Here is a 106,211-nt window from a genome sequence, read left to right as displayed (position 1 = left end):
GCTTGCTTTCTGATAATCTGAGTGATAGTAGTTGTCAGTGGCATCGCAAGGGGGGCAGGAAGTGCGCCCTGGGTGTCGTGTCTGGAGGGGTGACAAAAAGGCACCCCACTGGGTGCTTGCCCCACCACCCCTGGGCGCGGCGGCGGGAGCAGCCATCATGCCCCTGCAGCCACATGTGGAAGATCCTCCGTTCGTGGCTGCAGTCACGAGAAGAGGATCCGCCCCCATCCATACAGCATTTGTACAACGCTATGTACAACGCATGCACGGTGCTGCACACATGTGCTGTATGTAGCGCTGCAGCACATGTGCTGTACATAGCAGTTTGCCCCCAGAGCCGCCCGAGTGCTGTGCAGACGGCGGCAGGATCCCTCGGTTGCCGCTGCAGCCGCAAGCCACTACATACAGTGCATGCGTGCGACAGCAAAGAGAAGAACAAAGGACAATAGTCCCACTTCACGGAACACAGTAACACAAAACATTCTGTTTCTGTCACTTCCCACTCTGTGGAGTCAAAACATATACCGTCATGTGAAAGACAACAATCCCATGACTGCAATCATGGAGCAGGAATTCTAACAGGCGCAAAGTGTGCGCAGCCAGCGGTTTGCCCCGCCCTGGGTGTCAGTTAGCCTTCGTTTGCCCCTGGTTGTTGTTGTTGGAGGCATGCAGGGGAGGTGACGATAAAGATAACAACATGTCATTATTTTGCAGCTGGAGGACACAACCCTGTTGACAATTTTATAGCCTCCCTTTTGCAAACAAACCACTTACAACAGGCCTAGGCCAAACTCGGCCCTGCAGATGTTTTGGGACTACAACTCCCATCATCCCTAGCTAACAGGATAATAGGAGTTGTAGTCCCCAAACATCTGGAGGGCTGAGTTTGCCTATGCCTGACTTACAATATGAAACCACACTGAAATGCAGACAGAAAAGAAATGATAAGATGATATCCTGGATAGCTCAGTTGGCGAGAGTGCAGAGCTGATAATGTCAAGGTTGCAGGTTCAATCCCCATATGGGACAGCTACATTGCAGGGGGCTGGGCTAGATGACCCTGAGGGTCCCTTCCAACTCTACAATTCTATGATATGGGGCAAATCACACTTTTACAAGATTGTTGTAAGGGCCAGTGGGCTAACTCAGTCCAGTATACCTGAAAGAGTGTCTCCACCCCCATCGTTCAGCCCGGACACTGAGGTCCAGCACCGAGGGCCTTCTGGAGTTTTCTTCACTGTGAGAAGCGAAGTTACAGGGAACCAGGCAGAGGGCCTTCTCAATAGTGGCGCCCGCCCTGTGGAACACCCACCCATCAGATGTCAAGGAAATAAACTACTATCTGACTTTTAGAAGACATCTGAAAGCAGCCCTTTTTAGGGAAGTTTTTAATGTTTGATCTTTCGTTGTGTTTTTAGTATTCTGTTGGGAGCCGCCCAGAGTGGTTGGGGAAACCCAGCCAGATGGGTAGGCTATAAAGAAATTAATTATTATTATTAATTATTATTATTATTACAAATTGCATGAAGAAATTGAAAAAATGCATTATCGTGGTACTAAAATACTTTTTCTTGGCTACAGTAGACTAACACAGCTTCCCCTTTGAGCTGCACTGACTTCAGAGTAATCAAAAGTTGCCTGGAGGGTTCTATGTAAAACTTACCTTTTGCCATAAGAGGAGTCCTGGGCCTTTAACAATCACTCAGCATGCAGAAGTTCAACAGGTACAGCTTTTCCTGCTGTGGATGGAATTTTAGTGCTGGAGAAAGTTTCGGTTCTTGAAATTCCGGCTGCTTTTGAATGCTCAAGAGTTTACATGGGGGGGGGATGGTAACACCCACTTCCCACATAAACATTTTGCACAAACCACTTCCTGGCATTTCTTCCTTGCTCCTCTATTACCATGCTTGGGGTGTTAATAGTTTTCTCCTGACAGATCATGGTCTACAACAGGAAACAGAGGCAACCCTCTTTGAGAAAAGGGATGGCCTGTAAGAAAGGAGGACTGTTGTCTTTTCCCCTTACAAAAGCAACTTGCTCTTTTAACGGATGCCTGGACAGGAATGATCTAACAGGGCAGCAGCTTTCTCCATCTCTGCCTCTCCTTCAGGGGAAAAGCAGCACCTGTAAATTTTCTGCCTGAAATATAGCTGGTAAAAGGTTGAATCTTTCTTTGGGGAGGGGGCCAGGAGATCCTACATGGAGAGGGAAGGAAAAGAGCAAAGAAGCGTCAGATCAGCTGAGGAGGAGGTCTAAAATACTCGGGTGGTTGTTGCCAACAGATCAACAATAAAAGATACAACTAGTCTGCTCCATTCTTGTGCTTTAACAGCAGCTTGATCTGCAGAAACCAGCAAGTCGAGCTTTTCATATGACAGAGAGAAACACGATAACCTGATAATGCTTTTGGAATAAGCTGCTGTCCTTAAAGGCGCAGTAGCGACAATTGGCAAACCAAAGGTGGCAGCCCTGAAAATACATTTGGATTTCCTTTGTTTTTGAGCCTTGGCGTTCCCTTGTTGGTTTCTGCTGGTGCTGCTCAGTACATAATAGCAGTTTTACGGCTGCCTAAACACCAAGAATAATGGGAACTGTAGTTTACCCTTCACAGAACCACAATTCCCAGCATCCTTAACAAACTACAGTCTCTAGGGTTCTCAGGACAGGGTCCTTTGTCAGCATTCGTCTGTCTCAAGAGACAATGGAGTGCGCCTCCTGGGTGGGGGGTCAAACCGCTGGAGAATAACAGCGCCTGTTGTGGCTGCAGAGACCGGTAACTTGAAACTGTTGCCTCCCACGTTATTTTTGCCCTGTTTGCCTGAATCGCTGTGGTGCTTAAGCACCTGCTTTTGTTTATGCCTTTCCCCCAGTACCAATTCCTGCTTTTCAGCCAACCAAACCCTAGCAAGAGCTAAGCTTGGAGGTTCAATGACTTTTCCTGTTCCTCTGAACAACTCTCTCATATTTTCAACAGCAGCCAGGGGATAGAATCTGAAGCAAAAACCCTTGCCTGGTTCCAAATCGCCCAATTCTTCATGTTTAGTGTGACTCACTGAATTAGTTCCTTGAATCATTCTGAAATAAAAATAAAACATATATATTCTTCTTCCTCTGGACAGTTCTTTAAGGTTTTCAATGGGAGCCAAGGGGGATAGCATCTGAGGCAACATACCGGCCTTTTTCCAAATCGCCCAATTCCTCATAGTTAGCGCTACTTACTCTGAATCACTTCCCCAGATAATTTTTTTAAAGATGTATTCTCTCTGGAGTTTGTATTTTTATATTTTATATTTATTTATATTTATGAAACCCTTAGGACTTCTCTCCAAGGTACAAAACCAGGCCTCTTTTGTGAGGTAAAGTAACGCAGTTGCCTCAGGCAGTGATGCTGGGGGGAATGTTATTTATTTAGCTTTTTATTTTATTTTATTTGAAAGGGAAGGGGGGGAGCTGTTTGAATTTAGCACAACTTGAAGCCAGTTAGATCTGACCAAAGGCTTATCTGGTCCAGCTTCCTGTTTTCTCACAGTAATTGAATAGATGCATCTGGGAAGCCCGCAAACAGGACATCAGTTCAATAGCTAGAGACAAACCCTATTTTCCTGGGACAGTCCTGGATTTACAGAAGCTGTCCTGGTTTCTGATTTGATCCCAGAATGTCCCTCTTTTTCTTAGAATGTCCTTATTTTTATTGGAGAAATATTGGAGGGTATGGTAGCAGGGGCATAGGAAGGGGTGTGTGGGGCTGCTGTTTGCCCCGGGTGTCATCCTTGAGGGGGGTGAAAAAATGGCACACCGTGGGGGGAGGCACTTACCATGGGGCCTGGCCTGCAGCATGCCCGAGTCACGCATCTCTCCTGGGAGTGACGCGGTGTGTCACAGTCTGGTTCATGGGAGATCAAAGTCCCAGCTGGGTACATCGGGACCGGGGGCAAGATGGCGGGGAGGGAGCAGGAACGGGAGTCCAGAAGCCAGGAATCAGAAAGCCAAGAGTCCGAGGGTCAGAGAGCCAGGAGTCAACAAGCCAAGGGTCTAAGGATCAAGAAGCAAGGAGTCACAAAGTCAAGGGTCCAAGGATCAAGGAGTAAAACACAGCAAGGCAGGAAACATGTTGCTGTGGCAAAGAGCCGAAGGGAAATGCTGACCTTATATCCCTTCCTGGCTCTTGCCACCAGGTGCTGTGAGTTACCAATTGGCCTCACCTGTGCGGCCATGCCTTGCCTCTTCAGAACAAACTTAGGAAGGCCCCAGTCCTGCAAAGTCCTACTGGTCACAGGGCCTGGCTCCTGCATGCACTCCTGACACAGTGGCTGGGGACCCCGCACTGTCCGAAACGGCAGCGTGGGGCGTGCATCTGCCAGGCAGACTCTGTGGGCAGCTTGCCACACAGCCCCCCTGGGTGGATCGCCACAGTACCCTGTGGGTGGCACACCCCGCCCACGCTGCTCCGGGTGCCAGAGCAGCTAGCTATGCCCCTGTATGTCCATATTTTCACTGGAGAAATTTTGGAGGATATGGAGTTATCTGTCTCCCGAGCCATCGAAAGGCAACCCTATATGGATAAGTTTAATGTTTTATTATGTTTTTATATATGTTGGATGTTGCCCAGAGTGGCTGGGACAACCAGTATGTTGTGTGGGGTATGAATAGTAAAATTATCATTATGGAAGAGGAAGAACAAGCAAGTAGTAGCTCCTTGGTGTGGAGAAGACAGATAAATATTCCTGGGCGACAGAGGAAACTGCTCAACACCTACTTTGCCTCTGTCTTCCAGATCCTCCAAGTGTCCGTATTTTCCAGGGACGTCCCCGATTTAGAGAAGCCATCCTGGTTTCTGATTTGATCCTGGAATGTCCCACTTTTCCTTAGGACGTCCCTATTTTCACTGGAGAAATGTTGGAGGGGATGTAGTTATCTGACCCCCGAGCTGTTTGAAGGCAATCCTGTACAGGGAGGTTTTCCCAAAAAAAATGTTTAATGTTTTATTATGGGATGTCCCTATTCTCATTGGAGAAATGATGGAGGGTATGCACACTGCAACTCATGACATTGCAGCATGGTGCATGCGTGCTGGGCACCCACAGTGGGGGTCCTAATGTATCTACAGTGGTACCTCAGGTTACATACGCTTCAGGTTACAGACTCCGCTAACCCAGAAATAGTGCTTCAGGTTAAGAACTTTGCTTCAGGATGAGAACAGAAATCGGGCTCAGGCAGCGCAGCCGCAGGAGGAGGCCCCATTAGCTAAAGTGGTGCTTCAGGTTAAGAACAGTTTCAGGTTAAGTACGGACCTTCGGAACGAATTAAGTACTTAACCTGAAGTACCACTGTATTCCTCTTTTAAACCTCTCGGTGCTAGTAGCCTGCTTATGTCAGGAATTGTGCTTGCAGATTAAAGACCTTTCTGTGAAGTTCATTAAGAATTGCTTAAGATGCATTCACAGGTGGTGAAATTTGGTGGACGCCTCCTCATTCAGAAAAAGAAAACTTTGAGACAGTTCCTCAAAAATATCTGAGAAATTAGAGTTCACCTCGAGGTGGAACCACAAATTACAGTCATTGAATGTATTTGGTGTCTGAAATCTGCGGACGCACCTCTCTTTTGCCACGAGAGGGCAGCATGCTTATGTTCCATTTCATCTGTAAAGAGTGGCAGAGCTTTAATGTTACATCTAAACTTCAAAACTAAACATCAACAGGGTGGCATGTTTGCTGTTCATAGATCTGCCTTGCTCATTCATATATAAAACGGGTGTGTGTGTGTGCATGGTGCTCTAATTTTAAAAAATAAAGGCAGATCTTTAGGGATAAAAAAATGGATGTACTGTGCTATATTAGAAGCAAAAAAACTTGTTTTGATGAATTGGAAGAGCCGCAAAAAGATTTCATTGAGCACATGGGTTGATAATATGGACAGATTAGCTACATACGAACGAATTGCATGTTGACGCAAAATAAGAATGGATAAATATGCAGAAATCTGGAACGAACATTTAAGCGATAAGGCGGATAGTGGTGGGAAGTAGGGGGAGGAGAGAGAGGTGGGAAAATATTGTTTAAAAAGGTGTAGTCATAGGTATATCAGTGTATTCAAATCTGAATTGTCAAATTGTGTTATTATTGTTACTATGTTTTTTGTTGTATGTGTTTTGCGGTTGATGTTTGTATCGAATAAACGATTAAGCAATTTTTTAAAAAAAAGGTAGATCTGTTTGTGGGGAGCTTAATGTTCCCATGTGACTCTTCAAGCATTTTCGCTCTCTCCAAATATCATCCCCTGAAGGAATTGCTGCTCTGGTGTTTCTAAAGGCCAGGGAAATGAACTTGATTTCCAGGAGCAGGAGAGAGGAATTTCTTCTTGAATACACATTGTGTGTGTGTGTGTGTGTGTGTGTGTGTGTGTGAGAGAGAGAGAGAGAGAGAGAGAGAGAGAGAGAGAGAGAGGGTCATCAAAGCCAGAGTAAAGGCTGGAATTTGAGGTATCCTTTGTGTACATTACGACAGAGGACAAGATGGTTGGACAGTGCTCTCATAGCTACCAACATGAGTTTGACCAAACTGCAGGAGGCGGTGGAAGACAGGAGTGCCTGGCGTGCTCTGGTCCATGGGGTCACGAAGAGTCGGACACGACTAAACGACTAAACAACAAAGTCGGTGCCTAGAACTTGTAGATAAATCTAGCCATTAGAGGGCATGGTCATGTAGTTTTTAATAGCAATGGGCAAGCTTCACATACAGAACAAGAGATTCTATATAGGGAAAGTGTCTAATTCTTACCATCGTTTTGGGTAAAGGGAGACAAATCCTATCCCACCTCATCTCCCTGTGCTGCACTGCCTCAAGTGCTTTTATCCCAACTTCCGGTTACCATCCCTGCAAATACCCTTTTGAATTATATACCCAGCACATGGAACCTTACAAAAGGACAATATGAATGGACTCTGTGCCCTTACCACAGAAAAAAGACTGATACCCATGTGACGCACGATGGCCCCCTTCAGTGTTGGGCACAACTTGGAGCCTCTGCTTCTGGTGGCTGTGGAGCCTTCCTTCAGCTCCAGCTCCTGCCCCTCTTCCTGCCCCTCTTCCCTGTATTGCAACCACAGTCATTTTTGCAGAGTCTTTATCCTTAGTTATTACACCATGCATAGAACTAGGGTTGCCATATGTCCGAAATTTCCCAGACATATCCAGAACACCACAGTTGGAAACAGTGTCCAGGCGGAAATCGCTTAAAATGTCTGAGGGAATCTGAAGGCATGGCAACTAATGTTGAAAGTGTCGATTTAGGCAATCTTCTTTTAAAATAGCTGCCGCTTCTTTTTTTGAAAAAAATGCCCAAAAAGCTCAACACCCTTTTTTGTCTGGATTTTCACTGTTTGAAACATAGCAACCCTAACAGAACCTTAGTGCTGCATGCCTTCCATGTCAGCAGCTGTCCTGGGTTTCAGATGGGAGACATTCCCTGTCCTACCTGGGAGCTTCTACATTGAGCTGCAGCCTTCCTTGTGGATAGTCAAATGCTGTGGGCTCCCATTCATTTCTATATTTTCATTGCCCAACTTCAGAATGAGGAATATGAGTTGGGTTTGTGCAAAGGAGTCCACATAAAAGTCCTTGCTTCTGTATTCTGTGGACCTTTGACTACAGGCAGACTGTTTTTACTAGGTTGGTGTTTGTTAGGGCTGCAATTATTATTATTATTATTATTATTATTATTATTATTATTATTATTATTTTTTATACCTCGCCCATCTGGCTGAGTTTCCCCAGCCACTCTGGGCGGCTCCCAGTCAAGTGTTAGAAACAATACAGCATTAAATATTAAAAACTTCCCTAAACAGGGCTGCCTTCAGATGTCTTTTTAAAACAGGATAGCTGCTTATTTCCTTCACATCTGAAGGGAGAACGTTCCACAGGGCGGGCGCAACTACCGAGAAGGCCCTCTGTCTGCTTCCCTGTAACCTCACTTCTCACAATGAGGGAACCGTCAGAAGGACCTTGGTGCTGGACCTCGGTGTCCGGGCTGAACGATGGGGGTGGAGACGCTCCTTCAGGTATACTGTACAGGACCGAGTCCAAACATTGCTGGGATTGATTTTCTGAAAGGTGTTGCTTTGCCCTGGATCTTAGGCAAGTCAATCAAAAGCTCAACAACTTTCGGAGCATCCTGGTTTTTACTTTTTGAAATATGGCAACCCTAGTGTTTTAGTGTTTGTTTTGGTGAGTTTTCCTTCCTCTATTTCTCTACACCTGTGCCTTAAGCAGCAACCCTCTGCCCTGGCTTCTGTAGCCACTTGCTTCTGTCTCTTCTGCCTCTTTCCTCTTCGCCTTTCTTTTTTCTCCTTCTGCAACTCTTGCCCACTCTCTCTGACCTTCCTCAAGATTCCTCCACTGAGGTGCCCAGAGGAGGCTACAAGCAGACAGCTGGGTGGATTCCTAATCCCTTTGAGCCAGAGTGGAGAGACACAATTTTTGCACCCCCCAGGGGCCAACCCCTAGATACACCCTGCTCTTGATTCACAGGTGTCAGGCAGCCCATTCTCAGATCCCTTCTTCTGCAGCCATTTCTTGCTTTTGGAACCCAATAAGAGGAACCGAACTGTGACAGCTCAGCTGGTCTCTTCCCTTCTTTGCACCTGACCCTAACGGGAGACGCAACAGAGTGAGGTTTCCAGGGGTTGCTATTTAAGCTGCAATAAAGAACCACTGAGCACAGTAGGCTTTCTGACCTCCCCTTCATAAAAGAAAACGCTCAAGGTGGGTCTCCTTGGCAGGTCACCTGTCCAAGGGCATCACAGCTGGAAAGGGATGCAAGGGGAAAAGAGCTTGAAGCTTCCAAACATTTCCAGGAAGACTGGAAGTTTGGTCTCCTCTATAATGACAGCGACAATCCTGATCCTCTCCCTGCTCTGCAAAGGTAAGCATGACAAGATGGATGTGTTCTTGGTCAGAAGGGAGATGGCCTCTGGAACAGGGGTAGGATGGTACTCTGACTGAAGAACCGGGTTTGCTGGCATTTGAGGGATGGGTGCTCCTTGATTCAGCCTTGCATCTAGATTGCCAGGAGGTGATGGTGGTCAGGAATGCCTTTGCCCAGCTTAGTAGAGATGCTTTGTAGGGACGCAGGAGAGGGCCTTCTTGGTGGCTGCCCCCAGACTTTGGAACTCCCTCCCTAGAGAAGTTAGACTGGCTCCCTCCTCGTTGCCCTTCCACTAGCCGGTGAGGAACTTTGGGAAATGACTGTTTTAAATGAAAGGACTGGTGCTGTGCTATTTTTATTTTGTTTGTATATATATATATATATATATAGAGAGAGAGAGAGAGAGAGAGAGAGAGAGAGTTGTTGTTGTTGTTTTAAAAAATATTAATGTTTAATTGTTGTTTAATTATTGGGATTTTCCCCCTGTACTTTCAACTGTTCATATTTTATCTGTAAGCCACCTTGAGTCCCTGTCAGGGGAAAAAGTGGGGTATCAATAAATATATAATAATAATAACAAGCTGGTGTATCAGCTGTGCCCATTCCTGTGTAGACTAGGCTACAGCAGTAATTCTAAACATCAGATAGTTGTTTATTTCCTTGACATCTGATGGGAGGGCATTCCACAAGGCAGGCACCACTACCGAGAAGGCTCTCTGCCTGGTTCCCTGTAACCTCACTTCTCACAGTGAGGGAACCGCCAGAAGGCCCTCAGAGCTGGACCTCAGTGTCTGGGCTGAATGATAGGGGTGGAAATGTTCCTTCAGGTATACGGGTCCGAGGCTGTTTAGGGCTTCAAAGGTCAGCACCAACACTTTGAATTGTGCTTGGAAACGTACTGGGAGCCAATGTAGGTCTTTCAAGACAGTAAGTCTTCCCCTCAGTTCATCCTTGTCATGCTCCAAAACTGCTGCCCCTACATTCCCTGTCCCTTTATTGGCTCTACTGATGTTCATTGGGCCAATAAGGAGCTATGGAGATTACTAGGACAACCGAGAAAGGGTGTGTGTGTCTGACATCAGGTTCCCCTCCCCGATATTGGTGCTGTCTCTGACCTGGCAGATGGAGCTCTGATGCATCCCATGACCCCCTCAGATGCCTCCCCAAGGACCATAGGACTGTAGCCTCATGTACAGAATGGGGGTGGATGGCAAACTCGAAATATCAGATAATTTTAACTCATTAATTTCTCCCCCTTTTACTTCCTCCGGCAGGTATGGTGAGTCAGCTAAGCCCTAGCTTTACATTGGCAATGCCTGCCTCTGTCTATGTGCAGAGAGGCCTCTATGTTCACCCTCCCTGCCAGTTCACCTACAACAATCAGCACCAGAACAGTTCGGAGAAGCTATTTGGTTACTGGTTTAAGAATGCGGAGACAAGACACTATCTTCCCTCTTCCAAACGCTATGTCAAAGGTGATCTTGTGGCCACCAACGATGAGAGCCAGAGAATCGACCCCACCATCAAGAACCGTTTCCAGTTAGAAGGGAACCCAGAGCAAGGCGACTGCTCCTTCAGCATCAATGATGTCCAGTTAGAAGATGAGGGGCAATACTTCTTTAGAATTGAGAAAGGACAGGAAGTTCTCTATAGCTATGTGGATGCTTCATTTCAGCTTCTTGTGACAGGTAGGTGGGTTTTCCATTCCTCCTCTGCTTACTGCTCCTTGTTGTTCAGGGGATGGTGCAGGGCACTCAAGCCCTAAGCCTTTTGCAGTGGACCTGGTACCTCTTGCTCCCTTAATAATTCAAATTATTTTGCTTATTGGTTGGTTAGATGCAGTGTAAAACATGATGCTGATGTAAGTCCAGCCAGGCACCATCTTGATTTCCCAGAGCCAGCTGGGAATTTGCACATGCAGTTTTTATTCAACTTTGTGTCATGTACCTGTGCCTTGCATCCCATAAGTTTCTCACAATGCCCCTGGAACCTTGACTAGTTTGTTTGTATTTGATGCTTCGTGGTTAGAGAAAAGTCTTGTATATAACTATGTCAGGTACAGCCTCGCCTCTCCCTGGAACCAGAAAGGAGAGAGAAAAATGCAAATTGGTTTGTTTGCATAAGATCCTTACTTGATTTACAGTGGTACCTCGGGTTCAGAACTTAATTCGTTCTGGAGGTCTGTTCTTAACCTGAAACTGTTCTTAACCTGTAGCACCACTTTAGCTACTGGGGCCTCCTGCTGCCACTGCTCTGCCGCTGTGCGATTTCTGTTCTCATCCTGAAGCAAAGTTCTTAACCCGAGATAATATTTCTGGGTTAGCGGAGTCTGTAACCTGAAGCATATGTAACCTGAAGCATATGTAACCCAAGGTACCACTGTATTTTGGTTCATAGAATTGTAGGGCTGGAATTATCATGATTATGTCATGATTATGCAGAGCTTTCCACAGAGTAGAAGGGGACAGGTCTCTGCCCCTAAGTGCTTGCAATCTGTAATTCCCTGGAAGAAGGAGGACAGCATAATGGAGTCCAGGTATCAACAGGGGAAGAAAGAATATGCATTATTTCAGTTACAGGAAGAGTAAGATGTGAGGACTAGGGGTTGGGCCAAGGACTTCAGAGAAAAGGTGGGTCTGGGGGAAGCTTCCAGAGTAAGTCAAGAGAAAGAGGAACCTGGAATCGCTGGAAAGAGGAGGGAGTGCTTGGAGACCCCATCCAAAACTTCCTGGTCAACTGAGCCCAAAACATAGAACAGCTCTCCATGGAGTCATCAGAGCAGCGTGGAAGCTGGGCTTGCAAATTGCCATAACACTCTGCTTAGCTGACATGGGCAAAGCTTTCACCTGCAAAATCAGGCATCCTGCATTGCAGGCAAAAACACTTGCTATTTGCAAGTGGACTAAACAGGACAAAAGGGTCTCACAACCTATATTCCTAACACTATACCGCTGCTTGAATTTTGTGTGTTTAAACTCCGCTCTCGGGGGGCTCTCTCCCGCTGGAGTGTGCAGAGCCCCATGTTTCGAATCAAGGTGACCAGCCAATTCTTTCATTATTTGCCCCACACACGTCAGTCACAGGGATTCATATCTTTCTTCCCACATAAGAACACTATTTCACATCCTATTCAAACACTATGAAGTTGGGGGTGGGGGTGGAGGGAGGAAGGGAATTTGGTGATTCTACAGAGGTCCCTGAGAAGTTCACCACAGTAAACCCTCTGTAACAAAACAAAACAAAAATCCTCATAAAAATTAATCAGCACCCTAGTGTGAATTTCTCCTGATAAACATATTTTTGTGTGTAATATTGAGTAGTATAGTGGAGGTTTTTTTTTTAAAAAAAAAAATCATTACTTTTCTGTAATATCCATTTTTCTAGACATAGGTTGGGTTGGAAAACTTCATCTCGAGGATTGGAGAAGAGTGAATTTTGAAGGGCAGCTCAGTTTCAGCTTGTGGGTTGGTTCAGAAAGTGTGAATTAGGTAGCTTCTTGTTAAAATACCAACAAAACCAATCCCCTCCCCAGCCCTAGTTTCAACAGACTCTCAAGGCATCATCTCCTTAAAATAATCCCAGCAGCATTTTATTTACGGGACTGCCTCTCCTGGTCTGCCCCACAGAGGACCTTAAGGTCCATGAATAACCATAGTTTAGAGGTCCCGGGCCCTAAGGAAGTCAGACTATCCTCCACCAGGGCCAGGGCCTTCTCAGTGATGGCTCCAACCTGGTGGAAAGCTCTGTCCCACGAGACTAGGGCCCTTCGGGATTAAACCTCCTTCCGTCGGGCCTGTAAGACAGAGCTATTCCGCCTGGCCTTTAATTTGAATTCAGCCTGATGTTTTATTTCCCTTCTCTTCCCTAACCCTCCCCTTTTATGAAGATTATCCGCTCTGAGACCCCACAACTAATTCTCCCCTGGCCTCCTCACTGGCCCAAGTAGGACTGATTCAGCCGGCTAGCCCTGGTGATTATCTAATGCTTATTAGATGGATTTCCCCTAAATTGATTTCTAAACTTTTAATTTTATTGTTATTCATGTTTTTATACTGTATTTTATGCTGCTTTTACAATTAAGTGTTTTAAATTTGTTGTTAGCCATCCTGAGCCTGTTTTTTGAACCAGGAAGGGCGGGGTATAAATACAAAATTATTATTATTTTATTATATATTATAATCTCTGTGTTAGATAACATTTTCAGCATTGCTTGTTGTCATCTGCAGTGTGCCCTCTACTGCTCTCTTGCGCCATCACAGACAGAGATTCCGTCAGTGTATATAATTAATTCTCCCTTACTCCGCCCCCTCCTTTCCAGATGTCCTTGGGCTCAGCAGCACCCGGACAAATGCCACATGCTGGCACGAACACAATGGCTTCCTCTGTACCTGCTCCCTGCACCCCAGCCCTCCAGGCCAGCTCCAGTGGCATTTGGGTGGGGAGGTCCTCAGTGGGAATGATACTAATGGGAACCTGCAGGTCTCTTCCTGGGTCCGAGGAAAGGAGGCCACCAGCTTCTTAAACTGGACAGGAACCCTAGATGGAGACCTTACCATCATCTGTCTTGGGATAAGCCCTTTTGGAAACCACACTCTGCAGTTTCTGCTAAACTCCACTACAACAGGTAATGAAGTGGACGCCAGACTTTAGAGGTTGCATCCAACTAAGTTCTACTCAGAGAAGTCCCATTGGATAGACCTAAGTGGCTCAGGTCCATTAATTTTAATGGCTCCACTCTAGGTAGGACTGGTCTTGGATACAACCCTAGGAATTTTAAGGACTGCTTAAGCACAGTGGGGGTACAAATGACTATTTGTGGGTACAGCTTGTCTAACTGATGCAAGAACCTTTTAATGAACACATACAGGCCACATTTGATCATCTGATCGTTGTTCATTCCTTCCTTCATTATTTTATTTGTTTCCCTCTTTTCCACAAAAGAAATCATGCTCAAAGCAGCTTGTAACAACGGTAACAGGAATATAGTGGTATCTTGGTTCCTGAACACAATCCGTTTTGGAAGTCCATTTGACTTCCAAAACGTTAGCAAACCAAGGCACGGCTTCTGATTGGCCCCAGAAACAATGCCGACAGACGAAAAGGACATTTGGCTTCCAAAAAAAAATCCGCAAACCGGAACACTTATTTCCAGATTTGCAGCGTTCGGGGGCCGATTTGTTTGGGAGCCAAGCCGTTCAGGAGCCAAGGTACCACTGTGCATCTCAAAATCAAGCATTACAAGAGCAATTTCATAATAAAACTGCAACATAATAGCAAATATAACAGCATATTTTAAAACCACAAAATTCCAATACTATAAATATAGCAAGATTGCATTAGCAACATTACATCTCCTGGCAATAGGAAAAGTAACAAGAGAACACGACAGTTTCACCAGTTTCACTTGCAACTGTACCTTCAGCAAAAGCACAATTTCAAAGAGTCTATTTACTCAGGCTACTAAAGGCAACCCAGTTTACCTCGGGATCAAGGCATTTTTCTAGGACCCACATTAGCTTCTGCATTTGCATTGCAAATTACATGGCTAGTTTAAGCCAGTTGGAATATTGCTTTTTAAAAAGAAGTTAAACCAGGAAAGTGAATTGGAGATAAAACGAAGGATACTGCTTCTCTGCAGGGATTCATTTGTTTATTTTGTTTATGTGTTTATTCTGTTTTAACCAGTCTTCATAAAAATAAAAATAAAAATCCCAAGGACAGTTTCTACCTCCCTCCTGTTAAATTAACAAAATACACAATAAAGCAGTAAAACGTATACTGACAATCAAGTAAATAGTCCTGCCATTACAGTATCCAAACCATTAAAGAAAACTAGGGCAGGAATCCTAATAGAAAACCAAACAGCACCACTCTGGCTTAAAGAGTTGTGTTTTCATGGTATGCTGTGCCTGAAACTCAACAAGGAGGGAGCCAACTGTACCCTTAGGGGGAGACAGTTCCATGGATGGAGTAACACAACTGAAAAGGTCCTCTACACATTACAGCTCCATGAGCTATACCCATCAGTGGGATTGGAGAGTCTCCTCTGTAGATCTTAAAGCGCAGGCTAGCGGGCAGTGAGAGAAGAGTTCCTGCAAGTATACGATACTTGTTAGAGTGCTTCTCTGGCTCTTTGGAACCAGAGCACAACACTTGGCTTTTCTGTTTGTTGTGATAAGAATGAGAGTCTGAGTGTTGGGCTTCTGCGCTGCCCAGGCATCTTTGTATGGGAGAGAAGGAAGCTCAAACCTTTTGTTTGGGGCTTAGAACAAAACCACAGTTTCCTGTTCAGAGTATGAGGTTTGTAGTTTGTACAAACCACAGTACCAAGATCCAGATTCCCAGATGTTCTCATGGTGGTGATGGTCCATACTGGAGTCCAGGGGTTCTCTAAACACTATTGTGGTTCTCTGATCTTCTTTTCAATCTTTCTTTATCCTCACAGGAGCCCATAATGAGGTCCTGACTGTAGAGTCTGGACAACTGAACGATACTCTTCTCTTCCTGTTAGCCCTTTTCCTGATGAAGTAAGTGGTTCTTCTTCTGGCTTTGATACTTGCCTTGGCAGTCAGTTTGACTGAAAAACCAGACAGATATTAAGGAAATGACAGCAACAATCAATCAACTGATTCATTACAATCAATAGGTCAGAAATAAAAAAGTGTACTGTACCCAGGAATCTCAAAGCAAAACAGAATTCCATATGCAACATAAGAGCCATCACATAAAACTACAGTAATTTCGAATTAGTCCCTGAACATGGTCCTTCACTGCTACTAGTAGAAATTTAGCTACTGCCAGTGACTTCTCTGGTTCTTAATCTACCATTAGGTATTTAACATAAAATGGAACTGAACTGACATCCCCACGAGTTTGGTCAGCAAAGGGACAATGGTATGCTGTTCATCTCTGGCATAGAAATTACAGAACAGGAAGACATGTTTTATAGAGTCTGCTTCCCGAGTGGGTGATGCAAGTGGTGTTATGGTCTAAACCACTGAGCCTCTTGGGCTTGCAGATCGAAGGTCAGCGGTTCGAATCCCCACAATGAGGTGAGCTCCCATTGCTCTGTCCCAGCTCCTGCCAACCTAGCAGTTCGAAAGCATGCCAGTGCGAGTAGATAAATAGGTACCTCTGTGGTGGGAAGCTAAACAGCGTTTCCGTGCACTCTGGTTTCCATCACGGTGTTCCGTTGCACTAGAAGCAGTTTAGTCATGTTGGTAACATGACCCAGAAAGCTGTCTGGACAAATGCCAGCTTCCTCGGCCTGAAAGCGAGATGAGCGCCGCAATCCCATAGTTGCCTTTGACTGGATTTAACCGTCCAGGGGTCCTTCCCCTTCCCCTTTTACCTTACTTCCCGAGTACTAAAAGGGAAAGAAGGGTGCCACCATCCGTACCTGTCCTGTAGCACAATAGCAGTAAGAATTTACCCACCCTCCTCCTCAGTCCTCAAAGCATTGTTTTCCAAGCTGGAAAAACAGTATAAATCATTAGCATATTAGCGAAATATTGGCGCACGTCACCTATTGAGCTAAAATGACAAAGGCTGCAATTGTATGTTCAGTTAACTAGAGACTTGCCAATCAGAAGGTCAGCAGTTCGTATCCCCACCACGGGCTGAGCTCCCGTTGCTCTGTCCCAGCTCCTGCCCACCTAGCAGTTCGAAAGCACATCAAGTGGAAGTAGATAAATAAGTACCGCTCCGGTGGGAAGGTAAACGGTGTTTCCGTGCACTGCTCTGGTTTCGCCAGAAGCGGTTTAGTCATGCTAGCCACATGACTCATAAGTTGTCTGTGGACAATCCCGGCTCCCTCGGCCTATAGAGCGAGATGAGCGCTGCAACCCCAGAGTTGTCTGTGACTGAACCTAATGGTCAGGGGTACCTTTACCTATGTTCTTAATTTGAGCTTGGATTGTTGTCACTGTTCATTGAATATGTTGTGAGCCACTTTGAATGCAAGTGTGAGGGAATGGGGCGTACAAATACAAACTGATGATCCACACCCGGCTCTTCTTATATTCTTAATCTCTCCGTTGTATTGTTCTGTAGGGTGTTGATATGCTGTTTCTTCTTTTTGACACTTTTTGGGATCCAAACAAGAGGAAAGCTCCACTGATGCAAGAGGTTCCAACGAAGTGCTAAGGAGGATGCATGTTTTTCCTCCGTGGGAAAGGCAATGCGATCACATGCATATGTGGCCCTTCTTGAATTCTGCTGCCTCAAGGAATGACATCATGCCAATGCAGAGAGAAGCTCCAAGGCACACGTACAAGGTCACATGCACCCAAAATTAAACCGAATGAGCGGCAGCTTTGGGGGCTCATGCCTCTTAATTACAAATGTAGATTAGCTTTGCAGTTCCATACGCAGCCACGTACTGGAATAGTTTTTACCAGACTTCATGCACTCAGCTTGTAAATATAGCATTGGACTATTATGTGACCAGCCCACATGAGGTCATTCCAGTGCCAGATTTACGTATAACCTAAACAAGCTATAGCTTAGGGCCCCACTATCTTGGGGGCCTCCCAAAAAATTTAAAGGAGAAACAACAACTGGATGCACGTTTCCAAAATATAAGATAAAAAACCCAAATAAAATAAAACCTACATAGAGCAACAGTGTTTTGTGTTGTGTAGGCTCCTATGAGACTCTAAGTTATTGAAGGTAATGGGGGCCCTTATATGTCCAGCTGTCCTTTGTCAACAACAAATTGTCTCTGTTTTTTGTGTTGAATATATGCTATATTTATAGACCTAATAGGTATCTAAAGCTATTTGCACATGCAGAATGTAGGCACCCTATATATAGAAATGAGCAAACCAGTGATATCAGGGAGCAGGCTAGCAGGCGGGGCCCATTACTTACATCATAGGAGCCTACACAACACAAAACACTGTTGCTCTATGTAGGTTTTATTTTATTTGGGTTTTTTATCTTATATTTTGGAAACGTGCATCCAGTTGTTGTTTCTCCTTTAAATTTTTTGGGAGGCCCCCAAGAGAGTGGGGCCCTAAGCTATAGCTTGTTTAGCTTACATGTAAATCCGGCACGGACTGTGGTACACTTCTGGTCATGTCACCTCAGGAAAGATCATGCAAAGTTGAAAAGAGGAAACAGAATGATGAAGCGGTTTTGAGAAAAGATGTGTAAGACGGGATCTGATGTAAGTTTACAAAATTGCACGTGACATGGAGAAAAGTGGGAAAGGAAAAGCTTTTCTCCCACTCACATAACACTTGAACTTGTGCACATGCCTGGATAGCTCAGTTGGTTAGAGCGTGATGCTGATAATGCCAAGGCTGCAGGTTCGATCCCCATATGGGATGGCTACCTATTCCTGAACTGCAAGAGAGTGGACTAGGTCATCCTCAGTGTTATGTATTGAAGTTCTCACCCTGGCTACCAGGAGTATCGTGTTTGTAGTTTTCACTCAGGTCCATGTCAGTTACTTTAGGCAGGAAACCCTGGGTTGTTGTTGCTACAATGTTGACAGCCAGCTGCCTATAAAAGCAAGCCGGCTGAGCTGTCTGCTGTTCAGTTCTGTTCCAGCTTACAAATAAAGAGCTGCTTTGAAGAAATTGCTGCGTCGTCTGATATGTTCACCCACAACTTAACACTCAGGGTCCCTTCCAACTCTGAAATTCTATGGTTGTGTATGCAATGAAGTTGAATGTTGAAAGATTCAGGAAAGATAGAAGAAATTATTTTCTGCTGTTAAAGTTGCAAAACATCGAAGCATGGGATGGAGCAATGGAGAAATTTCTGAAACAACAATGGGATACCAGCTCCACCCAAGGCATGATGGAGAACAGCAACAACTGGGAAAAGATAGACATAACATTTTACAAAAACCCTTGACAGTAAAGATGCATTTTAAATAAAAGGACACATTCTATTCATATAAAAACATGCTGATTCGCGTTATTCCGCTTTAAGACTGTTTCACTGCTTTTCATTCTGTATTACACCCGCTACTTAATAAAAGCACTGAACTTCTTTCCACTGGTGTCGTTATTGCTGCTGAATCAAAAAGAACTCTTTGTCATAACATCTATATTCTTTTGTTTCCTTTTTATTATTTCCTGTTAAGATCCTGCCTTGTGCTTATTTTGTTTACTTTGCTTGAAAGGACAGGTCCTAGTGAGAAATGACCCCAAAAAATGATCTTGCTTGTTTCCCAAATTCTAAGTTTCTCTTTCTAGCATTTATGCAGAACCCATCCTTCTTATAGGAGAAGTTTATTAAATTTTGCTCACAACACCAGATTGCTGTCCTAATCTTTACATAAAGTATTAAGGAAGTTTTAGCTGTGATTTCCAGGACACGTCTGAGATAAGAACTAGCACCAGGGTCAAGAAAATTAATGGAGGGGTATATTTTATACTAGCTCTTCTGGTGCCATGATCTACAGAAATGAACCACACCAAAAAATCAGATTGACACACGCTATTACACAGGGACCAGCCCTATTTTAAAATTAGGGAGTCCCTCCCCAATCACCGAAAAAATGTTGTTTTCATGGCTGCATGGATTTCACTGGCCCAGAGATGGAAATAAGATAGAGTTCCTACCAGAGAAGAATGGCAGATGAAGCTAATGGATTATGCTGAAATGGCTAAAATGACCAGAAGAATCAGAAATCAGGAAGACCAAGTTTAAAAAGGAACGGGGAAAATTGATAACATATCTTAAAGACCATTGCAATTAGTTAAAATCGTTAGTAGGGTTGGAATATCACTTGTAGTCTAAGGCTGAATTCTGGACATAATGGAAGAGGTAAAGGTTTGGATTATCATAAAAGATGCAGGCCAAGGAGGTAAAGAAACTTAATATGAGAACTAATTGGCCGAAATATTCTGAAATTTTAGAACAAGAAGGTGGTGAATTTAAATTACAAAGTTATGAGAAAATAAAGTCCAAGGTGCGAGATTGGCTCCATTATTTCCAAATAATGGAGGCCTACAAACAAGACAGGAAAATTGGTTTCCAGGTGGAGAAATCGAAATTAGAAACAGATCTGTTAGAACCCAATACTAAGAATTTATCAAGAATGTATAACTTGCTGTTGAAGTGGAATACATTAGATGAGACAGTGAAGTCTGCTATGGTTAAATGGGCATAGGACATAGGTCATGACATTATGTTTGCTGACTGGGAGCAGTTATGGACCACAGGTATTAAATTTACGGCATGTAATGCCTTACGAGAAAACATTATGAAAATGATTTACAGGTGGTACATGACCCCAGTCAAGCTTGCGAAGATTTATCATTTGCCCAATAACAAATGTTGGAAATGTAAAGAGACTGAAGGTACCTTTTTCCACCTTTGGTGGACCTGCCCAAAGATTAAGGCCTTCTGGGAAATGATTTATAATGAAATTAAGAAAGTGCTTAAGTGCACCTTTAACAAAAAACCAGAGGCATTTCTCTTGGGTATGGTTGGCCAGCTGGTGTCGAAGAAGGATAAGAATTTCTTTTTGTATGCTACTACGGCAGCAAGGATTCTTCTAGCAAAGTATTGGAAGACACAAGAGCTACCCACGCTGGAGGAATGGCAGGCGAAAGTGATTGACTTTATGGGATTGGCAGAAATGACCGGCAGAATCCACGACCAAGAGAAAGAGACTGTGGAAGAAGATTGGAAGAAATATAAGATGTATCTTAAGAACTATTATAAAATTGAGGAGTGCTAAAATGCTGAGGGAAAAGAAGACGTAGAATTGCAGCGGAAAATTGTGTTTAATTTTAGGGTGGAATTGAAAAAGAGAATCAATTTTCATTTAAATTGGTTAAGAAGGGTTGCTGAATAATGGTTCAAAATCAAGGATGCAAAAAGGGAAAGGTATGGGGAAGTCCGGGAAAAGAGGGTTATGGAAACAAGGTTAAGAAAAAATGATTTTTTTTTGTATTTGTTTTTATGTTGCTTTTGTTTATGTTAAAAATTTGGAAATTAATAAAAATTTTATTTTTTAAAAAAATATATCATAAAAGATGCAGGAGAAATTGATTAATAATAGGACCCACAAAGGGGAGGATGGAAGTCCAGGAGATTCCTTAGAATCTTGTTTTTATGATTTATGCTTGATATATCTCTGTAAAATTTTAAGTTGAAAAACCAAATAAATATTTTGTTAAACAAAAAATAAAAAAATATTGTTTTCATTTATTTATACAAGAATAAACAATCAACCCTATTAAACATGTGGTTGCAGACGTAGATTTAGGGGAGCACAAGCGGAGTAGCCACATTGGGTGCACAGACAATGAGGGTTTATTCTCAAAGCCCAGTAAGCAAGTATCTACTTGCTTAGAGAATAACTTGCACCTAAATATTAGTAAGACAAAGGAGATGGTGTTGGACTTCTGGAGGAAGAGAGGGTAACCTGCCCCATTGTATATTGGGGGGGGGGCTGTGTGGAGAGAGTCTCCTCCTTTAAATTCCTGGGAGTTTACCTTAGTAAGGACTGCACTTGGAAAATCAACATAACTCAGGTGGTCAGAAAGGCCCAGCAGAGACTCCATTTCCTCAGGGTCTTGCAAAAGAATAATGTTAAACAACAACTGATGAACTCCTTTTACTGGTCCACAACAGAAAGTGTCCTTTCTTATTGTATCACAGTGTGGTATGTTGATTTGACAGCCATGGACAGAAAGTCTCTACAGAGGGTGGTGAATACAGCACATGATATCATGGGCTGTCCCTTGAGTCTGCTAGATGATATCGCAAGGGATCGTTGCCTTAGGAGAGCGAGAAAAATTCTCAGGGATGACTCACACCCCAGCCATCACCTCTTTAATCTTCTACCATTGGGCAGGACATATAGAAGTATAATCAGCCATACCAACAGGCTAAAAAATAGCTTCTATCTGTGGGCTGTTAGGCTGTTGAACGGAAAATAACATAGCGAAATTGACTTGCGAGGTGGTGTGTTGCTCAATAAGAGATTGAGTGTTTGTGGGGGGAGGCTTGTACAATGGTTGTACAATGAGAATAAAGGTATAATTATTATTAAGTGCTCGCTTTGCGAAGGAGGTAGGAGGGTTCTGGGACCCTGCCAGAGGCTCGTGCCTCCTTCCCAAAGCTCATCTTAAGCCACCGCCACGAGGGCTGGCGGGAGGGCATCAAATGTTGGCCTCGCAACAGGGTGACATATCACCAAGGTGGTTGATTGGGTGGGGGGAGAAAGAAATGCTGTATCTCCTCCCACCCTTCTCCTGATTATACCACAGAGAGCAGAATTGAACCTTGGTGAGAGGAGAGTTCAGTCCTACAGGTAACACACCAGCAAAGTAGATCCTTTAGAAGTGGCCACCTTCTCCTCCTTCCTCCACCATGGCTCATTTGCCCTGCCTTTTGACAGTGCTGGATCACTCTGGGTGGGACAGCTTGTGATCTGGGGCTAAGCTTTCTCCAGATCCAGTGTATCATCCTAATTAAAAAAGGTAAAGACCCCTGACAGTTAAGTCCAGTCACAGACAACTCTGGGGTTGTGGCACTCATCTCGCTTTACAGGCTGAGGGAGCCGGTGTTTGTCCCCAGACAGTTTTTCCGGGTCATGTGTCCAGCATGACTAAGCCACTTCTGCCGCAACGAACACTGTGACAGAAGCCAGAGCACACGGAAATGCCGTTTATCTTCCCACCTTAGCGGTACCTATTTATCTTCTTGCACTGATGTGCTTTTGAACTGCTAGGCTGGCAGGAGCTGGGACCGAGCAACGGGAGCTCACCCCGTCGTGGGGATTCAAAGCCTTCTGATTGGCAAGCCCAAGAGGCTCAGTGGTTTTTAGACCACAGCGCCACCCGCGTCCCTATCGTCCTAATTATTAATGAACTAATGCCAAGATTTCCCTGGATAATATGATAATTGCTTTTCCTGTCCTTCCCTCCGTCTTGAAAAAAGGTATTGTTCTATATTACAGCATTTCTATATATTTTATATTCAGACTTTTGCTGAAAAGGTTTGCTCATAGCAAAACAGCTTGTACATTTTATCTTTTTATAGCTTTGTGTGGCCTATCATTCCGTAGTTCTGTTATAAATGTATTTAAAAATATGGAATAACCTCACTTGACTTCCTTATGTATATATTTTGCAAACACAGCAGTCCTATGTGACATAATATGATTCCCTTCATTATGCAATATTAAGAGTTCCAACAAGATGCTTACAGTGCAGTTGACTGCAGTATTTGGAGATCTAACAACTAGCTTATGTATGAAATTGCACATGAATCAGAGCACTGGTGGCTAAGCAACCTGTAGAAAACCCAAAAATTACCTAATTGAGCCCTTTTCTCCACTTCCCACTGCAGCTTTCTGGGACAAAAACTGAACAGTGTGTCCTGTACTTAGTTTTAACATTCGATTTTTACTGAATTACACAACAATGTAAATCATCTTCCTCTTTCCTCTTTCTGCTTCTTCCTCCTGTTGCCCGCAATATTAAAGCGTGCTGTTTTAGCAGAATCCGGCCACATTTCCAGAGTACAGATAGAAGTCAGAGACACGCCAGAACTCATCATCCTCGCGTGTAACGTAAGTACAACAAGGTGGGGCAGGAGGGTTGCCATCTCCCGTTTTCCTGATGGGGAAACAGTCTTAGAATAGATGCACAACAGGAGAAATTTAGTAAGTGCAACTTCACTCATCACTGTATCCCCTTCAGGGGGAAAACTGCCTCTGTCCCAAATGCAGCTGTTAAAAAAAAGCATAGGTTGGGGAAAGAGAGAAAGAAAGGGAGCAGTAACAGTTCTACACAGAGAGGAGAGTAAAGGCTGGAGGACCCGAGGTAGGTAGTTCAACTTTGGAGAAGAACAGCTTTGTTTGTTCCTGACTCTGGTAGATTCCACTAGTTAAGCCCATTCTCTTCGCTTTCCACATTGATCTGCAATTTTCTAAAGGTCCTCAGAGAAAACACATGTACGTACATATTTTTGAAAGCATTTCCCCACAGAATAAGGCATGGGCAGAATTATTTTCTCTTAAAATGATTACTTTTAATTTTTTTATGCGTTTTGGTGGGATTTGATATTTTCTTGAGGTGGCAGCTGGATTGCAAAAATCAGAAGTAATGATGCCCTTTTCCAAAGCATCAATTCAGGAGGTGCAGAGCTGGCCAGTTGCCATTGGAACTGACAAATAGCAAACGACTCTAGCGTCTGAGGCCTAAATCACATCCATTTCTGCTTCTAGTCTCTCTTGAGTTAGACCCTTAGCACCAAGGCTATCCTAATGTGTGAGGGAATAGGACTCTGAATACCAGTTTCTGAGAATCACAAGAGTGCAGTTGTGATCAGGTCCTGTTCTGGTTATCTCCCGCTTGGACTACTGCAATGCGCTCTGTGCGGGGCTACCTTTGAAGATGACTCAGAAACTACAACTAATCCAGAATGTGGCAGCTAGACTAGTGACTAGGAGTGGCTGCCCAAACCTACATTGGCTCCCACAATTCAAAGTGTTGGTGCTGACCTTTAAAGCCCTAAATGGCCTCAGAGCATTTAAGAGCATCTCCATGCCCATCGTTCAGCCCAAACACTGAGCAGGGCCATCTTACCCATAGGTGCTAGGGGTGCAGGGCATCTGGGCTCTGGGCTCTGAGGGGCGCCAGGCCGAGAGCATGGGGCCCGAGAGTTGTCTGGTCTTTATTACACATTTGTTCTGAATGTTCATGGAACTGTTATATGACAATGAACATTCACCCTGGGTTGCTTGTGCAGTAGTTATACACCCTCCTGGGGGGGGGGGGATCATTTGTTCATCCCATATTTTTCTGTGTATTTTCCTAACCATGAAGAGTCTATTGCTTTTAATTCAAAAAATAGATTCATTGCCCTTAATGCTTTAATTCACTTTAACTGTGCAAATCTAAGTTTCATGTGTTAGAATTCCTCCTGTGAAAGTACTGAGAGGACCATAGATTCCAAACCCATATGAATGAATGATAAGGGAATGATCTTTTGGATCCTTAATATCTCTACAAAATAGCTTAGAGCTAGAATTTGTGACATCTTCGGGCTGGGAGAGATTTTCAGCAGGGAGAAAGAAGCTGCGTTTTATAAAATGGCCCCCTTTATACCACTGTTAAGCTAGAGGAGAAGCCCGTCCTGCGCTATGTACTTTGAAGGAAACTCTACTCTCCCCGGAAGGATCTACCTCACCCTTCCAGCTTCACGTTTTTCCACTGTGTAATCTAAACTCAGTTTGTGAAACAGCATTTCGTCATCCTTGGTTATGTTTCCACCTCACACCAAGAAAGAGCTTAAGCTAACCTTCTTGAGGCTTGTGGACATCTTCGGCTTTCACAAGGCAGAAAAAGGACCTGCCTTTACCAAAACAGCTTAGCTGGGGGGTTAATTTGATGGGTAAAAAGAAAAAAAACCAAACCACAGGAAAATGTGGAAATGTGGAGCAATTCACTTGAAAGAAGGAAAAATGGAATAAAACTGAAATCGACCGATTCACTTGTCTCTAATGCAGAGCCACATACTCCCCCTCCCCTTCCACTCTCCTCCCAATAAAAAAATATATACATTCTTTTATCAGATGTTAGGAATTGTTTCCCCCCCTTTTTCTTTTCATTGCCATTTTTTACAGGGGACCTGGGCATGGTGTCAAGTTAAGTGTGACATCGTTTGGGTGGCTGGAATCTCAGTTGGCATTATGTTTTGCAACACCCCCAGTGGCTCTGCTGGAAAAGAAAGTTAAGAAACAGTTCAAAACCAGGCAGAGAGCCTCATGGGCATGGCAGCAAGTCTTCTGACATGCCATCATGCCCATGGGTGTCACATTAGAGACCGTTGCCCTAGATCACGGATGTCCAACCAGTCAACTACGATCGACAGGCCAATCCCCGGGTGATAGCGGGGTAGAAAGAGCATCTGGCCCTGCCCCCTCACTCTGTCCTTCAATCGTGCACGATTGCAAAAATGGAAGATGGAGACATCACTGCCGGGTTTAGTACCTGGGGAGCATTTTATGGCACATCCCCCCCTAAAAATAGCTCAACAACTTTGGGTCCCCTCCAATGGGTAGATCACTGCTATTTTTTCCCCGGGGAGTAGATTGCAGTCTCTTGGGAGTTGGACGTCCCTGCCCTAGATCATCAACTTGAAGAAGGCAGCATCTCTTGAAGCAAAGTGTAGAACCAACCTTTTTAAAAACGAATTCTGGAGAATGGATCATAGGTACACAGGAAGTGGTCTTGTACAGAGTCAGACCATATCTAGCTCAGTATTGGCAATGGCTCTCTAGGGTTTTGTGTAGCATTCGCTACCAACCCAGATGGCTGTATAATCCTATGCCCTTCTAAAATGTGTGGTTTTGGGCGGGGCTGGGGCTATTGGGTTGTTACTTTTGTTATGTATTTTGTGGTTTTATATCTTGATTTTATTCTGTGAATAAATTTATAAATTCAATAAATAAACATAACAATAAAAACCATCCTAGAAGGGCTGTGACTATAAGGAGGATGACTGAGGGGGCATGGCTGTGAGGTGACATGGCTGCAAGTATCATAAAGGGACCCTATACTTTATTAATTTAGCACTACACTCCTGTGCAAACACCCTTTTGACTGAGCCAGGTTTCCACCAGCCACATAGTTGGTGTCTTATGGGGCACGTGGATGTATCTTGGATAAAATGGCCTGATAGGTGAAATTGGGAGGCGTGGTGAGTCTAATTAGTGCTAGGGACTAGAGGCTGCCCACCCCTTCTCTAGAGACATTTGATTGTCTTCTGTGGGAAATGGATGGATATTAATCTGATCCAGCCAAGGAATAGGGACCTTGGAGCTCCTCTGGTCCAACCCCTTGCTCAGCTCCTTATGCTCTTCTCAGTCTCTCTCTCTCTTTTTCCACGTAGGAAAAGAAAGAAAACACGACTGCCGAGTCTCCGTTGGAGGGAATGGAGTACACAACTCTATCGCCAGTTTTCACTGTTCCCGACAATGCTTCTAATGCCTCAATTGTCCCCTCTCTGGGGAAGAAGGCCAATGGAGGGACCTATGACTTGTACAAGTGGATCAATATTATCACTATGATCATCTACAGCCTCGCCTTCTTGCTGGGAGTCATTGGTAATGGGCTGGTCATTTTCATCACCGGCTTCCGTATGAAGAAGACGGTCAACACAATTTGGTTCCTCAACTTGGCCATTACTGACTTCACCTTCACCTTCCCTCAGCCCTTGACTGTTGTCTATATTGCCCTGGATGCTCATTGGCCATTTGGCCTGGTGATGTGCAAGCTGATCAGCACGCTTGCTTTCTTCAACCTCTTTGCCAGTGTTTACCTCCTCATGGTCATCAGTATCGACCGATGCATTTCTGTGTGGTGCCCTGTATGGTCTCGGAACCACCGGACCCCCCGGATGGCTTCCTTTGTGTCACTGGGTGTTTGGATCCTGGCTCTGGTGCTGTGTTCACCTTACTTACATTTCAGGGACACCGCCCCATCCCCCAACGATCAGAATGTGATCAACTGCTTTAACAACTATGGCAAGACCAGGGAGGAAGTGAATCTCAACCGACAAGCTCTCATCATCAGCCGGTTCATCTTTGCCTTCGCCATTCCCTTCAGCGCCATCCTCGTTTGCTACGGGGCCATTGTCCTGAAGCTGAGGAGGGACAGTTTGGCTCAATCGAGCAAGCCCTTCAAAGTCATCACAGCTGTGATTGTGGCCTTTTTCATCTGTTGGTTCCCTTATCACGTCTTCTCTTTCCTCGAGACAAAACTTCTCATGCAGCCTGAGCTGTTGGGGGTTTTGCGTATTGGCTACCCCTTTGCCTCCAGCTTGACGTTCATCAACAGCTGCCTCAACCCAATCCTGTATGTCTTCATGGGACACGATTTCAAGGAGAAGCTGAAACACTCCCTCTTCTCTGCCTTTGAGAATGCCTTTTCTGAGGACAGCAGCCAGAGCACTTCCAGAACCAAGGACAAGTCCTCGATTGAGTTCGATGCCCAGCCATGAATACTGTTTTTTTCAATTGTTTTTATTAAAGATTTTCTTGAATTAAAAAAATACATACAGTGTCTCTGTTTTTCCAACTAAAGCATCCATGACAGATGGCTACCCAACCACTGCTTAAAAACCTCCAATGGAGGAGAGACCTTTCCGCTGTTGAACAGCTCTTACTGTCAGAAAGTTCTGGTGTTTAGTCAGACTCTCCTTTCTAGTTACTTGAAGCCATTGGTAACTGTGCTGTGCTAAAGGTGCTGAGATGTGTAAGGAGACCCCTATCTTCCTGCCAGAGCTCCTTGTGAAGAGGAATTGATTGTTAAATCAATCTGGCAACTGTAGCTTTGTGAAGGGAAGAGGTGTCTCCTATGAACTCTTAGCACCCTTAAGAAACTACCACCCCCAGGATTTGTGTAAAAGATATACCTGCTGCGTATCTCTCTGTCATTCTTCTGTTAAAGAAATGTTAGGTGTCAATGTAGCCTCCCCTTCCAAGCTAGGTGTGCTTACCTTATAACCAAAATAAGGAATCCTTCTGCCTCTGTTTCCCTCCTGTAGGGTGGCATCTTGCAGGATTTTGCTAGAATATGTCTCGTCAGAGTGGTGCATGCTCCAGTTATCTCCCACTTGGACTATTGCAATGCGCTCTACATGGGGCTACCTTTGAAGGTGACCCGGAAACTGCAACTAATCCAGAATGTGGCAGCTAGACTGGTGACTGGGAGTGGTCACCGAGACCATATAACACTGGTCTTGAAAGACCTACATTGGCTCCCAGTACGTTTCCGAGCACAATTCACAGTGTTGGTGCTGATCTTTAAAGCCCTAAATGGTCTGAGGACTTCCGGGTCGGCGCCATCGCCAAATGGCGGACTCCCTCCGAGCTCCGGAGGGAGTCAGCTGGGTAGGGGTCGGGTCCTGCCGTGCCGGCGACGCGGGGACCCTCAAAAACCATGGGCGGAGATGCCCATGGACTTGGTGACTCGGCGGGCACCGTTTGCGCCCCCCCCGACCCGCGAAGGAGCCTTTTTAAAGGCTGCAGAGCGGGTGATGGGGGGGTGTGGTGCTGTGAGTCCAATGCTTCCCCTGCCCAGCGAAGCCGCATGCCATTCGGCGGAGAGCAACGACTTCTTTGAAAATTTCGGATTTGGACTAAAAGGAACAACCCGTGAGTAAATTGATTGGACTTAAAAGGGAAATTTGATCTTTGAATTTGGAGCGAGCGGGGGGAGTGCAAAAAGGAAGTCCGCCCCCCCCCCTGTTGTAGATGGCTCAACGCAAGGATTTGACAACTAAGATCGAGAGATGAACTTGTTTACCTGAAAAAAAGGGAAGGGAAATTACAATAATTGTGCTGGAGGAGAAGACTGATTTGTGGGAACTAAAATGCAACCCCCCCGGGAACCGGGAACGATCCGCTATGAGAGACTGGTGAAGAGACACAGAAACTTTGACAGCTGTCAAAGTAGCTGTCAAAGCAGGAAAATAAAAGAGAACTTTGTTACGATGGCTTTGCTGGTTAGATTTGTTACAATTTGGACATAAATTATTGGAAATAAAGGCAACAAGTTATTTGACTTTTGGGTCTGATTTTGAAAGAAATTAAGTTACCATATTCCCTCTAGAGGGAGGCTGGGACATTGCAACAGTAGCAGCAAGTGGAAAAATACTATGAATTTGAGCAGGATCTGTTATCTCTTGGGAAAGCTGCAAAAACGAAGCATTATTTTGTCTACAGAGGTTTCTATACTAAAGGAGACAATGGATTTATCTATTGAAGAAAGGAAGGGACTTGACGCAAGTTATGTTCCTGAATAACAAAAGCCTCTGTGGAAAACAAGAAGTTTCTGAATTAGAAGGTTTCTGCAGCAGAACAGGAAAAAGCAACCTGAGGAATAAGAGCTGGACCAAATTTGAAGCCGGAGTATTTGGAACATCCAGACTTTAAAAGGACCAAGAAATAGAATTTAAGTTAGACTCTTAAACATAGAGGTCTGGATGGAAGAACAATGACTTTTTCTGAGAGTTTTTTCGAGATTGGACTTTCTGAAATTAAAAGCTATCAAAAGACGGCAAAGTGGAGTTGAGATATAGACGTGGATACACCAGGCTGGCAGTAGACAATGGATGAACTTTGGGGATTGGAACCGGGGAATGGGGGGGGGGAGAGATTTGGAATCCAAAGGCTGTAAAATTATATATTATTTCTTTCTTTTCTTTTTTCATGTTTGTTGTTTGAAAATAGGGGAATTCGTGGAAGGGAAATGGGGTCGATCTTAGGGAATTATATAAAATATAAGGAGAAATGGTTCATTAAGATAAATAAGATAAATTAATTTGGAATAAATGGGTTATTTAAAATTACAAATAAGGTTTTAAAATTTGGGGTAAGAATCTGTGGAATCAATTTAAGGGAAATGGAATACAAGAGGGGGAGGGGGGGGAGTCCGGGAAAGATGCCACTGAAACCAAGTGTAAATCATATTTGTTTTTTCTTTCTTTCTTGCTATCTTTCCTTTTTATTCTGGAAAATTTTTAATAAATATTATTAAAAAAATAAATAAATAAATAAAGCCCTAAATGGTCACAGCCCAGTATACCTGAAGGAATGTCTCCACCCCCATCATTCAGCCCAGACACTGAGGTCCAGCTCTGAGGGCCTTCTGGTGGTTCTCTCACTGCAAGAAGTGAGGTTACAGGGAATCAGGCAGAGGGCCTTCTCAGGTAGTGGCACCCACCCTGTGGAACGCCCTCCCAGCAGATGTCAAGGAAATGAACACTATCTGACTTTTAGAAGACATCTGAAGGCAACCCTATTTAGTAAAGGTAAATGTACCCCTGCCCGTACGGGCCAGTCGTGTCCGACTCTAGGGTTGTGCGCCCATCTCACTTAAGAGGCCGGGGGCCAGCGCTGTCCGGAGACACTTCCGGGTCACGTGGCCAGTGTGACGAAGCTGCTCTGGTGATCCAGCACCAGCGCAGCACACGGAAACGCCGTTTACCTTCCCGCTATAAAGCGGTACCTATTTATCTACTTGCACTTAGGGGTGCTTTCGAACTGCTAGGTGGCCAGGAGCTGGGACCGAAAGACGGGAGCTCACCCCGCCGTGGGGATTTGAACCGCCGACCATGCGATCCGCAAGTCCTAGGCACTGTGGTTTTACCCACAGCGCCACCCGCGTCCACCCTCCCATCAGATGTCAAGGAAATGAACAACTATCTGACTTTTAGAAGACATCTGAAGGCAACCCTATTTAGGGAAGTTTTTAATGTTTTATCATGTTTTTAATATTGTGTTGTGAGCCGCCCAGAGTGGCTGGGGAAACCCAGGCAGATGGGCAGGGTATAAATAATAAATTATTTTTATTTTTATATAATCTGAAAGGCATTTATATAAGCATAACTTTACAGGAAACAATGTGTGTAAGCTCATAAGAATTCTTAGAGGTATCAGTAAATACACTAAGGATTCTTAGAGCAAAAATAGATAAGTGGGATTGATGGAGAATCAGTTATCAAGAAGAATGACTGCAACATACTAAAAAAATTCCTTCCAGTAGCACCTTAAAGACCAACTAAGTTAGTTCTTGGTATGAGCTTTCGTGTGCATGCACACTTCTTCAGATACACTGAAACAGAAGTCACCAGACCCTTCTATATAGTGAGAAGGTGGGGAGGGGTATTACTCAGAAGGGTGGTGGGATTGGTTGATTGGCAGATAGCTGTGATGAGCCAGGCTCACCTTCTCACTATATAGAAGGGTCTGGTGACTTCTGTTTCAGTGTATCTGAAGAAGTGTGCATGCACACGAAAGCTCATACCAAGAACTAACTTAGTTGGTCTTTAAGGTGCTACTGGAAGGAATTTTTTTAATTTTGTTTTGACTATGGCAGACCAACACGGCTACCTATCTGTAACTGCAACATACTAGTCATTCAGTTTCAGCTAAAGTTTTTGGTGCCTTTGCAATCTTTGAATGTGTCAGAGAGTTTGAAAAGCCCCAACAATTTTGAGATGAGTGAGGTTGCTAGTGAGTAAGGGTGGACCACACAGATTGGGCACCAGAGGCAGCTAAGGTGTGCTTGGACACCTGGTCTCCTAGATCAGCGTTCTTCAACTTTGGGTCCCCATATATTGTTGATGTCTATCCAGGCATCCCTGGCCAGCCTAGGTCAAGGATGGTGGGAGTTCTAGTCCAACAACATATGGGGACCTGCTTGAAGTGATTCTCTTCTCAACTATGGAAGATGTGGTCTTCAGATGGGTAATGGTGGAAGTTGAAGCATCGCTGATCTAGGTCAGGGTGGGAACCTGCGTCCCTTCACGTGCTGCTCAACTACAATGGCCCTCTTCCCTGACAGGTGGCTAGGCTGACTTGTGTCAATGGGAGTTGGTGACTTTGGTAATCTTTGCACAGCTGCAGGCGCTCCACCTCTGATCTATCGGGACTACTTGATAGAATGCTGGATAGGCAGAAGAAAGACCAAAGCCTGGTGATAGAGCATCTGCATTGCAGGTGAGTAGTCCCATTCTGTGCCCCTGATTATCGCCTGGTGATAGAAAGTGGAAAGCAAGGGAGATGAGTGCATCTACAACAAGAGGGAATTCCACAATTGGGGGTGGGGAATGACCAAGAAGACCCTGCTACAGCTGTTACGGGGCTCTATCATCTATCTATCATCTATCTATCATCTATCTATCATCTATCTATCATCTATCTATCTATATCTATCTATCTATCTATCATCTATCTATCTATCATCTATCTATCTATCTATCATCATCATCATCTATCTATATCTATCTATCTATCTATCTATCTATCTATCTATCTATATCTATCTATCTATCTGTATCTATCTATCTATCATCATCATCTATCATCTATCTATCTATCTATCTATCTATCATCTATCTATCAATCATCTATATCATCTATCTATCTATATCATCTATCTATCTCTATCTATCTATCTATCATCTATCTATCTATCATCTCTATCATCTATCTATATCTATCTATCTATCTATCTATCTATCTATCATCATCTATCTATCTATCATCTATCTATCTATCTATCTATCTATCTATCTATCATCTATCTATCTATCTATCTATCATCTATCTATCATTTATGTATCAATCATCTATCTATATCATCTATATCTATCTATCTATCTATCTATCTATCTATCTATCTATCTATCTATCATCTATCTATCTATTTATCATCTATCTATCTATATCTATCTATCTATCTATCTATCTATCTATCTATCTATCTACTATCTATCATCATCTATCATCTATATATATATCTATCATCTAGCTATCTAGCTATCCTCCCAAGAAAATTTTGAGATATGGGCTAGCAATACTGGAAGAGGCATTTCTGCATGAGCCATTGTGAACCAGGGTTGCCAGCGTTTCCTCCCAGGGTGGTGAAGTTTCAGCATGCTGGCCACAGATGCATACTCTCTAACATTTCTCCAATGAAAATAGGAATTGCTATTTAACAGCAGCAGCAGCAATAATAATAATAATAATAATAATAATAATAGTAGTATTTATACTACACCCATCTGACTGGGTTGCCCCAGGCACTCAAGTAGAAGAAGAAGAAGTGTTTGGATTTGATATCCTGCTTTATCACTACCCGAAGGAGTCTCAAAGCGGCTAACATTCTCCTTTCCCTTCCTCCCCCACAACAAACACTCCGTGAGGTGAGTGGGGCTGAGAGACTTCAAAGAAGTGTGACAGGCCCAAGGTCACCCAGCAGCTGCATGTGGAGGAGCAGAGACGCGAACCCGGTTCACCAGATTACGAGTCTATTGCTCTTAACTACTACACCACACTGGCTCACATTGGAAGTCTGCTTCCAATGCATATAAAATCATAATAAAACATCAAACATTCCCTATACATGGAATGTATAATTACTTATTTCCTTGGTTTGGGTGGTTGTATAATTCCATACCAACTGATGAAAATAGGGACTGGACTTAACAGTCGGGGGTTCCTTTACCTTTACGTTTTTAAGGGAAAGCGGGACATTCTGGGATCAAATCAGAAACCTGAACGGCTTCTGTAAATCCGGGTTTGTCCCTGGAAAATAGGGACAGGGTCTGCAGATGCCAAACCCTAACATTGGCCCTACTTCAATATCCTTAGATTAAATATGCTTCTGTCTCCTTCTCCTCCTTTTCTTGTGCTTTTCGTAGTTGCACGTACAGCCAGAAATTCAGCAGGTGAGGCTTTTACCTATTACTGTCCACCACCTCTGTCCGAATGTCAAAGTCAGGATTCCATTGACCAAGAGACAGCATTAATCCATTTACTGTCACAAATATACAGCTCATCTGTAAGAGGGAGCTGGTGTCACGTTGGCATTGCTGCATAGGACCATCTTGTCACTGATTAACACTTTGCACTGCCCTCTAGTGAGTCGTAGTGGCACTGTGGGCCTATATTTATATCCCAGAGATGGTGCCATCATTCACCCTGGCTTTTTGTTCCATTCCAGATGGCCCTGGGCTCAGTAGCAGTCAAAGAAATGCACTGCACTGGCTTCCACTGCATCTGCCCCCCACGTTCCAGTCCTCCGCCTCAGCTTCAGTGGCAAGTGGATGGAGAGACCTGCGATGGGAATAGCCCAAGAGGGACCCTGAAGGTGGCTTGTTGAGTCCAGGCAAATGATGGCATCAGTTTCCTATGCCAGAAACAGAGCTTGGATGGGGATCACAATATCACCTGCCTTGGGGCAGATCCTCTTGGGGCCTACAGAGTAAAAGTTCTTGCACAGCAAACCTACTTTTCCAAAAGATTGGGCTTCTAACATTAAGGCAGGCATGGCCAAACTTGGCCCTTCAGCTGTTTTGGGACTACAATCCCCATCATCCCTAGCTAACAGGACCAGTGGTCAGGGATGATGGGTATTGTATTCCCAAAACAGCTGGAGGGCCAAGTTTGGCCATGCCTGCATTAAGGAAAAGGCAATGTTATCTATGCTTTCAGGATAGCTATAGAGTCACTCACAGGCGAGCACAGAGATGATGGCACTACAGTGTAAAGTTCCTACTCAACAAAATTGCAATAGGTAAGCCCCCCAGGGCTGAACCTGAATCATTGCCTGCAGCATTTGGAAACCTCAAAGAGGCAAATATAGGGTGCTGCTCCAGACTGAAGGGAACCCAGAAATCATTGCATAATTAACAATAAAAACAACAACAAAAACCATTTTATTATTTATTCCCTGCCCATCTAGCTGGGTTGCCCCAGCCACCCTGAGTGGCTTCCAGCACATATAAAAACATAAAAAAGCATCAAACATTATTTATTTATTTATTTATTTATTTATTAGATTTATATACTGCCCTTCATCATAAGATGTCAGGGTGGTTCACAGAATAAAATACAGGATAAAAACAAATAAATAAGTAAGACAATACCAGAAAAAACAATAACAATAGCATCAAAAGCTTCAGTATACAGGGCTGCCTACAGATGTCTTCTAAAAGTTGTATAGTTATTTATCTCCTAGCTTTGGGGGTCAGTTCATTTACTATTTTGCCTGATGAAGAGTTCTGAAGAATTCTAAACCTTGCACAGTATTTCATTTATTTTTTATTTTTTACATTTCAGTGGGCCTAATAAAGGTCCCACAATCCCTATTGTGGGATTGGGGATTTTGTTAATGGGCCAACATGGCTAACTTTGTTTTTCCCGTATACATAGCTATCTCTTCCTGGATCAATAACTAGGGCTAATATCAAGGTAGAAGCAATTGATTTAATGGGGGAAATGCAGAAGAGCAGATTTGGAGTGAATGTGCTGAACACAACAATACAGTGGTACCTTGGGTTAAGAACTTAATTCGTTCTGGAGGTCTGTTCTTAACCTGAAACTGTTCTTAATCTGAGGTACCACCTCAGGCGCCTCCCGCTGCTGCTGCGCCATCGTTGTGCAATTTCTGTTCTCATCCTGAAGCAAATTTCTTAACTCGAGGTACTATTTCTGGGATGGCAGAGTCTGTAACCTGAAGCGTCTGTAACCTGAGGTACCACTGTATTTATTTACTGGAGCTCCAGTGAAGCTGATGATTTGATATTGGAGCTTCCTGTGTTCTGGGCACTGTCCTCAGCAAAGGCATTTTCAAATGCAGAGAGGAGTGAGTGCCTCAGCTTCTGCCTGAAATCATAACCCATGAAGGCAAACAAGATGGGGTTGAGGCAGCTGTTGATGAAAGCCAAGCAGTATGCCAAACGTTCACCAATAATAAAAAGCTTTGACTGCGATTCCAGGCTTCCTGGTTCTTTCTTGTAGAAAGAGAGGATATGAGAGGGTAGCCAGCAGACAAAAAAGGCCGCAGTCACTGCTGTGATGACCTTGATGGGCTTGTTTGATTGGCTCAACTGGTTCCTCCTCAGTTTCAGAACAACTGCCCCATAGCAAACGACAATGACACTGAAGGGGATGATGAAGGCAAAGATGAATTGACTGATGGTCATTGCTTTGTGGGTGAACTTATTTTGTTCCTGAGTGTTGCCATAATCAGACTCACACCCCTTCTTGCCATTTGGATATGGAACCTCTTTGCTGAAATAGAAGCGTGTTGAACATAGCACCAAAGCCAAGATCCAAACTCCGAAGGCTACAATGGAAGCTCGCTGAGGGGTGCGGTGATTATGAGCCCACACCGGCCACCTTGTAGAAATGCATCGATCAAGGCTGATGACCATGAGGAGGTAAATGCTGGCATAAAGGTTGAGGTAGCTAAGGGTGCTTCCGATCTTGCACATCACTTCGCCAAATGGCCACTCTTCCAGGACTAAACTGGTAATTATCAGGGGCAGGGAGAAGGTGAATGTGAAATCAGCAATGGCCAAGTTGAGGAACCAGACAGTGTTGACTGTCCTCTTCATACGGAAGCTGGTGATAAAAATGACCAGCCCATTCCCAGTGACCCCCAACAGGAAGATAAGGCTGTAGGCTACTATAGTGAAAATATCCATCCTCCTCTCAAGGTCATCATTTGAATTGCTATGAGCTGTTGGTTCAGTTACACTCATCATTCTGTTCTGTGTGAGAGTCTACTCTTCTCCTTCTTTTCCTTGCTGAAACAAAATAATAAGAAAATAAGAACTAATGTGCTGGTTCATCTTTCTCATCCTTCTGTTTATCTCAGTAGCCCAGCCAGATGCATGTGGCAGCTCACAAGCAGATAAGGAACTCGCCACGTTACTTGTCCCCAAGAATATGGGATGGAGAAATATCCTGCCTCTAAATATGAGGTCCCCGTTTAGCTATTGCTAAATATGAGCAAATCTCTCCATTTGGAGTTTTTCAGTTTCTCATTTTTTCCCTAATCTTAAATGCAGTTCCTCACATTTCCAGATCAATTTGCAATTAAAAAAAAAAAAACCTCATGAAAATTCATCAATATTTCTGTACAAATGTATCATAATATACACCTTTTTGCAAAGCCCTTTCTTTTTGTATGCTTCTCCCTACATGTTTTAATGTATACTTTATCTCAGCATATGCATTTTTCAAAAGTATTTGGCTGAAGGAAATGGCGAAGGATAGCTGTGTTTCAGTTCTCTTGTTTCAGAATATTCAAATTATGTAGGCTCACCTTTAAATGAGAAATTATGGTAATACAATTTCTCCCCATTCTTAGCTGTTGTGCTTAATAACAACTCTCACCCCCCTTAGCAAAGCTAATTCCCAGGACTCCTTGGGGAAAGCAGATTCAGCCACAAAGTCCTGTGCCTTTGACACATGCATTCCAGAGAGAAATCTAGCCCATGTAGCTTTCCCAATTTAGTGATGCAATGTTTGTGAAGGATACACCTGATAGATATATCCTGTTCATTTTCATGCTAAAGAACTGAATCCAGTGTTAGGGAAACCTGGACTCCCTCCTCTCAAGCTATGTGTGCTTACCTTCTAAGCCAGACGAGTTGTCCTTCAGTCTCTTTGATTTCTTCCTGCAGACTGCTGGAGGAGTTTTCTGGAAGATATTTATATAGGCAGAAAAGGGTTTACTTTCAGAGAGTAATGCCTGCAAGATGTTTCAACATGTCTGCAAGAAGGAAATTGGATTGGCAGAGAATCCGTTATCAGGGAAAAAAGAGTATTGCGTAAGAGTCATTTAGTTCCAACTAAAGTACTTTGTGCCCTTCTGGTCTTTCTCCACATCAGTTCGGTATGTTGAAGTTCAAATCAGAATGTTAAAAAATGAAACCTCTCCTCAACTGAACAATTTTTGAAACAAAAGAAGTCACCTAGTGACTAGGGGTGGGCTACTCAGGCTGGGCAGCAGGGATGGCTAGGGTGTGAAATCAATCTTTGAACGAGTCAGACTGTTCACAAAAAACCCAACATTTTTTAGACAAGTGGATTGAAGTTGCCTTGTGATTAGGGGTGGATCACACAAGTTGGGCACCAGAGGCAGCTAAGATGTGTCAGGTCTCCTAGATCAGCGTTCTTCAACTTTGGGTCCCCAGACACTGAACTGTCTTTCCCAGGGTCCCACACACATAGCCAATGATCACGGATGGTGGGAGTTGTAGACTAACAATACCAGGGGACCCAAGATTGAAGCTACTCCCTTCACAACTATGGAAAGTGCAGCCTTGAGATGGACAATGGTGGGAGGTGAAACAGCACTGACCTCAACCAGGGCAGGGGTTTGCCGGACTACAGCTTCCATCATCTGGTACAGCTGGCTATGCTGGCTGAGGCTGATGGGAGTCGATTATTCCACAGGAATAAAGCATAGAAAAGGTTCAAATGGCCACCCATCTCTGCACATGTGTGGTGGATGGAATGAAAATGTTTTCAGCAGGTGCCAAAGATATGTCAGTAAGGGGGATGAGTGCATACTCTCCAACGTTTCTCTGATGAAAATAAGGATGTCCTGTTCCATAACAATATAAATAATAATAATTTTAATATTTATACTCCCGCCCATCTGACTGGGTTGCCCTAGCCACTCCGAGCAGATTCCAACATATATGAAAAATCATAAAACATTAAACCTTAAAAAACTTCCCATACATGGCTGCTTTCAGATGGTTTGGGTGTCGGATAACTCCATACCCTCCATCATTTCTCTGATGGAAATAGGAACATCCTATGGAAAGGCGGGACATTCCAGGATCAAATCAGAAACCAGGATGGCTTCTGTAAATCTGGGAGTGTTCCTGGAAAATAGGGACACTTGGAGGGTCTGTGAGTGTATCTCCCATGGGAGGGAATTCCACAACCAGAGAAATATGATGGTGGGCAGGACTATCAATAGGGCATCCTGAGGCATGGGCTGGAAATAAGAGGAGAGGCACTTCTCCCTGGTGAGCCAAGATTGCCAGAGTTCCCTCCAAGAATGCTGAGTTTTCAGCATGCTGGCTACAGATGTTAAGCCCTGACATTGGCCCTGCCTGAGGAAACTTAGAACAGATTTGCTGACTTCTTCTTCTTTAATTGTAGGACTGTTGTGCCTTTTACAGTTACATGCACAGGCAGGAATTCAGCAAGTGCGGCTCTTACTGATCCCTGCCCAGAACCTTCATCAGTTTGAGAGAGTCCACCATCCTGTTCTCTCAGTGCCCAGACAGATGTTTTGGGGAATCCCACAACCAGGACCTGAGCACAGTAGCAGTGATCCCCACTTGTGATCCCTAACAACTGGTACTCAGAGGCATACTGCCTTCAACAGCGGAGTTAGAAAAGAGCCATCATGGCTAGCTAGCCACAGATTTCAAAATGATTTCACTTGCATAATTGTGCAAGTCATATTGAGTTAAACAGAACATGCACAGGCAGATTATTCAGTGAAATAAGTCAGTGGGGAAAAAATATGATATGGATTTCATAAACCCATTTCATTTCTAATTAATTCAGTAGCATTCTCTCTTCCCAAAGGAAGAGAACACAATTGTTCAGTGTGTTCAAATTTGCCTCTTCTACATTTTTATCATATTCTGAATGAATTTCCTCTACTTTGATTTCAAGTCTGGTTCTTGGTCCGGGAAGAGGGAGGTGTGTACATGAAAATCAAAGTTAGCCACGTTGGCCCATTCTGAACCCGCCCCCCTCAAATTCACATTAGAGTAAGACTTTTTTCAGGCCAACCAAAATGTCAGAAAATGATGTGCAAGATTTCTCCACAACTCTTCCTCAGGCTACACAGAGGTGGCGAGAGCAGGAGAAGATGACCGATGTTGAAGCCATAGAAGTGGAATCATTGGGTCTTCAGATGCCATTCAAACCTACCTAACCTTAGCTCCTGCCATCTTGGAAAATGGCAAGGGGGGATGAAGAGCGCTGAAGTCCAGCAGCTTTTGGAGGTTCAGAAACTCACCAACCCTGCCACAGTCTCAATTTAATTGTGATCAAATTAAGTTCTCCTAGGCACAGTGCATATTTCAGTTTGCTCCCAGTGTTGGTTGTAGGGCTGTTGGGATAAAGAAGCTTACAATAGTTGATCCTCCTAAATGGGCCTTTACTCTGGTACAGTACAAAGTAGTATTCTCCACTAGCTTATGCTAGCCATCAATCAATGTTGTTGTGTAATCCCAAATCACAGCATCACCACAGGAAGGAAAAATATTCCTATGTTTCTGTTCTCTCCACAGCATCCAGCATGTTCCCCAACCCATCAAGTCATCATTCCAGAATGTAGGTTTGGTTTGGTTTGGTTCTACTTTGATTACAGTGAAACAACTGATGTTCCCACACTAGGGCAGAACTACCTGTGGCTCTGGCAGACCCGTTTCTCCCCAATATAGGTGCTTGTTGGCAAATCTTAAAAGGAGCTGGGAGGGACCTTTCTAGCAGAAAACTGATGGGAGAGCAATCCTGAACCTTTCTTCCTTTTCCCACCACCATTTCACCTTCAATCCATAATAACTTCCTTAAACATTAGGAAGAACTTTCTCTTGGTAAGAGCTGTTTGACAGTGGAATGGTCTCCCTCAGGTTGTGGACTTTCCTCCCTTGGAGGTTTTCAAGCAGAGGTTGGGTGGGCATCTGCTTTGTATGATTTTGTTGAGATTCCTGCTTTGCAGGGTGTTGGACTAGATGCCCCTCAGGGTCACTTTCAACACTATAGCTCTGTGATTCTGTGATACTAGGTTTCACTGTCAAAGAGGCCATGGAAGAATCCAGTGCCCCCTCCTCACTGCTTCTTTTCTGATGGAACTCATTCACTGAACCCACTTTCTAAGCATTTGGTTTACTTTTGTAGACTGGTATCTTAGAGGATTTCCTAGACGATATGTTGACAAGATCAGCCTAACACACAGGAAGTGAGACTGCAAAACACTTGGCAATCAAGACAAGAGCTCAGATGGCCTCAGTGGGTTTTAGAGAGATGCAATCAGGGTTGGGGAGCCTTTAGCCCTTCAGCTGTTGCTGAACTACAACTCCCATCAGCCCCATCAAGCGTAGGCAATGGCCAGAGATTATAGAGTTGTAGTTCAGCAACATCTGCAGGGCCAAAGGTTCCCCACATGTAATGGAATCAAAGTCTTGCTCGTATCATGTTTCATGTTATATGTAACATTCTGCAGAGTTTGCTACTCCAGCTGCATTTCAGACCCTCCAAGTGCCCCTATTGAAGTTGCTTAGCGATTAGGGGTGGATCAAACAGGTTGGGCACCAGAGGCAGCTAAGGTGTGTTCGGAGACCAGGTCTCCTAGATCAGTGTTCTTCAACTTTGGGTCCCCAGACACTGAACTGTCACTCCCAGGGTCCCCACCCAGCCAATGATCAGGGATGATTGGATTGCTTTTAGCATTAAGGAAAGGGACAGGGATATGCACTGGAAAGGTTGGATGACAATGGTTTTGATGCAATGTCATCTATGCTTTCAGGATAGCTATAGAGTCAATCACAAAGCGAGCATAGAGATATTGGCACTTCTGCGGCAATCAGCATCTCCTAGTCAGAGATGCACTGCCTCTGATCATTTAACTATAATGGCTAGGAACAATGGATAGATTTGCCCTCTAATTTGTCTTGACAGTTCTGAAGGCATCCCCCAGTTCTCCTTCATATTCTCCTACATCTACCATCATTCTTTCTTGCCACCAAGAAAGCAGTGCAAATGTGCACAATTAATCTGCCACACCAGATCTGGAGTTTAGAAACTTATCTTCTGATTCATGGCTTCCTTGATGTATTATCTCATTTCCTCTAGAGAGAGGGAAATGGCAATGCAAAAATGGAACTTTCAAAGCTGCCTTATAAAAGTCAATACTGAGACTAAGGAGGAGGAAGGTCAGAGCCACCCTCTGGACTTAGTTGTAGGGCAGAATGCAGGTAGGTGGGAAATGGATGAGGATGGGGTAGAAGCACATCAAACCCCCTAATACTTTGGTTCTCAAACTTTTTCCTCTGGGCTACACTTCCAGAATAAAAACCTGTTCACGCCACACTGAAATTTTTATTGATAAGAAATACATTGGAAAGCAAAAGGGAACAACTCCTCGCAGTGCTTAATTTGTAACACAAATTTGTTGTTGTTGTTTAGTCGTTTAGTCGTGTCCAACTCTTTGTGACCCCATGGACCAGAGCACACCAGGCACTCCTGTCTCCCACTGCCTCCCACAGTTTGGTCAAACTCATGCTGGTAGCTTCGAGAACACTGTCCAACCATCCCATCCTCTGTTGTCCCCTTCTCCTTGTGCCCTCAATCTTTCCCAACATCTTTTCCAGGGAGTCTTCTCTTCTCAAAAGGTGCCCAAAGTATTGGAGCCTCAGATACACTTATTAGGCAGAGATAATGGGAGTTAAAGTCCAACAACGTATGAAGGTTCATCAGTTTGGGCTAAAACACAGGATGGGCTTGGACGAAAAAAACAAACATATTTTTCCCAGATCCCCTTGAGCTGGTGAGAAGGAATATCACTTATTTATTTCTTAGTGTTTTTAAACTGCTTAATATTTAAGAACCTCTAAGAGGTATACAAAGATAGGACACCAGCATGATAAATTACCACCATTAAAACAGAGATCCCCAATAACGGACAAAAGTCAGAATTCAGGAATAACAATAATAGCAAAGAACAACAGTAGTAACAATCTGTTATTATTGTTGTTATTGTTATTGTTATTATTTATGCATTTTCACAGACTTAATATACTCACCTTACAATTTCTTACAGCTTCTTACAGAGCCTGGCGTGCTCTGGTCCATGGGGTCACAAAGAGTTGGACACGACTAAACGACTAAACAACAACAACAAATTTGTCTCGTATCAAAAGACTTCCGCCTCCACTTCTCCATGGTTCCTTATATATTTTGTTTTTTGCTTCGTATCCTTTTCATACCACCCAAATCATTCTGTACATTTACCATACTTCTGATATTTCTAACCTTACTTGGAAATTTATTTATTTGCACCTCTGGACAAATTATTTCTGTTTGGCATCACAGCAAATGGGGCTGCTCTTGGTCCCACCATGAATGCAAACTCTTCCATATACAACCAATATATTGAAAAGTGTTTACCACTCTTTAAACACTGTGTGTGTGATTGTGCATGTGTAGCGTTTTTGACATGGACTTCTAAGCTCTATTGCAAAGAGATGCCTTGGTTTTACTTTATGAAACCCTCTTCCTTTCAGTGTCCACGTCTTCGTAAGTGGATGTCCTCATTCCAAAATGCCTGTTTGACAACATAAGATGCTTGGCCTTTTGCTGTTCAAACCAGAACGCGGCTCAATTAACAGAAGAGGGTGGAAGCAAGCAGTGAGGATGATGTTGCCTGGATCTTCTGTAGTTCTTTTGCTCAGTGGAGGCTGCAGCATCACACACATGGCTGTGCACTCCTGGATGTCTTTGGCCCATGCAAGGAAAAAACAACAATATGTTTATTTCAAATGAAACAGGAAGAACATGGATTATTAGCACTGCTATTCCATAAACAGACATCAGCTGGATTTATTTATTTTAATACAAAAAAAGTTTGAAGTACTCTGGATGCGAGTTTGTGGTGTAGTGGATGTAATGGACAACATACAGTGAAGAAGAAAGATGCTATTAATTTCTGAATCCTTCCTCAAGTTGACAAAGAATGCAGTACTCAATTACCTTGTTTTGAAGTATTTCCTTGACATTATAACAAACCAGGCTGATTGTTCCTTGGACAGCTTTTAGGATTATAACTGGGATGAAAAACATTTGACCCTCTAAATCAGAGTTTCCCAAACAGGGGTCTCCAGCTGTTTTTGGACTACAGTTCCCATTATCCCTGACCACTGGTCCTGCTAGCTAGGGATGATGGGACCTGTAGTCCAAAAACAGTGGGAGACCCAAGTTTGGGAAACCCTGCACTAGATGTTCTTCGACTGCAACCCCTATTGTCCTTGATCATTCACTATGCTGGTTTGGAGCTAGGAATGGAATAATTTGTCCAGTTCCATGTCTCACTTTGCCAGTCTTATGTTGAGTTGTCCAGTTCTTTTGGCACCAATTGGCTTCTTCTTCTTCTTTTTTAAGTCCTCGTGAAAATGTGTCAGTAATTTAGAGTGCATTCCTCCTTTTTGTGCCATGTGGCCTAATGCACATTTTTGCAAGGGGTCTCCTTTAATGCTTTCACTTCCACATTCACCTGGAGAACTGCATTGCAACATTTGGGGAAATAAGAATTTGAAGGACAGTTGCATTTCGATTTGCATATTGTTTAGGAAAGTGCAAAATTGGCAGTACTCAGTTTCTCTCCCATCCTTGCCTGGGGATCCTCCAGTGCTTGTTTCTTGCTGGCTTAGGCCAGCAGCTGTCACACTTGGCCATCTTCTCTCAATTCCTCCCAGGAGGCATGACTGTGATGTGCAGAGAGGCAGCCAGCCCAGGCCATGCAAACCCACCACCTTTCTACATGCCAGATCTACTCAATTGATACATGCTGGTGGAATTCTTTTGAGTATGTAGCCAATAGATGGCAGGCAGAGCAGCAAGTGATGCTGGAGGAAAAGCTTCCATGCAGAGGAATATAGGAAGCTGCATTATATTATTCTTCCAGCAAGCCCAATATTGTCTACACAGACTGGCAACTGCTCTGCAGTGAACCAGACAGGGAGCATTCCCAGCCCTATGGTGAAATGCTGGGGACTGAACCTAGGACCTTCTCTATGCCAAGCAGATGTTCTGCCATTCATCTAGGATTCTTCTCCGAAGTGTGTCCTATGCTCCTTAAGTTAACCTGCTGCCTTCAAGTACAGTCATACCTTGGGTTACAGTCACTTCATGTTGCGTTTTTCTGAGCTGCGGACCACCGAAACCCAGAAGTACTGGAATGGGTTACTTCCGGGTTTTGGCAGTCACTCATGTGCAGAAGCGCCAAATCACAACCCACGCATGCGCAGACGTGGGTTGCGAACATGCATCCCGCACGGATCACGTTCGCAACCTGAGCATCCACTGCACTGGGGTAGTTGCTGTCCCATCCCCAGTGCTGAAGCAAGACCTGACTGCCAGTCAGGTCAGCTTCTGTATGTGGAACAAGAGCATGGGGTATGGGTGGGGAAGAAATCTTGCTCTTTGCTTCATGCAGACAAATGTCTTGGGGCAGCCATGGATGGAAAGGTTAGAGGTTGTTTTGTTTTACTTGACCCTGTCTGTCTTGAAGCCCATTTCCCTTTTTATGTTGTGTGCAGAAGCCCAATAAACAGCTTAATGTTGACAGGTGGTTGTTGTTGTTGCCTCAAAACTGTTACCATTTTCTCCTGTGTGAAAAGAATCAAAGAGGCAGAAGACAGGGAGAAGTCAGAAGTCAGAACTAGAGCTTTTATCCAGTTGAAGCCCAAAACACTGACCACATTTCCCCACTGTTACCTTCTGCCAAAATGGCTAAGTCCAAATGAATTGAACAATAATTCCAATTAACAGAAGAAGATCAAAACAATCATTTTTAAAAAGCTGAGAGCCAAGCTTTGTTTAAAAATCTAAAGAACATTCCAAAATAAATTTAAGTAGCAGAAAAACCAGTGTGTGGGGCACCATTGCTAGTGAAATACCACCTCCATGGAAGAAAATAATTTGCTACATCCCAGGTGCTAGGACAGAAAAGACCCTGTGGGACATTGCCCCCAAGTCACAGAATCATTCCATGCAGATTTTTGTAAATGATTTCCCATAAAAATAGAAGGGGAAGATGCCCGAGAATCTAACCCTGCTTACATCCTGTTTGACTAAGCCATCTTCTGAGACTTCTGCTTTTCTGGTTCCTATTACCTAATTCCCTGTGAGGGGTAAGCTATCATTCTGAGGATTCACAGTTCACAAGAAGAGGTTTAGTAAGTAGATGCTTGGGAGGTTCTTTTGAGGGCTGGTGAGCAGAGCCAACCCTACTATTGGACAGGGTGAGGGAGCTGCTTCAGGCAGAAAGCTGATTTAAGGTGTTGTGTCAAAATAATTTGACTGGCCTTTAATACTATGCACCTTGTTTTTTTGTTTTGTTTTTTGGTGTGTGTGTGTGTGTGTGTGTGTGTGTGTGTGTGAGTTCCTGCTCCACCTCAAATATCAAAATGTCTTGGGCTTGCCCTGGTGTTAAAGGCAGCTTTCTTTCTGTTTCTCTTTTTCTCTCTCTCCCACTCTCAGAGAAAGGAGCAAAAGAGGCTGTTTTTCCCAAGGGCGACTATTGCAGAACAAAACTCAGGCAAGAATCGGAAGGTTCTGGAGGGGGGTAGTTCTCCTGTTTCTTGCATTTATTCTGCAGGTGCAGCTATATACAGTAAGGGGAAGTGGCGTAGCGTGGGTTGTCAGCACCCGGGGCAAGGCAAGTAATTTGCACCCCCTAACCCGTGGATTTGCGCACCCTAACCCTAACCCCCAGATGTTGTGCCCGGTGCGGCCGGGCCCCCCTGCACCCCCCACGCTACGCCACTGGCAAGGGGTTCATCCATGGTTTTTGTGCTGTGCTTCAAGGCTCAGGTCTTTGCTTTCAAGCTCCCTGCCGGAGCACTCCCCCTGGTTTCTCTCAGTGTCTCATTTCCCCAGTCTTTAGTTCTCCACATTTCCACATCATTGAGGGCTTATCCTCCCCTTCAAGCTGCTATTTGCCTCACAAGGGTGACAAATAGCAACCAGAGATGAGGAATTTCATCTGCGGAAACAACATGGAGGGAGACAGAGGGAAGCAACATGGAGGGGAACAGCTGCCTTTCCTTGATGATGCTGGGGTCCCCATCTTTTTCAGGGGACCCTACTGTCTGTTTTGAAACAGAGATCTCCTAGATCGCATGTCATTTGGCCGTTGGATGAAGCGATTAGTTAAATATGAGCTCTTTGAGTATGTCTAGAGATGTGGTTTAAAATGTTCGTTGGCATTGAAACGGTGCATCCTGACTGAATAGCTCCTGGATCCTGAACGGAATCAAGCTTTTCTGGGTCAATCTGGAATTGGTCCAGAGCTGGTCAGGGTAACCCTGGATCACCCGGGAGGGGGGCAATTGTGTCCTTCTTCATCTTCAGTCTTCTCCTTCTTCCTCACTCATCGCTGTCCAAAAAAACACAAACAAGCAGATGCACTTGGCTCTTCAGCTTGGATTCCACAGCGGCCTTGTCATCAGGGTGTGAGCTACCTCATGTGTTTGACTCCACTGGTGCCTGTGCAAAGCGACTGGCTCCACTCAGTGTGTGTGTGTGTGTGCGTACCAGTATGGAGACTCCCTTAGCTCTCCCACACCCTCTCATGAAAATGCTTCCTGAGCTCATATGCTAGTAGAGGGCAGGATCAGAGAATCAGCTGGTCCGCCATTGGGCCTGGTGCCTGATACCAGCTCCCCACAGAGCACGACCTTGGGGAATCCTGCCATTTTCCATTCTGTGGACATGACCAGTGTAGATGTCACTGAGACAGGAGCGCAAGCTTGCTGGGAATGTTAGAAATGGGGAAACTGAGGCTGGGGCTGGTGGCCCTTGCGAGCCTGGCGTCTGAGCTCATGCTAGACTGTGGCATTGGAATGAGAGACTTTGTGGCTAATGCTGCTTCCACATTTTGATTCTTTCTGAAACTATGGGTTCTGAGTATCTTCCCTGCTTCAGCCAGCGCTGCTCACTTAGTGCCTCATGCTCCTCTTCTCTTCTTTCTTTGCCCCAGAGCTCCAGCCTCAGAAAGAAGCCTCCAGTTCAAAAAAGATGCCAAGAGGCAGAAGGACAATACAACTCATGAACCTTCCCTGGGGGATGAAGAACCCAGCCTCATCGATGGCGACGCTGACACTGTTGATCCTTGCCTTTCTCTGCAAAGGTAGATCTGGTTCACAACAACACTGGGGAACCTTCAGCCTTTCCAGATATTGTTAGACTCTAGATGTTATCGACCCCAGCCAGCAAAGCCCACCCTCAAAGAAGGTCCCTCAACTTTTGAAGGCTCACATTTTCTTCTGAGTGTTGCTTCCTAAGAGGGAAGGACCAAGGCTGAGTTTGGAAACTGACTGTGATGAAAGGGCTGGTGCCGTGCCGTTTTTATTGTAATTTTCTGTATATTTTAAAGTGTGTGATTGTGTGTATATAGCTTTCATGTTTTATTTATTTTAATTACAGTGGTACCTCGGGTTATGCTTCAGGTTACATACGCTTCAGGTTACAGACTCTGCTAACCCAAAAATAGTGCTTCAGGTTAAGAACTTTGCTTCAGGATGAGAACAGAAATAGTGCTCTGGCGGCACAGCGGCAGTGGGAGGCCTCCTTAGCTAAAGTGGTACTTCAGGTTAAGAACAGTTTCAGGTTAAGAATGGACCTCCAGAACGAATTACGGTAAGTACTTAACCTGAGGTACCACTGTATTGGTTTTTTAAAAAACGTTTTTAGCTGTTCTTATTTTTATCTCTATGCCACCATGAGTCCCTGTCAGGAAAAAGTTGGGGAATGAATGAATGAAGAATTGCAAAAAAAAAAAAAAAACCACCCCAAGTTAAACCCGAGCATCTCCACAAACTGGCAGAGGTTCCTGTCTGGGACACTGGAAAGGCACCACCCATCAGAGTAAATCTAGATGGACCAGTGGATGGACTCAGCATAAGGCAGCTTCTGATCAGGTCCAGGTTTTGGGTGGTCCTTGAACAAGACACCCTCCACACATGCCCCTTCCTCACTGCAGGAGCTCCAGAGGGTTCTTATCCTTGAGTCCCCACTGGGATAAGGGCTCTTGACAGACACCCTACCATGCCACCTCTTGAGGCCAGCCCTGCTTCCTATGTTCCTCCTAGGTTTTGCTCACTTCATGGTTTAATTTAAGAGTGAAGAATTTGAAAACTTGGAAATGATGAGTCCTTAGTACAAATAGCAGGAAGAGCTCCAATGTGAGGCCTAAGGAGCACCGGAATATCCCTGGGTTCAGGGTCCTTGGTCAGGGGGCTTGAGAGCACCTTCCTCCTTCTGACTGAGAGTGTGTGTGGCACCTGCTAGACACTCACACCTGAATGTCCTCCTCCTTCTTGCCCAGGGAAATGCTTCCCCCTGAGGTCCTGCTACTGTGGTGGGTGGTTGGGAGGTCCTGGGACTGGAGACCCACCACAATCCCCAGGCACTGCTGCTCCAGACAACCCTTGATGTTTTGGTGCTGTTGACTGTGCAGAATGTTCTTCTCGAGGTGTACAGTATGCTGGCAAGAGGGTCAGCTGCAAAACTGGTCTTTGCTAAGCCCACAAACCAGTGAACTCCTTCCTTCTTTCCTTTGGCAGGTCTGCGGAGTCAGCTCCTGGGATATGATCTTAAAGCGCTAGAGGCTGTCACTGTGCAGAGAGGTCTCTGCGTTCACATTCCCTGCAACTTCACTTATCCCACTTCTCAGTATTCTGGGGAATTATACGTCTACTGGATTAAGAACGATCATGCTAGTTCCTATATTCGCAACAAGTGGCACTCAAATGCTGGTAGTGTTGTTGCCAGTAGTGACAAGGATCAAAGCATTGCCTCACTTGCTGGGAATCGTTTCCAGTTGACTGGAAATCCATCAGAAGGTGACTGTTCCTTTAGCATCAATGATGTTCAGAATCAGGATGAAGGGCAGTACTATTTTCGAATTGAGAAAGGACTGAACTTAAAATTCAGCTATTCTCATTATATTTTACCTCGTGTTTCTGTGACAGGTAAGAGGTTTCCTACTTCTTTATTTGCTCCCTCATTCCCTGTTTTGTGCTCTTTCGTGCTGTAAAGGGGGGAAAGGCTCTGCCTACAAATATGCCTTGACCTCTGGACATTATGCTGATTCCAAAGGGACAGGAGGTACAAGTGCTCCATGCTTCCTGTTCCTCTCCATTGTTGTAACACCAAAATTAGATCATTTGCATCTCCAAATGTCTGAGTACTTTACACAGCTCACCAGAGGGAAGAACTCTCTTGTGGATTCTGTGCTGACAGTCTGGAGAAACAGGAAACTGGAGGCATTTTCTCCTTCACTTCCAGCTGCATCCCATCACCTGCTTCTTCTCCTTCCCCCAGCATCTCTCCACAGCTTCCTCAATGCAGGAGAAGCAGAGAGGTATTCTCTTGCCACCTTTGAAATCAGCCTCAGTGAAAATCTGGAACATTGTCCTAACCCACTGCATCCTGAATTCTGGGACCAGAGGGTGCTTTGGGTGGGGGACATTTATTTTGTTCATGGGCCTCATTCCAGGGGCCACATGCAAGTGGTGGGCAGGGCCAGAAGCACACATGGATGGAGCCTCAAGCAAATGTGGGCAGAGCAACAGGTGTGCCTCTTATCTTGTTCAGGCCTCAAACTCAGGTCACTTTCCCATAGCTGACTGGTTTTAAGGTGAGTGCACAGTGGATTGAGGGGCAGGGCTAAAATTAGGGGCACTTTGCTCCTCCCCTGTTTCTCCTGCTGCTGTTCTGCACAGAGCTATGCCTTGATTTGGCTAAGCATGGAGGTGGAGAACCTTCCCCTTGCTGGTGTGGGGCAGGTGGTTTTACAGGAGATTAAGCCTCAGCTTAATATCTGAGCCCCAAACAAACCATGAGCAGTTAGCTAAAAAGCAAGCCTATGCTACAGCTCATGGTTTCTTTTAGAGAGAAACAAATCTTGAACCTGAGTTTAGATCAGTAGTTCCCAGTTAGGAGTTCATCAACCCCTGGGGATTTGCAGAATATACATAGGGCCTCCGTGGCCCCATCCCTTGCCCCCCCCCAACTCATTTTTTGTCATTTTTGCATAGTATTTCACAAATTTTATGGTCTGTTTTAGTACTCCGCAATTTTTCAATATATTGCTTAAAATTGGTTTTGAAATCACACCACGATAACGATTTCGACCCAGCAATACGTAGCAGTATATCACTCCTCACACAAGGAAGACAGGGCAGCTGATTTCAAGGCACCACCCAAATCGCAGGATGATTTCAGCCGATCACTCTGCTGATCTGAGCTGCCTTCCCTCACACCGAGAGAGACCAGGGCAGCCAATTGCGAGGTGCTGACTTCTCCTCTCTCTGATGGAGAACAGGGCAGCTGACTGCTCTCACTTCAAGGAATTGTGGCACTACCGTCCCCTGGCACTGACTCGGAGCAGCTTTTCTTAGTCAGCAGGAAAGCAGCAGCAGCCACAGTGGATGTGCATCTTCACTGGCTGCCCCCCTGATTGTGGCTTGATGCACCCCCTCCCCCTCCCACTAAAACCATGCAGTGGGGGTGACTTCACTTCCTCTCCTCCCCCTAGCCATCCAGGCTCTGCGGCTGCTTCTTCCCTCATCCCCATGCTCAGTCTCCAATTTCAGACATCGTGATATATCAGAACATTGTTGATGTTTAGCTGCTGGTATATCAAGATGTTAAAAAACCAGATATCTCTCAGCCCTAGTCTGTTTTTTTAGTATACCTAAAATCCTTTGCTTATTAGAGGCTACACCACATTTTGTTCAAAAAATTGCTTTGCAGAGGTTAACTACCACAGAGCTATCAAAATGTTCAAAAGTAGGGGGACTGTGGCTTGGCTTTTGAAAAATAGGGGGTCCTTAGTAATTAGCTAACTGGGAACCACTGGTTTAGATTAACATTCTGTCAAACCATGGCTTAGCTCTTGGCAACATGGCAGGAGCAAAACACCTTTGATTTGGGTCCCCTGCACCGACACAGTGTGCATTCACCTTCAAACAATAGTTCATCTAGGTTTAAGGAGATATGAAAGCCAGGCTAGTGTCGGCTACATGGCATTCAGGTAAATTTCAGCTGTTTCTACATCGTCATCCACCTCTTTCCATCCAGGCAATCTAGACGCATTACCACAGTTCAACAACCCATTCCTGGAAGAAGGTGTGCGCATGGAGGGGGTGGGGAGTGTGGCCAGGGGAGTTCTGGATTTGTTCCATGTCTCCTAGGTGGAATCTACACACATATAAAAGAAAAAAAATCCACTGAATTTGCCATGGCTCACCATCACCATCTAGTGTCACATTTCTATATATCACTTTGCAACACACTTGAAAGGTTTTATTTGCAACAGCATAGCTGAGTCCCTAGAAATTGCCCTCTCCAAGCTCCTCACCCCACAGCAAAAGATATGCAGGCCTGCTTCCTATTCCCCTGTATGCAAGTGAGCAGTTTGGGTGGGTGGCCATTTGCTTCAGAAAAAATAGTTTAAGGGTTAAGTGACCCCTCCTCAGCCTGTGCTCTTCTTTTGATGAAAGACAGATCCCTCCTGTGGCTGCTGCATTAAAGGTGTCATTTCCCCCCTCTTCCTGTGTCTCCCAAATCACATCTGGCTTCATCCTCCAATTTCAGGATCCTGAGTATCAAACATCATGTTCAGCAGCATAGTGGCAGCCGTCAAGATTTCTCCCTCTCCAGGCTGAGTCCACAATGGGCAGAAACATTGACCAACATTGGTAGAGAAAGCAGACCATTGCATGGGGAATCAGTCTACTAAGGGAGAGACACAAAGTTATTGTTAAAGGACAAATGAAAGAATGGCGGGATTTGCCACAAAGTGGGGGGTAAAGTAGTGCTGGTGACCATCCATAATTCAGGACTCCTGTGTCCTGTTCCCTAGTTACTTTAGTCTGTGAATTTTCTTCTGATCCCATCCTGGGGACTTTTGTTTTCTCAGAGCTGACAGAGAAGCCAAAGATCCTGAACTTATCAGAGGTGGTTTTGGGAAAGAGCATCACCCTCATCTGCCAGGCGCCAGGGACCTGCCCATGGAAAGAATCATGGAACCAGCCTCAGATCTCATGGAGTAATTTGCCAGGAACACCAACTACACAGAACCATCAGCACAGCAATGGGAGCTGGACCTTTGCTTCTGGCTTCACCTTCACACCTACTTTGCAGGATCAAGGCAGAGCCCTCACTTGCCGTGTCAGATACCCTGCAGTTGGGAGAACAGTTGAGAATACACTCTCTCTTGAAGTGGTCTGTGAGTAGCTCCCATAGCTCAGTACTGCTTCCCTCTCCCATGAACAGCCAACAGTTCTTTCTAGCCCATGCCAGCTAATTTACTCCTTTCATGTTCCCCTCACTGTTTTCTTATGTTTCAGACCCACCTCAGGACATCGGAATCACAAGGCCTGGACACCCTGGTGAGATACAAAACTCTTAAGTGTTTTTGCACACCCCCATCCTCTTTTTTTTTTATAATAATTTTTATTGTTATACATTTTATAAATTTCCATCCAATTCTTCGTTCAATCCCGCATACAACAAATCATAGTTATTTTTTGACTTCCTTCAACGTCTCTGACAGTTATCCATAGTTATACCTTTAATACACATTCCCTTCTTTCGTATTGCCATTTTTCCTCCTTACTCCTATTATTTCTCATAAACAATACTTATTTTCTTTTTTTACAGTGCCTCTTTAAATCCCACTAGCGTTGTATTCACACCACATATATTTTTCAGATAATCCACAAATTTCCCCCAGTCTTCGATGAACTTTTGATCTTTAGTATATCTGATTTTCCCAGTTAATTTATCCAGTTCTGCATAGTCTGTCATTTTTAGTCTCCATTCTTCTATCATCGGTATTTCCTCTTGTTTCCACTTCTGGGCCAACAGGATTCTGGCTGCCGTTACCGCATACTGGAAAAGCTTACAGTCCTTTCTTCTGATGTCCTTTCCTACCATACCTAAAAGAAAAGCTTCGGGTTTTTTCACAAAAGTATATCTTAACATTTTTTTCAACTCATTATATATCATTTCCCAAAAACTTTTCACTTTCTTACATTCCCACCACTGATGAAAGAATGTCCCTTCCTTGTCTTTACACTTCCAACATTTGTTATCAACCTTATACATCTTTGCTAACTTTACAGGTGTCATATACCATCTATAAAACATTTTCATCACATTCTCCTTCAGTGTAATACATGCTGTAAATTTTAAATGCTCTTTCCACAGTTTTTCCCACCCAATCTTCAAATTGAATATTGTACCCAAAATCCTTTGCCCACTGTATCATTACCGATTTAACCTCTTCATCTTTCGTATTCCATTCCAGCAATATCTTATACATTTTTGACAGAATTTTATACTCATTATTTATAATGTCCTTTTGGAAATTTGATTCTTTTTCCACATAACCCTTTTCCTTCAGATCTTTTTTAAATATTTCATTTACTTGGTAGTGGTGCAACCAATCATAAACTAAATCTTTAACTTGTTCATATGGCTTCAATTTCCATTTTCCTCCCTCATTAGCTATCAGTTCCCCATAGGTGGCCCATTTGTTTCTCATGTTAGTCTTCTTCACACTTATTACCTCTAACGGGGACAGCCAGTGTGGAACTTTTGGTTCCAGTATATTTTTGTATCTCTCCCAAACCTCTATTAATGGACCCCTGAAGATGTGGTTTCCAAATCCTTTATGAACCCTCTTTTTGTCACACCAAAGGTACGCGTGCCACCCAAATCTGTTATCAAATCCTTCAAGATCTAATAATTCATTATTTTCTAACTTTATCCATTCTTTTAACCAACATAGACAGGCTGCTTCATAATACAGTCTCATATCTGGCAGGGCGAAGCCTCCTCTTTCTTTTACATCCGTCAGTAATTTAAATTTTATTCTAGGTTTCTTCCCCTGCCAGATATACCTTGAAATCACTTTTTGCCATTCTTTGAAAATTCCTATACCCTTTAGTATGGGTATGGTCTGAAATAAGAATAACATCTTTGGTAGCACCGTCATTTTTATCGTAGAAATTCTTCCCCAAAATGATAATTTCATTCTGGCCCACACCTCCAGATCCTTCTTTATTCCCTTCCAAACCGGGATATAATTATTTTGGTATAAATCAATATTCTTGGCTGTTACCCAAATTCCCAAATATTTAACCTTTTTCACCACCTCTATCTCTGTTCGTTGTTGCATTAATTCGATCATATTTTGATCCATATTTTTTACAATCATTTTTGTCTTTCTTTTGTTCAATCTGAATCCTGCCACCGTACCAAATTTGTCCATCTCATCCAATACCTCCTCTATACTTTCTGTTGGTTCTTCCATAGTCAGTACCAAATCGTCGGCAAAGGCTTTAACTTTATACTCATTTTGACCTACTGTTACCCCCTTTATTTGCTTGTTTTGTCTAATTGCATTTAAAAAGACTTCCAGAACCGTTATAAATAACAATGGCGATAGTGGACAACCTTGTCTTGTTCCTTTAGATATTTTTATGTCTTCAGTGATAACATTGTTCACTATTAATTTTGCTCTCTGTTCTGTATAGATTGCCTTTATGCCATTGAAAAACTCTTGACCAACCTCCATATGTTCTAAATTCTTCAACATAAATTCCCAAATTATGTTGTCAAAGGCCTTTTCTGCATCCACAAACATTAGAGTCACTGGTTTATCACACCTATCAGACAGATATTCTATGACATTAATTATAATTCTTATGTTATCTCTCAGTTGTCTGCCTGGTAGGAAACCTGCTTGGTCTTTGTGAATAATCTTTATTAATATCTTTTTCAATCTCTTCGCTAGGATTCCTGCAAAGATCTTATAATCTATATTCAGAAGTGAGATAGGCCTATAATTTTTGACTTGTGTTAAATCAGAGTCTTGTTTTGGGATTAATGTTATATATGCTTCTTTCCACGTTTCTGGAATGTCTCTTTCTTTTAAGATATTGTTCATAACGACGGTCAATGGGGTCGTCAGCACCTCTTTCATTTCTTTATAATAACTAGATGTGAACCCGTCCGGTCCTGGGGCTTTCCCTCTTTTCAATTCCTTTATCGCTTCTTTTACTTCTTCTTTTTCTATTGGGGCATTCAGCTGGTCTTTTTGGTCTGTCGGGATCTTTTGCACCATTTTCTCTCTTAGATATCTTTCTATTTTCTTCTTATTGTTCCTTTCTTTATTTTTATATAATTGCTTGTAAAAGTCCAAGAATCCTTTTCTTATCTCTTTCGGGTCGGTTATCTCTTCTCCCTTTATCTTGATTTTGTTGATTGTATTCTGCTCCTTTCTTTTTTTCAGTTGCCACGCAAGCCATTTTCCTGATTTATTTGCTGATTCAAAGCTTTTCTGTCTTAACCTTTTAATGTTCCACTCAACTTCTTTATTTATTATCATCGCAAATTGTGTTTGTAAAATCTTTATTTCCTGCTTTATTTTCAAATTGTTAGGTTTTTTGATCAGTTTTTGCTCATAGTCCATGATCTGTCTTGAAATTTCTTTTATCCTTTTTTCCTTATTGTTTTTCTTCAATGCATTTTGTTGAATCAATAAACCTCTCATTACTGCTTTGCTTGCGTCCCAAACAATACTCATTTTGGTACCTTTGTCCACATTATCCATAAAGTATTCAGATAGTTTCTTTTGTGCTTTTTCAACCATCTTCTGATCGTCCCACAGATTATCATTCAGTCGCCACCTAAATGATCTCTCTTCAAAGCCTTTTAACTCCAATTCTATGGGATTGTGATCTGAGATCACTCTGGCTTGTATTTCAATTTGATGGATTCTTGGTGTCAGTTCGTTTGAAACCCAAATTTGATCTATTCTTGACATTGACTGATTCGGTTCTGAATAATGAGTAAATTGCTTCTCCAAGGGGTGCCTAAGTCTCCAGATATCAATCAAGTTACAGTTCTTCATCATCGTAAAAAAAGTCTTAGGCAGTTTCCCTTCTTTATTCTTTGCCTCTCTTAATCTATCCATTTCCAATGATACCACACCATTCATATCTCCCATTATTATGATTTTTTGGTCCATGTACTCAAATAGTTTTTCCTCCAATGATCTGTAGAAATCAGTCTTATTTCCATTTGGTGCGTAGATCCCGACAATTATTAATTTCTCGCCTTGCCATTTGATTTGGACAGCTATGATTCTCCCTTCTTCATCTTTGAATAGTTGGTGAGATTCAATTTTATTTTTGATGTATAGAACAACACCTCTTTTTTTCTCTTTATCCAAGGATATAAATTCATTCCCTAATCTTTTGTTAATCAAAATTTTTCTATGTCTTTTTGCCACATGGGTTTCTTGTAAACAAATGACATCTAAATTTTTCTTTTTTAGAAATTGTTCAATTCTGTTTCGTTTCTTCTTGTCATTCATCCCATTAATGTTCCAGTTCCAAAATTTCAACGCCATTCTTCTTCCAATTAAATAAATTTAATTTTTTATTTTACAATCTATCTACCTCTTCTTATGGGACGCAGGTGGTGCTGTGGGTTAAAGCCTCAGCGCCTAGGGCTTGCCGATCGAAAGGTCGGCGGTTCGAATCCCTGCGGCGGGGTGCGCTCCCACTGCTCGGTCCCAGTGCCTGCCAACCTAGCAGTTCGAAAGCACCTCCGGGTGCAAGTAGATAAATAGGGACCGCTTACCAGCGGGAAGGTAAACGGCGTTTCCGTGTGCGGCTCTGGCTCTGGCCAGAGCAGCGATGTCACGCTGGCCACGTGACCCGGAAGTGTCTCCGGACAGCGCTGGCCCCTGGCCTCTTAAGTGAGATGGGCGCACAACCCCAGAGTCTGTCAAGACTGGCCCGTACGGGTAGGGGTACCTTTACCTTTACCTTTACCTCTTCTTCTTCCTCTTCCTCTTCTTGCGAGCTTTCCCCGTTTTGGTCCACTTCTCCTAATTCAGACTCCCCCTTCAGTCCTGATCCTCCCTCTGCTCCCTTGGTCTCTTCCTCTCCCGTCTGTAGTTCTTTGTATCTCCTCAGAAATTTTCCTATTTCCTCAGAACTGGTCAGTCTTCTTTTCACACCTTTGTAAAAGAACGAGACTCCTTCGGGGAATTCCCATCTGAAGTCTATCTTGTTTTTCTTAAGAATTTGCACCAGTGGTTTGTAAGCTTCTCTTCGTTTCAACAGCCTTATCGGTATATCTTTAAAGATGATTATGTAATTCCCATCTATGTAGAGTCTCTTCTCTCTATTTCTTTGTAAAATCAAATTTCTCATTTCTCTATCCTTAAATGTAACCAAACAATCGCCTGGAAATTTCTTTGTTTTACTTGTTCTTATTTTCATTCTAAATGCATTTTGTATTGTTTTTGCAACATCTTCCTCTGGCAGCTCCAGCCACTGCGCAATTTCTTTTGTTAGTTTCTCTTTTATGTTTTCATTCTGTACCTCCGGAACTTGTCTCAGCCTTAGGTTTACTTCCCTCTGTCTCAATTCATTCATAGCAATAGAATCTTTTATATCTTCTTGTGCTTTATTTAACTCCACCATCTCACTCTTTATCTTCTCCTCTTCCCGCTTCATCTCCTTCATCTCCTGTTTTGTCCTCTTTAATCCCTCATCCACTTTTTTTGATACCTCTTTGATCTGTCCTTTCAATTCATTAACTGTCTCGTCAATTTTCCTATCCATTTTTCCAATTTTATTGTCTACCTGTTCTAATTTTGTCTCCAAATTTTTCTCACTTTGTTTTATTTCTGCGAACATTTTCAATATTTCTGTTCTAAACTCTGTTTCCTGTTTTGAAGCTCTCCTGTCCGTAGGAGTCCCCCCCTCTGCCCCCTTTTTCGGCAAATGAGACATCTTCTTAAATTCCACCTAACCCAATAATATACGTTATCTCAATAAATCAAATAGCAAATATAATCAAAATACAAACGTACAATTTCCAAATAGTCGAAATAATAATCCAAATAATAGTCCAAATATAAGTCCAAGGTTTTTATAACAATATGATAAATTTGGTATAGAAACCCACTTTGTGACCAGAGTCACTTCCACTGCCGAAAAACAAACAAACAAACAAACAAAAACGAAATCCAATTATCTATAAATGGAGGAGATCCAATTGTTGGTAAATTTATTTATCTTCTTGCCCCCACTCGGGCTAATCCGCAGGTTGTCAAAGAGGTAAATATATTATAATCCAATTAGGGATCACGATTGTAATCCAAAGAAAATGCAGTCTCCAAATAAAGTTCCAATTGTAATCCCAATTTTTTAGTCCAGCCTCACTATAAATATTTATTAGACCTATGAGGAGATTTTTATAAGTTTTGCTGATTTTTATAAACTCAAAAAAAAAAAAAGGGATAAATATCCACAAAGAGGAGATCCCGTGGGAAGCAGTTCTTTCTCAAGTCCTAATATATACAATCAACAGCAAAAAATTCCAGAAAAACAACTTGTAATATTACATTCCATCCATTAGGGGGATCAAAGTTTGGTCCTCGCTTCAACTTTCTGCAGTTTACAGTCCGAAACAAAATCGAAAAATTTCTACAGTTTGCATTCCAAATCAAAAAGAGGAGAAAAGAAGAGGAAATAGTACAAAAAATTCCAAAATCCACCAAAAAGACACTGAAGTCGAATCCAAACTTTGCTTTCTCTTGCCCAAATACCCTGGAAAGTCAATTAAAATGGTGCCACTGGTTCTTCTTTAACGTGCAAAACTAATTCTTCAATTTATTAACATGAAAGTTATTCCTCAGTTACATCTAGGACCTTCGCTTTAACTCACAGCTCACCTCTGTTCCCCCTTAATGTTCTCCTTTCCTTTCCTTCTTATAATAAAGTTACTTTTATCCTTTAACTTATTTGAAACAGCTTCTAAAAGTTAGGGGAAAACAGAAACAATAGCCGCTAGCGGCAACTCACTTTCGTTTCTGGCTCTGCATACCGTTCTGCGTCTTTATAGATCCCAAACGAACGCTGAACTCGGAGTCTTCTCTTTAATAATTCGAGACTTCTCTTAGATTTGTACTCAGATTCTTCCGGATTATAGATTTGAGTCCGAATTTCTTAGTATTGAGAGCGGAGCGCTGTCTCCCGCAAGCTCGAGGCTTCGCTATTCAGCCGCAGCAATGGCTTCCCGATAGCCAGCTGTCCGTTCCGCCGTACTCTTCACCTCCTTTTCGGGGGCTACCTGACGGCCGGACGGGCAGCTAATCGGCACTGCCGGGAACCTGGGCCTCTGGACACCCACCAGAGGATTATCGGGGGGGGGGTTAGCCCAAAAAACCTCCCTTTTCGGCCAAAATAGCTAGGGTTTCCCTCCCGGGAAAAATCCCTCGCTTGCGTCTGGTTCGCGCTCCACCGGAAGTGCACACCCCCATCCTCACTGAGCTCCGCTGGACAACCAATAGCTGCTTCGGGATCTCAGAGTGGGGATTGTGCAGGAGGAAGGGTTTTAGAGATGGCTGGGAGTTGGGGCAGAGCCCAGAATGGTGGTTTTGGGGGAAGCTGAAGACAAACTGGATGGTAACAGGGAGGAGCTGGGCTCAGTGGGTCTTTCCAGCAGCCATGCCATGCCATGCCATGCACACATCCTTGCACCTGAACCAAAATTCACTCCCCACCGTAGCACCCTTCAGGCTCTTGACCTGAGTCTCCTCTTTTAATTACCATGGGGTTTCTATTTAATGGGACTGTTCTAATGCATATTTCAATTGCGGGTGTTTATATTTTAGAATCAAATGTTGGCATTAAGTGGTGTATTAAAGTGGAATGAGAAGGAAAAGAAATGGGCCCAAGTTTTCCCAGTGGAAGGCAAAACTGGGGATATTATTATTATTATTATTATTATTATTATTCTCTTGCCAGTTGAACTTGCAGAGAAATGAGGGAATCATCTCTCTTTTTGCAAAACTATGACCCAAAGCTGTCTTGAACCAATTATAATTAATAATCATTGTGTCAACCATCCTTCTTCAAAATACACAAGTACATCTCAGCACTGAATGAGGATTCCTTAGCATCAGGCATCCCAGGACCAATTGTGATCTAACTGCATTTCTCTTACAGATTTCTCCACGCAGAAAGAAAAGCTGGTGGTCCGAGAAGGTGACATCGTCAGCCTGCTTTGTGAAGCTCAGGGCAAACCTATTCCCTCCGTGACATGGATGAAGAAGAACGAGACCCTAAACAACCATATGCAGGGCAGTAAAGATACTCTTCAACTGTCCAACATTAAATCAGAGGATGCTGGGATTTATCAGTGTCAGGCAGAGAATCCACATGGCTCAATCAGGAAGAATCTCTCAGTGATTGTGCAATGTAAGAGATGGGGAGCGGGAAGTTCCTTGGGGGCATTAACCTGGGAAACTCCATTGTATGCTAAGTGGCTTGACCTGCAACTAATACCAGCATGCTTCCACTAAGGCAGGGGTCTGCAACCTGCGGCTCCAGAGCCACATGTGGCTCTTTTACACCTTTGCTGCGGCTCTGGGGCGGATACTAGCGAGGGGAGGAGGCGCATTGTGCGCCCCGACACTCCCCACTGTGGCGGGCGCTGTACTGGCTGTGACGTCGCATGGGGGCGGTGCGTGCGTTTGTCACGCACCGTCCCGACGTCACCTTCCCACCCGCCTGCCCGCTACATTGAAAGGGGGCATGTACGCTGGTCACTGTTTTGAAGGGGAGTGAAGAACACACACACAAAAAAGGTAACTTGTTAATTTAACGTTTATTTCTATGAGGAGGAGTAATTCTGAGGGGTCAAACAAAGAAATAATAAAAAAGTGACAAAAAAGTTATTTTTATAATGACGAGTTTTGCGGATCCCAGTTTTTTTTTCTTCGGAAACGGGTCCAAGTGGCTCTTTTTGTCTTAAAGGTTGCAGACCCCTGCACTAAGGGGACCTCTGCAAATGTACACGGCTGTGGCTGCATTGCACAGTGTGTCAGCCAAGTAGTGTGAGATGCAGCTTTTGACAGCTTCATCACAAGTTCAGGAGCCCCATGATGAGCTTACATATTTGCAGAAGCTTTCTAAGAAGTTAGTTTCAGGATGTATAAGTGCAGCCCCAGGGGCAAAACCACAAATTCAAGTCACTGAACATAACCCTTTTCTGAAATCTGTGAGAGTATCCTCATTCACCAGGAGAGGGCATATTTATGCAATCTCTCATCAGAATGACAGCTCTCTAATATTAAATGCAAAGGCCAAACTTAGAAGTTTTTTGTTCACATATCTGTCCTGCCCATAAAGCAGGATGTGTAGGATGTGGCTCTGATGCTTTGTAAGAAAAGGTCTGTGTGGACAATGGAGGAGAATGGCTGGATGTCCCTCTCCCACCTCCCCATCTTTTGTGGCTTCAAGATCTTTTCGTCTAATCAGCATCTCATGAAGGAATATCCCCCGGTGGCAACGGTCTCACTGTTTGCTACCTGGAGATGCAGAACATAGTTCCGTTGCTTATCCAATAAAAAGGATGCCATAAGGACCTAAGTCATTTTGCAAAGTAATTTCTCTTCCCCCTCTCAGGTACTATGTGATAGCCTCATAGGTGGGCCTTGTGTTTAGCTGTTGGGGTGTTGCACAACCCAATACTCTGATATTCATTTGGCATACCGAGAATCTGCATTGTCTTTTTCTTTTTAGAAAGTAGCTGCATAGAGTACAGTGGTACCTCAGGTTACATACGCTTCAGGTTACATACGCTTCAGGTTACAGACTCCGCTAACCCAGAAATAGTACCTCGGGTTAAGAACATTGCTTCAGGATGAGAACAGAAATCGTAAAGCGGCAGCAGGAGGCCCCATTAGCTAAAGTGGTGCTTCAGGTTAAGAACAGTTTCAGGTTAAGAACGGACCTCCAGAATGAATTAAGTTCTTAACACAAGGTACCACTGTACTGTGACTATTTAGGGAGGCCAACTCCCTTTTTCATTAAGGGGTTCCTGAGCCTCTAATAGCAGCATGGGCAGAAGAAACCCATTCAGGGACTCTTTTGCTATTGTTGCTGCCCCGTGACTGGAAAAGCCCAGGCCGCATTGTTTGTGATGGACTCTCCTTCCTTGGAGGCTGGATGGCCATCTGTCATGGATGCTTTAGTTGAGATTCCTGCATTACAGGGGGTTGGACTAGATGACCCTTTCTCTCCCTGCCAACTCTAAGATTCTATGAGACACAGCTCTTAAGTTCTTGTAAACCATTCCTGTAAATTCTGTTTTTATTTTCAAACGGGACACAAGAGGGAAAGAAACTCCTTGCCTTCTGAATCCAAGCCGAAGCAGGATTTTACCTTATTCAACAGAGTAGGGAACTAGGGTGGCAGCAGTGTCTGCTCCCGGGTGCCTCTAGTGGATGAATTGTGGTATTGCAGCTGTTGCAGTCATTAGCTAGATCGGAATGTGTTCTTCACCTTGGCTACTTGGTTCTCTGCAGATGCCCCCAAGCTCAGCAAAAAACCCGAGAAAAACACTGCCTGTTGGCGTAAGGACAATGACATCCTCTGCAACTGCTCCCTGCACTCCAAGCCTCCACCTCAGATCCATTGGCAACTGGACGGGAAGACTGTAACTGAGAACACCAGCACGGCAGACCTGAAAGTCTCTTCCTCATTCCAGAAGAATGAGGTCACCAGCTCCCTAATTTGGACAGGTAGCCCGGATGGCGACCTCAGCATCATCTGTCTTGGGAACAATTATCTGGGAGTCTACACCATGCAATTCCACCTTAGTTCCTTGAAAACAGGTAAGAGTCCACCAGACAGAGAAATCCTGACTTTTGCAGCCCTGCCTATTATAGAAAATCCCCTCTGTTGCCTCTTTCAAAAAATGCAGCAATCTGATTAGCAATGACAACAATAGTGATAGGAACAGAATGGTGATGTAGGGTTGGGGGAAATCTGGATCCAAGCAGGGGTAGAAGACACACAGCCTGGATTTCAATCACAGCCTTGCAATGTTTTGTTGTAAAATGCTTTTAAATCTTGCTCTGTCTGCTCTGTCTGTCTGTACAATGGGGACTCGGCTACATTACTCAAAAAACAGAATTTTAAATGTGCTCTAAACATGCAACACCAGATGGTGCTGGAGAGCACAAAACTCTAGGGCGATTTTACATAGAGATTTTTTCTTTTGTTATAATGATTTAATTTATGACTTACTTATAGCATCTCCCCCCCCCCCCCCCCGTGTGTAGATCCACCCTGGGATAAGGGAGAGCCACCCCCTCTGGGACAGTCATTGCTGACCCTACATTCCCAGCAGATGGTGCAGGCTGGTCCATTGGGGCAAATGGGGCATTGCCCCACCTACCGCAATCTTTCCTCAGACAGTCCCAATTGGCAGCCTTCTTACTTACATGGCAGTGGCCCAGACTGCCAGCTTTCTCCTCCTTAGTCTCCATTTTACCCTTACAGAACTCAGCAGGGAGGAAGATAGGACTATAACTGGATTTAGTTGGCTCTACCAGTCTCTGGCTCCAGCTGTCATTGGTGGTCTCCCTCCCTCCCTCCCTGTCCCGATAGGCACCACTACCAGTAGAGCACCAGGAGCTCTAAAGCCTTACTTCTACTTGGAAAAAAGAAGGTCGCCACTGATAACTGGCATTGCTCCTCAGCAGCATTCAGTTGGGGTGGTGGAGGAAGGCTCCATGGCCTTGGCAGCTGTCAAGTTTCTGATTTCTCATGGAAAATATCACCATGCAACACAGGAGAGTCTCATCTGTCACTCTCCCAATTTTCCAGTTACAGGTAGTTAGCTGTGTTAGTCTGCCATAGTCAAGACAAAATAAAAAAAAATTACTTCCAGTAGCACCTTAGAGACCAACCAAGTTTGCTGCTGGTATGAGCTTTCGTGTGTATGCACACTTCTTCAGATACACTGAAACAGAAGTCACCAGACCCTTATATATAGTGAGAGGGTGGGGAGGGGTATTATTCAGAAGGGTGGTGGGAATGGGTGATTGGCTGATAGGTATGGTAAACCTATCCACCAATTGTCACGGCTAAAAATTGGCCACTGTTTCTTTAATGCTCAAACAACTAAGTCAGCATGAGTCAGCAGCCTACAATGACTCATACAATCTTTCACCTAATTGTACCTGTATATATGGAGTGGTCAATGTTAGTGTTGGCTGTGGTTTGTTTGTTTGGTTGGTTGGTAGCTGGTTGTGTTTGGTTTGTGTTAAGGCTGTTGGTCGTGGTTGGAAAAGAAGACTTTTTAAGAATAAAAGCAGCAATACTCTGCAAGAATACTCTTTCTCAAAGACTCATTTGTTGCCAACTAAGGTCTGAGAACTAGGCAAAGGAGTAAAAAGGAGGTCAGAACCTTTTATTTTTCAAACACTGACACCAATCAGCCAATAGGTGTGGTAAACCTATCAGCCAATCACCCATTCCCACCACTCTTCTGAGTAATACCCTTCCCCACCCTCTCACTATATACAGTGGTACCTTGGGTTACAGATGCTTCAGGTTACAGAGAACAGGATGAGAACAGAAATTGTGTGGCGGTGGCGGCGGGGCAGTGACAGGCTCCATTAGTTAAAGTGTTACCTCAGGTTAAGAGCAGTTTCAGGTTAAGAACGGACCTCCAGAACGAATTAAGTTCTTAACCCAAGGTGCCACTGTATAAGGATCTGGTGACTTCTGTTTCAGTGTATCTGAAGAAGTGTGCATGCACACGAAAGCTCATACCAATAACAAACTTAGTTGGTCTCTAAGGTGCTACTGGAAGGGATTTTTTATTTCTCCCAATATTGTTGGACTCCAACTCTCAACAGTCCCTGCCAGTATGGCTCAATGGTCAGGAAAGATGGGAGACGGAGTCCAGCAGCATCTGTAGGGAAACAGATCAGTCATCCCTGTGTGAAATAATCTTGTCTCCTGTTTTCTGTCTCTTGCTTTATTGTGAGCTAGTTCTGCTTTGTTCACATTGACTTTTATTTTTGCTTCTTTTCAGCTTCTTTTGAGTTGATTGTTCCCTTGGTGGTAGGCCTCATCCTGATGAAGTAAGTAATCTTCCTTCTTCTGGTTTTTGTATCTGCCCTGGGAGCCAGATTTGTCTGAAATGTGGGGGTCACCTGTGTGAAGTGACGATAGCAAGAAGCCCACCCAAATCCCCTTTAGCCCCTTTAGATCTTGGTCCTACGGTGTTCCCTCCTCCTCTCTTTTGGCTAATGGCTCTCTTATGTCACCATCTGCTTCTAGGGTCTTGTTTTGTTTCGTGTTCTTTTTCTTGGCCTTTTGGTATTCGAACTGGAAGAAGGCTGCATTGACTCATGAGGGCAGAAGGAAGCAAAAAGAATGATGGTGACTGGATCGCCTGTCGTTCCTTTGCTCAGTGGAGGGACGGTATCACACACATCGCTGTGCACTCCCAGGTGTCATTGGTCCAGGCAGTGAAAGAGCATAAATGAATGTTTATTTCAAATGAAAGAGGAAGAACATGGATTATTAGCACTGCTATTTCATACACAGACATAAGATGGATGATTTCTTGTTCTGAGAAAAGTGTTTACAGTATTCTGGTTGTGCATTTGTGGTGCAATGAATGTAGTGGGCACCATATTGTTTTTTATCTTTATTTTGATAGATTTCATTAATTTATTGCAACATATTACCAGCATCATTCATACATAAAATAAAATATCCCACCCTAGCCTGGGTAATGGAGTTCAGGCAATACATCAAAAATAACAACCAAATAACATAGTATCTTCCGGTCGCAGACAAGCATATGTAAGGAAGGCGGTGTACAGTTAATGCTAACCAAAAAGTTTTATTATGTGACGGCAATCCTGTTTTCATTTTTAGACATGTAGACAATAAAGCTGTACCAATCTTGCAAAAGAGTATTTACGCTTCAAACCTCTTGCCAATTTTATTTGTCCGTTTTTCCATAATTGCTATTTGCCACACTTTATTGTACAGCTGTTGGTCTAAGGCAGATATAGGATTACATGTTAACTGAGACTGAAGACCCCCCCCCCCAATTCTTTTTTTTGGGGGGGGGGCAGAGTCCAAGAATAATTAAAATGGGATAAGGTCCCTTAATGCCTACATGTCAGCTTCCTATGTTACTAATTCTTTTTTCTTTTTTAAATTTTTATTGGAATTTTATTTACGACATAACATAAACCCCCACCCCCACAATACACAAATCTACCCTCATTAAACGTGAACATAACATACAGTGAGCATAACATACAACAATACAAACATACAAACATACAAACAACCAAATAAAAGTTCTTCCTAATCTTTAGTCCGAATCTCCTTTCTTGTAACTTGAAGCCATTGGTTTGAGTATTGTTTTGTTTGTTGCTGTTAGGCATCTTTGTGTTTTTATACTGTAAGCCGCCCTGTGATCCTTGGATGAAGGGCATTATAGAAATTTAATAAATAAAATAAAATGATTGGCAGGTGGGTTGCCTCTCCCACCTATCAAAGTTAGCTTGCAGGTATGGGGCCAGATAAGGAGCTGGCCCCAAAGAGGCCAGAAAGTTTCTCCACCCCTGTTTGAAAAAGAAGTTATCCCTTTCACCTGGAAAAAAAAAACTTACTGGACTGTTATCTTTAAAAGATAAAAGACCTCTGCAATAAATCAAGATGCAAAGATTTGGTCATCCGTAAAAGCCACCTGGTGAAGTGGGGAGCACGGTCTCTGCCTCATGAGCCCACTAGGGGAGGGGACCCACCAAAGGTCATTTGACACAACCCCCCACCCCATTCTGAAGAAACCACCTTCCTCTCTACATGTGGTCCAAAGTAGATGCTTCAGGGATATGTTAGATTGTTCCCCTAAATCACTTTCAAGTTTTGGGTACTTTCCCCATATATAAGAAGCTGCCTTAGTCCTGGACCATTAGAGTCTACATTGCTGGGCAATGGCTCTTTAAGGATCCAGACAGAAGTATCTCACAGTGCAAGCTGGAGATGCTAGGGACTGAAGCTTTGGAACTTTTGCATGCAACATTTGTGATATACAATCAAGCTACAGTCTTTCTCTATAGGAAGCTGTGCTATGGCAAGTTGGTCCATGAGGTCTAGTGCATGGACTGGCAGTGGACCACCAAGATTTCTAACACCAGTCTCTCACAGATTTACCTGGTGATGCTGGGGTTTGAACGTGGGACTCTCTGCCTGCAAAACAGATGTTTTTCCCATTGAGCTCTCTGAATGGTTCTGGTCAACCCTCTTGCCAGTGTGGATATTGTCCTCTAGACTGGTGGGATCGTCCACAAAAGCTTTACTAAACGCTGCAAAAATGGATGTCTTGAAGACTTCCTGGAATTTCTCCCCAACAAACAGGTACAGAATCGGGGTGAAACAGATATTGAAACAAACTCCGGTGGCTGTAGTATCCCATAGAACCTGTGTTGTTGCTTTGGATACTTCCTTAAACAGCTGTGAGGCGTGGTAGAGATGGTAGGGGAACCAGCCAATGAAGAATGATGCTATGGCAGCCACCAGGACTTTGGAAATCTTCCCCGTCCTCAGTAAACTTTTTTTCTTCATTTCAAAACCAATCCGACAGTAGCATGTCATGATGATGATGAATGGAAGCAGGAAGGCCAGCAGAAAACGAACCAAGAAGAAAGCCAGATGAACGTGGAAATCATCTTGATTTGGGGAGAAAATAAAATAATAGCTGCACTTCATCTTCCCCTCCTCTTCTTGAGTCTCCAGAAAAGCCAGGTTTGGGGTGCTCAGAGCTAGGGAAGCAAGCCAGACTCCTGCAATTACCTTCCGTGCCAAAGGTATTCTGCGGTTACGCTGGGACCAGACAGGATAGCAGGTGAAGAGGTAGCGGTCCAGGCTGATGGTGGTGAGTAGAAAGACCGTAGTGAACATCCCCAGAGAGAAGAAGAAGAGTAAGATCTTGCACATGATTGGGCCAAAGATCCAGTCAAAATTGAGGAGGACAAAGACAGCAAAGAAAGGCATGAGTGAGCTGGAGACTAAGTAGGTGAGGATCAGGTGGAGGAACCACATAGTATTCACAGTTCTCTTCATCTTCATCCCCAGCACCCAGAGGAAGAGCCCATTCATAGTTATCCCCACCAAGAAGCATGTGAAGATAAGGATGGCAACAACCAGATTTGTGTCTGCTGGAAGGTGGCTTACTTCCATCTCCGTGTTGCTGGAATTCTGCAAGCTGATAGTTGTGTTATTTTTCTCCATGGTGCCCTGGAAGAAGAAGGAAGAGATTTGAGGTGGAGGCAGGTGAAAGTTAGAGGGAACATGGGGAGCTTGGGGGAGAGATCAGAACACTGGAAATGGGAAAATGTGTCTATCCAGTCAGGCTTATGCACTCTGAGTAAGCAAATTTCAAAACTAAGCAACTTAGCACTCTAAGCTTCAAAGAAGCAACATCAGCAACCATGTACATTCATATGGTTTCACTAGGACAGATATCAGGTTTGGAGTTCAGACCTCATTCATAGCTTCCCTGCTCAAACCCATTTCCCATTAACAGCTGGAAACTAAGATTGCTGAATCTCATTCAAGTCCTCATGAAGGTCCTGTGGACTTCCAGATGTTGCTCAACTCTAGCTTCCATCCATCAGTCTCAGCCAGCAAAACTAACGAACAGAGATGATGGGAACTATAGGTCACCAACATCTGGCGAGCCTTGTGTTGCCAATCACTTGTGTTCCAACACCCACCCTTTTCCAACTGAAGACTTCATTTTCCATAACTACAAAGACAATCAATTTTAAAGATTTTAAACTTTCCTTCTCTTCCCCACCCACCCTGCCACCCAGTCTTCATAACACGTCCACTCACTTGATCTGCTCGTCTAGAATAGCTGTCCTCAACGCATTCCACTGTGCATTTCAGCATTCAGAACGGAAGAAGTACTCCGAGGGCACAGCATATTTATGAGAACTGAAAGACTGGTGAGTCACACAAATTATTTCTGCAAGCGTGTTCACTGTATAACCCATTTCCTTCTTCTCAGTTTTTGGGAACAGAGTGCCCATGAATTAGATATTGTTAGCGAGTTCCATTGGCAACGCTGCCTGTTTTAGAGTAACACCCTCAGCATGTTTACTCAGAAGTAAAATTCACTGTCTGCAACAAGGTTTACTACCATATTTTGCTTCGTTGTTGCTTTAGTTTTTGGCTTTGTTTGCTTGCTTTCGGCTTTCTGAAGAATTGCAGCCTCAAGTCCCTGTAGCTGAAATATCATTTGCATTCACTGCTCCAGTGGGAAATGAAGTGGGTGGTTTCACTTCAATTTTAAAAAAAGGATGTGGGGTGGTTTCTATTTCAATTTTTTTGGGGGGAAAATGGGATGGTTTTAGGTCCAGATAATATCTCACCCCACGTTGAACTCTCATTATCATGCCTTTGTGACATTGACTATATTTGGAAATATACAAGCAGAGGATAATGAAGGAAAGCAAAGAGTGAAGTATCAGGCAGCAAATGCACTGCATCACTTCTCTTGCATCAGAGTCCCATGAAGCAGCTTTTCCAACACCTTCCTAGCTTCTCTGTCAATTTCTGGCTATAAAGAGGAGGTACGGAAGCCAGGGGATCAAGAATGATGCCACAGAAGTGACAAGGAATCTGATAGGTTTTCCAGCCCTCACCAACTTTTCCTCTTCCTTTTCTGACCTACCTGATAAGAGCAGCCCATGATTATTATAAAAGGAACCAGGAAAGCCAGGGGAAACCAAATGAGAGCCAAATGAACATGATAACTTAGGCCTTTGTCTATATATCATCCTAGTCTCAAAGAAAGCATAATTCTTTTGTTTTAATACTTCTTTTTTAAAATACTTTTATTTTGCTTTAAACAAATACAGATAAATATAGACGACCAAAATTACAAAAGAAAATTCCTTAATAATAATGAAAAAGCTAAAAAAAACTACAAAAAATATCAAAGTACATGGCATAGAACATAAGCCATTATGGGAAAGAAAAAAGAAAAAGGAAAGAAGGAGGAGGAAGGGGGGAGGAAAGAAATGGGGGGAGGGAAAAAAGAAAAAAAAAGAGGAAGATGAGCCAAAACACAAGAAGGCTCATCTATTGTACACTTCCTTCAAGGTCACAACAGATCATAATTCTTATCAATTCTCTCTATCTGCATTCCATAGAATCCCTCATCTTGGTATCAGGGAACATTTCCCTATATGCGGTATCATTCTAAACATAACCAGGTCTTTCTTGATCAGCTCTTATCCCCTAGATAATTATTTAAACATTCCCATTCTTCTTTCACCATCTTTTTACGTTTATCTTTTATTGCATCTGTCAGCTTCGCGAGCTCCAAGTACTCACACAATTTGACTACCCATTCATCTTTAGTGGGTGTATTTTTATCTTTCCAGTGTTTTGCCACTATAACCCTTGCTGCTGATGTCGCATACATAAATAACCTGGTTTTATTTTTGGTAATGTTATCTGAAACCATTCCTAGTAAAAATTCTTCCAGTTTCTTGCTAAATGTAGTTTTTATCAATCTCTTTATCTCGTCATAAATCATATTCCAAAATCTTTGTATCTCTAGACAGGACCACCGCATATGGTAGTATGTTCCTATCTGTTCCTTACATCTCCAGCACTTGTTATTATATGATTTATTTATTTTTGCTAGTTTTACAGGGGTCAAGTACCATCTATAGTACATTTTCATAAGATTTTCCCTTATAAGGAAGCAAGCCATGAATTTTATATTTTTAGTCCATAATTCATTCCAAATATTGGGTTTGATTGTATGTCCCAGGTCCCTCTCCCATTTTACTGTAGTTTATTTTATATCCTCCTCCTTTCTTTGCCAATTCAAAAATAGTTTGTACATTTCTGAAAGTGTATTTTGATTATCATATAATATATATCCTTCTCCAGATAGGATTGTTTTTGTCAAATCCTTTGGTTCTTTTATCCTTTTCAATGGTGACTTTTAGTTGATAATACTCCTACCAGGTTATTCCCTTCTGTTTCAGTTCTCTTAGGTCCTTTATTTTCAGATCACTACTTATTTCCTCTACTAAATCCTTGTATGTTAACCAATCACTGTTCATATTTTTCCTATGAACCATCATAGATTCCATTGGTGACAGCCACCATGGTGTTTTGGTCACTACTGATTTTTTACTCCTCTCCCATCCTTCATATGATGCCCTTTGACTCAAGAAAACCACCATTTTATATTTCAAATTGGGGGAAATAAATACAGTAAATGGACAAAAGTACAAAGATTCACAAAATGTTTAGGGGTATGCGTAACCCTGCGTACCCCCAGAAAAAAAGCACTGGATATACCAAAGGCAGCTGCACTTCCTTCAATCTTCCAGTGGCCAATAACAATGTTGAAGGAAGGGTTAAAATATAGTTACCCAACAGAACCACTTCTGAGAGTGTGTCAGGTGAGTACCTGCAAAGATGCCTGGCTCTCTGCTGAAGCCTCTGTGTGCCTCTGAGCCTTTGGGATAGGGTGGTCGTATCAACCTCCTTCCTCCTCACTTCTCTTTCCCCTAAGTTTAAGTTCTAGCCTTTTTCTGTCACTTTCACTTTCACTATTCTCTTCTCATAGCGAAACCCTGGAATGCCCATCTCATCAGTTGTAGGTCTCACTGAGCACAATAGTGTTTTCTCCAAAGTACAGCTGGGAGGGGCAGCCCCCTCAAATATTTTATTGGGGGACTGAAGTCCCCACAGCCCCTAGGAGTTGGCTCCTATGCTTGGAAGTACTACTGAATTCAACAGTTCTTGCTCTCAGGTAAGTGCTTATGAGTCCTGTTCATAAGCCCCTGGTGACAAGTTTCCAGAAGCTGCAGTCAGCTAAGTAGAACTGGTTGTATAATACTTTATCATTCCCTGTTCTATACCTCTCTAAGTTTCTGAACTTCTACCTTACCTAAATCCATTAAGCATTTATCAGCAACAGTTAAGATAATAATTCAATCCAATAATTCCTTCCATAACTTAGGAGCCATCAAATGTTACACACAAACAAACACATACCATTCAGAACTTAAAATATTGAATTCTTTAGTTTCGAATGATATGAATGCAGGAAGAGAGTGGAGTGGGGATGGGAGAGAAAAACAATCCAGTCTGCATTTAAAGGCAAACTTACCTAACTCTCACTTTCTGAAATAATATGTGAACTGAAGCACAGCTATCCTGCAAAATTCACACGTCTCACCATTTTACAATGCATTCCTCTGACCAAGCTATGTGTCCAAAAACTACATATAACAGGGTAGAATGTGCATAAGATTTAATATATTAGTGAAAATAACATACAAAATGTATTATATTAGGGAGCATCGCTTGGCAAAAATGTGAATTGCACACAAATGTGCGCCTTAGGAGGCATTCAGAGTAAAGTGCATTCAGAGTAACAACAACAACTCACAATCTGATGTTGAAAAGTGGGTAACTAATTGTAAGATTGGGAAAGTGGGAACCTGAAATTTTCCCATCATTACACTGTCATCACCAAAGGTTGGCAGCAGCAGGATCACATCAGATATATTTATATGATCATATACGACCAGTGTAAAAAAACAGCTGGGGTAATAGACTCCATAGAACACAGAATGTTGCATGCAATATATAGACAGGCAAGTCCTGTAATATTTTCCATCCGTGCAACTGTCACTGAAGCCACATGAGCTGTTGTCTTGATTGTGGCATGTTTTACAGATGTCATTTCCTGTAAGTTATGCTTATATCTTTCCTACTTATATTAATATATTCTAGCGATGTCCTGTGAAATACCAATCTATGAGAAGAAGCCAAAAAGGTAGAGGGACTCGTTTTCCTGTTTATATGGTAAGTACACCTAGATTTAACAACAACAACAACAACAACAACAACAACAAATTTATTATTCACATGCTGCCCAGCTGACTGTGTTGCCGCAGCCGCTCTGGGTGGCTTCCAACAAATTAAAACACAGTAAGACATCAAACATTAAAAACTTCCCTAAACAGGGCTGCCCTCAGATGTCTTCTAAAAGTCAGAAAGGTGTTTATTTTCCTTGACATTTAATGGAAGGGCGTTCAACAGGGCAGACACAACTACTGAGCTTTAGGGTGAAGGCCACCTTTCCTCCTAATAGTGGATCTATTCCTTTAGTATATGAATGACAGAGAGATGTTGATCAAGTGCATTTTTCACAAATAATGCGTCTCCAAGCTGGAAAAGATGCATCTGTTAGATTCCTGGCTGACATGCATGTTGTCAGAGCTGCCTCCAGGTCCCAGCTCACAGAGGACCAACGCTAGGCTGTAGTTATGTACAAAAGTCTTTATTGAGATTCAGTTTCCACTTTAAAGCCGCAGCGTGCAGCTCTACGTCTCGACCTTAGACCGGCGAAGTCCCGTCTGAGTCTCCTCCCCTTCCACACCAGTTTAAGACCCTCGCCTTGCTCCACCTCTTCCTAAGTTCCTTTCTCCTCTGGGCCCTCCTGCCCGCTAGGGTCTCATCCTTCCTGGACTCCTCTGACGCTGACCCTGACGATTCTTGCCCCTCCTTCCGGCGGGCTTTAGGACCTGGTTCCCTATCCGGGCTACCTTCTGTGCCGCTCGCCTGTACCTTTGAACTTGGCGCGCGTGCCCAGCCTGCAACTTTCCTCTTGACCGTTAACTCGCTCTCCGATGGAGGCGTGGTCAACCCTGACTCATCTTCTCTCGCTGGTGGTGCATATGTGGGCTCTGACACCTGGGACTCCTCCCCCCCACTACGCTCTGGTGGGGAAGCTGGTCCTGATTTCCAACTGCTGCTCTGGGAGTCCCCGCTGGCCCCTTGCTTCTGGGGTGTCCCCCTTGGGTCGCCCCTTGCCCTGCCCATCGGCGCCCCCTTCTGTGAATCTTCCGATTCGCTGGAGAGGCTCATGGAATCTATCGGGCTGCTGTCATATTCTCCTACGCTGCCCTCGGATTGCTCCCCCTCGCTCTCCATCTCCTCTCCTCCCTGCGCTCCCACTGAGTCCCTGACACATGTGTTAAAGGAACCTTGTTCAGGGACAATGGGAAGTTAGTTGGTAGTATTTATTATTATTAATATTATTATTATTATTATTTAAAATTGTATCTCGCCCTTCATCTGAAGATCAGAGAGCGGTAATGCTACATGAAGAGAGAAGGCAAGGACTGGGAATGCAATGGCACTGGTAACAAGAAGCATAGGTGCCAACTCCCTGGGGCCCTGTGTGCCCCAGCACCCACAACACTCCCCATGAAGGGGATGGGCACCCACAAATTTCATTTTTGAATTTTAACTTTTATTGGAATTTTATTTACAACATAACACAAACCCCCACCCCCACCCAATACACAAATCCACCCTCATTAAACACGAACATAACATACAGTGAGCATAACATGCAACAATACAAATAACCAGATAAAAGACTTCCTTTATCCTATATCTGGCCTCCTTATTTGCTTCTTAAAAACTGGTTACAGATAGGTAGCCGTGTTGGTCTGCCATAGTCAAAACAAAATAATTTTTTTTTTCCTTCCAGTAGCACCTTAAAGACCAACTAAGTTAGTTCTTGGTATGAGCTTTCGTGTGCATGCACACGAAAGCTCATATCAAGAACAAACTTAGTTGGTCTTTAAGGTGCTACTGGAAGGAAAAATTTTCTTATAAACTGTTTCCTTTATGAATAATTATTAAGATTTTTCTAATTATAACTTAAATATCCACAAAGTCTCCTACAGACATTCATCGAAACAAGTCCAGGTATGTATTTTAGGGCACCGTTTTGTGAAGTATGCTCTGCATTTCCCCCATGCTTTTTGAAACTCTTGTCTAGTGTGATCTCTAATTGCCTCTGTTAATCTAGCCGGTTCAATATACTCTAACAGTTTATCTTGCCATTCCTTTTTTGTTGGCACAGTTTCTTTTTTCCAGTTTTTAGCAATTGGGATCCTTGCCACTCCTGTGGCATAGAGGAATATTTTCTGATCTTCTCTTGCTATACCTGTGTCTGTTATCCCTAGTAGAAAAGCTTCTGTATTTTTCATAAAGTTAAACATTTTTTTAAGCTTGTCATACACTGTGTTCCAGAAGCTTTTGATTTTTTCACAGGTCCACAGGCACCCACAAATTTCAGTGCCTGCTCAGGCAAGGAATCCTTGGTGCAGCGGGGAGGTCGGTACACCAGAAGGAATCCTGTACTGCCCCTATTGCCCAGCTTCCAGAACATGCACTCAGAGAACTGGGTCTTCCCAATAGGACGCCCAGTGTAAACTAGTGACTTCCTAAAAATCACTGCAACACCACCACCACCCCCGGCCACCCATATGACCTGGGTTGCTGTGCGTACAAGAAACCTGGTGGACAAGCAGGCACATTAACAGTATCCAGCCTGTTTAACAAATCTCAGGAGCATAAAAACAACACTTAAGTTCACTATCATGTATGTGTTTATTTCTGCATGTAATTTCTATCCTGCTCTTCCTTCAAAAGAGCCCAGGGTGGCAAACACCAAAGTAATAAAATAATACGATTTTAAAAATGCTTAAAAAATATTTAAAGCAATGAAAACATTAACAGCCCTTTAATCTAACAGTTTATAATTTCAAAGATGGCAGGAAAGCACAGTATGTTTCAGACATCAAATGCATGGCTGAACAGGAACGTTTTAAAATTCCTCCTGAAAATTAATAATGAGAGAGACAGATGTGTTTTACTGCGGGGACAGCATCCCACAATTTTTAACTTGCTTTTTTTTTTTTTTTTTTTTTTGAAAATTTAACAAAAAGAAGGAACGGGGGGTGGGGAGAGAAAGGGGAAGAATAAAATTAAATGAAAACTAGAAAGAAAAATAGTACACAAATAATGCTAATAATGATAGTAATCCACAATCAGCGCATGGATCCTAAATTAAAGGAAAAACTTAATATAAGTCATCCAAATATTCAAACAGGGGTCCAGATGAAACTGATGCTGATATGAAATACATTTGAGTATAGCCAAATGTCATGGACTGGTTGGCCGCAAAGGAATGGTAGAAGGAATCAGCTGGGGAACCCCCAAGGGAAGAAGGCTCAGAGTCCAGGGATTGGTGGTGGGACAACGATGAGCGGTCACAGGGAGAAGAGAAGAGGGAAAAGACTGGGAAGAGTCTGTACAGCCCCAAGGTTACTTCCTCAGGAATCTGGGCAGATTACTGTCTTGAGTCACTGTCAGCACCAAGCTGTCCCTGTCAATGGTTTCCCTCCCCACCCCTTCTGTCAAATTTATATTGTAGGCAGATGTGATGGGTTCATCTACAAAAGCTTTCTGAGCTAGAGCAAGAATCGATGTCTTAAAGACCTGCTGGAATTTCTCCCCAACGAAGATGTAGAGGATGGGTGTGAAACAAAAATTGAAACAGACTCCAGTGATGAAGATTGGCTTCAGTACATTTCCCACCATTCCAGATCCCTCAAGGAGCACTGAAGCCTGGTAGAGGTGATAAGGAAGCCAGGAGATGAAGAATGATGCCACAGAAGCTACAAGGATTTTGAAAGGTTTCTTAGTTCTCCTCACCAAACTTTTCTTCTTGATTTCCTGGCCTATACAATAAGAGCAGCCCATGATGATCATGAAGGGAACCAGGAAGGCTAGGAGAAACCGAGTCACAAAGAAAGCAAAATGAACACGATACCTTAGGGCTTTCGTCTTCTCATCATCCCAGTCATTTGAAAAAGCATAGTTATTGTCACACACAAGCCTGCCATTCTCTACCTCTCGTGTTTCCCGAAAAGCTAAGTAAGGGGCACTCAGGGCTAAGGACACAAGCCAAACTCCTATGACCAGTCTCTGTGCTCGAGAGATTGTGCGGTTATGCTGGGACCAGATGGGGTGGCAGGTGAGGAGGTAGCGGTCCAGATTGACAATGGTGAGAAGAAAGACAGTGTTGAACATCCCCAGAGAACCCAACGAGTTAATGACCTTGCAGATAACTGTGCCAAAGGCCCAGTGGAAACCAAGAAGAATGTAGGCAACATAGAATGGCATGTTCCAAGAGGAGATTAAGTGGGTGAGAATCAGGTGGAGGAACCAGAGGGTGTTCACTGATCTCTTCATCTTCACACCCAGCACCCAGAGAAAGAGCCCATTCACAGCTGTCCCCACCAGGAAAGACAATGAGATAAAGCAGGCAATGGTTAAGTTCATGGGCCTTATGGATACCAAGGAATGGTTGGCATTTGTTCGTACTGTTGATGCATTCTCCAAGATGAAGGCCACTGTGGTTGTTTCCATGAAGCCCTGGAGGACGATAGAAAGCAGTAGACTGAGTTAATAGCAGAGGAGGGGAACAAGGCAACAAGAAGAAACATCCTTAATAGTTTTTTGTTGATATGGAAATTGAAAACATTATGCCCTAGGATTACAATGTTGTACATAACATGTGGACAGCTGGAAATTAAATTAACTAGTCAGGTGGGTATTTTTTTGGGGTGGAAACAGGCAGCCCACAAAAAGAGAAATATAAAGACATTAGTCCTCTTGTGTTCCAACTCATTTTCTCCAACTGTTGCATAGCTTTTAAAAATTGAATCGAGAACCACAAGGTCTCCCAGGAGGAGCTAAAAACAGAAATGTTCATGATGACAAGCAATGTTACATTTGGAGGAATAGGGAGAGGAGAAAAATTTGATCGAGACCATCTTGGCTATGAGTTCTAGAAGACCTGCTGCCTGCTTTATCATAGAATCATATAGTTTTAAAGTTGGAATGGACTCCAAGGGTCATGTAGTCCAACCCTCTGAAATGGAAGGATATCAACTAAAGCACCCAAGACAAATGACCATCCAACCTCTGCTTAAAAGCCTCCAGTGAAGAAGAGTTCACAACCTCCCAAGGGAGACCGATCCACAATCAAGCAGCACTTGCTGTCGTAAAGTTCTCCTGATGTTTAGTCGGAATCTCCTTTCTTTTAACTTGAAGCCACTGGTTTGGTTCCAACCTCCAGAACAGGAGAAAACAAGCTTGCTCCAGCTTCCATATGACGGCCCTTTAGATACCTGAAGATGGCTATCATCTTTTCTTTCTGTCTCCTCTTTTCCAAGCTAAACATACCCAGCTCTCTAAGTCATTCTCCGTAAGCCTTGGTTTCTAGACCCTTGATCATCTTGGTCACCCTCCTTTGTACACGTTCCAGCTTTTCAATTTCCTTCTTAAATTGTGATGCACAGAGCTGGACACAATACTCCAGATATGGTATGATACTATTACTTCCCTTTATCTGGACATTATAGTTCTGATCAAGGGGGGGAAATGTTTAAAAGGTACATTAGGCAAAACTGTATACAGAGATGAATTTATCAGGAGAAATTCACACTAAAATAATGAACAATTTTCATGAAGAATGTTTTTAAAAGTATTTGCAATAACAATTGCAAACTGATGCAGAAATGTAAAGCATTAAGACTGGAAAAATAAGAAAATGAGATAAACAGAAACTGAAAGATTCACCCGCCTTGGTTATTGCATGCCTTAAGTTTAAGAATGCGTGTTGTTACCCACAAGTGAGGGTGTTAGTATGTCAGTTTCATTTTTTCTCATTTTTGCAATCCTAAATTCAGTTCCCCACATTACCATATTAGTCTGCAAGTCAAAAAAAGAAAGAAAGCCTTTATGAAAAATCATCTTCATTTTATACAAATTTCACCTAACATACCAATTTTTGCATGCAGTTTCCCCTAATATACGAATTGTTGCAAACCATTGTTCCCTGTTATAATGTTTGTTATTTCCCCGATTCAGGCATTTGCATGCACATTTCACACTGGTCTGTGGATTTTTATTCACATTTCTTGGCTCCAGAACGGCATCACAAAATTCAGAGCAGTGGAAATTTCAAAGGATGGCTGAATTTCAGTTCACGTATCTTTTTGGAAAGTGCAAATTACTTTTGTTTGTTTTTTCTTTAAATGGGAAATGAATAAAATTTCTTCTCAATAATCTTTATTGGTTTAGATTAAAAGCATAAATACATAACAACGTTTAGTACAGAAACAGAAAAAAGAAAGAGAAGAAAGAAAAGGGACAAAGAGATATAAGACATTATATATTTCTTCTGCATAAATACAGTAACATATTAACACTTAAATTCATATAAATACAAACTCACAAAAAGAACAGAAAAGGTTTCTAGAAATGAACTAAAAAAGACTTCCAAATATTCTCATTTACTATATCTATTCTTTCCTTTGTACCGCACAGTCTCGAATTACGCTAGTTTATCTTCATATGTCCACACAGAATGTCATTTACAATTTTTATTTTACAAGAATCACTCTAATTCTGCCAAGAGATTCTTGTTCATACAATAGTTTTTAAAATATTCTTTAAATATTCTCCATTCCTTATAGACTCTCTGTTTCGGATGACTTCTTACTTTTCCTGTCATCTTTGCCAGCTGGAGGTATTCAGTCATTAGGGCTTGCCACTCTGCTATTGTAGGGATTGTTTTGTTCTTCCAGTTTCTTGCCACTAATATTCTGGCTGCTGTTGTGGCATCCATGAACAATGGTCTCATGTTTTTTTTCTTATTTCTATTGCCAATATGCCTAGAAGGAAGGCTTCTGGTCTCTTTTTGAAATTGAATTGAATTTTTTTTTTTAAGTTCATCATAGATGTTATTCCAGAATTCTCCGATGACTACACAATTCCACCACATGCGCAAGGAAGGCCCCATTTCTTTTTTACATCTCCAGCAAATAGGTGATCTATTTTTATACATTTTTGCTGGAGAATAAAATTTCTTCTCAATCTGTACCCATAAGGAAGACACAAAGGCTTCAATCCTTCCCTGTGTTTGCCTCCAGCACATGGTAGCCTATTCAAAGATACATTGGATCCCTGAATGTGAACAGGTGTAGATAGAACAGTGGTAGATGAATTTCCAATTCTCTCCTCTCTATTTTTTCCCATGTGATTTCTCCAATTTTATCTCCAAAGACCTCACTCGATTTTAGCTGGATCTCAACTTTCCATGCTTCCTCCCCCACCCCACATAATATCCTTGCTCAACAACAAATTACAGCAATGCAGTCTTATGTCCACCACAACAGAGCTGTTGTGGAACTCCAACTCCCATCAGCCCCAGCCACCATGGTCCATGATCAGGGGTGATGGGAATTGTGATTCAGCCATACCTGGTGCTTGCATCACCTGATGTAGCCTCTAAAACCCCAGACTACTGAATCTCCAATCATCCAGAGCTCACCCAAGCAGTAGAACTTCCATGGCCCAGAATTTTGGCATTCTGATTCCCATCTTCCCCCACCTCAGGCTGAACTGGGGGCTATTGCTATCCAACTATCCCTTCCCCATTGCACCTAGCCTGAGAGCTCCACTCACTTGATACCTTTGATCTTCTTTTCTAGAAGTGGTTATCATCCGAACTGTCAGGACAAATCGGGGGGGGGGGATGCTTAGAGAGTACGTGGTATTTCAGTGTGGGTGCAAATTAAACCACTTCACGAAATAGATTTTCTGTAAAACCCACTTCCTGATTCTCATTTCCTTTTAGCAAATTATCCAGAATCTGTCATGCCTGCTCCACTTCCCTGAGTGATAGGTAAAGGTAAAGGTAAAGGGACCCCTGACTATTAGGTCCAGTTGTGGCCGACTCTGGGGTTGAGGCACTCATTTCGCTTTACTGGCCGAGGGAGCCGGCATACAGCTTCCGGGTCATGTGGCCAGCATGACTAAGCCACTTCTGGCGAACCAGAGCAGTGCACAGAAACGCCTTTTACCTTCCTGCCGGAGTGGTACCTATTTATCTACTTGCACTTTGACGTGCTTTCGAACTGCTAGGTGGGCAGGAGCAGGGACCGAGCAATGAAAGCTCACCCCATCAAGGGGATTTGAACCACCGACCTTCTGATCAGCAAGTCCCAGGCTCTGTGGTTTAACCCACAGTGCCACCCGCGTCCCTGAGTGATAAGAGATTGCATAAAAACACAACAATTCTTGTGAGGACAGGGAGGGGGGTGATGCTGGAAAAACTCTCTTCTGAGAGGTTCAATCACTTTGTCACCCCTGTCATGGATCCTTGCCATCCCCTCTTTTCTCCAGCATGAGACCTTACCTGTCTACAGTGACGAATAGAGCCATAGCCAGTTGGCTTCTGACCAGCTCTTCTCTTCCTCCCACCTCCCCACAGCAAGTCCTTGAGAAACATCCCACTCACTTAGTGCCTTTGATCCTCTTGTCCAGAAAAAACTGTCCTCCAAGCGTTCTATGATTTGCTTCTGTTTTCCAGGCTCATGTGGATAACTATAAACAAATGCGAAGAAATAGAGTGTGATGTATTTTTAGTATAGGTTGAGGGTTGGGTGGTGGGAACGCAAGGCCTGAACTTCCCATGAATTCTCTGTTCGAATAGACTCTTTGCAAACTGCACTTCCTTGTTTTCAGTTCCTTATAGCAGACTTCTAAAGATTTGCTACACATGCTTGAGGGCACCAGTCCCAAAATAGCTGCTATGGGGCGTAGGCACAAGCACACATAAATATACTGATGCTGTTGCTGTCTAATAACAACAGGGAGCATTCCTCAGTACCAGGGAAAATATACAAGGTGGTCAAACTGTGTGGTGGTGTAGTGGTTAGGAGCGGTGGACTCATAATCTGGTGAACCGGGTTCGATTCCCTCCTCCTCCTTGGGCCAGTCACACTTCTTTGAAGTCTCTCAGCCTCACTCACCTCACAGTTTGTTGTGGGGGAGGGAGGGAAAGGAGATTGTTAGCCACTTTGAGACTCCTTCGGGTACATAGCTGTCAAGCGTCCCTTATTTGGAGGGACAGTCCCTTATCCCAGTGCCATGTCCTGCTGCTGTCGCTTATTGATGGATGTCCCTTAAATTTCCCGGGTTTCAAAGGAAGCAGCTCCTCTCCCTCCCTCCCTGCCAGCCAGGGAGGAGGGAGGCTCCAACTGTATTGCTTGGCTGCCCGGCCCGCCCCCCTCCAGCCTCCTCTCACCAGCCTCAGCTCCTGGGAGCCCCTACCCGCCAGGACCTGTTCCAAGGGCTAACCATAGAGGGGGAAAGCGGAGGAAGGACCACAAGCACTTCTCCCATAGATTTGTAGTGGTAGACTAGCACAGATGGTCTGATCTGCGGGTTTACTTCGGGTGCTATTCCCCCCCCCCCGCCTCCCGCCCCACCTGATGGAACTGAGAGCTGCAGATGGAGCACGAGAGAAAAATACAGAACTGTAGCAGCATCTTCGTAGCTTGGACTTCGTTTTACGCGAAATGTGGTTGCTGCTTGTAGTTATTTAATTGCAGTGTTTCATCGGCTGGTGTCTTGAGCAGCAACCTCTGGAAACGAAGGGGTAAAAACTGGCACCGCTCTCCAAAATTATCTGGTCACTTTTAACTTTGTATTTCAGCTGGTTGACTAAAATCCCTTATTTTGGCTGCTGGTCCCTTATTTTCAAATCTGTAAGTTGACAGCTATGTTCGGGTAGTGATAAAGCAGGATATCAAATCTGAACTACTCCTCCTCCTCCTCTTCTTCTTCTTCTTCCTCTGAACTCACAGAGGTAGCTTAGAAGTTAGCTGCACATTTTGTCTCATAACTTCCCTTCTAGGAAAGCTAAATACTTACATTACAAAAAAGAAAGAAAATGAATGCTCAGAGTGTGGAGCACCAGTGGTCTACACTGACTGCCAGTGTCTTAGACAAGGAGACAGTCCCAATCCTACTAGGAGGTGCTGAGGATAGAACCTTCTGCCTGCAAAGCAGATGCTTGAACACTGAGCAACAATCCTTCAATTTAGTCATGTACCCACAATCATGTCTCCTTCCCCAGAGTTTCCAAATTGTAAAAAAAACCCAGGAAATGGATAAGCACTGCCTTCACTTCTTTCTTCTTCTTTTTTGTATAAAATAATATTTTATTTAGAGTTCAACAATAACAAGGGGGGGGGGCGCAATAACTATTACATCAGTTCATTACAGTTGACCAGCTTTAACAATAAATAAACAATAGTTGAAGAATTACAAAACATCACTTTTAACTTACTCGAGTTTTCATATTTAAGTTTTATCTCTTTATTTCTTTTTAGCAGGTCGAAGAAGAAAAGAGCAAAGAAAGAGGTACAAAAAAGAGGAGAGAGAGAGGGGGGGGGAGAGAGAGAAGAAAACAAAATATAATAAACACACCTGACTTCCAATTAGACTCATTGTGTTATTATTTCTACTAATTTTTCACACACAGTTCCAAATTATTGTATTGCATTCTTTGTTTTCCTCAGATACCAAAAAACATTATATTTGTTGTTTTACAAGGATCATTCTATTTCTGCCAGGAGATATTTATTATTATAATACTTTTCCAGATACTCTTTAACATTTTCCCATTCTTTCTATACTGCCTTCACTTCTACCATGCTGCCTTGAGCCCAGAAGGGCGCAGAATATGATACATGAACTCCTTTGGGACCTTTCCCCCTTTGCAATCTTACAATTACAGTTCAAAAATAGACATACTCAGAATAGACTCATTTAAATTAATGGACATGATCAGAATAGACCTACTGAAGTTAATGGGCATGATTAAGTTCAATGAGTCTACTCTGAGTAAAACTTAGTTGGATGCCACGCAATGGATTTATTTTAAAATACGAAACAAACAAAAAATAGTTTTCTTAGCCAAGACAGGTTATAGTCACCAGATGTGATACTTACTCTCCCAGGGAGGTACTGAGTCCCTTCTTTCAGGCTGATTCAGAGAAGATGAGCCAGAGGAGCAATTCTCTAAGCCTTTTTTATGATCTCAGACCACAATAACTAATTTCACACCTTTGGACATAAACACATTTTGTACTAAACTAAACCTTGTGTTTCACACCTGACTTTACCAATCTCTATAAATATCAACATGTCTTGAGCAGGGCATTCAATGTTCCCTGGTGATGGGTTCAAATTCTTCATTCTTCATATTAATGGGGGTTTTAATTGTATTTTGCTTATTTCCTTCCTTTTTTCAGATTTTGAGATCAGTAAATTAAATGTACTGAAGGCTGCGGCTTGCTATGTTGGTTCTGCATTTCCTCCCTCAGCAGCATTACCTGCGTAAGAAATACCCGTTCATGTCTGTGGTGTGAAAACCACTTGTGATCTCTGCAGAAAAAAATCGTGCAAATTGCTATTCTAACTCCATGAAAACAGCTGCTCCTCTCTACTTGGACTACCTCCTAAATTCCCTTAAAGAATGGTCAGGGTGACTAACTTGTTTTGTGTCCCCACAGCAAAAACGGGGGAAAAACAAGGCCTTCCTCCCTGCTCTCAGGGCCTTGGGTCTGTGAACGAGACATGTCTGTTGTCACCTCACCTGTTCAGCATTTAGCATGACATGCACATTCCACTATAGGGCACCCCAAGCAATACACAAAGCAAATGCAGTATAGGGTGGCAAACAGTGTTGTTACCCTGTAAAGCCACAAGAATCTCCCCCACAAGATCTAGCTCAGACTAGAAGACAGATTAAACCAAATGAAAATGCCACTCCGAACATAATAATCCCTACAACATGAGGGAGGCCGTCTGTCATGGATGCTTTCGCTGAGATTCCTGCATTGCAGGGGTTGGACTAGATGACCCTTGGGGTCCCTTCCAGCTCTACAATTCTGTGGTTCCATGAGGAAGGCAAAAATGAAGAGTCCCAAGCCAATCGGGGGCTATCCAAAATATTCCTACACAACCCCTTTAAAAGGTAAAGGTAAGGTTAAGGACCCCTGAGTTGAGTCCATTCGCAAATGACTCTGGGGTTGCGGCGCTCATCTCGCTCTATAGGCTGAGGGAGCCAGCGTTTGTCCACAGACAGCTTCCAGGTCATGTGGCCAGCATGACTAAGCCGCTTCTGGCAAACCAGAGCAGCGCACGGAAACACCATTTACCTTCCCGCTGGAGCTGTACCTATTTATCTACTTGCACTTTGACATGCTTTCGAACTGCTAGGTTGGCAGGAGCAGGGACCGAACAACAGGAGCTCACCCCGTCATGGGGATTCAAACCGCCAACCTTCCAATCGGCAAACCCAAGGCTCAGTGGTTTACACCACAGCACCACCGCATCCTAATAGAGCCCATACTGTTGAAGGATGGAGGGAGGGCACCAAAGGAAAAAGGGGGGAAAGGTTGGGGAGGAGCAGGCTTATAAACCAAGCCATCCCCATTGACAATTGGCCAAGGCTTTACCCATGCCACCCCTAGGTCTTCCCCAAGACTTAAGTCATCTTTTGGGGGGATTCCGGATATGGCTAACTCATCCCTACCATAGAGTGGAAGTAGAATTTCCTCCTCATCCCCTCTTGTGTTGTGATTGTTAAGCCTGTCGATTAGGACCGCCTTAAAAAATAATAATTGTATAGCACTGAAAAACTATACCTGCTTTATAAACTCTTGTTCTTAGCAATAATGAATGCAGGTGCTACAAAGTTTAACAATGAATGAATGTGCAGAGGAATGCAAAACTCTTTAAGTACAGAGATTTGATTTACTGAAATTGGGATTGCTGTGCATTTAATTCTGAAATGTTCCCAGGTAACTCTTGTGTTTGGTTAACTTTAGTCACATGGGAGGTACCTTATTACATTCTCCGTTTTGTTTTGTGTGTAAGTGACTTGTAATGGTTGCATCTCCAGGAACACCAAAGAAGAGACAGTGTTAGATAACTCTCTTTCTAAATGCAATATAAAGGTAAAGGTAAAGGTACCCCTGCCCGTACGGGCCAGTCTTGACAGACTCTGGGGTTGTGCGCCCATCTCACTTAAGAGGCCAGGGGCCAGCGCTGTCCGGAGACACTTCTGGGTCACGTGGCCAGCGTGACATCACTGCTCTGGCCAGAGCCAGAGCCAGAGCCAGAGCCGCACACGGAAACGCCGTTTACCTTCCCGCTGGTAAGCGGTCCCTATTTATCTACTTGCACCCGGAGGTGCTTTCGAACTGCTAGGTTGGCAGGCGCTGGGACCGAGCAGCGGGAGCGCACCCCGCCGCAGGGATTCGAACCGCCGACCTTTCGATCGGCAAGCCCTAGGCGCTGAGGCTTTAACCCACAGCGCCACCTGCGTCCCGTAAATGCAATATAGCAGAGTGCTAATTTTTCCCTGTGAAGTCTAGGTCAGGAGAAGCCTGCTGGGAGAAAAAAGCGGAAACCTCTCATAAGGAACTACATCGGCTGTGGTGAGGACTGCAGGGCCTGCTCCCTTACAAGGTCTGTCTTGCCAGAGTGGTGCATGCTCTAGTTATCTCCCGCTTGGACTACTGCAATGTGCTCTACGTGGGGCTACCTTTGAAGGTGAACCGGAAACTACAACTAATCCAGAATGCGGCAGCTAGACTGGTGACTGGGGGGGGGGGGGGGCGCCGAGACCGCATAACGCCGTTCTTGAAAGACCTACATTGGCTCCCAGTACGTTTCGGAGCACAATTCAAAGTGTTGGCACTGACCTTTAAAGCCCTAAACAGCCTTGGCCCAGTATACCTGAAGAAGCATCTCCACCCCCATCATTCTGCCCGGATGCTGAGGGCCTTCTGGCGGTTCCATCACTGCAAGAAGCAAAGCTACAGGGAACTAGGAAGAGGGCCTTCTCAGTAGTGGTGCCCGCCCTGTGGAACACCCTCCCATCAGATGTCAAAGAGATAAACAGCTACCTGACATTTAGAAGACATCTGAAGGCAGCCCTGTTCTGGGAAGTTTTTAATGTGTGGCATTTTAATGTATTTTTAATCTTTGTTGGAAGCTGCCCAGAGTGGCTGGAGAAACAAATAATAAGTTGTCGCTGTTGTTGTTGTTGTTGTTGTTGTTGTTGTTGTTACATGGCCGAGCTGGGTAACATATCCAGAAGACTGAGTGCAAGTACAATTGTACCTTTGGTTAAGAACCTAATTCTGGAGGTCTGTTCTTAACCTGAAACTGTTCTTAACCTGAAGCACCACTTTAGCTAGTGGGGCCTCCCACTGCTGCCAAGCCACCACTGCACGATTTCTGTTCTCATCCTGAAGTAAAGTTCTTAACCCAAGGTACTATTTATAGGTTAGCGGAGCCTGTAACCTGAAGTGCCTGTAACCCTAAGCACCTGTAAACCGAGATACCACTGTACTGGAAAGGGGGGCGGGGGCGCTCAGCACCCTGCTCCCCAAGCCTGTGCCGGCACTCTGCTCCAAATATAAGTCACACTTTAACTTTTCACAGTCAGAATTGGGGGGGGGGAGTGTGGCTTATATTCGGGCCAATACAATAAATGTAAATACTTTGCAGATATTCTTATTTAGCTATATGTTCTTTTGAATATCTTGATGAGTGTTTGGACGTTGCTTTAATTTCAAGAAAAGAGTCAGTCCTGCACAGGATTGGGCTTCCTAGCTGCAAATTAGCTACTCTGCCAACAAAAACTACATATGTGTAAAGCAGGAATACCTCAGTGTAACAACTAGAGCTTGTTTACCTTTATTGAATAAATGGGAAAGCAAAGCACAGGCGTTTTCTGAGTTGACACCCACATCTTTAATCTACAGTCAACGTCTGTAACCTCAAGATGTCGCTGCTCTGCAGTGCCCTTCAGCCTTAGCCTGTATGGGCAATAGTGTGTATTGACAACCACATCTTTTATTGGCAGCCAACATGGTGCATCCAAGTTGTTATTGCTGAGTTCCAGCTCCTTTCAGTCCTTGAGCCCAACAATATCTAGAGGGAGGGCACCTCACTGGTACTCATAATCTATTTTAATTATTGAGGCGGGGGTATAACTGTTCATAGAAACTGTAGCCTTATTACACTCTACCGGCTGGTGGGGTCTGCGTTGCTTCCGGGAGGGAGAAAGGAAGTCAAATGACACCGAGGTTGATTCAGAGAAAGAGTTTATTCTGCTCTCTGGATAGCAGAAGGCACTTGCGTGGTCAGTCCACAGCAAGTCCAAAGAAATGAGAAATTTCATGCAGTATATATATCCTCCAGGCACCCTCTCCCCCCTTTCCCAGGAATCCAACCACGTCAGCTTATACACGTAAGTTGACATCCATGCCCATAAACAGATATTCCTGTTCCGGTACTCTTGACCATAAAAGGTTGTTCCTGTTCCTATACTCTTATCTTGGGGCAGGAGGTCACCAACTTTAAGAGCGCTCCTGGTGCCGTTCCCGGGTCTCTTGTCAGACCTGACAAGGTCTGTGCTTCTTTGTGGTCAGGATGTTAGATAAGACCCAGACGTGCCATCCCTACTCCACTGGAACTGGCAAGGTCATCCATTGCCGTCATGGACTGATAAAGGAGAGGGCTTTGAGCACTTGTTTATACAGCTGGCTTTCTGTTTATACATTGACTCAAGAGCTCAAGTTAATGCATTTTAGAAATGCTCCTTTGGAGGAGGAAAAATGAGGATTTTGGGTCCCATTTCAGACTGACTGCACAGAAAATCCATTCCTTCCCCCTTCAAAATGGCTGCTTTTCTCTCTATGGCAGCTTCTTCAAGGAGAACTGGCATCATCTGCATGCTGCTGCTATCATTCATGTGGACGGACTCTTCGCCAGCATTTGTATCCTCTATCGGCATGATGAAACCTTTCTTTAGCAAAACAACAGTGGATGTCCTGAAAACTTGCTTGAATTTCTCCCCAACGAAGAGATAGAGAATTGGGGTGAGGCAGATATTCAAACAGAGGCTAATGCTGAAAATGATCCGCAGGACTTCTACTGTTGTTCTCTGGTCTTTATGAAACAACGAGAGAGCATAATAGAGGTAGAAGGGAAGCCTGAAGATGAAGAAGCATGCCACAGAAACCACAAGGACTTGGAAAGGCTTCCCAGCCTTCCTCGCCAGTTTTTTCTTCTTTATTTCCTGACACATCCAATGATAGCAGCCCACAATAATGAAGAAGGGGAACAAGAAGGTGAGCAGAAGCCGAACCACAAAGACTGCCAAATCAATCTTGTAGTGCAGAGCCTCTGCTTTGTCCTTATCCTCAGTGATAAAGAAAGCAAAATTTTTCACACAAACCTCTTTTTTGTCACCTTGAATCACATAGGAAACCAGATAGGGAATGGACATGACCACGGAAAGGGTCCATACTCCTGCAAGCACTCTCCTTACTCGGGGTTTTGTGCGGTTCTGTCGGGACCAGACCGGATGGCAGGTTATCAAGTAGCGGTCCAGGCTGATGATGGTGAGCAAAAAGACTGGGGTGAGCATACCTACAGCGATGCAGAAGTTGACCGCCCTGCACAAGAATGGACCAAAGACCCAGCGGAAATTGAGGATATCCTGGACAACAAAAAAAGGCAGACAGGAACAAGAAACCAAGTAGGACAGAGTGAGGTGGAGGAACCAGATGGTATTCACTGTCCTCTTCATCTTCACACAAAGTAACCAGAAGATGTGCCCATTCATGGCTGCGCCCACCAGGAAGGATACCAAGATGATGCTAGCAAGGCCCCAACGCAGGGGAGGTTCATCTGTTGGGTCAACTTGGCTGAGGTTCATTTCTGTTGGTCTGGCCATGTTGCCTTTTTCCATGAGATCCTGGAAGAAGATGGGAAAGAGAGGCAGATGAAGGGAAGAAGAATTGCAAGAAAGGAAAGAATATAAGATGCAAAGAGGCTGAGAACTTCTGGAGTGTCAGCGAAGCTCAGATGCGAAGCTCAGAAGCTCAGGAGAGAACAGTTAGCAGTGGAAAGAGAGGAGGGGGAGAGCAGCTGTAATCTGAGCTCTGAACAAAGGGGAGGGGGAAAATGGACAGACAGCTGTGTGAGAGCTCTGATAGTGAGCCAGATGTTGGAATGCAGAAAACATTCTCTCCCAAATCTAGTAGGATCTCAAAAGTGGCTGAGACGCGTGAAAGATACTGGAAGAGAAGGTAGGGGTTTCCATGCTGGGGAAGGGGAAGGAGCTCAGTCTAGGTTCTGTCCTAGTTTGTTGTTTTAGCAATAAATCTGAAATAATTAACAGCCAGAGTCGTCTCACATTTGTGGGAGAGACCAAGCCAAAACATGGAGATATCTGGAGAAACAATTGGTTCCACTGCACTTCTAAGCTAATGGACTTCACATTCTAAGCTCAAAATAAGATAGTAATTTTGACGTTCTTTAGAACCAACCAATAGTCTCAAGACACCTTAAACCAGAGGTGTGGGAATCTTTTCAGCCTCAGGACTGCATTCCCTTCTGGGCAACTTTCCAAGACCCATGGTGGCCTGGGCCAAAGGCACAAGTGCATGGAAAGACAGGTGCTAATTATACTTTTGTGCAGTAAGCACACACACTCACACACCTTTCACTATGCTCCTTACAGGCAGGCAAGAGGTCTTATATCCTGCCCTTCCATCCAAAGAAGACCAAAGGGTGGCAAAGTTCAAGGACACATTCCAGCCAGGCAAAAATACCTGAGGTGTGAAGTAGGATCAGTGAGGGGTGGCCTGGGGAGAGTTCCAAGGGCCTGATAGAGATGCCTGGAGGTCCACAAGGGGCCTGAAGAGCCCTGCTCCTACATATATAGGGGAGCTTTCCTAACAACTCTCAGCAACCTTAAGCAAACATTTCTCAGGATGCTTTGAGGGGAGCCATGGCTATTTAAAGCAGTATGATATTGCACTGGTCATGCTGGTTGGGCCTGATGGGGGGAGCCAGGATCTCACAACATCCCACAACATCTGGAGGGCCATGGGTTTCCCATCCCTGTAGCAAAGTTTCTCCCCCCCCCCCCGGAGGGATGAAATCCTAGAATGCTAAATCACCTGCAATTCAGATCTCTAGCCAACAGACCCTCATATTACATGCAACACTGATGTCCTCTCTTCCACTTTTCTGCATCTCAAGTTGGGAACAGAGTCTAGGAGAGCTGCCTGGAAGCAGATTTATTGCACTGCGGAAGCGTGCTGGACAGGCAGAAAAGTTCACACAAACACTCCACAAACTGTCCTATCTGCTGAATATGCCTCACTCACCTGACAGCATCAATCCGCTGTTCTAGAAAGGCTGGTCCTCCAAGCTTTCTGCTGTCCTGTTCTGCTTTCAAAGATGAAATGATAAAGGCATTGTAGGGTGCAATGTCTTTAAGTTGTGAAATATGCAGCGCCGATTTATCTTAAAAATGAATTCTCTGTAACTACTAGCATTGCATCATGCTTAGTTTCCTGAATGAACTCCTTCACTCCTCTGACTTCAAGGAACAGCCATGTGCTTTCTTCTGATAATATTCTTCGAAAACAGGGACTTCCGGAGGCGGCGCGAACGGCAATGGCTGCCCTTTCCTAGTCGGGAAGGGAAGCTCCGCCGAAAAAGGGTCTCCCGCTGCGGCGAAGCGGGGACCCATTCTGGAAAACCACAGGCAGCAGAAGCCTGTGGTCTTGGGGTCCGGCGGGCGCCAGGAGCAGCCCCCAAAACGTTGAAGGAACCCCGTAAGGGGCTCCGGATCGCGGAGGGGGTTGCGGCGCTGTGGATCGTTCCGCAATCGGCGGAGTGAAGCCGCGTTGCTGCTGCCGGTGAGCGCTGTCCTTTCTTCCTAAACTACAGATTCGGAAAACAACAACCCGTGAGTAAACGGACTTTAAAAGTTTCGGGACTTTAAGTACTTAATTTGGCTGAAAGCGGAGTGACGAAAAATAGGAAGTCCGTCTTCCGCTGTCATTGAAACATCAAGCAAAGAGCCGGAGGAGTGGAGGCAAAGAGTGAACTTTTAATCTAACTGATCTGGACATCCGTGGAAATTATTTTTAAGCAGAATAAGGACTTTAAGTAATTGATTATATGACTTTTATGTGGACTTTGATACCTTTCTTCTATTTGGATTATAATTAAAGCAAGAATCCCAGGTGCTGGAACTGCCTGAGTAATTGAGTAGCCAGCTTGCAGGGCTGGATACTTTTGAACTTAAACTTTGAAACAATCTGAGGGAGTTTGAACTGGTTACTTTGAAGCATCTTTTGGAATACCAGCAAGCACTGTTTGAAATATTGTGACTTTTTAAACACTAACTCTGCTAAAAATTACCTTATTGAAGGCTCTCGGACATTAAATGGGATTATAATATTTTTATTGAAATTGTCTTCTTTCCTAAAGACATTTCAAGTTCCCCCTAGGGGATTTGGGATTAATAGCAGTGACATTGTTTTACTTTCTTTTTCCCGGCCTCCTGTTTGACTATTACCATCTGGGCCGCTGCTTTCTCATGGGAACAACTCAGCTTGACCTTGAATTTTAGATAACTCTGGAATGAGTGGCGCAAGAAAAAAGGGACCGAGAACCAGACAAACAACTCTAACCGCAGTCTCCCAGGCACGCAGATCATCTGTGCCTACTGTGCTTACTTTGCCTACTCTGACTTCTGAGAAAGAAGCTGCTTCTCTGCCACGGGCAGAAACTGAGGAATTACAATTGGAAGAGATGGCCTCAGGAGAAATCAGTTCTACTTTAGAGAAAATTCTTGAAAAACTAGAATCTTTGGATAAAAAAGTGGAATCTTTGTTTTTTTTTTTTTTATAATAATTTTTATTAATTTTCCACACAGATAATAAACAGCAATATAACACAATATAACTTCATACTCATCGGTTCATAACCTTTTTTCTTTGACTTCCCCATACCTCCCCATCCCTGCATCCTTGTTTAATAATTCTTTAGCAACCCTTAAGTCCATTGTCTTAATTCCTTTTCGTAAATATTTCTTAAGTTTTTTTTTTTTTTTGTTTACTGCTGCAATTCTTTACTTCTTACCCCCTGACATCTTAACATTCCTCAATTTTACAATTATTTTTGAGATATATTTTGAAATTCTTCCAGTCCTCTTCCACTGTCTCTTTCCCCTGGTCCCGGATTCTGCCCGTCATCTCGGCCAGTCCCATAAAATCAATCACCTTTGTTTGCCATTCTTCCAGAGTAGGTAATTCTTGCGTCTTCCAATACTTTGCCAGTAGAATTCTTGCTGCTGTAGTGGCATACATAAAGAAAGTCCTATCCTTTCTTAACACCACTTGGCCCACCATACCCAAAAGGAAAGCCTCTGGTTTCTTAGGAAAAGTCCACTTAAGGACCTTCTTAATTTCATTATAGATCATTTCCCAGAAAGCTTTAACCTTTGGGCAGGTCCACCAAAGGTGGTAGAAAGTGCCTTCAGTCTCATTACATTTCCAACACTTATTATTAGGCAAATGATAAATCTTTGCTAGCTTGACTGGGGTCATGTACCACCGGTAGATCATTTTCATAATATTTTCTTTTAAAGCATTACATGCAGTAAATTTAATACCGGTGGTCCATAATTGTTCCCAGTCAGCAAACATGGTATCATGACCTATATCTTGTGCCCATTTGATCATAGCTGATTTCACCGTTTCATCCTGTGTATTCCATTTTAACAGCAAGTTATACATTCTTGATAAATTCTTAGTATTGGGTTCCAACAATTCTGTTTCTAATTTTGACTTCTCTTTCTGAAATCCTATTTTCCTGTCCTGTTTAAACGTCTCATTTATCTGATAGTAATGCAACCAATCTCGAACCTTAGGTTTTAGTTTCTCATAACTCTGAAGTTTCACCCTTTCACCATCGTATTCTATGATCTCATGATATTTTGGCCATTTAGAATCCATATTAAGCTTTTTTACTTCCCTAGCTTCCATTGGTGACACCCACCTAGGGGTTTTACTTTCCAACAAATCTTTGTATCTAATCCAAACGTTGTACAATGCTTTCCTTACAATATGGTTTTTAAAACTTTTATACACCTTTACCTTGTCATACCATAAATATGCATGCCAACCAAAACTGTTGTCATACCCTTCCAGATCCAAAATGTCAGTATTCTCAAGAAGTAGCCAGTGTTTCAACCAGCAGAAAGCTGCTGATTCATAATAAAGTCTTAAGTCCGGCAGGGCAAACCCCCCTCTATCCTTTGCATCAGTTAAAATCTTAAATTTAATTCTGGGCTTTTTGCCCTGCCAGACAAATTTTGATATGTCTTTCTGCCACTTCTTGAAACAGTCCATCTTGTCCACAATCTGCAACGTCTGGAATAAAAACAGCATTCTAGGCAATACATTCATCTTAATAGTAGCGATTCGGCCTAACAAGGAAAGTTTCAGCCTTGACCATATTTCCAGATCCTTTTTAACTTCTGACCAACATTTTTCATAATTATCCTTAAATAAGTTCACATTCTTGGATGTTAAGTTTACCCCCAGGTATTTTACCCTTTTTGTAATTTCCAAACCTGTTTCATTCTGAAAACTCTCTCTTTCTTCCATTGTTAAATTTTTTTCCAACACTTTCGTTTTTTGTCTATTCAATTTAAAACCTGCTACTCGACCAAATGTTTCAATTAGTTCTAATACTCTTTTAGTACTAGTGTCTGGCTGTTGCAAAGTCAATACTAGGTCATCTGCAAATGCTCTTAATTTATAATGTCTAACTCCGACCTGAACTCCTTTAACCAACTGGTCCTTTCTAATCATGTTTAACAAAACCTCCAGGACCGATATAAAAAGCAAAGGGGATATTGGGCAACCCTGTCGTGTACCTTTTTCTATAGGTATTTCTTCTGTTACCACATTATTTACAATTAATTTGGCCTTTTGTTGAGAGTATATTGCACCTATACCGTTTTCAAAACCTTGTCCTACCCCCATCCCTTGGAGATTCTTTTTCATAAAAGTCCAACAAATGTTGTCAAAGGCTTTCTCCGCGTCCACAAAAATCAAAACTGCTTTCCTATTAATGTCAACGTCCAGCAGCTCCAAAATGTCTATAATGTTCCTCACATTGTCTGACATATGTCTACCTGGGAGAAAGCCTGTTTGGTCCTTATGAATCTCTTCTGCCAACACTCTTTTCAATCTTTTTGCCAAAATGTCTGCAAAAATTTTGTAATCCACATTGAGTAAAGATATAGGGCGGTAGTTTTTAACTTGGTTCTTCTCAGTCTCTGTTTTCGGTATAAGTGAGATGAAAGCCTCTTTCCACGATTCAGGTGCCTTTTTCCCCTTCAAAATTTCATTGCAAACTTCCTTCAATGGTTGTATCAGCCATTCTTTCAGCATTTTGTAGTATTTGGCCGTCAGGCCATCTGGTCCTGGTGATTTTCCCAATTTCATATTTTGAATGGCACCCTCTATTTCTTGTTCTGTTATTTCCTCGTTTAAGATCCTTTTACTTTGTTCTGAGATTTTTGGTAAACCGTATTTTCTGATGAATTCTTCTATTTCTTGCTCGTTGGTTGGCCCTTGTGCATACAATTTCTTAAAAAAGCTTTGAAAACAATTGTTGATCTCGTTAGGTTTGTGGATAATCTTTCCATCCATTTCTAAACTTGTTACCGTATTCATTTTCTGCCTTTTTTTCAATTGCCATGACAGAAGTTTCCCACATTTATCCGCTGATTCAAAAGTTTTTTGTCTCATTTGCTTTATCTTCCATTCTATTTGTTGGTTCATGAGTTCCATGTATTGCATCTGATGAAACTTTATTTCTCTCAAAATCTCATGAGACTTTGGTTTGGACCTCAACTTCTTCTCTCCTTCTTTTATTTTTTCTAAAAATTTTTCCTTCTTTTCATTTTGTTGCTTCCTCTTAATAGAATTTTGTTGAATTAGGAAACCTCGCATCACGGCTTTGCTTGCGTCCCAAATTATTCTTTTTTCCACATCTGTTTTCCTGTTGATCTCAAAGTAATCTTTTAATGTTTTAAGGGCCTTCTTATGGATCTCTTCGTCCTTGAATAGGGTGTCATTCATTCTCCATCTAAAGGAACCAGTTGTTGTTAGTTTCATCTCCATCTTGACCGCATTATGGTCGGAGCACGTTTTTGGGCAGATTTCTACTTTTTTTGTTCTTGACGCCAGACTGCTAGAAATCCAAATTTGGTCTATTCTTGTCCATGTCATTTTTGCTTCTGAGAAGAAAGTTCCCTCTCTCTCTAAAGGATTCTTTGTTCTCCAAATGTCAATCAAGTCCATTGTTTCAGTCATTTCAAAAAAGATCCTTGGTAGTCTCCCTTCTTTCGAGATCACTTGTCTCTGTGCTTTGTCCATGTTTGTTGAGACAACTCCATTCATATCTCCCATCATTAGGATTTTATAATCTAAAAAGTCAACTAATGTCTCATGCAACTTCCTAAAAAATTCAGCCTTCCCTTCATTTGGGGCATAAACTCCCACAATTAATATCTTTTCTCCTTGAATTTGTATTTCAATTGCCAGGTATCTTCCTTGTTCATCTTTAAATATTAATTTTGGAGCCAACTTTTCCTTTGCATAGATCACCACACCTCTTTTCTTTACTTTGTCTGATGAGATGAATTCTTGACCGAGTCTCTTATTTATTAATAATTTCCTGTGTATCCTGGCAATATGGGTTTCTTGCAAACATATTATGTCTAATTGTTCTTTCTTCAAAATGTGAAAAACCTGTCTTCTTTTCCGAGGAAGGTTCAAACCATTACAGTTCCAACTAAGGAGTTGCAGAGACATTTTGTATTTAGGTAGCTGTTCCTCCAACTGCTCCAAGCTTCTGCTCTTCCTCCGATGGTGGTAGTGAAAGTCCAAATGACAAATTTGCTATATCGGGTGGTTCCCTCTCCTCCACGGTTCCTTTCTGCAGATCCTCCAGATACTTCTCTAGAAATAGTTCTTTGTCCTGAATTGTTTTTATTTTAATCTTCCTTCCATTGAAGTTAAAGGACAATCCTTGTGGAAATTCCCATCTGAATGGTATAGTGTTTTTCTTCAGCAGGTCTACTAAACTCTTGTAATATGTTCTCACCTCTAAAATGTATTTAGGAATGTCCTTAAAAATCTGTATCTGAGAATTTTGAATCACCAATGCCTTTTGATAATGCAAATTCAATATTCTATCTCTTTCTTCTTTTGATCTCAATGTAATTAGGCAGTCCCTTGGTTTTTTGTCCTGCCTTCTACCCAGTCGAAAGGCTGATATTATCTCAAGTTCCTCATCTTCCTCCCATTCCTCCTGCCAAAAAGTTATGATGTTCTCTGTGAGAAATTTCACAAGGTTGTCCCCTTCCCCTTCAGGCACCAATCTAAATTTTAAATTCTTCTCTTTACGTTGAAGTTCCAGTAAGGAGAGGGCTGCATCATGCTCATTCACTTTTTTAATAATAGGCCCAAATTTTTCCCTTGTCTCTTCAGCCGTTATTTTTGCACTTTCTGCAATCTTTCGTGTTTCTGAACTTTCCTGAATTAATCTATTTATAGAATCTGTGTTCGATGCAACACTAGCCGTATTCACATCCAACCTTGTTGTCAACTCTGTTAATTTTTTAGAATTCTCTGTCGAAAGTTTTGTCAATGCTTCCAGGGATTGATTTATTTTAAGTAGAGCCTGAGTCATAGGATCCATAGAAGCTGGTGTTTTTTCCTGCACAGCTGCAGTTCCTGATATAGAGGCCCTTTTCTTGTGAGATTGTTTTGCTTTCTGCCTTGTTACTATCTCTTCTGTAGGGGCACTCATATCCTCAAGGTCGTTTTCACAGAGTTGATTCCCAAGTGGAAAATCCCACTGTTACTTTTTCAAGTGCAACAGTTTCAGATAGAGCCCTCTAGAGGGAGCATTCAATTGTATCCAAATGGCAGAGATAGAAGAAAACAAAGAAGCAAGGGAGTATAACAGTAGCCAAAAGTTTCCAATGTCCAAATTGTAATGTCTCTATTTTTCTATGTGGCCAAAATGCAGCAAAGTACATCTAAGGTCCGATAACTTTTTTGCAAACAAGTCCCCACTTCTCAAAGTTTGACAGTCCACGTCCCGGTGTCTTGTTTGGGCAGCCCGACCCCAGGGGATTTGGCAATGGAAGGTCTTAATTTTCCATTAATTTTCCAGCAGATTAACAACGTTCCAATCCCTTCCCCCCTTCTCCTGCCAATCTGGGGGGAGGTTTTAAGTCCGATGTCAGTTTGACAGCTTAAAAAAATTAGAAAGGTTCCCTTTAAGTGCAGCTTGATTTTCGTTGCTTTATTCCTTCTGCAGTCCCGGGGAGGCAGACTTCCTTAATTTTTGCCTTTCCCGTTTTCAGCCAATTTTTTTTTTTTTAAAGTCCCGTTACTTTTCCAATCTTACTCACGGGTGTTGTGGTCAAATTCCAATTGCAGGAAGGAATCGGCGCTCTCCGCTCATGGCGACGCGGCTTCACTCCGCTAGCTGGGTGACGACTCTCAGCACCGCGCTTACCCCGATGCCGCTCAGAAGCCTTTAAAAAGGCTCCCTCACAGTACCGGGGGGCGCAAAGGGTGCCCACCGAATCTCCTTTGTTCACAGGCTCCGCGCCTGTGATTTTAGGGGTCCCCCGCTTGCCGTAGCGGGTAAGACCCGAACTAACGGAGCAGTCCTGCCTCGGAGCTCGAGGCTCGGACCGCCATTAAGCGCTGGCGCCGACCGGAAGTCAAAAAAAAAAAAAAAATCTTTGGATAAAAAAGCTGATCAGCAAACAGCTAAAATTGAACAAAATACTGAATGTTTAAATAGACTAACTGGACAAGTTGCACAAAATGTGCAAGCAATTGGAGAACTGAAGGAGACTGCAGGTGAAAATCGGAAATTGGCTGAAGATACCAGCCAAAGATTGGGAAATTTAGAGAAAGAGGTAAGACCACTCAGCAAACAAGTAGGTGAACATCAGACCTATCTTTCTATGATAGAACTACAGAATAGACAGACTAATTTAAGGATAAGGTCGATACCAGAGGTGGAAGAAGGCAACTTAGCTGAGTTCCTGACTAAAGAATTTTCCAAGTTTTGGAACCTAGAGGAAAAAGACTTTAAAATTACATCAGCCTTCAGACTTGGAAGACTTATAAAGAGAGAGAAGCCCAGAGATTGTTTAATAATACTGAGATCGAAGGAGGAAAGGGACAAGATTTTGGGTTTACATTACGGAAAGTCACTGGACATTCTGGATAGAAGAATCGAAATTTTTAAATATTCCTAAACAACTGTTGGACCTTAAATCTGATTATTTGGAACTAACAAGATTGTTAAGGAGCAACACGATTATCTTCAGGTGGGATTTTCCTCAAGGATTATCCTTTACTTTTAGAGGGAAGAAGATTAAAATCAGATCACTGGAAGACAGAGACAAATTTCTGACTGCGCACGGAGAGGACCTTCAAAAAGGACTGGAACTACCCTCGGGGCCTGTAGTACCAGAGGTGCCCGCACCCTCGGATTCTGAAGACCCAGCGAACAAGGTACTACCCCTAGAAAAATAACCAGACTTATCCAGGATGTCTCTGCAACTTTTGAGCTGGAATATAAATGGCTGTAATATTCCGGAAAAAAGAAGGAAAATTTTTCATATATTGAAAAAGGAACAATTGGACATTATTTGCTTACAAGAAACACATGTGACTAGGCTCCACCGGAAAGTACTAATAAATAAAAGACTTGGTCAGGAATTTATATCTTCAGACAAAGTAAAGAAGAGAGGCGTGGTGATATATGCAAAAGAGAGCCTGTCACCTAAATTCTTATTTAAAGATGAATATGGAAGAATTTTGGCAATTGAAATACAACATCAAGGAGAAAAGATTCTGATATTAGGAATTTATGCACCAAATGAAGGGAAGTCGGAATTTTTCAAGAAGTTGCATGAGACTATGCTGGAATATCTGGATTATGACAACATCATCATGATGGGAGACATGAATGGGGTCGTATCAACTAACATGGATAAGTCACAAAGCCAGAATGTCACTAAAGATGGCAGACTACCAAAGACCTTTTTTGAACTGACTGACAATATGGACTGGATTGACATTTGGAGAACGAAGAATCCCTTGGGAAAAGAAGGAACATTCTTCTCTGAAGCTCAGCTGACCTGGACAAGAATCGACCAAATATGGATGACTAGAGGTCTGGCACCGAAGGTCAGAAAGGTGGAAATCTGCCCAAAAACCTGCTCCGACCATAACGCACTGAAAATGGATATGATACTATTACCAACTGGCTCCTTTAGATGGAAGATGAATGACAATCTGTTTAGAAATCAGGAGATTACTAAGAAGGCCCAGAAAGCATTGAAGGATTACTTTGAGATAAATATGAACACTACGGTGGAAAAAAGAATTATTTGGGATGCAAGTAAAGCTGTGATGAGGGGGTTCTTGATACAACAGAATGCGGCAAGGAAGAGGATACAAAATGACAGAAAAGATAAGATTTTGGAGAAAATAAAAGAATTAGAGAAGAAGTTAAGATCAAACCCGAAGTCCCTGCCGATCTTGAGAGAAATCAAACTCTATCAAGCACAGTATTCTAAATTGATAAACCAGGAAATAGAGTGGAAGATTAAATTAATGAAACAAAAAACTTTTGAATCGGCAAACAAATGTGGGAAACTGCTAGCTTGGCAGTTGAAGAAGAGACAAAAATTGAATACAGTTACAAATTTGGAAATTGAAGGAAGAAATATTCAGAACCCCACGGAGATTAGAAAGTGTTTCCAGAAATATTTCAAAAAATTATATACCCAAGGGCCGCAGAATGAGGACGAGATAAAACAATTTTTGGAGAAAAATGGACTTAAAAGGTTGTCACAAGAAAATAGATCTCTCCTGAACAGTAAAATAACATGTCAAGAAATTGAACAAGCCATTCAAAACATGAAACCGGGCAAATCTCCAGGGCCAGACGGACTAACCTCCAAGTATTATAAGATATTAAAAGACCACTTGATTCAACCACTGATGGAGGTTAGCAATGAAATTATGCAGGGGAGGAGGGCGCCGGAATCGTGGAAGGAAGCTTTCATCACATTGATACCAAAATCGGAAGCTGAAAAGACGCAACTTAAGAACTACCGTCCCATCTCCCTCTTAAATGTGGATTACAAAATTTTTGCAGATGTTTTGGCAAGTAGATTAAAAAAAGTTCTAAATGAAGTAATTCATAAAGACCAGGCAGGCTTTCTCCCAGGTAGACATATGTTTGCAAATACAAGGAACATTATTGACATTTTGGAACTTTTGCAAACTGATATAAATACAAAAGCAGTATTAATCTTTATAGATGCGGAGAAGGCCTTTGATAATATCTCTTGGAAATTTATGAAGGGAAATTTAAAAGAAATGGGAGTGGGTCGGGGTTTTGAGAATGGGATTGATGCAATATATTCAGAACAAAAGGCTAAATTGATAGTAAACAATGTGGTTACTGAAGAGTTTAAAATTGAAAAAGGAACACGACAAGGCTGCCCGATTTCCCCTTTGTTATTTATATCAGTTCTGGAGGTGCTCTTGAATATGATTAGAGGGGACCGGTTGGTGGAAGGGATTCAGGTCGGAGCGAAACAATATAAACTTAAAGCTTTTGCAGATGACCTAGTTTTGACCCTGCAGGAGCCAGAATCTAGTACAAAAAGAGTATTACAACTGATCCAAGATTTTGGTCGGGTGGCAGGATTTAAACTAAATAAACAGAAAACTAAGGTGTTGGGGAAAAATCTGACAGATGCAGAGTCGGAACAGTTTCAGAGAGAAACGGAACTAACTATGGTTAAAAAAGTAAAGTACCTAGGGGTAAACATAACAGCAAAAAATCTGAGTCTATTTAAGGATAATTACGAAAAATGTTGGTCTGAAATTAAGAGAGATTTGGATAGTTGGACAAAATTGAAGCTTTCTCTGTTAGGCCGAATCGCTGCTGTTAAGATGAATGTATTGCCAAAGATGTTGTTTTTGTTTCAAACATTGCAGATTGTGGACAAGACAGAGTGCTTCCGGAAGTGGCAGAGAGATATATCTAGATTTGTCTGGCAGGGCAAAAAGCCCAGAATTAAGTTTAAGATACTAACTGATGCGAAAGAAAGAGGGGGCTTTGCCCTGCCAGACCTAAAGTTGTATTATGAAGCCGCAGCCTTTTGCTGGCTAAAAGACTGGCTACTTCTCGAAGACACTGACGTATTGGATTTGGAAGGGTTTAACAATGCCTTTGGTTGGCATGCATATCTATGGTACGATAAGGTTAAGATTAATAAGGTCTTTAAGAACCATATTGTCAGGAAAGCAGTTTTTAAAGTCTGGACAAAATACAAAGACTTACTGGAAAATAAAACTCCGAGGTGGCTTTCACCTCTGGAAGCTAAGGCCCGAAAAAGACCCAATATGGAGGCCAACTGGCCAAAATATTGGGAAATATTAGAAAAAGACGGAGACAATTGGAAATTGCAGAGTTTGGAGAAAATGAAGGATAAAGTGCGAGACTGGTTACATTACGCTCAGATTAAAGAAGTTTTTAAAAATGACAAAAAGGTAGGGTTCCAGGTGGAGAAATCGAAGTTGGAAACAGAATTGCTAGAACCAAAAACTAAGGTATTATCAAGAATGTATAACTTGCTGCTGAAATGGAATACACAAGACGAAATGGTTAAATCGGTTATGATAAAGTGGGCTCAGGATATTGGGCATAATATTATGTTCGAGGACTGGGAAAGGTTGTGGACCACCGGGCTGAACTTCACTGCATGTAGTGCTTTGAAGGAAAATGTAATGAAAATGATATATAGATGGTACATGACCCCAGTTAAACTTGCCAAAATATACCATTTGTCTGATAATAAATGTTGGAAATGTAAAGAACATGAAGGAACATTCTTTCACCTCTGGTGGACTTGCCCTAGAGTGAAGGCCTTCTGGGAAATGATTTATAATGAGTTGAAAAAGGTATTTAAGTATACCTTTACCAAGAAACCAGAGGCCTTCCTTCTGGGCATTGTCGGCCAGAAGGTGTTAAAGAAGGACCGAACATTTTTTATGTATGCAACAACGGCAGCAAGGATACTTATTGCCAAGAGTTGGAAAACTCAAGATCTACCCACACTGGAAGAGTGGCAGATGCAGCTGATGGACTATATGCAACTGGCCGAGATGACTGGCAGAATTCGAGACCTGGGAGAAGAGAGGGTTGAAGAAGATTGGAAGAAATTCAAGATTTATCTACAAAAGTATTGTAATTTGGTTGAAGGCTAAGAAGGATGCTAGATCATAAATAATTGCCTACCATTGAATTAGATTTGAAATTGATGACAAGTGAGATTGAGGGAAATATAAAATTTGTGGAGAATAGATTAAATTAACTGAACAAAATTTAAGAATATAAACAAGATGATAAATTGCTGGGAAAAATTTTTAACGATGTAAGTGGGAGTGGGAGACGTGAGGGAGTCCAAAGAAGTTCTGAAAAATGTGTTATGATATATGTTATATTGTTTATTATTTTTGCATTTTGTACTCTAAAAAATCTCAATAAATATTTAATCAAAAAAAAAATATTCTTCGAAAACAGAAACATTGTCAGCCCATTTGGATTGTGGGGGAAAACCCACCAACCACTGGGAGGTGAACTGCAAAGAGGGAACATAATGTGATTCTGCATGGATTGCAATATGGGGCAATTCTAGTTACTGGAGGAAACATTATGATTGAGACACAATCCTGCCCACCACTGAAATATTGAAGGCCGGATAGGAGGAGCACTGTGAATGGACAAGCCTGTAAATCGTGAGGAATGCAATTCCTCTCCATCTGGTGTGTTTTTCTGTTAAATTATATGAAAACTCCCTGCAGGCTTGGGCAAAATGGTTGATGAGTAGGGCTTCCTCGGAGTGCGCTGTCAAGTCTGCATCATCTGCAAACATCTCTTGGATAAGAACCCGCCACACTTTTCAGCTTGATATTCAACTACATTATGCTTAATTTCATTCATAATGGGAGGTGTGGTATGACACAACAATAAACATCATCAGACATGTCCCCATTCTCCCCACCCTTTCTAGGCATTTGCACTTCATAAGTAAATTATAAATAAGTAAATTATAAATAAATAAATGATCTAGCTCTGCCTACACTGGCATTCCAGGTGTTCAGAGAGGGGTCCCTCCCATCTCTTCTTGGAGATGGTGGAAATTGAACTTGGTGCATTCTGCACTCAGAGCCTATGCTCTTTCACTGGGTTATAGCTTTCACTGTGACTATCTGAATGCCACATTAAAGGAGAAGTGTGAGGACTCAGTGAATAGTTTGGTTATGGAACTCACTGTCGGGGTCTCCACTCTGCGAAGCTGATAAAGCTCATTTTCTTCCCCCAAGTCCTTCGGAATCGCCTCCTGACATGTTTAACGACCTGAGCCTTTGATGAGGCTCCAAGGCACGTTCCATTCAGCAGAGTTTCCAGCACAGGAAAGAGACGAGAGGTTTGGGCTACATTGCAAAGAGTTTTATTATCCTAACTATGCAGACAAAAAACACATCCTCTCTCTATGAAAGCAGAGAGCAACCAAAACAAAGGAACAAAAGAAACAGGAAACTAGTAACGTCACATCCGTCTCTAGTCTCCCGTGAGACTTCCAATAGCCTGGACTGTCCCTGGAATGTAAACAGTCCTGTGACTCCAAGCAGCTGCTCAGTGGCAAAACAGAAACTAACGCTCACCCCCATAGAAGGCAGTACAGTGGTGCCCCGGAAGACGAATGCCTCGCAAGACGGTAAACTCGCTAGACAAAAGAGTTTTCCGTTTTGGAGGTGCTTCGCAAAACAAATTTCCTATGGGCTTGCTTCGCAAGATGAAAATGTCTTGCGAGTTCCTGCGGGGTTTTTTTCCTCCCCCCCCTTTTTCTAAGCCGCTAAGCCGCTTATCCGCTTATCCGATAAGCCGATAAGCCGCTAAAAGCCGCTAAACTGCTAATAGCGCTAATCCGCTAAGCCGTCAATGGGCTTGCTTCGCAAGACGAAAAAACCGCTAGAAGAAGAGACTCGCGGAACGGATTCTTTTCGTCTTGCGAGGCACCACTGTACTGGCCGTCATACTTTAGATGATTCTCAAACCAAATTAGAGAAATCCATGGAGGAGAGGGCTACTAGCCATGATGGCTATCCTCTGCCTCCACTGTTGGAGGCAGTAATGCATCTGAATCCCAGTAGCTGGGAACCACAGCAGGATTGGATGTTCTTGTGCTCAAATCCTACCTGCAGATTTCCCACAGGCATCCATTTGCCCACTGTGAGAACAGGATGTGGGACTAGATGGGCCATCAGCCTGATCCAGCTGGCCCATCTTGTTAAGTTGTGGGTGAACATATCAGACGACACAGCGATTCTTCAAACAGCTCTTGTTTATTCAGAGGCCAGAACAGAACTGAGCTGAAGGGCTCAGTTAGCCTGCTTATATAGAGCTCCAGTACAACATTATTGTAGCAACTTTCTAAAACTATCCAATCACTGAATGTCACTTTCGACCCTTCATTTGC

At 43.1% G+C, this 106,211-nt stretch overlaps 5 protein-coding genes and 2 pseudogenes across 8 annotated transcripts; 3 read left to right on the top strand and 4 right to left on the bottom strand.

The window, feature by feature from the left end:
• The first annotated feature begins 8,711 nt into the window (after positions 1-8,711).
• On the top strand, positions 8,712-17,380 carry LOC307221666 (sialic acid-binding Ig-like lectin 14). Its single transcript, XM_079986402.1, has 4 exons — positions 8,712-8,920; positions 10,198-10,611; positions 15,369-15,450; positions 16,976-17,380. Exons 1-4 carry the CDS (start codon positions 8,812-8,814, stop codon positions 17,040-17,042), a joined length of 672 nt encoding a protein of 223 aa, XP_079842528.1. The 5' UTR covers positions 8,712-8,811; the 3' UTR covers positions 17,043-17,380.
• A 6,004-nt stretch (positions 17,381-23,384) lies between these two features.
• Positions 23,385-27,955, top strand: LOC307221586 (chemerin-like receptor 1 pseudogene; annotated as a pseudogene). Its single transcript, XR_013843845.1, has 2 exons — positions 23,385-23,472; positions 26,795-27,955. The product of XR_013843845.1 is annotated as a chemerin-like receptor 1 pseudogene (transcript).
• Positions 27,956-35,189: 7,234 nt separating this feature from the next.
• LOC307221835 (formyl peptide receptor 2 pseudogene) lies at positions 35,190-37,971 on the bottom strand (annotated as a pseudogene). Its single transcript, XR_013843844.1, has 2 exons — positions 37,839-37,971; positions 35,190-37,006 (listed from the first exon to the last, which is right to left on the bottom strand). The product of XR_013843844.1 is annotated as a formyl peptide receptor 2 pseudogene (transcript).
• Positions 37,972-47,892: 9,921 nt separating this feature from the next.
• LOC307221523 (sialic acid-binding Ig-like lectin 14) lies at positions 47,893-66,844 on the top strand. Of its 2 annotated transcripts, none has more exons than XM_079986110.1 (8): positions 47,893-48,150; positions 49,586-49,864; positions 52,948-53,256; positions 53,378-53,419; positions 61,067-61,318; positions 63,430-63,738; positions 65,952-66,000; positions 66,200-66,844. In XM_079986110.1, exons 1-8 carry the CDS (start codon positions 47,970-47,972, stop codon positions 66,297-66,299), a joined length of 1,521 nt encoding a protein of 506 aa, XP_079842236.1. In that variant the 5' UTR covers positions 47,893-47,969; the 3' UTR covers positions 66,300-66,844. The 2 variants fall into 2 exon arrangements, with proteins under 2 accessions (XP_079842236.1, XP_079842235.1); XM_079986109.1 differs by having other exon boundaries at positions 47,895-48,150; positions 49,586-49,993.
• On the bottom strand, positions 66,560-70,153 carry LOC307221573 (putative G-protein coupled receptor 33). The gene is made up of 2 exons (XM_079986212.1): positions 69,782-70,153; positions 66,560-69,181 (listed from the first exon to the last, which is right to left on the bottom strand). Exons 1-2 carry the CDS (start codon positions 69,836-69,838, stop codon positions 68,087-68,089), a joined length of 1,152 nt encoding a protein of 383 aa, XP_079842338.1. The 5' UTR covers positions 69,839-70,153; the 3' UTR covers positions 66,560-68,086.
• Positions 70,154-76,751: 6,598 nt separating this feature from the next.
• GPR33 (G protein-coupled receptor 33) lies at positions 76,752-82,234 on the bottom strand. The gene is made up of 2 exons (XM_079986221.1): positions 82,158-82,234; positions 76,752-78,223 (listed from the first exon to the last, which is right to left on the bottom strand). Exon 2 carries the CDS (start codon positions 78,215-78,217, stop codon positions 77,111-77,113), a length of 1,107 nt encoding a protein of 368 aa, XP_079842347.1. The 5' UTR covers positions 78,218-78,223; positions 82,158-82,234; the 3' UTR covers positions 76,752-77,110.
• LOC307223373 (putative G-protein coupled receptor 33) lies at positions 79,050-105,408 on the bottom strand (the record flags this gene model as incomplete). The annotated part of the gene is made up of 6 exons (XM_079989341.1): positions 105,003-105,408; positions 91,909-92,161; positions 89,375-90,488; positions 81,323-81,366; positions 79,556-79,564; positions 79,050-79,217 (listed from the first exon to the last, which is right to left on the bottom strand). Exons 3-6 carry the CDS (start codon positions 90,480-90,482, stop codon positions 79,050-79,052), a joined length of 1,329 nt encoding a protein of 442 aa, XP_079845467.1. The 5' UTR covers positions 90,483-90,488; positions 91,909-92,161; positions 105,003-105,408.
• Between the last annotated feature and the right edge of the window lie 803 nt (positions 105,409-106,211).

Source organism: Podarcis cretensis (assembly GCF_951804945.1).
Source record: "Podarcis cretensis genome assembly, chromosome: 8".
NCBI lineage: Eukaryota > Metazoa > Chordata > Lepidosauria > Squamata > Lacertidae > Podarcis > Podarcis cretensis.
This window is presented reverse-complemented; position numbering and strand designations above follow the sequence as displayed.

What these genes read in the sequence shown, in the direction of transcription:
- LOC307221523 (XM_079986109.1), top strand. Translation starts at nt 47,970, where the DNA reads ATGCTCCTCTTCTCTTCTTTCTTTGCCCCAGAGCTCCAGCCTCAGAAA. An exon ending in CCTTGCCTTTCTCTGCAAAG is followed by an intron (nt 48,151 to 49,585) that starts GTAGATCTGGTT and finishes TTCCTTTGGCAG; the next exon opens with GTCTGCGGAGTCAGCTCCTG. An exon ending in ACCTCGTGTTTCTGTGACAG is followed by an intron (nt 49,994 to 52,947) that starts GTAAGAGGTTTC and finishes TTGTTTTCTCAG; the next exon opens with AGCTGACAGAGAAGCCAAAG.
- LOC307221573 (XM_079986212.1), bottom strand. Translation starts at nt 69,838, where the DNA reads ATGCTGAAATGCACAGTGGAATGCGTTGAGGACAGCTATTCTAGACGA. An exon ending in ATTCTAGACGAGCAGATCAA is followed by an intron (nt 69,182 to 69,781) that starts GTGAGTGGACGT and finishes TTCTTCTTCCAG; the next exon opens with GGCACCATGGAGAAAAATAA.
- GPR33 (XM_079986221.1), bottom strand. Translation starts at nt 78,217, where the DNA reads ATGGAAACAACCACAGTGGCCTTCATCTTGGAGAATGCATCAACAGTA.
- LOC307221666 (XM_079986402.1), top strand. Translation starts at nt 8,812, where the DNA reads ATGCAAGGGGAAAAGAGCTTGAAGCTTCCAAACATTTCCAGGAAGACT. An exon ending in CCTCTCCCTGCTCTGCAAAG is followed by an intron (nt 8,921 to 10,197) that starts GTAAGCATGACA and finishes TTCCTCCGGCAG; the next exon opens with GTATGGTGAGTCAGCTAAGC. An exon ending in ATTTCAGCTTCTTGTGACAG is followed by an intron (nt 10,612 to 15,368) that starts GTAGGTGGGTTT and finishes TTATCCTCACAG; the next exon opens with GAGCCCATAATGAGGTCCTG.